The sequence below is a fragment of the Gorilla gorilla genome, chromosome 3 (genome assembly GCF_029281585.2).
Source record: "Gorilla gorilla gorilla isolate KB3781 chromosome 3, NHGRI_mGorGor1-v2.1_pri, whole genome shotgun sequence".
Classification (NCBI taxonomy): domain Eukaryota; kingdom Metazoa; phylum Chordata; class Mammalia; order Primates; family Hominidae; genus Gorilla; species Gorilla gorilla.
In genome coordinates this window covers 130,307,254-130,412,964 of record NC_073227.2, presented here as the reverse complement: position 1 = coordinate 130,412,964, position 105,711 = coordinate 130,307,254, and the positions used below count along the sequence as shown (strand labels likewise).

At 39.1% G+C, this 105,711-nt stretch overlaps 1 protein-coding gene and 1 non-coding gene across 4 annotated transcripts; both read right to left on the bottom strand.

Moving 5' to 3' along the window:
• Positions 1-3,223: 3,223 nt before the first annotated feature.
• Positions 3,224-104,358, bottom strand: EGF (epidermal growth factor). 3 transcript variants are annotated; one of them, XM_019026088.4, is made up of 24 exons: positions 103,732-104,358; positions 76,018-76,217; positions 73,749-73,930; positions 73,115-73,342; positions 71,869-72,071; positions 57,730-57,855; positions 56,202-56,324; positions 55,202-55,324; positions 53,880-54,005; positions 52,644-52,780; positions 48,015-48,163; positions 42,332-42,436; positions 40,903-41,126; positions 37,007-37,174; positions 36,171-36,320; positions 32,629-32,748; positions 28,300-28,416; positions 27,452-27,577; positions 22,808-22,930; positions 21,298-21,445; positions 16,338-16,505; positions 11,552-11,669; positions 7,986-8,067; positions 3,224-4,978 (listed from the first exon to the last, which is right to left on the bottom strand). In XM_019026088.4, the coding sequence occupies exons 1-24, from the start codon at positions 103,856-103,858 to the stop codon at positions 4,950-4,952; spliced, it is 3,402 nt and encodes a 1,133-aa protein (XP_018881633.3). In that variant the 5' UTR covers positions 103,859-104,358; the 3' UTR covers positions 3,224-4,949. The 3 variants fall into 3 exon arrangements, with proteins under 3 accessions (XP_018881633.3, XP_018881634.3, XP_055241713.2); XM_019026089.4 differs by lacking the exon at positions 7,986-8,067 and having other exon boundaries at positions 103,732-104,287; XM_055385738.2 differs by lacking the exons at positions 3,224-4,978; positions 7,986-8,067; positions 11,552-11,669; positions 21,298-21,445; positions 22,808-22,930 and having other exon boundaries at positions 16,389-16,505; positions 103,732-104,287.
• LOC115934534 (U6 spliceosomal RNA) lies at positions 23,745-23,851 on the bottom strand. Its single transcript, XR_004070304.1, has one exon. It is a non-coding gene; the product is annotated as a U6 spliceosomal RNA (small nuclear RNA).
• Positions 104,359-105,711: the final 1,353 nt, after the last annotated feature.

Genomic DNA, 105,711 nt, shown 5'->3' with positions numbered 1-105,711 from the left:
GACTTTATAACGTTAAGACTTCCTATTAATGAACTTAGTATATCTTCTTTTAGGCTATCTTTCAATCTTTAATGTCTTTCCCTTTTTTTTCTTTTTTTCCAAGAGACAGGGGCTCACTGTATTGCCCAGGCTGGTCTCAAACTCCTGGGCTCAAGTCATCCTCCTGCCTCAAGCTCCCAAAGTGCTGGTATTACAGGTGTGAGCTACTGCACCCAGCCAATGTCTTTCCACTTGTAATTTTCTGCATAATGGGCTTGGACACCTGTTAGATTTATTCATGGTTACTTCACATTTATATTACTATTATAATTTACACATTTTAACTACATTTTCTAGTAAGCATTCCTGAGATATATTGATTTTGTGTTCCTACTTATAATTTAACTATAGATTATTTTCCATTTTATTTTAGTTTATTTATTTATTTTTTTTTTGAGATGGAGTCTCACTCTGTCGCCCAGGCTGGAGTGAAGTGGCACAATCTTGGCTCACTGCAAGCTCCGCCTCCCGGGTTCATGCCATTCTCCTGCCTCAGCCTCCCAAGTAGCTGGGACTACAGGCGCCCACCACCACACCCGGCTAATTTTTTGTATTTTTAGTAGAGATGGGGTTTCACTGTGTTAGCCAGGATGGTCTCGATCTCCTGACCTCGTGATCCGCCCGCCTCTGCCTCCCAAAGTGCTGGGATTACAGGCGTGAGCCACCACGCCCAGCCTATTTTGCATTTTATCTGGACAACTATATCATCTGCAAATAGAGTGTAATTAAAAATTTTAAGTCCCTACATATGTTAAAAATCTAATCTTACTGCTTTGGGATATTATCCTGCTGTCAGATTACTATCTAAGATACCTAGAATAGGTGTCTCACTGAAAAGAAGTGGTGATAGTGTTGCATCCTTAGTCCTGATCTTAAAGGGAATACTCTCAATATTTCATTATTAAGTATTATGTTTGCTGGGAGTAGCAGACTTGATAGATTTCATCAAGTTAAGGAATTTAACTTTTCTTTATATTTTTGCTAAGAAGTTCTGTTGTGAATACATGTTGAATTTTATTGAAAACTATTTCTGCCCCTATTCAAAATATGCTTTTATTTTTTTCTCTTTTGCTTTGGTCCTATATTGAATGATAACCAATGATTTTAAATATTTAACCAATCTTTCATTTATTACATAATTACCAATTGGCCATGAAATGTTATTTTTCCAATATGCTGCCAAGGCCATTTTTTAATATTTTGTTTAGACTTTTTGCATCTATATTTGTAATTGAGTTTGACCTGTAATCTTTCTTTCTTGTGCTATACTTGTCTACTATAGGAATAAGGATAATACTCCATAAAATGAGGTGAGGAGTGTTTTCTTTATTCTATTATATAGAAGAATTTGTATAATATGAGAATTATGTGTACCTTGAATATTTGGTTGAATTAGCCTGTTGTATCAGAGTTCAATCAAGGAAGCAAATCATTGAGTACTATGTAATAAAAGTAATTTATTATAGAAATTAAACCTTATATAATTGCAAGAAGAGCTGGGAAAATAAGGTACAGGAAGGAGATTTGGAGGATTAGAACAAAGTCACTGATCGGCACTCCGATGCAATGGGATGCATGGACAGGTTGGAGTTGGCAGGGAAACCCATGAAGTCAAGCACTCCCCAAGTGGAAGGGAGCGTCCAGTGGAGCAGGCAGGAAAGTCTATCTATGGAAGGATGCTGCGTCTGTGTCTGGTGGTGGGCCTGGAATCATCAGTGTGCATCAGAGCCAACAGTCAGGAAAAAGAGATTTAGAAAACACTAAGGAAGGGACAGTGGTGACAATCCACAGGCTGACAGCAATCACCACCAGCAAAAGTGAGGATGAGCTGGCACCTGTGCATCTGTCTTTTGCTGCATCTAACCACAGTAACCAACTGTATCCCAATGATATGCAGGGATGAAAGTCTGGGAAACAGTTACAGCTTACCTGGTTCACAAAGTAGAAAGCTGCCAGGCATGTAAAGCCTGGTGTTTTCCTTGTTGCTAGCATATGGCCTCTAGCTACAGAAACCCTGTCAAGTTCCAAACAGGAAAGTTTGGAATTCCTGCTTCAGAATGAACCAATGCGGAAAAGGGTTTCTCATGTAAAGACTTAAAGAATAAAGAGGAAATAAAAAGTAAAAGAAAATAAAGCAAACCATAAAATCTTGCCTGTCACAGCTACTTAAATTGACTAGATATTTTCTGTTTCTTTCAGCCTTTTGTTGGTTTTGGTTGCATGTGTATGTGTGTTTTTTGAGGATTTATAATTTAGTGCTGCTATTACATTTTCAAAGATCACACAATAATCAGTTATTCTCATGAAAAGAACATCAATTAGAAATCAAGGCTAATAGTTGGACTGGAATCATATGGTTTCAAAAGAGTACAGTGTATTAAGCCTTTATTAGATGCTAGAAAAGAGGCCAATATGCTCATTTTTTACGTAGCAGGTGATATTTAGTCAAACAGAAGCTCAATCAGGCATTGCACGCAATGAGACCATGAGAGTTAGGGAGGAAAAGTATTCAGTCTGGAAAAACACAAATCAAGTTTTTACATGAAAATGCTGTTCTTAAAACTTTAATTTTTAAAGGAAAGAGGACATTACTGGTAAAGATGTGAAGTTGCAAGAAGAAGATATCTCTGCAGGGTGGCTTGGTGATTAAAAAACACAAAGTGTGTTTTTTCTTTAATCCGACCAGGAGCTGGTAGATAGCCTAGTCAAGGACTTAGCAGGGTCCCAGTTTCTAAGGTACCAGAGTCATTAAGAAGGAAACAAGGATTTTTCTGGTACAAAGATAATGGTATGTTATGGGTAGCCGTGTTCTCATGTCATTTCTTTTGTCATCATCGAACCCCTAAAAGAAAAAGGTGCTAAAATACAAATATTTAATCTAAACCCAAAAGTGAGCTTTTGGAGGAAGAAAAAATATTCACACTTAGGTAAAGAAAACCTTGGGGGAAATTATGGTTATTATTTTTCTGAGGCCAGTGACTCAGCAGAAATAGACAAGTCTTCTGATCCTCCAGGATATTAATTGTCAATGAAAGCAAAACCGAATATAGAAAAATCTAAATTAGCTGGGTGAGGTATCATACTGAATAATTAACTAATATCCACAAACCTCAAGTCATCCTCCCATCACCAAATCTTTACCAAAATTCCTATAAAGTATCCATTTGAAAACAGGTACTTCAATTTCTTTTTATTCTGATGTCTGGTATCACCAAAGCACAAGGAGTTGAGAAATGAAAGATAAACAAAGGGACTAGTTAATGCATAAACTGAATGATTCAAAGCCCCCAAAATTCAAAGTTACCATATCAGGTTGTGTAATCTGTAGTAACAATATCTTGGCTGCAAGAAAAATATTTAATTAGAACACCATGTGAAATTTTAATCTATAGAGTTGTAGATTAAAAAAAATTTTTAAAGAGTTACAAGGCTGGGCACCGTGGCTAATGCCTATAGTCTAATATGTTGGGAGGCTGAAAGTCAATCACAATTCATTTTGCAAAATTACCAGCACGACCTTGCTTGAGGCCAGGAGTTCAAGACCAGCCTGGGCAACATTGTGTGATCCCCATGTCTACAAAAAATAAAAATAAAAACCTTAGCCAGGCATGGTGGCCTGTGCCTGTGGTCCTAGTTACTCGGGAGGCTGAGGCAGGAGGATTGCTTGAGCCCAGGAGTCTCAGGCTGCACTGAGCTATGATTGTGCCATTGCACACTCCAGCCTGGATAACAGAGTGAGATCCTATCCTCTCTCTGGAAAAAAAAAACAAAAACAAAAAACAGAAACATCAGCAAGCTTGACAAATCATTTTGGTTCAACTCTAGTACTGCCTTAGACTATAATTAACTACTTAATCAGGCATACAATAAACTGTTTATGTTTTTGGTGATTTTATTTAAATAATTAGAAGAAATTCATCGTTGTCTATAATGAAAATAAATCAGGCAATTTACTTACAATCTTGTAACTGAAAATACATACAAATTCTGTGCAATCACACCAAGAGGGAAAATTCTGTAGGGGAAAAGGACAGTAATGACTAAGAAACCCCGAAGCCTCCTGTGTAATATTTTAAAAATAAAATGTTTTCATTCAAATATTTTAAAAAATAAGCCATCTAATTCTGAAGAAATCAGTTTCTAAATTACATTTTTCATTGATTCATCACAACTCATTTTGCAAAATCATCAGCATGGACCACGCCAATGAGGAGTTAAATGCCTACACTGTATCTTAACGGTATTGTAATATTCCAATCATTTCATGAAACTGATATAAATGTTCTGTCCAGATCAAAGAAATTACTTTGTAACTGACCAAACCAGTGTGACTGTCTGCTTTAACCCCTAATTTCTTCTGGGGCTGCAGGAACAACAAAAACAAAAATCTATTTGTATTGACTGCTGAAGACAACACAATTTACAAAGCACTGTTGTCCCAATTTGGGTTTCTAATAAGTTACCTAGTGATTCTCCCAGTACTCTTACTTGGAAATAAGACTGCAGTGAGACTGCTTAAAAGAGCAAACAAAAGCACAACTACGTATCTGTCTCCAGGCATTGAGTAGGTGATTAGTCGTAGAGACTGTGGAACCAAAACCTATAGTTTTGCTATACTTTTGAAAGAAAAGATACTGTGCATCAACATAGTTCATTCTTCTTGACTTTCCTTTTAATTCCAGTTTTCACTGAGTCAGCTCCACTTGGTGTGGTGGGTCCAGGGCCCTTTGTTGCCATAATGGGTTAGCTCATAGGAGAGAATGGGGCTTCTCGACACCCCCTTCAAGGGTCTGTGTCCCATAGGAGGGCATATGAAAGCTTCGCTCCATTACCTGGGGACAGGAGCCCTTATCACTGGATACTGGAATCCAGCAGCCTTGCTCTGTGCCCATTCCACATAACTGGGGCTCCTACCTCCATGAAGTTGGTTGCATTGACCCTATATGAAAGACAAAAGAAATTTCAATATTCATATCATTAACAATAGATAGGCAAGACAGACCCTAAACGGTAGTGGTTGAAGAACTGGCATGAAAATGAGACACAAAGATAACCCATTTTCAAACTACTCTAGACACATTTTTTTCTTTCTTTCTTTTTTTTTTTTTGATAAGCATCTCACTCTGTCATCCAGGCAGATTGTGCAGTGGCACAGTCACAGCTCACCACAGCCTCTTCCTCCTAGGCTCAGGTGATCCTTCCACCTCAGCCTCCTGAGTAGCTAGGACTACCTGGCTAACTTTTGTATTTTTTATAGAGACAGGGTTGCCATGTTAGCCAGGCTGGTTTTGAACTCCTGGGCTCAAGCGATTCGCCCACCTCAACCTCACAAAGTGCTAGAATTACAGGTATGAGACACCACGACCCACCCTGAGCCCAATTTTTAAAAAATTAAAATAGGCCAGTGCAGGGGCTCATGTTTGTAACTCCAGCACTTTGAGAGGCTGAGGTGGGAGGATGGCTTGCACCCAAGAGTTCAAGACCAGCCTGGGTAACATAGGGAGTCTCCATCTCTACACAAAATAAAAAACTAGCTGGGCATGGTAGTACATGCCTGTGGTCTCAGCTACTTAGGAGGCTGAGGTGGGAGGATTGCTTGAGCCTGGGGAGGCCAAGACAGCAATGAGCCATGACCAAGCCACTGCACTTTAGCCTGGGTGACAGAGTAGGACCTTGACTTAAAATAATTTTTTAAAAATTAAAATAGTCTTGGTTGGCATCTTAAAATTTTTTTTTGAAAAAAAATTACAATAGTCTTGGTTGAGGTGATTTAAAGAACTGTACTACCTGACACATTGCTCTTTAGCTTCTACTGTGTACTTTTGTCTCCCCATCTGGACCACAAATGACTTGAGAGTAGATAGAGCCCAGGTTTTTTGTTTTTTGTTTTTGAGATGGAGACTCACTCTATCTTTGTTTTGAGATGGAGTCTCACTGGAGTGCAGTGTTGAGATCTCAGCTCACTGCAACCTCCATTTCCCAGGCTCAAGGGATCCTCCTACCTCAGCCTCCTGAGTAGCTGGGACTACAGGTGTGCACCAGCATGCCAGGCTAATATTTGTACTTTTTGGTAGAGACAGCATTCCACCATAGAGACAGGCTGGTCTCATTTGGTAGAGACAGGCTGGTCTCAAACTCCTGACCTCAAGTGATCTGCCCACCTTGGCCTCCCAAAGTGCTCGGATTACAGGTGTGAGCCACTGTGCCTGGTCTGAGTTCAGATTTTAGATGTATTTCTTTTCCTTTCCCCTGGCATAGTCAGCTGCCCCTAGCATGTACTCTGCACTTAACCTGTGTCAACTGATGTCAGCTGAGCTCAGTGAAGATGGTTTTATGGAACTACACTAGTACTGTGTTGTAATGAGTTTTCCAGGAGCAGAGAAGAGACTGGCTCAGAGCCAAACTTGATCTTTTATTTCATTCCTCACTCAATCTCCTCCCACCCCAATCCCTATGCGCATTTTCACCCCAGGCATTTATGAGACAGCTGGACATGATTGGGGATGTGATCACTCATGCTGGGAGACAGTTATATGAGTGGCCCACAGAGAATGGGTCAAATTGTTTGCAGTACAGTGCGGGGGGAAAAAAAACAACAGCAAAAAAGACATTCTAATATATTCCTGAGTACTCAGCTAACTGTAATGAGTCCTTAGTTCTTTTCTAAGTTTAACCAATTTCCTGTCAAATCGTTGTGCTATTAGCTTGCAAAATTACATTATATGTGCCTCTATAGTGGGTTACCACTATAAGAAAGAATTATGCACTTTTAGCTGCTCAAGGAAAAGTAGTAACTACAAATATTCCATTACTTTTTAATAGTGCTACCAATAACAATAACAATAAGCACTGAAGCAAATTTTTGAAAATGCTGAATTTTTTCATTATCAAGGGAAAGTAATGATCCATATAAAAAACTATATTATTTATTGTAGTTTTCATATTCAATTCTTAAGTGTACCTTAATATCCAGGTCTTCTTCAAATTAGGTAATAAAGTTGTACTGAATTCAGTATTTGGGGTTTCATGGCAACATAGGTATGAGAAGGGAATTTAGAGTGAGTTTTCCAAAACAAGAAGCCTATGTTCTTTCCAGAAAGAAATCTGAGGAGGAGGTTATGATAATAAGCACATTGAAGAAGGAAAAATATAGAAAATTTAATTGGAGTTGATATTTCATTAGCTCCTTTCATTAGCAGAGGAGCTGTTTTTGTTGGCTAAAAGTTTCTCTAAACCTTTCCAAAGGCTCACGACACAAAGGCCTGTGAAACAATGTCCTCTGGCCTGTGAAACAAAACTCAGCCTGAGACCCAAAACCAAAAGGTTGATCATAATACAACTCTTAAGGGTATCTGAGTTCATTTCTATCTGAAGTAGACTGAGTTCCTGAGAACCTGGGTTGATTTTATGGTCTCTCCACAAGTGGCCTGGCTGGACTTCACAGACAGCCAGGCGTCTGGCTAAGGTCATGCCTCTGATAAGACCTGAATACTCTGAAATCCCCAGCACAATCCTCAGATCAACTTAAATTTACAGAAACACTTCCCACTAGATGGGCTGAACATGGAACATGTTTTCTTGGAGCCATTTACAACTTAACTGGGACTATACCTACAGCTACCAGTATAGATCCTGGACCCTAAGAATGACCTCAAAACTCAATTCAAATCAAGGAGTCATCCATGGTGTTCTTGCTCAAAGTGCAAGAACACGGGCTGCCCTGTGACTAGAGTTTTGAGTGAACGTGGTAACCTCATATAAGATAGAACTCCAGTGCAAATCAGGTCCATGGCATTTCAATACAGCCCAGCTATTCACATAGCTTATACAATTTAGTTATTTTGTTTGTGTGTGTGTGTGTGTGGTTAAATGAGACTTTTCATTGAAAAACAGTCAGGATCTAAGTAAAAATAACCATTCACCAGGAGCCAGGGATAAAAACTGACCAACATCTGCTGCCTGGCCATCCTCACCAGCCACTGGTTGACCCCCATTCTTGAGGTCTTGGTGTTCTTTTATAACCACAAACTGCAGACAACAAAAAGGAGGGAGAGAGGATATTGTTAAAATTCACAAATTATCTCAACGTACATTGAATCAAAGTCTATGGCTTTATGATGTTCATCTTACGGAAAGTGAAAGTCAGAAGAAAGGCCCTGTGAAGTTAGTCTTTCTAGCTAAAGAGAGATTCAACATTTAGTGAGGAGCCTTGTGTTACTTTCTCTTAAAGCAACTAGGCACACCAATATGTTAACTGAAGAATCTATTCTAATTATGGAATCTCAGCTTTTAGGTCACGGATCCCTGGAGCCACTGATTTACCATAAACAATCCAAGAATCCATAAGTATTCTAAGAACTGCCCATAGGCCAGGCAAATAATATCTCATATACATGTGTGTGCTACAACTTTTCATACACACACACACGCACACACATTAATAACACTCATTTAAACACGCTACCAAGTTCTGAGTAATTTGGGGCCATTAAAGGTAGTAATAATTACCAGTGCAATGACAATTTTGCAAGCTGGTTGAACAGCCTAGGGACCTAGAATTTTAATAGGGAGGAACAGAAAACAACATTTCTCTTCAGTCAACAAAATGATTACTTTTGTCATTATTTGTATTATCAAAAATTGATTGGGCACTTGCAATGCAGGCTGACCAGAGTTCACTGGCTCACATTCACTCTAGATAGATTAGATATTAAAACAGATCCATGCTACAAGGAAAGAAAAGAAGTGACCCCATACAACAGGACAAAGGACATCATTTGGTGAAGTCCTTCCTTGTCAATCAGTATCCAGTGCAAGGACTGCCCCAAGGTTTTGGCCGATCACGCTCCATTGGTTCAGAAATGGGCGCTCCACAGAAAGGAGCGTACAACTCAGAAACAACAGAAAGAGGAGTAGAAAACAATCTCTTTGCCCATATTTTCCTTTGAGAAAGGTATAGAAAGGGATGATGACTGGGGTCAATTAGGCAGAAGGCAGGGAAATGTTGGTAAGGGAAGTGTGAATCCACAGAACATGTATTTTCGTTTTCTTATTTTTTATAATACAAATCATGCTTCATCTCCTCCTCATTGATGATCTCCTGCAGCAACACACTGCAAAATCAACACGCAACCCACTGTTTAAAGACACATGCCCATTATTTCTGTCTCAAGTCAAAATCCAACCCTCTGCACTGCAAATTTTCTAACCTCGTGCCTCTCTGTCAGAAGAACATAGGTCCCGAAATTCTGGGCTGAGGTGGGCAAAGGAGCTGATGGAACTAGATTTGTTTCTGCTCTTTCTTCTAGTTTGAGCGTTCAGCTCTCTCCCACTCCCACTGATATCTACAGCAGCAGTTGCTGTCAACGACAGTTATGATGGCTGTGGGGGACTGAGCTCAGCAGCCCCAGGCCTCCTAACATAGCTCTGAGCCAACAAGCTGCTCATGACAGCAGCAAATGCTTTTGATTTTTTAATAGACATACACAGATTGTGTTTCTCCTTCATTCCCATGATGATGAATTAATGAGATGAATTAAACCTGCTACTCAAAACCTGAATGAAATACCATGTAGACTGACAAGTGACATCTGGGTAATTTAGAAGTTCGCAAAGTCATGAGGCCTCAAAGAACCAACACATTCTAGAGCTTAGTCCTAGAATCACACACTTGTGGAATTGATAAAGACTGATAAAGACTGAATGGATCTTAGAGATCATCTAATCCAAACCCCTTGTACTGAGCGGGGAGGAGAGGTCTGCATAGGTTAAAGGAATTGCTGAAGATTAGATAGCCAACTGGTGGGAGAGTAAGGCTAGAACTCATGTTCTTTCTCATGCTTTAGAGACAAGATCTCACTCTGTCACTCAGGCTGGAGTGCAGTGGTGCTATCATAGCTCAATGCAACCTTGAACTCTTGGGTTCAAGTGACCCTCCTGCTTCAGTCTCTTGAGTACCTGGAACTGCAAGTGTGTACCACCACACCCAGCAAAGTTTTTTTTTTAAATCTTTTTAAAGAAATATGATCTTGCTATATTGTCCGGGCTGGTCCCAAGCTCCTGGCCTCAAGCAATCCTGCCTTGGCCTCCCAAAGCGTGGGGATTACAGGCATGAGCAAACTTGCCCAGCCTCTATTTTTTCCCCCATACTTGAGTCCAACCAAAAAATAAATAAATAAGGAAACACTGAATGCCTATTACAGGTAGGAAAAGATGATCACCTGGTAGTCAAAAGCACAGTCACAGGAAAGCTACTTTCTGGGAATTCACTGTGAGATGGGAGCTGGGGAGTAGGGGTAATAATGTGGGAAGGACCCCAAACATTGCCTTTGCTCCTCCATAACCTCTCTCTAATAGCTCTTCCCTAAGGATTCAATCCTCCATGGACCTGTCATATATTCCAGTCTCTTCCACAATATATACCACAAATAATGCCAACAGCACACACTGAATCAGTCCTTAACTCTGACAGGTTTCTAGAAATGGAAATTCCCTTAACTGATTCAAGAATGTGTAGCCTGTTTCAAGACTGCCCTCTAGTGTTCCAAGATCAATTACTGAAGTGGGTGATTGATGAAACATCTTGAATTTCCTAAACCTCTGTGCTTTTTGGAAAATATCTAGGATTGTCAGATAAAATAAAGAACCCAGTTAAATTTAATTTTGAATTTAAATTTGAACTTTCAGTATAAGTATGAATTTAACTAGGCATCCTATATTTTTATTTGTTAAATCTGGCAACTATTTTGCTACTGAAATTTAGGGAGTTGAAATGTGTGTGAGAAAAGAAATATTAAGAAAATTAGAGCTGAGTGCAGTGGCTCATGCCTGCAATTCCAGCACTTTGAGAGGCCTGGGCAGGTGGATTGCTTGAGCCCAAGAGTTTAAGACCAGCCTGGGAAACATGGTGAAACTCTGTCTCTACAAAAAATACAAAAATTAGCTGGGCGTGGCGGCGTGTGCCGGTAGTCCCAGCTATTTGGGAGGCTGAGCTGGGAGGATTGTTTGAGCCCAGGAGTTCGAGGCTGTAGTGAGCAGTGAGTGGTAGGACTTCTGCACTCCAGCCTGGGCAACAGAACAAGATCCTCTCAAAAAAAAAAGAGAGAGAGAAAAAGAAAAAAAAGAAAGAAAGAAAGAAAATAAATTAGAAGCACAATCTTGGGTTTTTAAGACATCTATCTGGAATGTATTAACTAAAAATATGGAAAGTCTTCACATAACACATACAAATCTAAGTTATAGAAAGAATCTACATGACAGAAAACAATTCCAAAAATTTATTGTGCCATTAAATTATGGCATTATTATAACTCATCTGATTCCTTTAGTTAACGACACAGTTCCCCCACCCTCCCACCCAGGACCTCCCTAGCTGATGTGTCTTGGCTAACACTGACACCAGCTGGAAGCTATAACTGATTCCAGTCATTCTGAACTCAGTGAAGAAATAGAAAAAATGAATAGGGGTTAATATCAAGCCAATTCCTTGCTTCATCTGCTTTGGTCACATTACCCAAGGTTGAGGGCAAGAGGACATCCCATCCTCAGTGTCAGCAGGCCTGCGACTCCTCACATCTCTGTTCGACTCCTCATAAGGATTATTTGGGTTTTTCGATAGCAGCTTCTGAGTCCTGTGATAAAGCCAAAATTTGAGACAGTCTCACAACAAAACAAAATACTCAGCCCACTCAGTGATGATCAGGGACAACTAACTGCTTTTGCTACTAAAATTTAAGTACTTGTGTGGGAGAGAAGAAATATGAAGATAACTAGGAACATAACTTTAGATGTTTAAGGCATTCTTTTCTGCAGAACTCAAAATACTTTCCAGATAGTGTTTCACTCTTTCCAAGGTTCTGTGAGGTAGAGGGTGTGTGTGTGTGTGTGTGTGTGTGTGTGTGTGTGTGTGTGTGTGTGTGTGTGTGTATGTATGCCCATGTATGTTGGGGGGAATAGCCTTGCATTCATTCATTCACAGGTATCTATTGAGTACTAACTATACCCCAGGCACTGTCCTAGTACTGATGGTATAGCAATGAAAAAACAACTAATTTTGCAGGGAGGAGTGGGGCAGTCTGTGGAAAAAATATCTCAGCAACTGTGTGAGGCAGACTATGTTAGCTCCATTTACAAGTGAAGCCATTGGGGCTTGGAAATGGCAGTTACTCACCTAAGGCACACAGCTACCAAGGGTAGTGTAAGAAGTGGGTCATGATGACACAAAGCCTAGGCTGCTCTTACTGGCCCACTGCAATCTCTCACTCATAAAGAAATTAGAGGCAAAAACAGAAGGAGTGGATGACCCAAGATAAGAAAATCTCATAGTGGCTAAGCCAGGAAATACACTAGGTATCTTGCTTCCAAATCCAGTTTTTTAGAGTACTGTCTTGTTTGACATTCAACGCTAAGTCTATACAGGGCACGGTGTCATTCACTAGGGGTGGGGGTGGGGAGATTTAGCATGGAGATGGATCCCCATCCTCAAAGCAGTAGCCTCTAGAGCAGTGCATCTGTGAGACTCCACAATAACACCACTGTCCTGGCGCAGATAGGCAGCTTAATTGCCTCTAGGAATGCAACCCTCTGTCAAAAGCTCTACCTGGACATTCCAGGAAGAGTGATAAGGATAGGAGGGGCTGCTGTGAATCTGGCATCACAGACAGTACCAAGAGATGGTATGGGTTATTATGTGTTTTAATCAAAGGCTTCAAGGAAAAAAATTGAAGCAAGTGGCTAATATAAACAATTCCAAAGTTGCAAAGGTACAACGTTATAATTTGTACCAGTCAGAATCGCTATTAATAAAAAGTCAAAAAAAAAAAAGATGCTCATGAAATTTTGGAGAAAAGGAAACACTTATACACTGTTGGAGAGAGAGTGAATTATTTCAACCATTATGGAAAGCGGTATGGTGATTCTTCAGAGAGTTAACTGCAGAACTACCATTTGACCCAGCAATTCCATTACTGGGTATATACCCAGAGGAATATAAATCATTCTACCATAAAGACACATGGATGTCAATGATCATAGCAGCACTGTTCGCAATAGCAAAGACACGGAATCAACCTAAATGCCCATCAATGACAGACTGGATAAAGAAAATATGGCACATACACACCATGGAATACTATGCAACCATAAAAAGGAATGAGATCATGTCTTTTGTAGGAACATGGATGGAGCTGGAGGTTATTATTCTTAGCAAACTAACACAGGAACAGAAAACCAAATATCACATGTTCTAACTTATAAGTGGGAGCTAAATGATGGGAACTCAGGAACACAAAGAAGGGAACAACAGACACTGGGGGCTACCTGAGGGTAGAGGGTGGGAGGAGGAACAGGAGCAGAAAACATAACCATTGGGTACTGGGCTTAATACCTGGGTGATGAAATAATCTGTACAACAAACCCCAGTGACACAAGTTTACCTGTGTAACAAACCTTTACATATACCCCTGAACCCAAAATAAAAGTTAAAAAAAAACCCACAAAAAAACAAAGTTATAGTTTGTGATGAAATACTTCCTGTTGATTTTCTTACAAGGGAGTCCTTCCAAGAAATCACATGTATTAAACTAATAATATTAGAATACTTGAAAAATTTATTTAGTTTCACAAACATTAGTCTTTTTTGTTTCGTTTTGTTTTTGAGACAGAATCTCGCTTTGTCACCCAGGCTGGAGAGCAGTGGTGCAATCACGGCTCACTGTAATCACTGCCTCCCTGGCTCAAGCGATCCTCCCATCTTAGCCTCCCAAGTAGGTGGTACTATAGCTGTGTGCCACCATGCCTGGGTAATTTTTTGTAATTTTAGTAGAGGCAGGGTTTTGCCATGGTGCCCAGGTTGGTTTGAACTCCTGGGCTCAAGCAATCTGCCTGTCTTGGCCTCCCAAAATGCTGGGATTATAGACACGAGCCACCACACCCAGCACACAAACAATTAATCCTTTGAGAGACACAGAAGACAAACGGTATCAAACAAGCTAGACAAGACAGGCAAGGAATGGTATAAGGGAGGAAATAACTGATTTTAACCCTTTAAAGAAAAACAGTTAGCATGTCTAACTTAAAAACTCAATGTTAGAGCTGTATTTGTTGGTACAGTTGAGTATGACATGGCAACATTTAGACTAGCAATTTTAATTTGATCTTGTCAGAATTGATCTATAGTGCAAATGTAGTTATGCACATAGCTGAAACTTTGCAGAGAGGTAAGCAGGTACACTGATCAGAATTGTTAGGTAAATAACCATAGATTCACTCAGAAAGAATTGTACAACTCTGGATGCATTTCAGTGAAGAGAAAAAGAAAGGGTTCTGATGAGCTTTCTTTTTGAAAGAATAGTCCTTTCACTTCTGATTTTTGGAGTATGAGAGTCTGAGGTTGAAGATACTCTTATATGTATGTAAAGTCTATAGTCATCTTTCAGCTGAACTGGTCTTTGAATTCCAAGTTTAAAAAGCCAGCAATTTGCCGTTAGCTTTCAATTCAGATCTCTGAAAAATGCCAGCAGAACATAAGACATACTATATCATAACACAACAAATAGGAAAAAACACTTAATAATTATGGCACGCATGAACTTAAGTTTCTAGTTTCCATTTTTTTTCCTGTCTTTTGGCAACGATCCAATGGGATTAACCATTGACCATTCAATATTCTTTCTACACATATCCAAGATATTGATTACACACCAGGCTAAAAAGTACAATGTTATCGATGGACTACTGAATTAAAATGTCAAGTTTGTGCCTAAGAATCTTGTCTCTCAAGAGGTGGTAGAAAAGGGTTTAGAGCATATGACTCTTTTGGGGGAAGGTTACAGTTCATAAAAAATCAAAATAAGAACAGACAGCATTTATTAATTCCTATATGCCAGACCTACACTAAAGCCTTTACTTAGGTTAACCCAATTAATCTCACAATAACCCTTGAGATAAGTACTATTCTTGTTCCTACTTTATAGTAAAGGAAATTAATGAATACAGAGGTTAGGACACATGTCTGGTGTTATTTAGACACTAACTTGGATTTGAACCTGTATAATCTGATTCCAGAGCCTGTGCTCTTAACCACTACACTAGGCTATAGCAGGATCTCTGATAAGTACATCTTGGATGATATGTTGAATTTTCCAGAACACAAGACAGTTGCCACTTGAGTGGTTGTGTAGTACCCGTAAATGTGGTTAAATTTTTATCTACAGATGGTGGCAGATATTTTGTACATTCTCAGAGAATTGGGACCTATTAGTCAAGTGGGTCTTAGGTCCTCCAGCCATGAAATGATAAGATTGAACTAGATAATTCCATAAAGTCCCCTTCACCCCTAAAGTTTTATGACTCACTGATTTTGTACAGCACAAACTATAACCATACATAAAATGCTTTTCAATATTGATGACAATAGAGGAAGCTGTCCTACTTTCTAAGAAAACAGAAAATGAGCAGCGTGATGCCTGTGCCTGCACCCTAATGTAGTGTTAGTTTAAAGAATTAAATGTATAAATGTTATTGTCTACAGTTTTTAATTGTTAACTTGAAATTATTAAAAGCACAAAATCTGAGGACCAGAAATTTCCTTCCAAATTAGGGAAGATATTGATTTTCTTTTATGACAGTTAATATTTTGTGGAAAATCAACTCAATGGAAGGCAGCAATGAAAAATTATAGTTATGCAGGCTATGGGGGGAGCATATAATATTAAACAAAGAGAGTGGAACGCAAAACCATATTGTGATTGATAAATAACACATATACTATGAAGGTGTATGGACAATGACTGGAATGGAACAAGGAAAAAGTAAAAGCACTGATGTTTCAGAGCAATGAAATCCTGAGCTAACAGTAAAAGTTGTACTGTTATTTCACCTTTTTTTTTTTTTTTTGACATGGAGTCTCGCTCTATCACCCATGCTGGAGTGGAGTGGCACGATCTTGGCTCACTGCAACCCCTGCCTCCCAAGTTCAAGTGATTCTCATGCCTCAGCCTCCCGAGTAGCTGAGATTACTGGTGTGCATCACTACGCCTGTTACTTTTTGCCTTTTTAGTGGAGACGGGGTTTCACCATGTTGGCCAGGCTGGTCTCGAACTCCTGACCTCAAGTGATCTGCCTGCCTCGGCCTCCCAAAGTGCTGGGATTGCAGGCATGGGTCACCGCACCCAGCCTATTTCACGTTTTAAATGTAGTATGTAGATGTACTGTCTCATACATCTCATCTCAATGAGACAGGCATTCCCCTGGGAGGTCTTAGAAAGAGGTTTCCAGTACCAAAGGAAAGACAGGGTCACCTGTAGTAGTGGGCCCCCCACAGGCTCAGGAGGAGCAGCACGACAAGCACCACCACGCAGACAGCCACCACGATGACCTTCTGCTGCTGCCCGTGGCCAGCGTGGCGCAGTTCCCACCACTTCAGGTCTCGGTACTGACATCGCTCCCCGATGTAGCCAACAACACAGCTGTGACAACACACAAACAGAGGTCATCAGAGATGCCTGGCCAAAAACGCTGATAGTTTTGACACTCAGTATTCAGCTCTCTTTCAACCTCTGCATTTCCAGACTCAGCTCTTTGGAAACATATAGAAAATCCATCAGGGGTCAGTTGAAAGCGCTATGATTTACAAGTTAATGCAGCATGGACTTCTCCCTTTCGTCTGTTTGCTCTGGGATTTATGGGGGATTATTTGCATACTGCCTCTATAAGGCATTACAGGACATTGATTAAAGATCAGTTTCTGTTAGGCTAAAATCCTGAGGAGCCACCTTTTAAAACCAACACAAAGCAACTCTGCCCTAAGAGCCAAGGGAGTTTTGGAAACAAATGTTTGGCCAGATTGCAATGAGTATAGGTGAAAGGAAAGGAGAATTTGAAGGCAGAGTTCCTCACTCGAAACCGGGCTATAAAAGAATGTGTACAGTTTCTGAACAGAACACATAACCTAGTCTGCAGAGAAAACTTTTTTCCTTTTAAAAGAAAAATCACTACTAGTGCAAGGGAAGACCCAGTACAACATACATACAGGCATTTGCCTATTTTCTTCAATGAGGGAAAAAGCTCTGTGGAGGAAAAAGGGACGTTCACCTACAAACACCCTGCTGTCCCATTAGTGAAACTGTCACTGGAGTGAACTGCTGAACTTTTCTGAAGTAAATGAAGCAATGCTGCCATCTACTGGGAATGTGCATTTCTAGAAACGATTACGATCTCAGGTAAACATCTGTATTCTATTATCCTTTGCAAAAGCATCAACTTTGAAAAATATCCTATTAAACACTCTGTAATGCCCACTTATTAAAAATTCCTCCCTTTGGTCCCTGGATCAACTATTTATTCATCCATGTCCCCACTTTATTCCAAAAGGACTTAATGGAATAAAAATACAGAGAACTGACACCAGTGCCCATAGTGAGAAGAGGCAGCATGGAAAAAACACTGGACAAAGCTCCAGAAGATCTGGGCTCTAGGCCTGTCTCTACCTTTAGCTGGTCAGAGGGACTGGGCAACTCACTCACAGAGGAAGGAGGGAAATGGATTAGTACTTGTTAACCATCTTGCGTGTTTGACATCCTGCTAGGCACTTTTACTCATTTTATTTTTGGTGGCATATTCCTGTATTATGGATAAGGAAACTGAGGCTCAAGGAGTTTGTACAACGTCACACAGCTATGAGTGACAGGTTTGACTCCAATGGATCTCTGATTTCAAAGCCTATGTTCTTTCCACTATACCATGCTGCTTCCAAAAAGAGTTTTATGCTCTATTCACCTCTGAAAAGCTATCTTCTGGAACTAACCATGCAAGAGATATCAGGATCTGAGTACAGAAGCATAGAAGACCATCATTCTTGCAGGCTTTCTTGGATGCTGTTTTAATTCTAGCTATCTTTGGTTACAGCCATTTACTATCAATGCCTAGCAGCACCACTTTTAAACTGTTGGATGTTAACGGGCCACACCTCTGATCCTTTCAGAAAGTCTGGGGTCTTCAGGAATATGTCAGTCCCTTAGCCAAGAGTCCTGGAGATCCAAGTCAGCTGCAATAATAGAGCCTCACTGAGTCTTATAAGGCCCAGAATAGTCATTCAGCATTTTCCAGGGTGGGAGGAGGACACAGGATACTAGTTCTTTGGTTATGAATTAGTTCTTCTGTTAAACCAAACAAAAGATTCTCTGGCCAAATAAGTTTGCCTTTCCATAGTCAAATAATTTTGAGACATTCTAGACTCAATACAGATAAACAAGGCTTATTTTATTTTATTTTTTTATGGACAGGGTCTCACTCTGTCTCCCAGGCTGGAGTGCAGTGGTGCCATCACAACTCATTGCAATCTCAGCTTCCTGGGCTCAAGCGATTCTCCCACCTCAGCCTCCCAAGTAGCTGGGAATACAGATGTGTGCCACCATACCTGGCTAACTTTGGGAGGCCCAGGCGGGTGGATCACGAGGTCAGGAGATGGAGAACATCCTGGCTAACACGGTGAAACCTCATCTCTACTAAAAGTATAAAAAATGGTGGCAGGTGCCTGTAGTCCCAGCTAGTCTGGAGGCTGAGGCAGGAGAATGGCGTGAATCCAGGAGGCAGAGCTTGCAGTGAGCTGAGATTGTGCCACTGCACTCCAGCCTGGGCGACAGAGCGAGACTCCATCACAAAAAAAAAGAAAAAAAAAATTTGGTAGAGATAGAGTCTCACCATGTTACCCGGGCTGGTAAACAAGACTTTTTAATGTGTTGTGGTATACTATGAATCAAGAATTGAGGGCTAGACAGAAGATTAGAAATTATGGTTTAGGAGTCATGCAGCTGGAGGCTACAAGATTCTGAACCTCCCTATACTGCTCCTAAGATCAATGCTTGAGATATTCTGTAGACCCTGCACTTGATGGATCAGCTGACACCACCCGGATCAATTAACTGGCTCATCTGAAATTATGGCCCCCACCCAGGAACTGACTCAGCACAAGAAGACAGCTTCAACTCTCTGTGATTTCATCCCTGACCCATCAGCACTCCTGGCTCACTGGCTTCCCCTAACCCACCAAGCTGTCCTTAAAAACTCTGCTCCCCGAATGCTCAGGGAAACCAATTTGAGTAATAATAAGACGATGGTCTCCTGAAAAAAAAAAAAATTGAGGGTAGAGTATGATGCATCTCTCAACGTGATTTGACCATACAGCCTGTTTTTAAAAAGCATTTCACAGGACTGACGTTGGGGGGTCTTGGTCTAAAGAAGACCTGTTCAGAAGGGTGTTTGGCTGAAAGACAGAATGAACGAGGACCTCCTCTGAGCCCAGAAGGTTTGGAGCCTCCTGAGCATCTCCAAACCAGGAAATCTTCGAGGAATACCTTGGGCATGGAGACTCCCAACTCTCACTTCCTCTGCATCACCCCGGGGGCACCCTGTGGTTTCTTGTGGCTGAGGGGAACTTCCAGTGCCTCTAAGAAAGGAAGGAAGAGCTGGCTCTTCCAACACCTGCTTACAGCGTGAAGAGCACTCTGTACAGAATGACACCTGCCTAGGAAGTGTTTCTAATAAAAGTTGGACTGGTAAAGCACTTCCTAGAGACTTGTTATTATGGAATTAATAAAAGATAAGGTGAGGTCATCAGGGCAGGAGGAGGCAAGGGTTGAATAGTTAATTAAACCACATTTTTATTAAATATACAATTTAAAAACAAGGTTATGATCCAGATTACTGTGAACTCTGGTAATATTTTAAATATTGCTTTAGGTTCAAGGTCCTTCAATTTGAGTCTTATCTCCAGTTTGTCATTTGTAGCAACTCATGTTTAAAACATTATCAGGGAAATATGATATTTTCATCAGGATTTAATGATAGAAAGAAAAGCAGTGTGTTAAAGAGTTCATCAATCATTTAATAAATGGATGTTATCAGATCCAAATGAAAACATTGTTCTAAATGCAGTATGTAACCGTGTAGTACCCTTTATATTATTATAATGATTTTTATAATCTAAAGTATCATGGAGGAAAACAACCATGACCTAATACATTCGGACATTTATTTTTGTAATTTCATTATTTGGGATGATCAGAAACAATGAAAAGGCAAAACCAATTAGATTCTTAACATTAAAACTAGCAATAACTATTGCAAATACCCAATTTATCATAGGTTAGGAAATTATAGCATGTAAATATGAATATGAAAACAGAATTCTATAAGGACTGAGTCATTTTTACTAGTATTCATGAGCGATTTTTCACTATTTTTGTCATGCAGACATGATTTCTAGTGCAAGGCCATACACTTTGTCACAGAATATAGCTTACTCTTCCATAAATTTAGTTATTCTGTTCATTATTACTAATGAAATAAGAGAAGACTTTAAGGTTATAGTAGCTATTTGTGAGGATCAGACTATTTCATCACCCCTCCCTCAGGCACAGAGAAAATTATCAATGGATCAGGAGCCTGACCCTGGGAGACCTATTAGTTTTTTGGTATCTATCAGTTTCCTCCTATTGCCTTGAAAATATGAAATGAATTAAAAGTAAAATTTGAGGCAGAACTGGCTATTGTGGGTTTGGGTTTTGTTAAAGAGTCCACACGAAAGGTTTTCGGAGTGAGCACAGTGGGAATGCCTCATAGTTTTAGGGCTTCCTCAAATCTCCTTTCCAGGTTGACACGTCACCCACTGTGAAACCCTTATGGGGGCAAAAAGGGAGCAAAAAGCAGCAGCTGCAGTATCAGCAATTGTTACTGAACAACAAAATGTAAAAGTCAACTGTTAGGAAGTGAAGAAAAAATATACATATGATTAGTTTTGAAGAAAAATATTTTTGGACTCTGGCAAGAAGTCCAGTGTGAATATGTACCAAACTTTTGTAAATCCAGAAACAGATCACGGATGCTCATACATAATATAAAGCAGATTTGATGAAAAAAAAAAAAGTTTTAAGGAATTATCTCACAAACCTCAGTTTTTCAACCAGGATGAGACATTTAATCCCTAGACTATACTAGTAGTAACATCAAATTATTTCAGTAAAAGGGGAAATCACCAACTCCTTAGATTTATACTTATCACCGGTAACTAGAAGGGGGCATCGTGATACACAAGGAGCATGCAATGAAGTGCACACACATGGTTCATATGTGTATGTTTATATTTTTCCAAAAGAACACCTAATTGAAGAAAAACATCCTGAGTGTAAATTTTACAAATTAGCTACAAGTTATGGACTGAATAGCATCTCTCTGTGCCATCAGCAAGACAGTTTAACTTACTTGCATGCATACTTGTCCAATGCTTCAATATACATGCACACACCATCATGGAGGCAGTACCCATCGTGGGACAGGGGACATTCAGAGTCACTATTTCTTACGGAATAGTGGTGGTCATCTTCCCTGAGGTGAGGGGGTGGAGTAGAGTCTAAAAGAACCCAAGACATTACTTTTACTTTCTGAATGGATTAGTGTCTTTCAAGTATCAATATCAGGAACTAGTTTCTGTGACTAGTTTGTGACATAAATCTTTTAGTGACAGAAGAACTACTAGAAGGGACAATAGTTTCACTTTCCTAGCTAGACCTTAGTCATTCACTATGAAACCAGCCATTCTTCCTTTGGGCTCAGTATTATCTGATACATAAAGCATATTGGAGGCAGGTAAAAGAACACCCAGTCCTAAGTCGCCATGTGAATTCAGAGTCACTGATCTCATAAAAACAAACCTGTCACACACAAACATATACTAACTATGTGAAGTGACAGTTAGCTTCAAGGTCTCACTGAACAACTGGCAACTCTATGGTTTAAAACCTACCCATCAATGTGCAGTCCATTACCTCCAATATCCTGGAGTCTCAAAAATTTTTTCTCACAGTGCTTTCTTCTAAAAACTAACCTTCAGAGGAGCCCTCAAGGACAAGACTGTAGCAACTCTGACAGGAAGAAAATGTTCCCGTAACAGAGGGCATGCCAAAATATAATAGTAAAGTCTCTTTTATTGAATGGTTCACTGCTCCTTAAAAGGTAAACATGTGCAGCTGACTACATAAATATAAGCAGTTTTTCAGTACCTTTAAGAAGAGCAAATTATTTGAGAAAAATAATATGCTAAAAAAAAAAGCAGAGACCAAGTAAGCACAGAATTTTTCTTCTTAGGATGTTTTCTGCTTATAGGGCTGACAGGCAAAAAGTGGGCAGTGATGGGAAAAGACCCCCATCCTGGTCTCCAGGGTCTAGGTGAAGCCAGCTCCCCTTCTGGGGTGCTGATGGTGAGATGATACTGCTGTTATGGGAAGAAGATTCAGGAAGCAGGAGTCAACCATTATGAATACTGAGAAAAGAAAGAGAAGAGAGCTGGAGTTCTAATTCAGAACAAGAAATACTGCCTTTTTAAAGTAATATTTTAAAATCCTTGAAAGTGATTTAAAATGCTGAGTCCAGACATTCTCACCGACCTGCCTAGCCCTGCAAAATTTATCCAGCAGCCCCGCAAATTGACATTACAGATAGTGAGATTAGTTGCACAGTTAAAGAGAGATACCCATGTTCCCATCTTTATTGGATTGTGAGTAATAAAAAAGGATTTATTCCAGATGCTATTAAATTAAGAAAACTTGGACCATTTCAAATTCTCAAGCCCAGCATCGTCCTAATCAGGAAAGCCAGCTCTGCAGCCTGCCTGAATTGAATGATTTTTAGAATCTCTAATGCAAATAGAGATTAGGGTATAGAATATCCCCGAGCCAAGTCCCTCCCCTTCACTGTAGACCACCCACCAACCTACCAGGGCAAATCAGTCCTGGTTCAGACAGGCGTCCAGCACACATGCAGGTATAGCCTCCCTCTGTATTTGTGCAGCTGGCATTCTCTCCACAGCTGTGCACCCCCTGTTGGCACTCATCAATATCTGTCAGAAAAGACAGAGTACGGGAGAGAAAAGTGGGGTACAGAAAAAGAGGGTTTTATAGGTGGACAGCCTCTGGAAGAGGAGCTTCATCAGCTTCTGTCATGCTATATGTTCTCAGAGACCTATACATTTTTTTAATATATATTTTTTATTATACTTTAAGTTCTAGGGTTCACGTGCACAACGTGCAGGTTTGTTACATATGTATACATGTGCCATGTTGGTGTGCTGCACCCATTAACTCGTCATTTATTTTAGGTATATCTCCTAATGCTATCCCTCCCCCCTCCCCCCACCCCACAACAGGCCCCTGTGTGTGATGTTCCCCACCCTGTGTCCAAGTGTTCTCATTGTTCAATTCCCACCTATGAGTAAGAACATGCAGTGTTTGGTTTTTTGTCCTTGCGATAGTTTGCTGAGAATGATGGTTTCCAGCTTCATCCATGTCCCTACAAAGGACATGAACTCATCATTTTTTATGGTTGCATAGTATTCCATGGTGTATATGTGCCACATTTTCTTAATCCAGTCTATCATTGTTGGACATTTGGGTTGGTTCCAAGTCTTTGCTATTGTGAATAGTGCCGCAATAAACATACGTGTGCATGTGTCTTTATAGAAGCATGACTTATATTCCTTTGGGTATATACCCAGTAATGGGATGGCTGGGTCAAATGGTATTTCTAGTTCTAGATCCCTGAGGAGTCACCACACTATCTTCCACGGTGGTTGAACTAGTTTACAGTCCCACCAACAGTGTAAAAGTGTTCCTATTTGTCCATATCCTCTCCAGCACCTGTTGTTTCCTGACTTTAAAAATATGGAACGCTTCACGAATTTGCATGTCCTCCTTGCACAGGGGCCATGCTAATCTTCTCTGTATCATTCCAATTTTAGTATATGTGCTGCCAAAGCGAGCACAGCCCTGTACATTTTTAGGTTTAAAGGGACTTTCATGAATGTTGGAGAGATGAACTAGGTCCTACAATGCATGCCAATGCAGGTGTTGTTTTCCTTTTTTGTTTCCGTTCTTTCTCTCTGTATTTTTTTTTTTTTAAAGAATCTTGCTTGGTTGCTAAGGATGAGGTACAGTGGTGTGATCACGGCTTATTGTAGCCTTGACCTCCTAGGGTCAAGCAATTCTTCCAGCTCAACCCACCAAGTAGCTTGGACCACAGGCTTGCATCACCATGCTTGGTTAGTTCTTGTTTGCTTGTTTGTTTTTAATTTTTTTTTGTGGAGAACAGTGTTTTGCTATGTTGCCCAGGCTGTCTCAAACTCCTGGCCTCAAGTGATCCTCCTGCCTTGGCCTCCCAGAGTGTTGGGATTACAGGCATGAGCCACCACACCCAGCCCCATGCAGGTGTTCTAAGCTCCTGAGAGAGGCTGGAAGCTTTCTTCCTGCTTTGAAGGAAAGGAGACTTCCCAAAGTTGGAGATTAGTAAACAACCTCTAGGCAAACATTTAAAAGTTCAGATCCTAAAGAGTCATACTTAACTCTTTTGAATAGACATCCTGTCATTGACATACATATTATATCAAATACAACAGTTTTGCTTTTTATATAAGAATAAACTATATCAGAAAAATCATCCTTTCTTTCCCGACTACCCACCATTTTTTCTTTCTCAGCTACTGCCACCCTAACATTTAGGGCCTCTCTTCTCTCAATTTTACATTACTGCAAGAACAGCCTTACTCATTCCTGGATCCCATGTTTCCTCCACGCCATGCCTAAACACCAGTGCCACATTATTCTCCCTCCAGCACAACGATGATAAACCCATCATTGCACCACTTTACTCAAATGCTGCCAGTGGCTCCCTGTTGCCTAGAACTTTGCTGTCCAACTTCCTAGCCATCGCCATTCGAGAGTGTTGAGTACCTGAAATGCATCTAGTTCATATTAAGAAGTGCTGTGAGTATAAAACACACTAATGTGATTAGAGTTTGAAGACTTAGTACCAAAATAAAAAAGAATATTAAATATCTCAATAATTTTTACACTGATTATATATTAAAATGTTAATATTTTGGATATATTTGAATACATAAAATATTATTGCTAAAATTCATTTCACCTGTTTCATTTTACAGTTGTAATGTGGTTAGTAGAAACTTTGGGACAACACTGACTGTCTGACCCTCAGCCAGTTTCACTGGAGAAGTGAAACCTCAGTGACTAACCCTCAGATTTTAGTCTTCCGCAGAGGTAACCCAACCCATCTGTTACAGGCTGAAATGTGTCCCTGCCCCTCCAATTCATATGTTGAGCCCTAACTCCCAAAGTGACTGTATTTGAAGAAAGCATCTACCAAGAGGAAAGTAAGGTTACATGGGGTCATAAGGGTGGGGTCCTAATCCAATAGCATCGGTGTCCTTAAAAGAAGAGGAAGAAAAAAACAAAAGAGGAAGAGAAACTAGAGCGTTCTCTTGCTCTCTGTCTCTCTTTCTCTCTGTCTCCACATCAAAGAGGGAAGGCCATGTGAGAACACAGTGAGCAGGTGGCCATCTGCAAGCCAGGAAGAGATCCTTCACCCAAAACCAAATCAGCCAGCACCTTGATCTGGGACTTCAAGTCTCCAGAACCATGAGAGGATATATTTCTGTTGCTTAAGCCATCCAGTCTAGGATATCTTGTTATGGCATACACTACCTTATCAGCCTTAGTTTCTGTTCTTCCCCTCATATAACCTAAACTTAGTGCTCAACTAGGCTACTCTCTACCCTTAATGGCAGTCATGTGATCTGTTCATGCCTGGACTCCTCCCATCCCTTCACACTTCTGCAAATGAAATTACTTATCCCCCATGCTCCTTCCAAAACGACACTTCCTCCCTGAAATCTTTCCCAATACCTCAAACAAATATTTCTCCCAGTTCTGAACTTTCATTATGGTTTTTACTTCTCTTATGATGTGCACCCTTCTTCATCACTGATCACAGTTATATTTCTTTTAGGTCACATTTTCCTTGCAATCAAAGACTACCTTTCTCATCCTGATATTTCTCAGGGTTTCCAGTACTGTGGCCTTATTCTTAATAGGGACCAATGAAATATTTAACACATTGAATTGCTATCCTGGATGGCCCAAACCGACTCTTTTATGAGTTCCTGTTATAATTTCAATAAACTATCACCTTGGGAGAAAGAGAGAGCTTTTCCAAATCAAAGACAAAGAAGTATGCTTGACCAAGAAACTCAACTACTCTTAATAATAAGGATAAAATTTTACATAGCACTTTTTATGTGCCAGACAAGGTTCGAAGTATTATAACTACATATATATATGGGGCGGGGAGAGAGTGAGAGTGAGCTGGGGGAGAGAGAATAGAGGAGCAAGCCCACTGCTTTCATGGAGTCTGAGGACTCCGTGCCAACCATGCAGGCAGGGTGAGCACACCCCATTGCGTGCTCGATACTGGAAGGAGATGAGTTAGTAACAGTGTGAGAAACCAGAGCCTAACGAGTTTAAACATCCAAGAAGAGATACTTTCCTTTCTCTTCAAAGGAAATTAAATATGAAATCAGCTTGTCTAAATTATCTATGGGCCTGCTTAATTAGAGCAGTGACATTTTCCTGACTGACAGCCAAATATGTGCTTAAAAGAGTGTTTACAGATGTCTGTGGATTCCACAAAACTAATCCAATAAAGGTCTGATTTAAATCAACCAGATTCAAAAGATTGATAGTTATGATTGATATTTCATCTTTAACCTTAACAAGTGGGAGAAAGCAGTATCATTTGAGCTTCTTATCAGTTTCTTAGGTTTTCAGAAGGAGGGAAAGAAAATACTGAAAGAGAAGTTTTAAAGCGCTGTAAAACTTCAGATAATCACTTCACCATGCCTCAGATGGCTTCAGGCAGGTTTTCACTTGTACGTGATGCGATGCTACTGACACCTGGAAACGTATGAGACATCCACGACGCGAACTCCCAATCCAATGTGCCACACCCAGACCTTGCCAGAGGACGGGGATTACGAAAGAGGGTTGAATCATTCTTTACTTGTATTTCAATGTCAGTGGCTTGACTCTCCCACCTATTGAACTTATCAAGAAATGTGAGAGGAGCCCTTTGACAAGCCACACCTCCTTTTCTTTATGCACACAGCAGTGACTTCCAACAAACTGTCATCAGCTCTGCAGTTCACCACATTTCTCTTACCAAATTCACTGACAAGTAAATGCTGTCCAACTCCCCCCATCATGGCTCAAGGTGGGAAGTATTGATGAGACACTGGTGTCACTCAAACCCCAGAAAGAATTAGAAAGGCAGAGGAGTAAACAGCCTCCAAAGGGGCTTGAAGCTGACTAGGGCAGTAACAACACAAGGGCACAAATTTGACTGTTCACCAAGAATGGAAATATGTCAGTTTGAGCAGGTCGCACAACTCTTTAAATCTTGACATGTGTGTTACCCCAATTATATCCTGTCTTCTCTCTGCTCATGCACCCACATTGTTTCCCTATTTCTGAGGCCTGCCTCTGCCCTCCTCCCTCAGCACGTGTCCTCTTACCAAGACAGTGAATCCCATCTCCTCGGTAGCCTTCTGAGCACCGGCAGACATAACCACCTTCGGTGTTGATGCACTTGGAGGAGGCAGGGGGGCAAACTGGGACACCCATCTCACATTCATCTATATCTGTGGGCAAAATTATGAACTAGTGCAATATTTAGGCAATCCTGATATAAATGGGACTAGTTGGAAAGAATAAGCATAATCGTATATTCAATTCTTATTCAGTCCTTTACAGGTGCTGTTGCCAACATCATGCATGCCCTGCATCTTGAACATAAAGTTCACAAGTTACTGCTGAATTAGTCTTTACAGAGTTCCCACCTATCCGATTAGGCAAATATGTAAATAAATCATTTTCTGCCAGAGTTTCAGACCATAAGGACTGAGATCTTTCCAGCAATCGTTAAATTATAATTTTGAGGCTATTAATATAAAATAGGAACCCATCCATTAATCTATTCATTTGACTAAAACTTATGACCTAAGCTTCTGGGGTAAAAAAGAAAAAAACAGTTGTGTTTTCATTGGAATTGGTGAAGTCATAAACTTGACTTGAACTCAAATTCATGCTTCTAAAGCTAATTATAAATTCTTCCCCTTAATGACAACTGCATATATTGCATAATCATAAATTTTACTATAAGCTCAATGTATTTGTGTAAATATATTTATATGTCTCATTTTCTATGCATGTCATTCAATTTTTTTTTTTTAGCTAACATCAAATAACTTATTCAAATCTGCTGATTACATAAATCCTTCTGGAGTTTTTGAGTCAGAAAGAGCAGAAAAAATGTTTCTGGTTCAGTATTGTCCAAATATGTGTATTTGCCCTTTTCTCTTACCAGAACATAGTTTTCCATCCCCAGCAAATCCTTTCAAACACTGACATGTGGCATCCTCTCCCTCTGAAATACACCGAGCATACGTGCTGCATCCCACAGGAGCACAGTCATCTTGATCTGCAAATAGCAAGAATCCCGTGCAGTTATTTCTAGACCTTAGAGAAGAAAACGGACTTTAATCTTCTGGTTCTACAGAACAGTCCACCACTTCCTTTCCCAAGTTCTGGGACAGGTTAACCTCCAAATAGAAACACTTAGTTGACCTATAAACTATACTACATTAAAAGATCCATAGCTGGCTGGGTGCAGTGGTTCATGCTTGTAATCCCAGCACTTTGGGAGGCTGAGGATGGATTGCTTGAGCCCAGGAGTTCGAGACCAGCCTGGGCAACATGGTGAAACTCTGTCTCTACTGAAAACTGGTGTATAGTCCCAGCTACTTGGGGGGCTGAGGTAGGAGAATCAGGAGGTTGATGCTGCAGTGAGACAAGATGGTGCCACTGCACTCCAGCCTAGGTGACAAAGTGAGATACTGTCAAAAAAAAAAAAAAAAAAAAAAAAAGAGATGCATAGTCCCAAAGTCCCATAGCCATGTTTCTGTTTATGTGCCCTCAAAGAACTTTAGTTTTAAAGCACTATCTGGTGTGTTCAAGGAACCCTATGTGAACTTATTTATAATTTTTGAAAGCATTTGCAAATGTAAATTATAAAATTGCTAGAAGCAAATAGACTCAAATTTGAAAGGTCTGTTGCTTATTTTGAAACTTCCCAACCATTTTGACAACAAAAGGAGTCAACCTATTCTTCTCCCCCAAAGACACACAGACTAATATTTAGCAAGTAGATCTGTGCACCAACATGGCAAAGAAATTCAATCATAAAAAGATTTACTGACAATTTACTAATATCATATATAATAGAATACATATGTCACAATGTGTGTTTATTATCAAGATTTATGTAGTGACTTGCACACCTCAAGGCACTTTTACAAAATCATGAACCATACAAGTTAAGTGCAGTAAATGGATCATTTCATTTCATACTCCATTGAAATCCAAGTGCCCTGGGGAACAGAGTTACATGTTGAGCCATAAACATGAGCAGGTTTTTTTTTTTTTCTCTTTACTTATGTATGTAATCATTCTCCAAATGCCACTCTGCCCTACCTTTTTGGAGTTGGGGGAATCTGACATACCACAGTAGGATATAATTTATCATCTGTCTACTCACTGGTAAGCTTGCTCATCTTAGTACAGAAGAGATTTTTTAAAAAGCCCTCCAAACTTGCCGATAAATTAAAGAAAGTTAAATGATCTAAGTAGGATTCAGGTGGCATGTGAATGCAGACATTGGGTAATTGCATTTGATTTGCTTAGCTACTTGAGCGAGAAGATTTCTCTTGTGGGAGCAGATGCCTTTCATGCTTGCTTGGTTATCTCCTGTCACTCATGACTCTTAGAGATGGATAAGATCAGACCAAATCAATTATCCATTTAATTCAGCATTTATTTGGAAGACTAGCTCCCAAATCACAAGGCTGCTCAGAGTGTAGAGTGGACAGTATCCGATTACCCAAGATGTTTTAAATCACTTGCAGAATTATCTTAAATTAGAATATGATTCAGGATTTACTTGGTAACATGCGAACCCAAGGCAGCTGTGCGTAATGAAAAGCAATAGTTATGCAGTTGTAGGAGGGACAGGCTACAGCCAAAGTTGTTGTTGTTTCTGCCACAAAGAAGCTCTGGAAGAAATAAATGCCTGTGTTCACATTCCTCTTCTCTAAAACAGCAGTGACAATTTCTGCCAGGTCTATTTTTCATGATGGTTCTAAGGACTAGAATAAAAAGTGACCTTTAAAAAAACCCCTTTGATCAAGATATTTAATCAAATATTTGATCAAACTCTCTTTGATACATATTTAAATAAGGATGACAAAGAAAGATATTGTGATAATTTAAATAAGAATTAACCTTATCACACTAGAAGAGACCCAAGGTCCTGTTAGTAAAACTAATATAATTCATTTGAAAGTACCTACTACATATTAGGCCTTCCTGAGAGGCAAAAATACAGTGGTGAAGAATAGGGCTCTGCTATTGACAAAGGCTCTGCTGTTTTGCATAATTAGTTATTGAAGTACAAGTGTGATGAATATGATCAAGGGGCAGAAGTGAGGTTCTAAGAGAGCTGTAATAGGCAGCCCTAGCCCGGTCAGGAACTAGGAAAGGCTTTCTGAGCCAGAGGGCGAAGGACACACAGGACTTTGAAGGGCTAAGAAACACACCATGGGCTGAAAAAACAACTAGCACACATGTCCATGTCTGTTAGAAACAAGGCCAGGGTGAGGGAAGCAGGCCACAGAAAGCCGAAGGCAAGAGGGCTGGTGAGCCCTTGTTGAGGCTGGGGAGGTGTCTAAAGGTTGTTTCATACAGGGCCCAACAGGCCACGTTAAGAATTTTAGATTATACTCTAAAATCCTAATGTGGAGTTTTCACATTGTCTTTTAGCCATAGACACTTTGTTGATGTGAAATCTCACTCTGAAACAGAAATTAGACCCCCAAGCCTGACTTAGGTGGAAATAAGACTTCACAAGCTAGGACAACACAGAACACAATCCAGGTATGGAAAGATGAGGGGTTTTTCACCAGGACAATCAGCTCCCTCTATTCTGCACTAGGCTCCAGGTATTAAGCCAAATTCACAAATCCTTTGGTCACTTAATCACTCCCCCATTCCCACCTATCTGTCATTTATCTTAGTCTTTCAGTCCCTCAACCATTAGTCTTTCAAAATATGCTCTATGAATCTCTAGGGATTCCTGGTGACTTTGCAAAGGTTCTCTACATCCCTAACATTGGTTTAAAGTATTTTATTCTTTCATGCTGTTTGTCTCCACAACTAACTGTGGCCTTGAGGACTGGGATGGTATTTAGCTCATCTTGGTATCCCCAGCACTTAGCACAGTGTATGCCAAATAAATTGCTAAACACACTATATTCCTAATGTTAATAAAGTTTTCCAGAACATCTTATTTTCACATGAATTAATTATTTGGTCATAATTTTCAAAAACCTTTGGTCAAGTCACTAACTTAATAGGTCTCAGTCTCTCTGCTTTCATATCTGTGAACTGATTTGTAATGAGGATCAAATTAGAGATTACGGTTGACCCTTGAACAACACGGGTTTGAACTGCACAGGTCCACTTATACCTGGATGTTTTTCAACTGAACACAGATCAGTATTATTGGTGGGATGTGAAACCTGCCTACACCGATGCCTGATGTTTTGTACACTTGGGTTCCATGGGGTGACTTTGGGACTTGCATATGTGCAGATTTTGATATACTCGGGAATCCTGGAATCAATCCCCTGTGGATACAGAGGGATGACTGTATATATAATCTAACATTCTCTGCAAATGTTATTGTTATTACTAAAATTATGAACCTCCTTATTTATATCTTATAAAAAAATCACACTGATAAGGTGAGGTAAGAGGTACCCAGAGCCACGTACATCAACAAAGTAGTTTGCAGACCACAAAAGTTGGGTAAAGCATCTCCTTAAATGTCCTAATGTGGAGTTTTGAAATCTTTTCCTTTTTTTTTTTTTTTGCCACATACATCTTGTTAAAGTGTTACTTAGTAACACAAACAAATAAAACGTTTCAAAGTCAAATTGCACTGCTTGAAGGGCAGTGACCTAAAGTGAAAGGATGGGGTTTGCAGAAGCTCTAGGGCTGAGCTGAACCCAGCTGGAAAAACCACTGACCTCCTAGGTGAATATGGAACAAGAAAGACTTAGGTTCCCTAAAGTTGTTACATACTGAACACATGATTTGGCATTTTAGTGACAAATGTGCAACACAGAAGAAAAGAATTCCAACATTTGCTGTTTGTGGACTTTCTGCAGCAATTGAAGTGCTCAACCTATATTTGTTTATCAATTACTATCAACTTTTCAGGCTAATAGAAAAACAGCAAGGTGGACCAAATACCAAAAATATCAGGGGTGGATGGAAATACATTCAAATATGTTGTCCTATGTTTTACTTTTGTTTCCAAGTTACTTTGTTTCTTCACAGAACAAAGACTCACATCCAAAGACTCTCAAGGTGTCCTGTTTATGTCCAGACTAATATGCAGCCATCTTTCTCAGGCACATCATTCAGAAAAGACAGACTTGAGTCCAAGGTTTGGTTTCATTGGCCTTGTGTAGAACTTAGCCAATATTAAGTTAGAAAGGTAATTCAAAATTCCTCATTGGTAGGATGGAAACTGCTGGAACCAAAGGTATATTGGAGAACTAGTTATTCATACCTGACACCATGATTTCAGCCACTAGCATGTGTTGAGATTCTGTAATGTTATCTTCTGACACTCTAGTCTTGGACAAGATGTCCAATGGTGTTACTTGGTTCTTTAGATCAACTTCGCCACCTATTGAAGGTCAATAGATGCAATTAAATTTAGCTTTTCTGTTTCAAAAAAAAGTTTGATTTCATTTATGTTTATGACTATTCATTGGTTGTGAGTTCAGACTCATTCTTACAGTAAGAGGATTCAGAAAAACTGTCACGGTATTGGTAACTTAGTAAACCTCACCCTGCTATCCCACACCCTCTCATTTTCACTGAGCACTTAATGATTTGGGGGATAAGGAACCAGTACGGAAGAAAGATAGGACTCTTTCAGGTACTGGCAAAAAACAAGAGTAAAATACCAAAACCCTCAAGGACATGATCAGCTCATAATCACAGCCCACGGTTATTAAGGACAAAATAGATGATCTTCCCAACTTGTCTTCCATACACATTCTTCCTCCTTTATGCTGCTTTCATGCTTATTTTAGCCTGATTTTACCTACATCTTATAATATGAAAGGACATTAAAAAGTCATGATTTAATATGGGCATAAGATTCTCACACTGCCCACTCTCAGAACAGGGGAGAAATGGATTCTGTAAGACACCATTTTTCTAAACTGTGATCCACAGAACCCTGGGCTCATCCTTCAGAATGTCCCTAAAGTCATAATTCTTTTCATAATAATACTATAAAGTTAACTGCCTTTTTCCACCATGTTCACATTTGTACTGATATGGCAAAAGGAATGTGGGCAACAGCTGGTGTCTTAGTATGAAAAAAGGAAATGACAGCAAACTCTACCAGTAGCTGAGCTCTTCACTGCCACACACTCATATTAAAAAAGAAAAGAAAAGAAAAAAGGCCGGGTACAGTGGCTCATGTCTGTAATCCCAGCACTTTGGGAGGCCAAGGCGGGTGGATCACATGAGGCCAAGAGTTTGAGACCAGCCTGGCCAACATGGTGAAACCCTGTCTCTACTAAAAATACAAAAATCAGCTGGGCATGATGGTGCACGCCTGTAATCCCGGCTACTCGGGAGGCTGAGGCAGGAGAATCTCTTGAACCCGAGAGGCAGAGGTTGCAGTGAGCTGAGATCTTGTCACTGCACTCCAGCCTGGGTGACAGAGCAAGACCCTGTCTCAAAAAGAGAAAAAGAAAAAAAGAAAAAGAAATTGGCTGGGCAGGGTAGCTTACACCTATAATCCCAGCACTTTGGGAGGCCGAGGTGGGAAGACCACTTGAGGCCAGAAGTTCAAGACCAGCCTAGGCAACATAGCATGACCTTGTCTCTACAAAAAATAAAATAAAATAAAATAAATTAATAATTTAAATACATTAATAATTAATAATTTAAATAAATTAAATAAATTAGCTAGGCATGGTGGTGCATGCCTGTGGTCCCAGCTACTAGGAGGCTAAGGTGGGGTCCCAGCTATTTGAGCCCGGGTGGGGCCAAGGCTGCAGTGAGCCATGATCATGCCACTGTACTCCAGCCTGAGCAACAGAGGGAGACCCTGTCTCAAAAAATAAAAATAAAACCCAGTTTCACAAGAAGATTGTTGTGAATCAATAAGAATTATTAATTTTTAAAACTCTTGACCATTGACTACACAGCTTTTTAACACTCTATGTAATAAAATAAGAAATACATATAAATTATTTCAGTGCATACTAAAGTTATGATGGTTAGCTAGAGGAAAAACATAAGTAATTTTTGAATTGTGAGCTGAAACTAGCCTCTTTTTTTCATTGCACATTATTTTACTTGAAAAAATGGCTTAATAGCACAGGAAAACTGTGCTATTAACACTTGGGTACATAGCAAACATTCACTTTTCCTCAAAAATGAATGAAGTGAGCCTATCACCTCAAGGAATACAGCTGGCAATAATTGTTGCCAATGTCAGATTCCACATTGCAACTAAGCTTTAGGAAGCTATTGTCTGTCCAGTTTTGGTATAGTGTCAAAAGAATAACATCCAAAAAAGGCACCTCAAAGGGCTATTATAATAGCCCTTTTCCAACTCTATGTCTGTGTGAGGCCAGATTTTGTTCGTAGACTTCAAGCATGTTGAAGTTGATCATCTATGTTAAATGATAACAGATTTAACATAGATGTAGATATGAGAATCCAGCTGCCCTCTACTAAGACAGACACTCAAGATATCAATGTAAAACAATGTCACTCTTCTCACTACATATTTTTTGCTTTGGAAAATATACTTATTTCAGTTATTTTAATAAAATGTATATTAATAGATAATACATTTATTGTAATGTCAATAGATATTTTTCAAATCATGTTGTAAATTTTCATATAAATATTGATAGACATACATAAAAATTCTTTGAGGTTCTCAATAATTTTTAAGAGTGCAAAGGGGTCCTGAAACCAAGAGGTTTGAGAACTGTTGATCTAAGGCAACAATTAATAGAAAGTTCTGAAAACCCAAAGTATCCAATTCTGGTCCATGGCTACTGTACTCTAGCTTGGGCAACAGAGGGAGACCCTGTCTCAAAAAATAAAAATAAAACCCAGTTTCACAAGAAGATTGTTGTGAATCAATAAGAATTATTAATTTTTAAAACTCTTGACCATTGACTACACAGCTTTTTAACACTCTATGTAACAAAATAAGAAACACATATAAATTCTTTCAGTGCATACTAAAGTTATGATGGTTAGCTAGAGGAAAAACATAAGTAAATTTTGAACTGTGAGCTGAAACTAGCCTCTTTTTTTCATTGCATAACTTTTGTTTTGTTTATTTTTCATCAGTCTGTTACTTTACTTATATTTACACCATGCCTACCAGATAAATATAAATTTTTAAAAAATTTAATAAAATATAAATTATCTTTGGTATATTTCTGCTAGAAAGATATCAAGGGATGAATCCACAGGTGCCCAGATTGTTTGGGTGCACGTTCAAGGGAGGCAAATAAGTACTACTGGTTATACCTCACACTTGGTTTACTCTTCCTCTTCCTCAAAGTCATATCTAGTTTGTAAAAAAGTACATCACAAGCCTTCTCAGGCTGGATTTCCCACATTTGTTTGATATCCTGAAGTTATTTTTTATAAAGGACTTTGATTTTCTTATTAAGACTTGTCATGTGATAAGAGATCATATACTACTACCTCTAAAACTGAGGACATAAAACTTCTAAACAAAATATCGCTGAACATTTTTGTGAGGTGATAGCATTTTGACATTTATTTCCAAGCCTGGGACCCACTCCACTATAAATGGGGAGGTGGAGGGCTTGGAGCTTAAGACTGTTACCACTAGAGGTCAATTGAATTTTGCCTGTAATAAGGAACTCAAAACTCAGCAGAAGAGAACAAATAAACAAACAAATTCTTAGCATTCCTAAAAACAGGAGAACTTTTAACATCCAAAATATTCAAAATCAGCAAAAGCATAGATTGATGTACAGCTGTATTTCTGAGCCAAGGTGAGGTAATTTGCCACATAATTTATTATATTACCTGCCAACAGCTGATGACCATCCAGAGCCAGACACATTTTCCCATCTGAGGCTTTCATAAAACCTTCACGACATGAACACCAAGCAGTTCCAAGCCTCTGTTTGCAAATATGTTCACAGCCTCCGTTTTGATATAAGCAGGGATCTGCTCCTAGTAGAGAAAAGAAACAAATTCACAAGTGAGTTTGAAGATGAAAAGGATGCCATTAATGCAAGTCTACAGCTTGCTTTTAGGGAGCTACAGCTTTTAGGGAGAGAAATGCAGTGTATCTAAACAGAGGGTATATCAATAGCTATTTCAGAAGAGTTCCCCCAAGGAGCCACTGATTCTAAGATAAGCCCAGAATGTTATTACCTTATTAGTACTGAGTATAGCCAGCACTTTTTTCAAGAAGCTCTTTAGTCAAATGTGATTCTTATTTCCTGACTCATCATCTAGTCAAACTGACAAAGAGCAATTCAGAAAGAAGAGCTACTATAAAATGTGAAATGCCTTTTCCATTTGCTCACTCCTCAGGGGTATGGAAAGGTCCAAGTGTCGACAGAAGCTTCCACTGCCGGTGTCTAAATTGCCTGCCTTAACCCAAGGCTCTTTGAAATGCAGCAGGTAAGTAAAAGTTGTTCAAGAAAAGAGGTGAAATTGGAGGGATAAAGCCCCAATTACCAAACTACCAGATTGTCTTAAACAAACCTAAATCTTAGAAAATCTTAACATCTACACAGTTAGTGAAAGTTACAAAATCCCCTCCACCCCCACCCCAACTGCATGACATCAAACAATTAAAACAGTTGCAGATTCCAGCCAAGGAAAGACTGTGTAACATCTCCATTATGTACCTGGTTTTGCCAATGGATGAACCACAACCAGTGATGAGGGCTTCAGCATGCTGCCTTGGAGACGTACTCTATCTTTGCCAGTCCTCTTGTTTACTCTTATTACTGATGGCATAGCCCAATCTGAGAACCACACATAATCCTCAAACACGGCTACAGCAAATGGGTGACCTGGAAACAATTCAAGTTTGTTAAATACACCTTCTTTGTCTTTGCAATGACTATTTACGAAAGGACAAGGCTTGAAATTTACACAACATTCCTACACTAAATCAACTCTTTAGCTACTCAGCAAGTTATAAGTGAGCCACCGACTCACACACCTGCCTCAAGGAGAGCCCACATGAGGAGGGAACGTCACCTTAGAATGGGAGCATAGTGGCATGAGGTCCCAGCAAGGCCCACTATCACCCAGCACTTGCAGAGTGGGAGAATGTGGGCTGATTGTCGTCCTAGCCCCATGAAGGAGAAAGGTGGAATTTTCCTTGTTTAGTACATCTGTCACTATTTATAGACTAAACTCGAGTAACTTATCTTACCACTCTTTGCCTTAGGTTCCTACTCTTTTGAGCAGCAGTAATAAGCGGTAGATCAAATTCGCATGTTGTTGTAAGGATTTTTTAAAATTTGAGGTAATTGTATAAGAGTCTCCCCACATTCCCATCTCCACCAACACATTTGCCTGCATTAGTCCCCCACCTTCTTTCCCCTCTCTCCTTATTTAATATTGACCTGTGCCCCTGATGTCACCCTTCCTGCCTTCTCTAGGGCCTGGATCCACCAACAATCACCCCCTTTCTCTTACATCTTCCCTCTCTTCATTCCACTAGCTTTGTTCCCTCTGTCTACTATATCCTCTCTCCCATCTTCATTTCCTCATCCCCGTGACCCCTCTAGCTCCTCCTTGTCTCTTTCCTTCCCTTTTTAGCCAAATTTTTGAAAGAGTCATTTATTATCTGCAGCCTCCATTTTCATGCCTCCTACTAACAGTAAGTGGGCATCTTTCTGAGCCCACCTTCACCAAACCTACCTCTCTGTGCCACTGGAACTGCTCTGAGAAGGCACGCAAGTATTGAATACGCAAGGGAATGTTTTAACGTTCTATCTCAGGTGGTTAGAGACTAAAGCTAAGGAGGCTCAAGTTGGATGTTTCAATCAAGGCTACTCACATTCCCACAGACCACTCTTTTTGTAAACGAGCAATGGATTTGACAGATTAGAATGAATGTCTTCCCCTACTGGTGGCAAACTCAAATAACTTGTTCTGGTTACAGTGAGTCTCCACTTATCATTGTTGATCAGGGTCATTAAGATTCATTCTAGTCTCTGGCCCTTTGTCCCAAATTAAAGCCTTAAGTACAGCAAGGGAATTTTTAACATAGCTATAGTTCTTTTTTATCACGGTGAAAAAGCATAACAGAAAACTTAACGTCTCAACCATTTCTAAGTTCAGTAGCGTTAAGTACATTCACACATTGTTGTACAACCAATCTCCAGAATTTTTTCATCTTGCAAAACTGAAACTCTATGTCCATTAAACAACTTCTCATTTCCTCCCCCACATCCCCTGGAAACCACCATTCTCCTTTCTTTTCCTATGAATTTGGCTACTCTAGATACCTCAAATAATTGGAATTGTACAGTACGTGTCTTTTTGTGACTAGCTTATTTCACTTGGCATAACGCCCTCAGGAATTAATCCATGTTAAAGCACATGTTAGAATTAGCTATAGTGTTTAAACAAATACCTCACACTAGACATAATCTTTCTTATTTTTTGTTTATAGAAGAACCACAATTAATTGCATTTTAAATTAAGAATATCTTCAACCTTTTAAAATACATTTTTAATGTACAAACAATATTATGTTTTTATTGCATACAACATGGTGTTTTAAAATATATATACCTTGTGGAATGGCTGAATCTAGCCAATTAATAAATGCATTACCTCAGTTATCATTTTTGTGGTAACAGCACGGAACATCCACTCTTAGAAATTCTTAACTGGCAGCTGGGAAGCCACCACATATATACCAGTAGATGGCACTGTAATAATGGGAATGTTACTTACATAATTTAATATAAAATTATTTGATAATGGCCTTCAATAGTCAGTTGTATTAGTCATATAATATAGTAGTAATATAAATGATACACAAAGTATCTGCTATGCTTTTTGGTTTAAAATATGGTGTCCTCACATTCTGGTTAGAAATTTTCAAATTCCTTTCTACCTTTTTATGTCAAAGATACAATTTTACATTTATTTGGGTGATGTATTTTTTGGTTTTTGTATTTTCTTGAGACGGTTTCACTCTGTCACCCAGGCTGGAGTACAGTTGCACAATCACGGCTCACTACAGCCTCAACCTCCCAGGCTCAAGTGATCTTTTCACCTCAGCCTCCTGAGTGGCAGAGGGATTACAGGCACTCACCACCATGCCCAGCTAATTTTTGTATTTTTAGTGGAGCAGAGTTTCGCCATGTTGGCCAGGCTGGACTCGAACTCCTGGGCTCTAGTGATCCTCCCACCCTGGCCTCCCAAAGTGCTGGGATTACAGGTGTGAGCCACCATGCCCAGCCTGGATGATTTTTTTTTTTAATAATGTATGTGTTCTGCACTAGATTCCTTGGCTTTACAGATATCGTATTTGTTTTACCCTCCACTGTATCTTCAGTTCCTGTAATGTGTCAGTAAATACCCCTGAAGTAAAAGGATGATAAAGTCTAAGGTTGTGCATAAGCATATCACTTATTGTGAAGTATATCTTTAATTTTTAGAGAATCTTATAAATACATAAAATTTTAAATTATACTTAAGCCAAAGAGAATGGGCAAAATAGGTATCTTATACAGATTATTAGTTTGTTAGCTTCTTCCTAAATGAGAGAAACCATGTTTTTTCATCTTCCCAACCAATTTCTAACTCTCCAAAGCATCTTCAACACTTCCCTGGCTCTCATTTTCTATATGCAATCTGTTACAAAATATCTTAATTTTTTATGCACAATAATTTTTAATATCATAATCCTTCATTCCATTTTTAAATGACAATGTTCAAACTCAGACCATCACCAGTTGTTGCCTGGACAACCACTATAGGCTTCTAACAGATTTCCTTCTCTCCAAATTCCAATCGAACTCCTATACTTTACCTAAGCAGCTATCCAGAGATGCCAATCTTAACATACACATTTTATGTGCAAGAACATTCAACGCCCCTCTACTAAATTCAGAATTTAAGTTTAGTCAACATATCCTGGTAGTACTAACATACAAAGACCAATTTTTGCAGGCTTATAATCTTTTGTCATCATCTATTTACCACAAGGCCCAGTTTAAATACTGTCTTTGTACATTCCTGGAGTCAAAATAAATTTCCCACTGCTTATTTCACTGCCATTTTGTACTTCTTTTAACAGCTGGCATGAGCTACAATGTTTTAAAGATATTTATGAAAATATATGACACCCCATGTAAAATCTGAAAATAATAGGGGAGGAAACTATATTAATCTTTGCACAAGTTATCAACTGACATTCGTTCATGCCTAAAAGTGCCTATAATAGCACTGTTGTGAAACAACTTTTCTAAAACATAAGAAATGAAAACAGCTGAACCAAGTTCTTATTCCTAAAGGAGTTTAGAAAATTTTAATATTTTTATTCTGATTTTGGGGCTTCTCGGAAAGAGAAATGATTATGCAACACTATTTTTTACCCAGTATTCCAATGTTAAGGTAAGCCTTGCAGCTCATGATGCCCTGGAGAAGTCTGTCTCTATTCCATATTCACCCATACGGCTAAGTGGTATGTGTGTGTGTGTAAACGTATTTTGTATTTAACACTCATAAACACTCAGTCAAGATGAAGAAATCACCCATCCCAAAGCCTCACCTACATCATTCTGGGTAAGTCTTCGGCGTTTTGAACCATCCAGATTGGCCATTTCAATCACAGACTGCTTGGCATCGCACCAATACAACTTGTCAGTTAAGAAGTCAATCGTTATTCCACTGGGCCAGATTAGATCAGAGCTGGCTATAACCAGTCGGCCAAGGCCTTGGAGGGAAGAACTTTCAATTCGTGGATTAATCCCTGTATCAGTCCAGAATAATCTCCTTTAATCAAGAAAGCACACAACAAATAATATCTGCATGAAATAAATTATTCTGTTCTTTCATCATTGAAAATATCAATGTAAATTACTTCATGATATACTAAAGTGGTACACTAAGGAATACAGAAGAAGAGATAGCGCTGTATGTTCGGCAAATAATTTTGAAACACAGAGCAATTAACTTGTCTATGTAAAGCATCTTCAGAAAGAAATGTTGAATTAAAGCTCAGATGATTAGATTAAAAAAGAAATTGGTTTAAAAATTGCAATATATGACTAATCAAATAGTCATGAGTAAATAGGCTTGAGTAAAATATTCTTGAATTAGCATTTTGTACTGCAAAAAGGCAATGAAATCTTGCTCGCCTGTTCTTCTGTTATGCATATGTAAAATTCACTGCATTTGTAAAACTACAACATAAAGGAAAGATCGTATTTATCTGTTACCCAGTTTTATGCAATGTACTCTATTAACTCAGTTAATTTCAACTTCCATAAATCAGGTGCTGGGCACATTTTTTTTGAAGTCAATATGTTTCATAATTTTTATTGGCCTATTTAGAAATGGTTTACATTCTCACAGTTTTAATCATTTGGCTGGCTCCAAATCAATTATCAACTACTATCAATATATTATCTCCCATTAATCATTGTGAAATTTCCAGTGTAAATAAAATAGGGTTGGTTTTTATCTTTGTTTTTTAACAACTAGGAAGAAATTCTTTATTGTCCTTAAATCTCTAATCTGTAAATGAAAATGTGTCACTAACTCATAATTAACAGCATAGTCTTCTAACCTTTCACAGTTTCCGTTTTCTGTCATCTAAAATCTAGGAATGACCTATATCTTATGATTTTTCTAAACAGAATCTATAAGTCATATAATCCAAATATCCTTTTCTGCTCAGTAAACAACAATGCAAATTTTTAAAGAAAATAGATGAATGAGCTTGAGTCTAGTCGGTTAATAAATTACAGTGCATTTTTCTTTCAAAAACAAATTGAATTTATTTAAAAGAGCATATTAACAATAAAATTATTATACAATAATAGAAAATCAAGACATTAAAAGCATGAGGAATTCATGCTGAAGATTTGAACAAATTGCACGGATTTTCTTGGTTTCTGGTTTTGGACACTAGCATATCAACCATGAACTGTCACATGACCTCTGCAGAGCAGTGCCTTATTTTTACAAATACCTACTTGGCCATTGGATGAACAGCAATTCCTCGTGGTTGAGAGATGTTCTCCTTAGCGATTATTTTGGAACGTTTCCCATTTAAATCACTCCTTCCAATCAGAGATTTCCTAAAATATGTGCAAAATAAGGGAGTTTGTTATAACACCTTTACTTTTCAAACAAAAATACTCCTTTCTCTTCTTTCTGAAATGCAAAGATAGGCATTCTAAACCAGCTCCTATTTCTGTTTCTCTCTCCCTCTCTCTTACGCTTTCTCTCTCCCCCACCCACAAACAAAGTAGCAGCAATAAGCCCACAAATTTTATATTTTTAAACACTTTTAATTAGCATCCCAATATTTATTCCAGGTAATGAAAATACACAATGACAGGACAAAGTAAAAGGATTGTGTCAGTGGCTGGGTGAGGACATTCTCTTTATAACTTCCAATCACCTGCTGAAACCAATGGAAGCCAGAAGCAAAGAGACTGTTATCCTCATGGGATCATGAAGACGAGGGAGACAAGCCAGCACAAAGACAGTAGGTGGAGATTTACATTGGCTTTAATTTTCTTCCATTTAATTCTAAGACAAATGGGAGTAAAATTGTCCCTCGGCATCTGTGGGGGATTGGTACCAGAACTCTCCAAGGATGCTCAATTCCCTGATATAAAATGGCACAGTATTTGGATGTAATCTACGTACATTCTCCTGTACACTTTAAATCATCTCTAGATTACTTATACCTCATGTAATGTAAATGCTATGTAAATACAGTTATAAGTTATTGGTTTTTATTTGTATTATTTTTTATGACTGTATTCTTATTTTTAATTTAATTTAATTTTTGAATATTTTTGATCCAAGGTTGGTTGAATCCTCAGATGTGGAGGCTGTAGATAAACAGGGCCAATGGTACTGAAATATTACTTGCTAATCTTTACATTAAATAACCCAATGGAATCTGGCAGGGTAGAAAATTCTTATTTCCTGATTTTTCTATTTATTTGTCAAACAAATATTTACTGAGCACCAACTGTGTGTCAGGGATTGGTCTAAGCATTGGAGATACAATAGTAAATAAAGCCCTGTCTCTGTCCTTATAGAGCTCATAGTTCAACAGGAACAGAGGGAGAGAGAGGCAGAGGTGGGAGGGGAAGAGAAAGGGTTAGGTGGACTGGACGGGGAGGGGAAGAAAAGGTGGAGGGAAAGGGAAGGAGGAGAGGTCGGAGGAAGTAAGAGGAGAAAGAGGGAGAGGGGATTATAACACAGCAAATGAAAGCACATGCTGAGAAGAAGGATGTAAAGAATGTAATTGGAAGACTCAGGGAGGGTGACAGGGTGGGTAGCCTGGCCAAGCAGGGATCAGAGAAGGATTCCTGAAGATAATAACAAACGAAGATGAGAAGCAGGCAGCCAGGCAAAGGTGGGTGGGGATGGAAAGAGTACCCTAAGCAAGGGAATGTACATATACAAGTTCTAAAGTACAGGACCTAAAGAATGTGGGGCAGTTATACTTGCACTTTAGAAAGTTTGCTGTGGCTTTAGTGTGAAAGGGCGAGGCAGGCAGGAGATGACGGTGAAGAGATAAAACAGTAGCAGGAGAAATGGAGAAAACTGGATGAATTTAAATGCTAAACATGACTCTATAGCATCCCTGCCCCCTTCAGGAGCAAACAAGGGATGATCAGCAGCTTCTTGGAGCAGGTGGGACCACAGGCAGAGGGGATATAAATAGGGCTAAGAAGAGCCTCCCTTTCCCCTGTACTGCCTGCTTTCCCTGTTTCCCTGCTGCAAACCAGAATATATAACCACCTTTAATTCATTCAATAAACATCTGTTAAAGGCCTCTCACCTTGCTCTTGAGGGCAATGTCTGCATGAAACAAGCCTGCCTAGAAACACAAGGTAGGGCCATTCCCTCCTCCCGGTTTTACAAAATGCTAAGGAGACCTTCTCTGGTGGCTGGTTCACCAACTATTTTCTAGGTGCTGTGTAGGGAACAGGACTCTATGCACAGGGCTCTATGCACGGGGCCTTATTCACAGGCAGTATGCAGAAGAGAGGTGAAGGTAAAACTGGCTCAGTGACTATGCTGGGTTGGGAACACTTTGCAAATTACCAACTAAAGGCAGTGGAGAATTTGAAACCATTTCTACTCCAGTGCTACTTTAAAAAGATAATTTTACTCCCGGATGAAGTGGTCATAAGAAGGATACTGCTGGGTGGAAGATATTTTTGAACTTAATGTGTCAAGTTCTGTTCTCAGACACAACTGTCACTGTGCCTCTTCCCTTGGTGGGAGGGAAGAAATTCTGAGGCCACTTGCTTGTGACCAGGGGAGATGAAACTGTCACTTCTGATCTCATGATGATCTCTAATCATCTTAGAGATGAGAGACATCATCTCTAAATTCTGTTTCGGGCAGGAATTAAGTGATGAGACGAGAACGACATAAACTCCTGACTGTGCAGCTGTCTCAAGGCAAGATTGCTGGAATTTACTTTTAAAGCTCCCCCAAGATGTTCACCTAATATACTTCTATTTGATTCAGCTAGAGAGAAAATCTCATACTCCAGTGTTGGTAGTGAGAAACCAAAGACCAGCAGGGATATTTGGGTTCATGGGAGTTCAAGCATCACCTTTAATCTAGTGGTGTGTCCTTCTCTCTCTAACCATTATCTAATCGTCCCAGTGTCACTGAGATCCTCCAAGAGAAAAACTCACCCTCCTTCTAGGGTAAGAGGTGTCCATCAACAACCCTAGAAGAGTGATTTTTTTTTTTTTACCTCATATTAGTTTTTGTTACCTCAAAAGAATGAATAAATAGATAGCTTATATTTTTACCCTCTTGATTCTTTACTAGGCAATTGACTTTAGGAATCAGTATTCCTTGATACTAAATAACAGCATTACCATTGGAATTTTCAATGTGCTTCCTTCCTACATTTAGATGTTAATTTGAATCCGTCTTTTCCTAGGCCAAAAAGGAACTGCAAGCATCCCACTTTGCCTCTTTTGATTGGCTAAGAGTTACCATGTGATCTAATATTATGAGATTGGAATCTCAGTTATTTACATCCAATTTCTAGGTAATATCAAGGTTTCCAAACCATAAACCTCTCATTTCCAGATAAATTAAAGGTTTTCTTTTAGCAGCTGCCTTTAGAGCCAGGAGGACTTAAGAAGGGCTTGTTATTACTGAAGCCAATGAACTGGGGAATTTAGGGTCTGATTCTCCAGGAAACAGTGGTGCCTGTCTATCTCCTGAACGCCTTGCCTCTGCAGTCGGTACCATGGTGCTATTAATCAAACACTGTTAAAATTAGAGGTCCCTTGTGAATGTGGGGAAATATGAGAAGACTTGGCATCCTTAGTGGACCCGAGAGTGGTTGACATCTGCCATTTTGATCATCGTTTACCCTTCTGAGAACAACCATGTACAGCACTGTTATTATACACAGCTGACATTTAAAATATTCTTTTAAGTAGGTTCAACACAGAGGAGGTCATTATTATGATTTTTATAATTATTACAACTGAAGTTGATTTTAATTTGTCACATGACTCTGAGTCAACCATATGTTAAATCCACACTGGCTTGGGGCGGTGGTACATCTTTATGACTATTAAGAGAATATGCTTTGCAAATGGCCATCTTTGAGTTCCAATTACAGATCCACATGGTACTTGTTGACTGCTTGACCTTGGGAAAGTTATTTTACCTCTCCAATTATCAATTTTCTTAATCTTTAAATTGGAGATAACAAAACTTACCTTTGGGGATTTAATAGTGTCATGGATATAAAGCACAGTATCTGGTGCGTTGCAACTATTCAGTAAATAAATACTCAGATAATAAAGAAATGAAGGTATGATTAGATGAACAAATGAATGAATGAAAGAAAATATGCTCACCTTGGATGTAAAATGGCCATACTGTTGATAACTGATAACCATATCATACAGATAACCACATCAACAGATTTTTTTTTTTTTTTTTTTTGAGACAGAGTCTTGCTCTGCCACCCAGGCTGGAGTGCGGTGGCGCGATCTCGGCTCACTGCAAGCTCCGCCTTCCAGGTTCGCGCCATTCTCCTGCCTCAGCCTCCCGAGTAGCTGGGACTACAGGCGCCCACCACTCGCCCGGCTAATTTTTTGTATTTTTAGTAGAGACAGGGTTTCACCATGTTAGCCAGGATGGTCTCGATCTCCTGACCTTGTGATCTGCCCACCTTGGCCTCCCAAAGCACATCAACAGATTTTTAAAAACCTGTTTCCCATGGATTATCCTGATAAAAAGAGATATTTCTGGGACACAAAATGCCTATCCCCAAGCATAGAAACCCATTCCCTGGGACTTCTCCCTCTGTGTTGAAACTGCTGATTTCACAGAGGTTAAACCCTCATTCTCCCTTCTTTTACTTTTACTTGGTTGCGTTGGTACCAGATGTTCAGGATGGCCACCATTTCACTTTCTGGCTTTCCGTTACTCTGGGAATATATCTCAGAGTACATTGCATCTCTAATATTATTTTGTGAGGGGTCTATCGTTAGCAGCTTCTCTTATAGTTCTGTAAGGAAGTGGGACCTCATTCACACGCAGAAGGGATACAGCCATTTCCTTCCTGCTTCCTGCCATTCAGTTCTGAGGTTCACGCAGGCTGCATACACACCAAGTACAGTAGCCCTTCCTGCAGCTCTGAGAGTGGGGTTTCACAACTGCACTCTGGTTCTGTTTTTTCCCACCACAGGGAAACAAAGAGCATCCCTCTTATCTCATGCACTTTCCTCACAACTCCAGCTGAAGTTCTCCTCCCTCCTTCATGCTTGTTTTAACAGGGAGTCAACATTCTAGTCCAAGATTTGTCACTTGCATACCGAAGCTCATTCCATGGCGGCTCCCTTTGGGAGTGTACACCTGTCATTTGGCAATTATTTATGTGTGGCCCTATGACATTTCTTGAACTGCTATTTAGACCAAGAATTTGTATTAATTATTTTGCTGGGGAAATATACCTTATCTCCCCAGCTAAACTAAGAACCAACTGAAAAGATGGAGCACATCTTAGGCTCCTCTGTATCTCCCATGTGACTTAGGAGAAAGTCTTATTTCCATAGCAGATGCTCCGAGAATGCTTACTGCTTATATTCAGACAGGTTTTGAGTTTCCCTGATAACAAAAGCCTGAACTGCCAAAACACAGGCTACTTTTTTTATTATTATTATATTTTAAGTTCTGGGATACATGTGCAGAACGTGCAGGTTTATTACATAGATATACATGTGCCATGGTGGTTTGCTACACCCATCAACCCGTCATCTACATTAGGTATTTCTCCTAAAGCTATCCCTCCCCTTGCCACCCACCCTCCAAAAGGCCCCAGTATGTGATGTTCCCCTCCCTCTGTCCATGTGTTCTCATTGTTCAACTCCCACTTATGAGTGAAAACATGCAGTGTTTGGTTTTCTGTTCCTAACACAGGCTACTTTCTTGGCCTTCAAAATCCTCCCACGCACACAGATGCAATCTTGACGAAAGGAGGAAGTGGAGGGAGTGTGGACCGCAATGGTGGCCTCTTTTCTCCAATCCCAACCAAATGCCCAGCAACATTTTTCTGTGTTCAAAGTGGAAGATGAAGCCAATAGTATTACCTATCCCATCACTCCCATCTCACACAGCTTAAAACTGAAGCAGAAAACATACCCTCTGTCTGTCCAATAGAATCTACGGCCAATCCAGTCCACAGCAAGACCTTCTGGCACATCTACTCCTTCCTCAATAAGCCTTTCTCGCTGGGAACCATCCATATTAGCTCTCTCTATCCACTTCAGGGCTGTATGGGCAAAGTATATCTACAAAAGAGAACACAGGCATTTCTGATTTTTTTTAAAACTAATGTGGAATATATACAAATGGCACTAGTCTTTAGGTTGTACAGGGTGTTAAGAGCTTGACTTCGGAGATAGGCATACCTGCAACTAAATTCGAACTAGGCTGCTTCCCAGATACGTGTAACCTTAAGCAAGTTATTTAATGTCTCAGAATCTTAGTTTCCTCATCGGTAAAATGAGGATAATAATATCAATCTTATTAGGTAGGTAGGTAGGTAGGTAGGTAGGTAGGTAGGTAGGTAGGTAGGTAGATAGATAGATAGGTAGATAGATAGATAGATAGATAGATAGATAGATAGATAGATAGATAGATAGATGTATATAGATATAAATATACATATATCCTTAGCCATGTATCTGGCACATATTGCTATTGCTATTGGTATTGCTATAGATAGATAGAGAGATAGATAGATAGATCTCCTTAGCCATGTATCTGGCACATATTGCTACTGCTATTGGTAATTTATTAACCCTTGATCATTGGTCAATGACGTAGCCATCATGCTTGAACTACTGCGGCTTCTGAAAGGGGGCAATGATTTGCAATTAATGAGGGCTACAAGCTGGGCTCAGTCTGTAGCACCCCACTTCACTGCAAGTCAAGAGACACTTAGTCACTGCAGGTCAAAACTGGTTCCCAGTTTTGTCACTTATTTGCTTGATTGCTTTGGATAAATTCTTTAACCTCAATTTTCTCAACTGTAAAAATGAGGAAGTTAGACTAGGTATTTGCTAAAGTTCCTTTAGTCTCTAATCTTATATTCAATCAGATGCCACATAATGACATTTCGGTTGATGACGAACTGCATATACGATGGTGATTCCGTAAGATGATAATGGAACTGAAAAATTTCTATCACCTAGTGACATTGTAGCATTCAAAATGTCATAGTGAAATTACTTTTTCTTATAAGTTTAGTGTAGCCTAAATGTTCAGTGTTTGTCTACAGCAATGTACAGTAATGTCCTAAGCCTTCACATTAATTCACCACTCACTTACTGACTCATCCAGTGCAACTTCCAGTTCTGCAAGCTTCATTCATGGTAAGTGCCCTATAAAGGTGTATCATTTAAAAATATCTCTTACGCCATATTTTTTACTGTACCTTTTCTATGTTTAGATACACAAATTTTTACTATTGTGTTACAATACTGCTTACAGTATTCAGCATAGTAACATCCGCACAGGTTTGTAGCCTAGGAGCAAGAAGCTAGACCATTAGTGATGCATGACTGTAATTTCATTTTAATTCATCCATCTTGTTCAACAGAAGATTTCTTGCCAATGCGAAGCTCTTCTACAGTCTAGTATGCAGCCTATCACACAGGTACAAGAATTTCCATAAGACTGTTTAAAAATGACCCAAAGCAATATACAGATACAATGCAATTCTTATCAAATTGCCAACATCATTCTTCACAGAATTAGAAAAAACAATCCTAAAATTCACATGAAACCAAAAATAAGCCTGAAGAGCACAGACAATACTAAGCAAAAAGAAATAAAGCTGAAGGCACCATAGTACCTGACTTTATACTATAAGGCTGTAGTAACCCAAACAGTATGGTACTAGTATAAAAACAGACACATAAACCAATGGAATGGAATAGAGAACCCAGATGTAAAGTCATATGCCTACAACCAACTGATCTTTGACAAAGTCCACAAAAATATACGTTGGGAAAAGGATATCTTATTCAATAAATTGTGCTGGGGAAATTGGAGTGCCATAAACCGTAGAATGAAACTGGACTCTTATCTCTCACCATATAAAAAATTAACTCAAGATGGATCAAACACTTAGGTGTAAGCCTGAAACTATAAAAATCCTAGAAGAAGAACTAAAAGAAACTCTTCTGGACATTTGCCTAGGCAAAGAAATCATGACTAATCCCTCAAAAGGAAATGCAACAAAAACAAAGATATACAAATGGGAATTAATTAAACTAAAAAGCTTCTGCACTGCAAAAGAAAAAATCAACAGAGTAAACAGATAACCTACAGTATGGGGGAAAATACTTGCAAACAATGCAGTTCACAAAGGGCTAATATCCAGAACCTATAAGGAACTCAAACAACCCGAGAAGATAAAAACAAATAACCCCATTAAAAAGTGGGCAAAGGACATAAACAGACATTTTTCAAAAGAAGACATACAAGCAGCCTACAAACATATGAAAAAATGCTTAACATCACTAGTCATCAGAGAAATGAAAATCAAAATCACAATGAGATATCATCTTACACCCATCAGAATGACTATTATTAAAAAGTCAAAAAACAGCAGATGTTGGCATGGATGTGAAGAAAAAAACAACTCTTATACATTGCTGGTGGGAATGTAAATTTGCAATCCTCTAGGGAAAAAGTATGGTGATTTCTCAAGAGCTAAAAATAGAATGACTTTTTAATCCAGCAATCCCACTACTGGCTATCTACCCAACGGAAAAGAAAGTATTATATCAAAAAGACACCTGCACTTGTATGTTTATCACAGCACTATTCATATAGCAAAGTCATGGAATCAATCTAAGTGTCCATCAATGGATGTGTGGATTTTTAAAATGTGTCATATATATACAATGGAATACTGCTCATAAAAAAGAATGAAATCATTGTGAGCAGCAACATGGATGGAATTGGAAGGCATTATACTAAGTGAAATGACTCAAATAGAACATCAAAAATTGCATGTTCTCACCTATATGTGAGAGCTGAACAATGGGTACACATGGACATACAGAGTGGAATAACAGACATTGGAGACTGCAAGGGTGGGAGGGTGCGGGGGGGTAACAGGTGAAATACTACCTATGGGAACAATGTTCACTATTCAGGTGATAGGTAAATTAAAAGCCCAGACTTCACCACTACACAATCTATCCATGTAAGACAACTGTACTTGTACCCCTAAACCTATAAAAATTTAAAATGTATATATATATATTTTTTAAAGATATGGGTCAGTTGATAATTTAATGAAAGCATTGTAGAATTTTAACTGTGAGTACACATGTGTACATAAACTTACAATCAATAATGAGACTATTCAGAAAATGGTAAGTCGTTAAATAATGGGTTACTCTTCTTTCTAAATGAAATAGAAAAGGTTATGTTTCATAAATACAAATAGGGGTACTTCACTCCACTGGCACTGTGCTTCTCAAACTCTAATGTGCATAAGAATCACCTGATAATATTGTTAAAATGCAGATACTGATTTAGTGGTCAGGGGGGGAACCTGGAGGACTGCAGTTCTAATAATCTCCAGGTGTTGTTGACACTGCTGGCTCAAAGATCACAATTTGAGTAGCAAGAAAATAAGAAAATTAACCCAAGAAACAAAAACCAGCCACCTGACTTAAAATTCATTCTAGGTCTCCACATTCACTTGTTGTAAGAATACTGATTCTGCAGGAATAAAACTAGTTTGGTAATAAATGAATCTTGAACTGTCTTTTTTCTATTAATTATTTTTTTCTGTTATTGTAACTGTTCTATGGAACCATATAGATTCAGGTCAGGGAAAAGAATTGTTTGCTAGTGTTCAATTGCAAAACTTTAATTTACAAAAATACTTCTATTTGGCTACCAATCCATACCTATTAAATATAGAATCAATTTGCTTCACTTTGTTTCTTTTGGCCATTTACCAGACTGCTTCAAATCAGGAAGAAACAAAAGCCCAAAGTTTGAAAGTCTAGGAATTAATGTACCACATAGTAATAACTAAATAATTATGCAGGGTAATTAATAACTATATAAATGTATCATTATTGGGTGATTAATCTCCAAAAGACACTGTAACATCATTTCAAGCACATTCTGACCTAGCACAGATACAACTAAGAAATTAGAGATCAAATGGCCAGCTGATACAGAAATTCTAAGTTACACACAAAACTTACATAAAATGTTTATGTAAATAATGTTATTAGTTAGATTGCCATTCTCACATGAGCTATAAAACTTACATTCCCTGATTTTCATGGTTAAGAGGTCACTGAATCTCCTCCCTCAAAAGACATATGTAAAACACAAATTACTAATCCATACTTCCTATGCCCCAAACTCAACCTCCCACTCCTCTCACTACCAGCAAGTAATAAAAAACCTGGTTATGAAGCTCCTTCTATATGCATGACACTGTGCTAGTCTCCCATCCTCATCTCCAAAGAGGAAGCTAAACTGAAAATCCTGTGTGATCATTTCCAATAAAACGACTAATCGTAGCAAGGACTAGGGTAGCATTATGATGGCAAAAAAGTCCTTAAAATTTCTCAAGTGTTACTCCAATATCTATATTTAACTTGTTCTGTGCCTAATCATTCAGAGCTTAGCAGAGGATTTTCAAGTAGGCCAGGTCATTTGTTAGGATAAAATCCTCTACTCTGTCCTTAAAGCATGTCCACATCTGTTCAAGTAACAAAACCATACCTTATTTTCCACAGGGTCATGATCTAGGGCATAAACCATTCCCATCTGCTGGCTGAGCAGAGTTCCATAGTCTGTTCCATCAAAATGCATGTGTCGAATATCTTGAGAATTGGCAAACAGCAAAAATGGTTGTGGTCCTGTTAACCAAATTTCAAATATGGCTGAATTTAAAACGTGCCTTAGAAACTAAGAGGCATCTCTGACTCTTCCCTTTCACTGTACCTTTTTACCCAATTTCTACAGTACTTGTTTTCTTAATTTCCCTCTAGTGTGGTATAGGTGAAGACAGGCAAGAGGTTGTCCTCTTCCAGGAGGTGACATATTGCCAGAATTTCATCTCTGGTTTCTTCCCTCTCCAGGTATTTGCTTTTAAAAGCTGCTTACTTACAGAAAGAGACAGCGTTAAATAACCAACACCATAGCTAAATGATGCAAGTCTTAGGGTTATACATCTTCTTGATTCACACATACTGAAACACTAATATTAGTAGATTGTATACTTTCATGTCCAAATAAGTAACTTTACCTGGCCTGGGCACTTCTTAAAGGGAGGCACAATGATTTGAGTTAATAGCAAGACCCTTGATAATTTTAAGGATTTAGATTACACTATATTAATGAAGGCCCTGAGAAGTTAACAGTATTGGGGTCTCACTAGGGCAAGGTATACAGGATCATCATTACATGATAGCATTATGAGCATTATATGTTTAAAACATAATGAACCTTCAGGAGATATTAAATCAATTTGGTATAAATCTAGAATTTCCATGGCTGTTGAAGGATGCAAGAGAGGTAATATCAGAAGACAAAAAAAATAGCTGAAGCATACAACTTTATATTGAATTTTGACATAAAAAGGACAGAATTTGTCAGTGTTATAATTATATTCAGTAGAAAGATAAAAATCAAATCAATCAACAAATACTTATTAAATGCCTCTTAACTATAAAGTGTTTTAAGACTTCTTGTCATGACTTTCTCATATACTAAAAATATTCTATCTGATATTACGGCAAATCTTTGCCGGATGCTAATTAAGAATAGAAATAGTCTTTAAAAGCCTGGTTACTAGTTATATTGTTATTACTCATATTATTCATATTTACAATGTGATTTGCTTTTTTCCATTTCAAAAATACAAAACCATAAGCAGTTAACTTTCCATCTTTCTAAACAAAAGATTTTCATGAATTTTTTTTCAGGGACACAGTTCCAGACAACCACAGCACTAACCTGAAGCTGCACAGCTTTTTTCATCCAGTTGTAGGTCATACCCAGGAAAGCAATCACATTCCCAGGATACTGGGCTAAGAGGAATGCAGAGCTGGCTACATCCGCCATTATCAGGTGAGGAACAACCTACAAAAACAATTGCTTGGTAATGATGCTACGTCATCCAAAATATAATTATTTTTCATCAAAGGATGGGGGCGAGTCAACCATTTGTTAATTTTTTTTTTTTTTTTTTTTTTTTTTGAGATGGAGTTTCACTCTTTCACCCAGGCTGGAGTGCAATGGCACTCTCGGCTCATTGCAACCTCCGCCTCCCAAGTTCAAGCAATTCTCCTACCTCAGCTTCCCAAGTAGCTGGGATTACAGGCACCTGCCACCATGCCCGGTTGATTTTTGTATTTTTAGTAGAGACGGGGTTTCACCATGTTGGCCAGGCTGGTCTCAAACTCCTGACCTCAGGAGATCTATCTGCCTCAGCCTCCCAAAATGCTAGGATTCCAGGCATGAGCCACTGCACTCAGCCCATATGTTGATTTTTTAAAACATTTCCACAATCATTCATATGGCTGCAATCAAGGTTATTTTTCAGAGATAAAAATCAAAATGTCACACTACCCTCCTTCCCTATAACCCAACATCTTGGATGTTAATCCTTCACATTCCAGTGGCCCTTGTCCTCTTATTCTACCAATGAGTTCAGGAGCAAGTGCACTGGCAGCTGTCTAGAATGAAAAATCCATTTGATGAGTTTGGCAGCTGGTCTAACTCTTCCTAGTAATTTTTTTCTCTCACACATTTTTAGCTGCTTGGCTTTGTTTTATCAGAAAATCAAAAACACACGCACAATTCTTCTGCTAATTCTGAGTTACATCCAGTTATCTATATACTTAAGTCTCTATGAAGATAAAAGTAGAGAGGTGTTTATTAGGTGCAAGAAACAGACTAAGCACTCTGCATCTGAAGTCTCATTTAATCAAGGTGGCAAGTATCAGTATCTCTGCAGTTGAAGAAACAAAGACCAAGGGAGGGCAAGTATCTAGACCAAAATCAGAACTGCTAGTAACTGGTAATGCTACCTCAGGGCTGTCAAGCCTCAAAGCCCTTGCTCATAAGTTAGACACTATGCTGTCTAAACAAAAACAAAAAAGCCAAAAACCCAAAAACACTAAATTTAAATCTATGTTAATCTGTTGTAACAATATCTTTCAGTATACAATATTGGAAAATCAATTATTCCTTGACAACAAGATCAATTTTTAGATGTCACTGAGCAAATGTATGTTTTCAAACAAACAAAAGGTAAATAAAGCAAATAAACTCACCGCTACATGTTTTCCCATCTCTCTCAAGCACTGAGCCTTCAGGACAGAAACATAAGGGACCTTCTGATGTCAGAACACAGTCATGGCTGCATTCAGACACATTGCGTGGACAGGAAACAAGTTCTAATTAATAAAGAACAAGGTCAAGATTAGTGTTAAATCAGGTTTGCAAAAATTTATTGCAATCAGTTGCTAATATTGCCAGGTGATCCTCCTGCCTTGACCTCCCAAAGTGTTGGGATTACAGGTGTGAGCCACTGTGCCTAGCCTTAATTTTTTAATGCATAATAATGGTATTGTGGTTATGCCTAAAAATTAACTGGATATTAAATGATAGGAAGGAATTATAGTTAAGTTTTTTAGATACAATAATGTATCATGATTATGTTTTTTACATGCCTATCCTTTAGAGATATACAATGAAATGTAGTACCCAATAGTTATTTTTAAAAACTAAAAAATTAAAATAAAAAAGAGATAGACAATGAAATATAAGGTAATACAGACAAAGAAACAGGAAAATACCTATAATAAATAGATTATAGATGATTTGTTTCCCAACCTTAGAGGTTCTGATTTGATAGGTCTGGGGTAGAGTCCAGTCATCCATGGTTTTTGTTTTGTTTTGCTTTTTGAGACAGGGTCTCACTCCATCACCCAGGAAGTGCAGTGGCTTGATTTCGGCTCACTGCAGCCTCCTCCTCCTGGTTCAAGTGATCCTTCTGCCTCAGCCTCCTCAGTAGCTGGGACCACTGGCATGGGCCAACATGCCTGGCTAAGTTTTTTTTTTTTTTTTTTGTATTTTTAGTAGAGATAGGGTCTCACCATGTTGCCCAGGCTGGCAGTCATCCATGTTTTAAAAAGCCAAACAAAATAAAACTCCAAGGTAATTATGATGCACACTGCTGATTGAAGATCACCAACCCAGATCATAGCCACCTTAGAAACATATTGAAAATGAAGAAAACTAATGCAATAAATACTTGTTGCTATAACTTACGATGACATCGTTTCCCATCAGGAAGCAGAACAAATCCTACAGGGCACGTGCAGTAATAGGATCCAGGGGTGTTTTTACACCCAAGAGTACAGCCATGATTCCAAAAAGCACATTCATTAACATCTGCACAATGACAACAGCACAATACATTCAAATGGCTATTTTTGAAAATAAATTGTGCTATCACTAATAAGTCATCACAACGCAGGGTATCTCACACTTGTATATGCTGTAATTGATCATGGAAAGTCTGTTTTCCATACTCTAGCAAAGGGTAAAATAAGTCAATTAAATGATGATAAAAGCCATTTCTATTCTGTCACATTTTATGCTTTTGTTTTCCCTGAGATAGAGTCTGGCTCTGTCACCCAGGCTGGAATGCAATGCCACGATCTCAGCTCACTGCAACCTCTGCTTCCCAAGCTCAAGTGATCCTCCCACCTCAGCCTCCTGAGTAGCTGGGACTACAGGTGCACACCACAACACTCAGATAATTTTTGTATATTTTGTAGACATGGGGTTTTGCTACATTGCTCAGGCTGATCTTGAACTCTGGGACTCAAGTGATCTGCCCGCCTTGGCTTCCCAAAGTGCCGAGATTACAAGTGTGAGTCACCACGCCTGGCCCAGCTTATACTTTCAAATACAGATTTTCATATTAGAATAACCCTTGGGAAAAAGGTAGTATTATTTCCCTTGAAAAGATATAGCATGCCATTTCAGTTAGGGACTCTTGAAAGCTCTTTACAAGCTTAGGACATTTCCTATTGTGCTCTTCACCCTTCAAGACTGACCAGAGCCCTTTCCCTAAATGTGGAAACCTTCTCCAGCAGTTTTATTCTGGCTGAAGCCCCAGCCTTCCAGCTCACTATCTCTATGCCATGGCTTTCACCCATTGGTCCCATGTAAGCAAGGGGTTATAATTAACAGGCAGATGCTGGATTTACCTGAGGTCTCACCCCAGCTAATTCCACTGTATGTGTGCTGCAGCCATTGGATTCTTTTCATCACTAAACTATTGCACCTTCCAGGAAAAAGGACATAGTATTTCTCCTGAGTTCGTTGCACTTGGTCCAGAATCTCAAAACAGGAGGATTCTTAGACAAACCAGCCTGGCTCAGTTTCCCAGGCTTCCTACTAGATCTTCTTGGGATAAGATAGGAGTCACAGACTCTTTGAGACTCTTACGATCCCTATGAAACCACTCCCCTAAAAATGTACACATACTGAAATTTTGCACACAAACGCAGAGGTTGGTAGAATCCACTTAGAGAATCCCTGCCTTATATCAACCCCTAAGCATCCTCTCAGTGTTTGATCTAGAAACACAAGATATGAAGATAGGAAAGTATTATAAAGGTTTTACAAACAAGAAAAAATAAATAAAAAATAGTCTTCAGGGGTTGTGTGGGGGACGGGGAGAATGGACTTGAAGTTGGTTTTCCACTGAGTCTCTGGCTGGCCCACTGAAGACAAGCCGCTGGCTCAGTTGAGCATTCCTCCCCTCAAGCAGCGACTCTTCCATTACCTTCACAGTACTTCCGGTCTCGACTTAGGGCGTATCCCTCTGCACACGTGCACAAGTGTGACTGGAGGTCTTGCCCACACACAGTGCTGCTGCAGTTTCCTTTCCTCAATTTGTGAAGTTTCTGCTCTAAAAGAGAAGATGCTTTATTTGGAGTGGGGCCATGTTTTGACAGAGGACACTGCTAAATCTTTTCCTGATTCTTAAGAGGTCTTACCTCCCTACAACGTCTGCAGCTGCATCTCTCACGGAGGCAAACTTAGCCAGAGCCCAGATTCCCCAGCATCCCGAAGCCCACTTTTTTCTCCAATTGTATTACTTCTCCAAAACCTCTCAGGATTGGGCATCCTGATTAGCTGGAGATGTCATTTCTTAGGTTACGAATACTAAACACTACTTACTAGCTTTTTCATTCTAATGTACTTTTATCACAAAAAAAGCACACATATTCTGCAAATGAAATAATCTGCTTAGGAAATGAAAACAGATTCAAACCTAAGAATACTTTTTTTTTTTTTTTTTTTTTTTGAGACAGGGTCTCCCCCTGTCACCCAGGCTGGAGTGCAGTGGCACAATCTTGGCTCACTGCAACGTCAGCCTTCTGTGTTCAAGCGATTCTCCTGCCTTGGCCTCCTAAGTAGCTGGGATTACAGGTGCACACCACCACACCTGGCTAATTTTTGTATTTTTAGTAGAGACGGGGTTGGCCAGGCTGGTCTCGAACTCCTACCTCAAGTGATCTGCCCACCTCAGCCTCCCAAAGTGTTGGGATTACAGGCATGAGCCACTGTGCCTGGCCAAGAATACTTTTTAAGTGTAATTTTTATAGGTTAGATATGTAAGCTATTTAGCTGTTTTTAACATCATTATTTAATGAACATCTTTCAGACTCAATATATACCATTGCCATATCTCTGCTCCTCAAATTTCTGTAGTTACTGCTGCCAGTGTCCTATGTGTTCCAAATATTCCATAATAAACAGTAAAATCTGTTCAGCGAGTTGGGTGTTTGGGTTGAATTAGCCAGCTATATTGAATAAGTGGTCAATTTTGTACCATTGGGATTTTCAGAGCCAGAATCAAGGGCTAAACTAGTAACACCTACAGTTGGCCCTCCATATCTGTGGATTCAACCAACTTAGGACTGAAAATATTTGGGAAAAAAAATTCCACAAAGCAAAGTTCCAAAAAGCAAAACATGAATTTGCCACATGCCAAGCACGTGAATTCACAGGAATGAAGTGATGTAGGCATTGTATTAGGTATTATAAGTAATTTGGAGATGATTTAAAGTATATGGGAGGATGTGGCTAGGTTATATACAAATACACCGTTTTATATTAGAACTTAAGCATCTGCAGATTTGGGTATCTTGGGGGATACCAATCCCCCACGGATACTGGGGGACAACTGCATATCTGTTTCCAAAAAGTTAATGAGATTTTTGTCTCTTTTGCACCTTATTTTTTGCCCATTTTAAAAACAATAGCACCATTGTAAAATACTATGAGAAATACAGGAGTAAGCTTGAGCGTAAGGGCAGATACCTAGAATGCAGGTAGATACAGAGGCCAGAGGTCTGGCAAGAGGTGAAGGCCAAGGAAAACTATTGGGGTCATGGATTCTGAAGCCATGGCATTGTTAAAATCAGCTAGAGCTGATGTATCATGGGAAAAGCTGAGGACCTAAGGAAAGGACTGCTGAGAACACCACCATTGCTGGGAAGGACACAGGAAACAAATCAGCAAGAGCCTGAGCAAAGCAGGCAGAGGGCCTGAGACTGTTCTCCAAATAGGCTTGGTTTTTCTGATCTGCTTATCTACTAATAAAGAAGTCTCCTTTGTCTGTACCCATTTGCTTCTACTTCAAATCTCAAAAGATAAAATTTCAACACATTTAATTAAATGATCAAATTGGCTTTTATTTGGGATTCATGAATTGGGCAACATCTTGTCTAAAAATAGACAGATGCTACACTGGCTGTGGCAGCACATTCAGTTTTGTGATATTGCTTGAGCATGATACGTATAGTGGATTGGTTAACATCAGTTTACTTCAGGTTACTTTCCTCGTAAAGGTTAAACCAGATGGGATTTCCTTATGATACCAGTTAAAGCTGACCTGTTTGGGGATTTGGCTATCATCTCTCTCCTGATCCATCAGGGGGTCAGATAAACAAGTTAGTTTTGGTGTGTTGATGTGGAATTTTAGCATGAGTGACTTCATTTTGGTTTGGTCTGTTGGGGCCTATTGCAGGAGCTCAGTTTAAATCAGTTGCCTCCCATAAATTTTATTTAACATCACTAGACATGACCAATAACAGTAAGATTCAGTAGAAACATATTCTTGCCCCCTTGAAAATGTCCCTAGTGTACATTGAGATAACCAGAGAGTATGCCACCCTCTAGAGATTCTGATTTGGTAAATCAGAGGCTCAGGAATCTGCATTTTTACAGAATCAGGAGTGATTATGATGTCAGGAGGCTGCTTCACACCACACTTTCAGAAACACTGGCCTAATGTACTAGTGAAACGTTACACCTTCATCTTAGTTACAAATAATTACTTTTAGCTAGTCTGTGTTATTTCCTTAGTTATTTTGAACCTGTTTTTTCAAATCTCTTTACAAAATTAAATGCAAAATCAGTCTTGTCAACTTTCAACACCATTGCAGTATTACCTGCTAAATCAGTTAAGATTTACATTGAATGGTCTTATGGATAATTGATTCCAAAAATTTTATTTCTTGCCTATGATTTTTATGCCAATTATACATGTATAGTTACATTATTTTTCTTGTTCTATATGCTTCACTTAAACTATCAAAATTTTAAGCAAAATTAAAAATAAAATGGCCTAAATTTTAAAAGTAAATGACTAAAATTAGAAACTTGTAAATATTGGAGACAAAATTCATCCACTTTAAATTTCTTTTTAAAAAGCAGTAATGTGTTTAACTTTTATTTTTACAAACTGTACAAGTTAACAACAACAAAAATCCAGGAAGGTTTGAGTTGGCCTTTTAATAGCACTGAAATGCTACACTTTCTTGAGGTAACAAAAACTTGAAACACTATGCTTCTTATAAAAACTCTTTCCTTTGCCGTATAAAAATCTTTCCAAACTCAGCATGCTGGATGATTACTGGATTACCAATCAGGGAAACTGAATTTTGTCTTGGTTCTTCCTCTTACAGCACATCACTTTATCTCTTTGACCTAAGTTTCCTAATTCACAAAATAAACTTGTTGAAATAGATATTCACTGAGATCCCTCTTTTAAAAAAATTCTATAGTTATAAACAGAATTAAATGTTGGCGAAAAATTCTTCTGAGTTTATACCTCTAAAGATTATCAAACCTTAATTACTGCTTATAGTATGGTAACAGAGAATCAAACTGTCTAATGAAGAAAACAACTATTGTCTCAGGCGTAGAAAATGCTTTGTTCTTCTAGATCCAGTATATATTTTTCTTTTTTCCCATACCTTTCTACTACCTCTCACCTGGATTTGTATCTGTTCTTATCACGATCATCCCCATTGTCACCACCACAATTATGTATATGCATCTTTTTTCCATTGATAAACTTCTGAGGATAAGGCATGTGCCCTATTCACATTTATAGTCCCAGTAACACCTACCATGGTGCCTTTTACAACATAGGCACCCAGTAAACATCTAATACATCCACAAAAAAACCCTGTGATCATGTCACCTGCAACCTAACTCCCTATTTGTTTTTTCCTCAAAGTTCCAATCAACCTTAGAGCTAGAACTCAAAACAGTTTGTCACAAGATGCTAGCCAGTACTTTTTCCACTATACCATGCTGCTGATGGCTTTTAGTGATGCTTATTAACAATACACAATCACTCTTCAATAATGGACATAGGCAGGAAAGAAATCACTATTCTCCTCTGCCTAGTTGTGCTGATGACGTGACCTGAATTCAGACACTAAACACTTTAAAAGGTCATTTTAGGTGGTGGCAAAACACAGAGGATTGAGGGTTATATTTTCTTTAATCTCCTTAATCTTCTGCTGTTCTTTAGCTTCAAAATAGGCCAAAGCCAGCACTGAGAATGCTGCTGCTGACCTCAGAGAACACTCCTTCTCAGAGCTGAGCAATGAGGCTTAATTACCTCTGAGATCAATTAAAGCTCCTAATCATGGAGTTTAATGTCCACCACCAACTGCACCTTCAATAACTGCCTGGCTAGCACACAGGCACTCATGAGCTTTACTATAGCCCAGTGAATCTGTAGATTTTACCCTGGCCCAGTTCTGAAACAATGCACTTGGGATTCCGTTTCCTGGTTTTTTCCACTGATCACATCTTTGTCTACCTCAAACTCCATGTAAGACTCACCTCATCAACAAAGCCTTTCTAGTCTCTTCCATTCAAACCCATTAACTTTGGTCATTCTAAAGTCATAACTAAATATTTGGCATCCCCAATATTTAGCACATAACAAAAATTTTGAATAACACTTTGTAAAGTATTTGTATTATCACATTTCATTTTCATAACAAGCCCTTGAGCTATGCAGAGCAAGTATCATCTTCCATTTTACAGATTAGGAAATAGTGCCCTGTTAAGGATCACATAGAAAATAGAGTGTAGAACTGGGATGCTATTCCAAGCCCTTTGACTGTAATCCCCCTCTTTTCACCAGATACGTAAAATTCTATGTGTGTGTGTTTATATTTATGCATTTGCATAAATATAAACATGCACATAAAATATATGTTAGTTTTATGAAATGTCTATAAAAACGTGGCTATATTTTTGCTTCATTTGTTTATTGTCTTCATCATTAATGAGTTCTCAATAATGACTGCCTCAACTTCCTCAAAAAACTTCTCAAACTGAACAGTATAGAAGTTTACTCTTGTCAGTAATAGAAATACAAGGAAGAAAATACAAGAATGGCCATTCTGTGCTATTGGAATTCCTAATTACAGTAAAAAAAGAAAAAAATCACCTAGCCAGAATTTAGCCACTTGGTATCATATCCATCTGTACCCTTTTAGGAATTAAAAAGTAAATGAATCAACAAACTTTAAAGCACTTTAAAAATAATGCTTTTGGCCAGGCGCAGTGGCTCACACCTGTAATCCCAGCACTTTGGGAGGCCAAGGCGGGCAGATCACCTGAGGCCAGGAGTTGGAGGCTAGCCTGGCCAACATGGTGAAACCCCATCTCTACTAAAAATACAAAAATTAGCCAGGTGTGGTGGCATGTGCCTGTAGTCCCAGCTTCTTGGGAGGCTGAAACATGAGAATTGCTTGAACCTGGGAGGCAGAGGTTGCAGTGAGCCAAGATCATGCCACTGCACTCCAGCATGGGTGACAGAGCGAGACTCCGTCTCAAAATAAATAAATAAATAAATAAAATGCTTTTAACTCTTAGAAGAGCCCTTTAGGCCCATTGAGTCTTTTCTTATTGTATCCTCATTTCTGGCAGTTTGGTTGCCCATAGCAGGAAGATGGAAAATACAAGGTATGACATATGTACAACTATTATGTATCCATAATTAAAAATACATTTTAAAAAGACAAGGTGTATATGCCTCCACTACCATTGTCACCACCGCACCCCACCCACATTCACCAATGGTAGAAGTGGCTGCGTGAGTCCAGTGTTCTTTCTTACTAAGCCCAGATGTAGCCTTAACCTTGCATTCCAGACTGCCAGTGTCAATGGCTGCAAGACAGTTGGTAATTTCCCACACAGACTAGAAACTCCAGGTCAGGGTTCCTTCCAGAGAAAGATAGTACAATTTGAGTATCAAAATGGTAATAATTACAATGAATACAAATGTCAATTATTTTTAAAAATCCATGACTTTATAGAGATGATTAAAGAAAAGTGACCTTTGGAGGATACTGGAAGGTTAGGACACTAACTCTTTATTTTGAAAACACGTAAATTAAGAAATAGGATCGAACACTGAATTTACCTTTCCTATAAAAGCTCCTCCTCCTCAGGACAATCATATATCTGATTTGGAAAGGCTCCTCTTTGTATAAGAATCCCAGCTAATATATGCATAAACAGTGACAGAATTAGAATGTCATTGCTTTGAGCCTCTAATAAAAAATGGCTCCAGGCAATGATAATCAATAGCTACTAAAACAATTAAGCAAAAGGCTGATGGGGAACTTGCAGTGGCTGGACCAGGCTGGTGACCTCTGAAATGCTAATTAATTTTGAACATCACGAAAAAGAATAAGAACTAGCCCCATGTGCCTTTTAATGTGGTACAAAGGGGAAGCTCACAGAACCACCTGCAGTGCCACCCATAAAGCATTCTTGAAAACAATCTGATTCTGATCAGATTTCTAAGCCTAAACTACCAGTTTATAGGTAACAAGGAAATTAGAGAAACATGTTAAATGACACATGGGGATATAATCTGCAAAATCCAGAAAGTGAAAAATTCTATAGGACTAATGATCTGGTTTTCTGAACAAACAAGTGGCAAGAAAAAGCCTCAGGTTAGAAAATAAACAGAGGCCACAGCCAGGCATGTGAAAACCTGCAAGATGTGAGAGCCAGCAGCAAGAAAGAAAACATAAAAATGATAAAGAGCAATTTCAAGTATTTAAAAGAGATTTCAAATGGCAGCCATTTGGTGTCAGGGCAAACCCAGCTTTGCCCCAAACCAGTCCTATGCTTGCTGCAATGGCATGTATCCTTGTAAATGTGACTCTAGTCACTAAGAAAATGTCAATAACTATAAATGATGCTAAGAAAGATAGCAATCCATATTTTACTAATATTTCCATGAAGAATAACAGAATTTTATGTGTTTAAACTAATAATTTAAAATTATATGAACTAAATATTTATCTTTTTAGGATGATTCTTTTCCAGTGGTTTCAAAATAACCAAGATTTTATAGTAGACACTCCAGCAACAAAATAATCAAAATGAATTAGACTCCCACCTTGGCAATTTTAGCTATACTAATTGCTTCCAGAAGCAAGTACCTTTCCAGGTGGAGACAATTATCCTTCATGAACTCACAGGATTAAATTCAGCCATCTTTTTGTGCATGAAATGAATGTAAAGCATTTTACACAGTGTTAGTAATAAATAACCTTCATTTCCCAAAGAATATGCTTTTGAAGCTCTCTTATAGCTTAAAACTGAAATCTACATTTAAAGAATACAGAAAAAAGCAAAAATATTTGGACCTTTTACAACATAATATCTATGAGCAATAAAGTAGTTGTAAAATCCCCAGAAATTGAACTTGAAATAATTGTCATTAAGATGTGTACAAAAATGTTCCGACACTATTTCTGAGATTTGTATAATAGTGTAGGTATCACGGCATCCAGGATATCTGGCTAATAAGTTTAATCATGCCAACAAAAAATGTGAGATTCATTCTGTGCCTGTTTTCGGACAGCCGGGGAGAAGTAAGAGAGAAAGAGAAAGATTTTAAGTTTCTGAAATTGAAAAAAAAATTAAAGAAAAATGTAAAAAGAGAGAGAGAAATAGGGTTTTGACTCCATGATCTGTGCAAACTGAAACACTTAACTACCAGAAGGCCATGGATAAATAATGATATGCTGAATTACAGGCTTCTCAAAACAAATAAGGTACATCTAAAATATGAAATGATAGATAATAGAGTGTATTTGGAGAGGCAGCATGTTACCAGTCTGCCTGGTTTCAAATCCCAATTCTACCACCCTGTGACCTTCAACAGGGTATTGTGACATCTCTAAACCTCAGAACTTTTAATTTATAATATTACACTAATTATCACACTTAATTAATAGAGCTGTTGTAAAGATTAAGTGAGATATTATAAGGAAAGCCCTTAAATTATCACAAGAACAGATAATTTCGTACCCATGCAATAATTATGGCATCTCTGTGAGCCAAGAAGTTGCATGTACTTAGATGGGTTATTTCAAATTCTAGTTGAAACAAACAAACAACAACAAAAAAACCTATGTACTCAGATATTATGTATCTTTAAAACTTATTCCTTATTATATTATTTAGGAGATAGAGTGCCAAAGAATTTTTTTTCACTTGGTTTTTTTTTTGGGGGGTGGGGTTTGAGACGGAGTCTTGCTCTGTTGCCCAGACTACAGTGCAGTGGCCTAATCTTGGCTCACTGAAACCTCTGCCCCCTGAGTTCAAGTGGTTCTCCTGTCTCAGCCTCCCAAATAGCTGGGATTACAGGCAGACACCACCACACCCAGTTAATTTTTGCATTTTATTTTATTTTATTTTATTTTTTAGTAGAGACAGGGTTTCACCATGTTGGCCAGGCTGGCCTTGAACTCCTGACCTCAAGTGATCCACCCGCCTTGGCCTCCCAAGGTGCTGGGATTACAGGTGTGAGCCACCGTGCCTGGCTTGCTTGTTTTTTCAACTCTTGTTTCTTAAAGTCGTTTAGGCATTGGGAATGCAATGGAAAGTTGTATTCTCTGTCCTCCAAGGACTAAGGAATATAAAAAGACAGACAACTCCAGCTAAGCATGGTAAGTGTCATATGATTAGGGAAATTCTCTGAGAACACATTCCCTGAGAATACCTTCTCTGGAACAGCTAACTTAGGCTCACAGTGGATCAAGGAAGGTGTTCCTGAAGGAAGTCATGTTGGAGCTGTTTCTCAGAGGATGAGGAGAGACAGCCGGTGAAGGGACGGAGGTGGCGAGTTCCTGAGCATGCAGACTGGGCTGCAGGAGAGAGCAAGTGTGCCTCATGAAAGGAAAGTCATCTTTGAGAATGGTTGCAACAGAGAATGTAATATAAACAAGGGTGAGAGAAGAAGCTGAGAAATGAGCAGAAGCCTTGGTGAGCCCAAGGAAGAGACTTCACTTTAATTACTGATGATTAGGAATTGTCAGTGGATTTTAATCAAAGAGTGACATGACTGGGCCTTCTTTTTTGAGGGATTATGCTCCCTGCAGCAGAGAAAATGGAGACAGGGATACTAGTCAGGAGGATGCTGGAGAGAGAAACCTGCAGGAAGGGCAGAGTGGTTAGATCGTAAGGGGTAGAATTGTTGGGATGCAGAGACTGATTTCGTGGGATGAGAGTGAGGAAGATGAAGGAACAGGCAACTCCTCGGTTTCTGCTTTGGGAGATGCGGTAGAGAGTGATGCCATTCATTGGGTTGATGACACTAGAGGGAGAGGAGCTGGGGAAGAGGGAGGTGAAAGTTGGTAGGTTAGTTATTTTCTTTGAGCCTGAAACACTTGCAAGAAATCCAAGTAGACATGCTTACAAGGCAGATAATTATAAGGGCCTTGATAAGGATATTTTTACTGAGCCCAAACACATGCATTTTATGTGCCCACTAGAGGACCCGGAGCTTGGAAGGTACAGACAGCAAGCAAGCATGGCCCAGAAGAAGGACCAGGGCAACTGCTCTTCAGGAAACTGGTCAGATCATCAGAAAACAGCCTGATGGTGAAACTGTGGCTGTATTACTTTGACTTGGGACGCAGCATGAAGCTCCTCCAGAACCAGACAACCTGAATCTACAAGGCAAGGACTTGTTTAAACCAACAAATCAGTCTTCCATGTGAAGCTCTGTGGCTTTGCCTTTGTAAGCCCCTCCCTTGCCTTGGCCAGACAGTCTTCACCAGAGCTGCTTCTTTTTGTATATTATGAATAAATTCCCATGTTTTAAGTCAATTATCTCTGTAGTTTAACTCTATAGCAGATCTTTGCAGCTTGACACTCATTATGCCTGAGTCCTTTTTTTAAAAAAATTTGTCTAGAGCTCAAAAAAAAAAAAAAAAGAGGTCGGAACTACAAATAATAGATTCAAGAGTCCTGTGGGCTGCTGCATAGGAAATAAAACAGAAAAATGACATGGGTTGTGTCACCTTTAGAGAGTAATGATGCACACAACCATATGAATAGTTCTGAGAAATTCCACTCAAGAAAAAACTCATTCAACTTTATTGAACACATCATCTCTAAATCACTTGGCCCCGAAAGGTTTTTTTCCCCTAAGTAACCTCATTAAATCCCATAGAACTAGAGTTTTGAGGCCAGGCACGGTGGCTCAAGCCTGTAATCCCAGCACTTTGGGAGGCTGAGGCAGGTAGATCACCTGAGGTCAAGAGTTTAAGACCAGCCTGGCCAATATCGGGAAACCCTGTCTCTACTAAAAATACAAATTAGCTGGGCATGGTGGTGGGTGCCTGTAATCCCGGTGACTCAGGAGGCTGAGGTAGAGAGAATTGCTTAAAACCCAGGAGGCGGAGGTTGCAGTGAGCTGAGATTACGCCACTGCACTCCAGCCTCGGCGATAGAGTGAGACTCCATCTCAAAAAAAAAAAAAAAAAAAAAAAGAACTAGAGTTTTGTAGAGCATGCTTTGATAAATGATAGCTTAGGCATTTTGCAAGAAGTAAGTTTGTTGATACTCATATTTGTATAAATATTTATATTTTATAACAAAAAATAATATCAACCAGATTATATGATTTTTCTGTTATTTCTTCATTGAAGTAGTTTCACTACTAAATACTTTGTAAAGCAAAGTACCACTTTCCAGATCACCAGAGGAGCTGCAATTTAGGCATAATATCCATGAGGAACTAACCAGCCTCTAGAGAAGTATGTCTTTACATCTGAAGGATGGGCTGGGCACAGTGGCTCATGCCTGTAATCCCAGCACTTTGGGAGGCTGAGGCAGGCAGATCGCTTGAGCTCAGGAGTTTGAGACCAGCCTGGGTAATATGGTGAAACCCCACCTCTACCAAAAATACAACAAAATTAGCCAGTTGTGATGATGAACACCTGTAATCCCAGCTACTTGGGAGGCTGAGGCAGGAGGATTGCTTGATGTCAGGAAATGGAGGTTGCAGTGAGCCGAGATCGCACATTGCACTCCAGCCTGGGCAACAGAGCCAGACTTCATCCACCCCCCAAAAAAAAAATCCAAAGGATGTCAAACACATTGAAAACCCAATAAAATTTATATACCATCTCCCTAGGTGGAACAGTGCGTATTTTCATCTAACCCATAAAATCAAGAGATCCACAGGCCCTACATCACAGATAAAGAGCTCCTGCTTTCTAAGACACTAAAACAATTTAAACCTAATCAATAATGGGCAAAGTAACAGTGCCCCTGAAATCAAAAGTCCTTTGCCTGTGGAGTATGTGTGAAGTGCATCCTTTGGTCAGTAACTGGAGCCAATCTCCAATGCCAACTGTCTTCCAGGTTCCAGATTTGTCTGTGGCTCTGCAGCTGGCAGAGGCTTTCCAATCAAATTCTATTACTTGCCACATTGTTTGGGGCTGCTCTTTAGTGAATCATTGTAGATTTTCTTCTGAAATTCATGCTTTCAGTTATCCTATTTGAACTTCCTGTCACAGAAGCTGAGTAGTGAGGGGCTCTGAAGAGACAATATATTTATGGTAGAAAGAATACTAAACTGAGAGATTGATGATAGGAAATTTTCCCCCACATTCATCATTAACTAGCTATGTGATCATGGAAAAGGTGCTCTATTTCTTCAGGTTTCTCAATGACGAATTAAGTACAATTATTCCTACCCTTCCTGTCTCACAACATTGCTGTGACAAACCAATAAACTAAAGCCCATGAAAACACTTTGAAAATTCTGAGGTTACATATAAATGTAAGAGAGGGTGATGATGATGGCAGACATATCTCTAATTATTATGAATGGGACTCAGTAAATACTTATTCATAATGGCCTTTGGTTATGATTTTGTTGTGAGTCATCACCACTCAGACAATGAGTTGTATGTGAAGACAGCTTGAGTTGAAATTTCCCATGGAAGGTATGTGGCAGTGTATCAGATTCACTACCTTTATATGTAGACTATCTACACTACCATTATGGGTTCACCCATCTACTTTATAGCATTACCACTAGGTTGTTGCTATTTAATGTGGTGCTAGAACCCACAGTTGAACTGTTTCCCACAACTCTTGCTTTGCGAATTCAAGTGAGATTGTGCTACGGCACTCCAGCCTGGGCAACAGAGCAAGACTCCATCTTAAAAAAAAAAAAAGAAAGTAGAAGATACAAACAATTCTATCTCTGTGTCTGCACTTCAGAGGGCTATTTAAGGCTAACATTAAATATATTTTAAAACCTTCTTGAAATAAAACTTTTACATAAAGGTGAGATGTTAGCATCACATCATTTATGAGGTACATTGAGCAGCCTAACGATTATAACAAATTTTTAAAAACCTGACAACTTTTTTTTTCTGTAGGCCCCTTGTGGTATTTCATAAAAGCCTAACAACTTTTTTTTTTTAAATTTTAATTTGAGACAGAGTCTCAATCTGTCACCCAGTCTGGAGTGCAGTGGAATGATCTTGGCTCACTGTGGCCTCTGCCTCCTGGGTTCAAGTGATCCTCCTGCCTCAGCCTCCTGAATAGCTGGGACTACAGGCATGCGCCACCATGCCCAGCTCATTTTTGTATTTTTAGTAGAGACAGGGTTTTGCCATGTTGGCCAGACTGGTCTCGAACTCCTGACCTCAAGGGATCTATCTACCTCGGCCTCCCAAAGTGCTGGGATTGCAGGCCTGACAACTTTTTAAAAACAATTACATGCTAAAGAATTCAGAGAAGACTACATTTAGAAGTGGAAATTTGGGACTGTGACTAGATTCAGTCAATCACTCATTCTTTTTACTAACATTTACCGTCTAAAATTAATTTATTTATAAATATCTACTGTATATATGGTGGCTAAAAAAAACAAACAAAATAGACATGGTTTCTACCTGTATGGCACTTACAATCAAATGGGAGAGAGAATCAAAAAGAAAGCAAATGAGTATGTAGTTACACCTCATGATGAGCTCAATGAAAGGTGTACTGTGAAAAAAGTAAGAGGTGAAGGGGCCTATTTTGATTGGCTTATCAGAGAAGACCTATCTGAGCACATGACATTTAAGCTCAGAACTGAAGAGAAGTCTAAGCCAAGGAAGAGAGACTGCAAAACCCTAAAGGAATGAAGGAGATTAGCATGTTTGAGGAGTTATAGAAAGACTTGCACTAAATTTTAGTGAGGGCAGAGATCACTAGAGCAGGTTGGTCAAATATTGATGAGACTGGTAAAATGCTGAACTTCAACCTAACTGCAAAGAAAAGCTTTTGAAGGATTTTATGTAGGGGAGCGAATGGATCAGATTCAGAAAACAGAAGGATCAGTTGAGTGGCTACTATAGTAGGCCAAACAAAAAGTACCTGTCTGCTTAGACTATGGCAGTGGCAATAGAGAAGAGAAGTGGACATTTGAAATGTATTTAGAAGGTAGAATGGAATGGATTCGGTGTTGGATTAGAAACTGGGGGTGAGACAGTGGGAAAAATCGAAGATGACCCTGTAAGATCCCAGAATATGCCACTCCAAAATGGGAAGGATTGTTGAGCTTCAAACAATTAAAAAGAAAGAGATGCAGAAAAGCTCTATTTGCCTAAACGCAAGACTTAGATTTACAAAGACAATAGGTACCCCCTCTCTCCCAAGAATAACAAAAGTTAACCACTGAAGACAACTTTAGATCCTTACGACCTGGCAATGGCTGCAGAGGTACCTACATTAACAAGCTTTATTAACTAGCATTTATCTGCCATTTATTTGCCTTCCCCCAAGTTGCTAGTCATAGAAATTCAAAGTCCTTTTCCTCTGTCTTGTCACTTCTCTAAAACTTTACTGTTCTTTATTAAAGATACTATATAAACTGGCATTTAAAGCCACCTCTTTGAGAGCTATTCATTCCCCGGATTTCTCCCATGTATATATAAAAGGTACATGTTAATCCATTTCTATTTGTTTTTCTTTCTTTCTTTCTTTCGTTTTTGTAGAGACAGAGTCTTGCTATGTTGTCCAGGCTGGTCTCAAACTCCTGGCCTCAAGCAATCCTCCCACCTCAGCCTTTCAAAATGTGGAGATTACAAGTGTGAGCCACCATGCCTGGCCTTCTATTTGTTTTTTTCTTGTTAATCTGTCTTTTCTTACAGGGGTCTATTATAACTAAGAATATATGAGGGTTGAAGAAAAAATTTTTTTTCGCCTACAACGCCTCATTGTCTGGCTCAAGCAGGTGAATGGGTGGGAACTATGTGTCAGGCCCTGCGCAAGGTCAATGATGACTCACCAGGCTCCCAAGTGTCATCTTCTGCCTTGGGTTGTGCAAGTGGATGCACTACTTTCAGTTCACCAGGTGGTACAAATGATGAATGGAGGTTAATTCTAACCATGTCCTTTCCAGTGTGTTTGTTGGCTATCCAAATTGTCTTCATTTTCCATGTTGAATAGAAGATACGGTCACCAAAAAGGGACATTGCAAACAAATTGTGCCTAAAAAGCAACCACAAAAGAAAAAAGAACAACAGAACATTTGTTCCTTGGCTTATTAGAATTTCACTTCATTTCAATTTATTGTCTAAGTTTTAACCACCTACGTTTTCAATTGTTTCTCATTTAAGTTTAGAAAAGTATATTAAGTTTAAAATTTTATTTATCTCCTCATACTCTGAGCTAATAAGATATAATTTCTAGCTCCAGATCCATTGTCTCATTCTTCTTTTAGTCATCCAATAGGTGTGATGAAAATGGGGAAGAAAATAGGAACAGGGTAAGAGTGGGTTTCTAGTGACATCAATTTCACATGACGAATTTCTGCCTCTTGCCACAAAGCTGGAAAGTCAGTTGCTGGCATGATAGCAAACCAATGAAAGATAAAAATATGTAACATCATAATTCCAAAAAGAATAATTATGGTCAACATGTGAGAACTTATTATGTGCCAAATACTCTGTTGTTTTTGTTTGTATTCATTTACTTTCCCTTCACAATAATCCCAAGAGACTGATACTATGATTATCCTCACATTAAAGGAAACTGAGTATAAGAGAAGTTAGAGAACCTACTCAAAGTCACTCATCTAACAGATGGTAAATCTGGAGCTTGAACTCAAGTCTTTTTTTTGAGACGGAGTCTCGCTCTGTCGCCCAGGCTGGAGTGCAGTGGCACGATCTTGGCTTACTGCAAGCTCCGCCTCCCGGGTTCTCGCCATTCTCCTGCCTCAGCCTCCCGAATAGCTGGGACTACAGGCGCCCGCCACCACGCCCGGCTAATTTTTTGTATTTTTATTAGAGACGGGGTTTCACCGTGTTAGCCAGGATGGTCTTGATCTCCTTACCTCGTGATCCGCCCGCCTCAGCCTCTCGAAGTGCTGGGATTACAGGAGTGAGCCACCGCGCCCGGCCAAACTCAAGTCTTTTGGATTCAAAATCTATGGCCTAAACCACTATACCAGTTCCATTGACAAAAGTAAAATTAATTTATCTTGTGGACTTCAAATGACAATTGTTTTATTTTATACCAAGAGTAAAACTTACTGTGTTGGATGTTTACTAATGTGGACAGAACCTCCATCATAATCACAGGAGCAAATAAGAGAATTGCTTCCTTCTCTGTTGTACTGAATCCAAAACAGCCGCTTATCAAGCACATCCAATGACACAGCTGTTATTTTCTCTGATGTCTCCAACAGAGCCTTCACTCCCACACCATCGAGATCTGCTCTATAAAGGCTTCCAGCCACCTCTGAAGACCAAAATATAAACCTGAGGGCAAACACATTACATAGACCCAGAAATGAATGTATAGTGCCTTAAATGGCCAACTCTCTCAATGTTTCAGCAGCTCCTTCACAGGGCAAGTTTGACTATTTTGAATGAAAATTTATTCAACAAGTAAACATTGCCCTATTGTAGACATTACAAGTGATTTCAAGTTAGAAAGGGAATTATGCCTCTATAGCAGAAAACCATGATAGTTAGGAATATTTATGGGGGGATCCTGTCTCAGTTGAAATGCAGGCAACTGTCCTATAGAAAACGGTGCCTGTGTGCTGCAAAAGAGGGCTTTGGTCTCAGTGAGAGGATCCCTTTGAATTTACAATGTTATAATTCTATCAGTCTTCACTAGATTTGTAAATATATTTCAATGTCTGAATACAGCAGAATTTACCTTTCTACTGGATCAACTGCTATATTTGCAGGATATTTTAAAGCACTTAAAAGAACGTGGGAATTATTTCCTTTCATATCTGTTACTGTAATGATTCCTTCCTGTTGATTTGACCAAATAACTTCTTCATTTATCCAATTTATTGCCATTCCAGAAACATTTTTCTCTATATTACATACTCTCTGCAAAATCAAATTTTAAAATTGTTATTAATACTTCCCCCATTCACAACAAAATTATTTTAATTGTTATATATAAAAAGTCTATTCTTTTAAGTATTTGTCATCTTTATGCATTTCCAAAATTGTTTAAATAATAAAATAGTCACAGATATGGTGCCTTTGTTTTGATGCAGCATTTACCTCCTCCGGCCCTTAAGTAAATATTTCTGGAAATAGTATTTATAGCTTTGAAACTAAAAATTATCCTACACACTATTTAAATTAGGAAGCCAACCATAATGTATTGATCATTTCAACTATAGTAATGGTGAAATTTTGATGCAACCGTAAAGACAGCTTATTCAGTTCCATTTGCTAATGGAAATTTCCAGATCTTCAACTGAACTCAATTCCAAGCTATGCAAGATTTCCTTGGAGTCTGAGCTTACAGACATGAACTCGATGAATTTCTCATTGTGGCCTTTATTCTTCTGGCCCTCCTCCTCCAATAGGCCCCTTCCTTTCTATAGTCCTTCATGCCGTCACACTGTGACCAGAGTAGCAGAGTGTCTTTTTAGGCACCTTGGGCTGTATTCCCAACTTTTTCATGATAAAAATGCCCAACCAGAACTTTTCATATCTTAATTTCAGCCATGGGCAGGTAAGCTGGTCTTCTTGGGGAATGGAGGTTGCAAGGTGGGCAGAAGCCCCAATTTGTACTGTTAAAGATTTTCATGGTGTAAATATTCTACCATGGCAGACGTCCAGCTACCCAGGTGACATCACTGAAATCAGAGTTGGGCTGAAATTGCATGATCTCATAAGCCTGTGCTATTTCTACATTTCATACAAAGAAATCTAGCCAACTTATTTTACCATTGAAAATAATGGCCAAAACCGCAATTACCTTTGCACCAACCCAATCCATTCATAAATTAGCTCACCCAGGTAAATTGTTTGCATTTTAACAGTTGTCCTTTATAAACAAGGTTTTAACCCAAAGGAAGGAATATAAGGATAGAATTTTAGGCATCAGGCTGATCCTTTCCTAATGGCTTGATATAAATTCACAACTATTTTAAGTTTTTCCATGTTCTTGATAGGAAACCCTTCAGATTCTTAGACTCAAGAGTTTGAAACTATACTACCAGATGTCTGGAGGATAATGAGTAGCCATCCTTGTTAAAAGTGAGATTAGCAAGTATTAGCACCTAATTGAAGCTTTTAAGAATAATTGGAAAGAGAAATATTTGGCTAAAAAACAAAAAATACTGTGGACTTTGCATTGAGAATCAACTCTTAAAGTTTCTCTAGTCATGTGCTCTTTGTAATCCATCACCAAATTGAGAGAAACATTCCTCCTGGGACTCATGTAAGGGTTCTACCAGCTAAAAAGAAAGATTAAGGATCTTTTGTATGTACATGAATTAAAGTACTTATTTGTCATCTGCTATATTATTTTTTTTCCGGAGTGCAAGCTCTGTGAGAATAAAAAGAAGAAAATTTTTCTTTCTACATGTCAGGTGCCAAAACCCATGATGGAGATTTTATACAGATAAAACAGGGTCTCTCAACTTCAGCACTATTGACATTTGGGGCTGGACAATTCTTTATTCTTGGGCTGTCCTGCACAGTGTAAGATGTTTTGCAGCATCCCAGGCCTTTACCCACTAGATGCCTGTATCATCTCCACCTTCCTACCTCACCTACTTGTGACAACCAAAAATGTTTCCAGACACTGCCAATTGTTCCCTCAGGGAAAAATTGCCCCCCACCTGAGAACTACTGCGGTACCTTACAAATAGCAAGAAATAATCATGCAAATAATCTATCTTAATCATAAAATGGTGATCTGACTTAATAAACTCAGATATTTTCAAAATTACATTCATACCCTCACTTTCTAATTTTGGGGCTTCTAAACATCAGTGTGTGAATTTATTCAAGAATATACACCACAGATGTAGATTAAATAAATGCCTATATTTGGCAGACACGCATTTGAACTGTTATATAATTTTCATTTATCTATACATTAAGAATTCAATATATTATATTTGTCAGCCTGTACAAAAACAGCTCAAACACTGTAGGTAATGGTATTTTACCTCTTGCCTTGACCCATTCAGAAAAACTCTTTGCAAAAGTTGTCTTTCTAAATCCACCCAATAGATTCTTTTCTCATTATAATGAAAATCCATGATCACTGAGACACCAGCATCCACCACCAATTGCTCATAATTGGTTCCTTCTGTGTCAATCCTAAAGATACTATTTCCGTGGGAGAAAATTAAGAAGGGTGCAGGACCTGGGTGGGAAGAAAGAGACCAAACTGTATACTTTTAATATTTTATCTCATTTAAACAAAATACTTCCCAATGACAACCAACACAAGCAGAAATAATTTTTAATTACTGGTTTTCTGTTTAAAATAAAGTCTATTTATAGACAATAAAGAGTTCCTGTAGATATTCACACTCCATTTTGTAAATTGTCTTCTCCACAAACTGATTATAAGACATGAACATTGGTAAATTATGAAAAATGAACTCTCTGAAAAGAAAGACACTTTTTACTCTTTATCCATAAAATACCTTTTTATGTTCAAAAAGGAACCACCCACCATATTCTATTGTGGAAAGGATTTATATAAGTGTAAAATTTAATTATGTAAATTAGAACTAAAATTACAGATATTATCATTTTGGAAATGGACTTCTTGGGTCTTACCTATGACCAGAACCTTCAGCATAATGACCTAGAAGACGACGGTGAAAACTAAAAGGTCTTAGATGGAAGCAGGAAAAATTGAAATGCTGTTTCAATTTCAGAATGCTGTAAAGGTTCTGAAATATTTTGACCCTGTTATCTTTACCACGTAAATATAGGATGCCCATATAAATTTGAATTCCACATATATTGCATGGGACATACACTAAAAATTTGTTCTCTATTTACCTGAAATTCAAATTTGACTGGGCACTTTGCATTTTTATTTGCTAAATCTGGGTGGCAAACCTCACTGGATTTCTTGGTGCCTGTAGGGCCTTGCTTGGTACCCTAATCCTGTACCTGGGGTCCTCTCCTGTTCTAGGTGATGGCCACCTACCAACTCTGATGTCCCAATATTCAATATCTACTTGGGAACCTGATCCGTTTTTGGGAAACCTCACCACTAATTACTGACAGACTCCACGCACAGCTTGCCTGTGATGCTCTGAGATGACACCAGAGGATGAAATTAGTTACATCAAGTCAAGTTAGTTTCCTTGGTCTCTCTCTCTTGACCAAGTGTGAGGAGGCTTGGGCCACTCTGCCTTTAGAAAATGACAGAATCACTGGGGTAAGTGGGGAATGGAGGGGAATTCTAACATATTCTTGCTTCTGTGCTGGGCTTACTCCATTCTGTTTTATCATCAAAAGTAATACTTTAATATGACTTAATAAATGTGTTTATTGTAAGCATTGAACAAAATGATGGGTTAACATCCTTTTACTCAGGGACTATGTTCTAGAGTCAGAAAACACTAACTCCACTTTGGAGAGTACATTGAATTAAAGCTACAAGAGGGTTGGCGCTTCCAAGATGGCCAAATAGGAACAACTCAGGTCTACAGCTCCCAGCAAGATCAACGCAGAAGATGGGTGATTTCTGCATTTCCAACTGAGGTACCTGGTTCATCCCACTGGGACTGGTTGGACAGTGGGTGCAGCCCACGGAGAGCGAGCCGAAGCAGGGTGGGGTGTTGCCTCATGTGGGAAGTGCAAGGGGTCAGCGGATTTCCCTTTCCTAGCCAAGGGAAGTCGTGAGTGCCTGTAACTGGAGGAACTGTACACTCTTGTCCAAATACTGCGCTTTTCCCATGGTCTTTGCAACCAGCAGGCCCGGATGTTCCCTCCCCTGCCTGGCTCAGCTGGTCCCACACCCACGGAGCCTTGCTCACTGCTAGCGCAGCAGTCTGAGATCGATCTGGGATGCTAAAGCTTGGTGGAGGGAGGGATGCCACCATTGCTGAGGCTTGAGTAGGTAGTGCTATGCTCACAATGTAAACAAAGAGGCAGGGAAGCTCGAACTGGGCAGAGCCCAACGCAGCTCAACAAGGCCTACTGCCCCTTTAGATTCCACCTCTGGAGGCAGGGCATATCTGAACAAAAGGCAGCAGACAGCTTCTACAGACTTAAACATCCCTGCCTGACAACTCTGAAGAGAGCAGTGGTTCTCCCAGCACAGCGTTTGAGATCCATTAACAGACACACTGCCTCCTCAAGTGGGTCCCTGAGCCTGTGTAGCCTCACTGGGAGACACCTCCTAGTAGGGGCCAACAGACACCTCATACAGGCAAGTGCCCCTCTGGGACAAAGCTTCCAGAGGAAGAATCAGGCAGCAATATTTGCTCTTCTGCAGCCTCCACTGGTGATTCCCAGGCAAACAAGGTCTAGAGTGGACCTCCAGCAAAATCCAACAGATCTGCAGCTGAGTGGCCTGTCTGTTAGAAGGAAAACTAACAAACAGAAAGGAATAGCATCAACATCAACAGAAAGGACATCCACATCAAAACCCTATCCGTAGGTCACCAGCATCAAAGACCAAAGGTAGATAACACCGCTAAGATGGGAAGAAACCAGAGCAAAAAGGCTGAAAATTCCAAAAACCAGAATGCCTCTTCTTTTCCAAAGGAACACAATTCCTTGCCAGCAAGGGAACAAAACTGGACAAAGAATGAGTTTGACGAGGTGACAGAAGTAGGCTTCAGAAGATCAGTAATAACAAACTTCTCCAAGCTAAAGGAACATGTTCTAACCCATCACAAGGAAGCTAAAAACCTTGAAAAAAGGTGAGACAAATGGATAACTAGAATCAACAGTGTAGAGAAGAGCTTAAATGGCCTGATGTAGCTGAAAACCACAGCACAGGAACTTGGTGACACATGCACAAGCTTCAATAGTCAATTCAATTGAACAGAAGAAAGGATGTCAGCAATTGAAGATCAAATTAATGAAATAAAGCAAGAAGACAAGATTAGAGAAAAAAGAGTGAAAAGAAACAAACAAAGCCTCAAAGAAATATGGAACTATGTGAAAAGACCAAATCTACATTTGATTGGTGTACCTGAAAGTGACGGGGAGAATGGAACCAAGTTAGAAAACACTCTTCGGCATATTATCCAGGAGAATATCCCCAACCTAGCAAGGCAGGCCAACATTCAAATTCAGGAAATACAGAGAACACCCACAAAGATACTCCTCGAGAAGAGCAACCCCAAGACACATAATTTTCAGATTCACCAAGGTTCAAATGAAGGAAAAAATGTTAAGGGCAGGCAGAGAGAAAGGTTGAGTTACCCACAAAGGGAAGCCCATCAGACTAACAGCAGATCTCTCTGCAGAAATCCTACAGCCAGAAGAGAGTGGGGGCCAATATTCAACATTCTTAAAGAAAAGAATTTTCAACCCAAAATTTCATATCCAGACAAACTAAGCTTCATAAGTGAAGGAGAAATAAAATCCTTTAAAGACAAGCAAATGCTGAGAGATTTTGTCACCACCAGGCCTGCCTTACAAGAGCTCCCGAAAGAAGCACTAAATATGGAAAGGAAGAACCGGTACCAGCCACTGCAAAAACATGTCAAATGGTAAAGACCATGGATGCTATGAAGAAACTGCATCAATTACCAGGCGAAGAACCAGCTAGCACCATAATGACAGGATCAAATTCACACATAACAATATTAACCTTAAACGTAAATGGGCTAAATGCCCCAATTAAAAGACACAGACTGGCAAATTGGATAAAGAGTCAAGACTATCAGTGTGCTGTATTCAGAAGGCCCATCTCATGTGCAAAGACACACATAGGCTCAAAATAAAGGGATGGAGGAAGATCTACCAAGCAAATGGAAAGCAAAAAAAAAAAAAAAAAAAAGCAGGGATTGCAATCCTGGTCTTTGATAAACAGACTTTAAACAAACAAAGATCAAAAGAGACAAAGAAGACCGTTACATAATGGTAAAGGGATCAATGCAGCAAGAAGAACTAACTAGCCTAATTATATATACACCCAATACAGGAGCACCCAGATTCATAAAGCAAGTTCTTAGAGACCTACAAAGAGACTTAGACTCCCACACAATAAAAGTGGGAGACAGTAACACCCCACTGTCAATATTAGATCAACGAGAAAGAAAATTAACAACGATATTCAAGACTTGAACTCAGCTCTGGACCAAGCAGACCTAATAGACATCTACAGAACTCTCCACCCCAAATCAACAGAATACACATTCTTCTCAGCATCACATCACACTTATTCTAAAATTGAACACGTAATTGGAAGTAAAACACTCCTCAGCAAATGCAAAAGAATAGAAATTGTAACAGTCTCTCAGACCACAGTCCAATCAAATTAGAACTCAGGATTAAGAAACTCACTCAAAACCCCACAACTACATGGAAACTGAGCAACCTTCTCCTGAATGACTACTGGGTAAATAACGAAATTAAGGGAGAAATAAATAAGTTATTGGAAACCAATGAGAACAAAGACACAATGTACCAGAATCTCTGAGACACAGCTAAAGCAGTGTTTATACGGAAATTTATACACAAAATGCCCACAGGAGAAAGCAAGAAATATCCAAAATCGACACCTTAACATCACAATTAAAAGAACTAGTGAAGCAAGAGCAAACAAATTCAAAAGTTAGAAGACAAGAAATAACTAAGATCAGAGCAGAACTGAAGGAGATAGAGATATGAAAAACTCTTCAAAAAATTAATGAATCCAGGAACTCGTTTTTTTGAAAAGATTAACAAAATAGACTGCTAGCCAGACTAATAAGGAAGAAAAGGGAGAAGAATCAAATAGACACAATAAAAAATAATAAAGGGGATATCACCACCGATTCCACAGAAATACAAACTACCATCAGAGAATACTATAAACACCTCTATGCAAATAAACTACAAAATCTGGAAGAAATGGATAAATTCCTGGACACATACCCCCTCCCAAGACTAAACCAGGAAGAAGTTGAATCTCTGAATAGACCAATAACAGGCTCTGAAATTGAGGCAATAATTAATAGCTTACCAACCATAAAAAGTCCAGGACCAGACGGATTCACAGTCGAATTCTACCAGAGGTACAAAGAGGAGCTGGTATCATTCCTTCTGAAACTATTCCAATCAATAGAAAAAGAGAGAATCTTCCCTAACTCATTTTATGAGGCCAGCATCATCCTGATATCAAAGCCTGGCAGAGACACAACAAAAAAAGAGAATTTTAGGCCAATATCCCTGATGAACATTGACATGAAAATCCTCAATAAAACACTGGCAAACCGGATCCAGCAGCACATCAAAAAGCTTATCCACCACGACCGAGTTGGCTTCGCCCCTGGGATGCAAGACTGGTTCAACATACGCAAATCAATAAACATAATCCATCACATAAACAGAACCAGCGACAAAAACCACATGATTATCTCAATAGACGCAGAAAAGGCCTTCGATAAAATTCAACACCCTTATATGCTAAAAACTCTTGGTATTGATGGAACATATCTCAAAATAATAAAAGCTACTTATGACAAACCCACAATCAATATCATACTGAATGGGCGAAAACAGGAAGCATTCCCTTTGAACACTGGTACAAGACAAGGATGCCCTTTCTCACCACTCCTATTCAACATAGTATTGGAAGTTCTGGCCAGGGCAATCGGGCAAGAGGAAGAAATAAAGGGTATTCAATTAGGAAAAAGGAACGTCAAATTGTCTCTGTTTGCAGATGACATGACTGTATATTTAGAAAACCCCATCGTCTTAGCCCAAAATCTCCTTAAGCTGATAGGCAACTTCAGCAAACTCTCAGGATACAAAATCAGTGTGCAAAAATCACAAGCATTCCTATATACCAATAACAGACAGAGAGCCAAATCATGAGTGAACTCCCATTCACAATTACTACAAAGATAATAAAATACCTAGGAATCCGACTTATAAGGGATGTGAAGAACCTCTTCAAGGAGAACTACAAACCACTGCTCAAGGAAATAAAAGAGGACACAAACAAATGGAAGAACATTCCATGCTCATGGATAGGAAGAATCAATATTGTGAAAATGGCCATACTGCCAAAGTAATTTATAAATTCAATGCTATCCCCATCAAGCTACCCCTGACTTTCTTCACAGAATTGGAAAAAACTACTTTAAAGTTCATATGTAACCAAAAAAGAGCCCCTATACCCAAGAAAATCCTAAGCAAAAAGAACAAAGCTGGAGGCATCACACTACCTTACTTCAAAATACACTACAAGGCTACAGTAACCAAAACAGCATGGTACCAGTACCAAAACAAATATATAGACCCATGGAACAGAACAGAGGCCTCAGAAATAACACTACACATCTACAACCATCTGATCTTTGACAAGCCTGACAAAAACGAGCAATAGGGAAAGGATTCCCTTTTTAATAAACGGTGCTGGGAAAACTGGCTAGCCATATGGAGAAAGCTGAAACTGGATCCCTTCCTTACACCTTACACAAAAATTTACTCAAGATTGATTAAAGACTTCAATGTAAGACCTAAAACCATAAAAACCCTAGAAGAAAACCTAGGCAATACCATTCAGGACATAGGCATGGGCAAAGACTTCATGACTAAAATACCAAAAGCAATGGCAACAAAAGCCAAAATAGACAAATGGGATCTAATTAAACTAAAGAGCTTCTGCACAGCAAAAGAAACTATCATCAGAGTGAACAGGCAACCTACAGAATGGGAGAAAATATTTGCAATCTACCCATCTGACAAAGGACTAATATCTAGAATATACAAAGAACTTAAATAAATTTACAAGAAAAAACCAAACAACCCCATCAAAAAGTGGACAAAGGATATGAACAGACACTTCCTAAGAGACCACATTTATGTATGTGTCAAATCGTCTCTGTTTGCAGATGACATAACTGCATATTTAGAAAACCCCATCGTCTTAGCCCAAAATCTCCTTAAGCTGATAGGCAACTTCAGCAAACTCTCAGGATACAAAATCAATGTGCAAAAATCACAAGCCAACAGACACATGAAAAAATGCTCATCATCACTGGTCATCAGAGAAATGCAAATCAAAACCACAGTGAGATACCATCTTACGCCAGTTAGAATGGCGATCATTAAAAAGTCAGGAAACAACAGATGTTGGAGAGGATGTGGAGAAATAGGAACACTTTTACACTGTTGGTGGGAGTGTAAATTAGTTCAACCATTGTGGAAGACGGTGTGGCAATTCCTCAAGGATCTAGAACTAGAAATAGCATTTGACCCAGCAATCCCATTACTGGATATATACCCAAAGGATTACAAATCATGCTACTATACAGACACATGCACACATATGTTTATTGTGGCACTATTCACAATAGCAAAGACTTGGAACCAACCCAAATGTCTATTGATAATAGACTGGATAAAGAAAATGTGGCACATATACACCATGGAATACTATGCCGCCATAAAAAAGGATGAGTTCATGTCATTTGAGGGACATGGTTGAAGCTGGAAACCATCATTCTCAGCAAACTATCACAAGGACAGAAAACCAAACACCGCATGTTCTCACTCATAAGTGGGTGTTGAACAATGAGAACACATGGACACAGGGAGGGGAACATCACACACCGGGGCCTGTTGGGAGGTGGGGGGCTGGTGGAGGGATAGCGTTGGGAGAAATACCTAATGTAAATGACGAGTTGATGGGTGCAGCAAACTAACATGGCACATATATACCTATGTAACAAACCTGCACGTTGTGCACATGTACTGTAGAACTTAAAGTATAAAAAGAAAAAAAGAAAAAAAAGAAATGCTACAAGAGGCTGGGAGAACTGTAAGATTATGAGAGTTTGAAATAGGTGCCAGCATAAATGTCTAAGAGAATTCACTCAAATTATTATTCCCAGATCTTTGCTACAATACAAGCCCCGCTATGCAGACACATAGTGAGGGCCCATGCTCCATTGCAGTTGTAGAATCATGTAGGCATCTTGGGAAAAAGGGAAAGGGCACTAGACAGAAAGCCAGAGGCCTGGTTTCCAGTCCTGACCCCACCAGCTTCGCTTCTCTGGACATCTCACAGGATCTCCCCTGCCTGTATCAGAGGATTATTATGGGAAAAAAATGCAATTATAGATGTGAAAGTATTTTATTAATTGTGGAGGACTACATGTATATCATTTGCCATTGCTTTTTGCCAGAAACAAGTTTTTACTACATAGGTTGTGCAACTGCTTGGATTTGAACCCAGGGACTGGAACATTGGTATAACTTGTCTCTAATACAGCAATTCATCATGGAGAAAACGAAGACACTAGGAAGAGACACCTTAAACTCATAGCTACTAATTCGTGGGGCAAAGACTACCATGGACATCTAGATTTATTTCTAAGAGTTCTCTGCTATGTGTATCATGCATGCTCTATAGTCTATGCTGAATAAATGTATCCAATATATATTGTTAATTTCCTAATGCATTGACATATTGGTGAGATCAATAAAATATTTTATTTATTAAAAAATATTGGGCCGGGCGCGGTGGCTCATGCCTGTAATCCCAGCACTTTGGGAGGCCGAGGCAGGCAGGCAGATCACGAGGTCAGGAGATCGAGACCTTCCTGGCTAACACGGTGAAACCCCGTCTCTACTAAAAATACAAAAAATTAGCCAGGCATGGTGGCGAGCGCCTGTAGTCCCAGATACTCGGGAGGCTGAGGCAGGAGAATGGTGTGAACCCGGGTGGCAGAGCTTGCAGTGAGCCGAGATCATGCCACTACACTCCAGCCTGGGCAACAGAGCGAGACTCCGTCTCAAAAAAAAAAAAAAAAAAAAAAAAAAAAAAAAAATATATATATATATATATATATATATATATAAAACTAAATGGGAGGTTTTCATGTAAAAAAAAAAAGAGAAAGAAAAGGCTCTTTAAACATTTTAATATTCCTTACCACATAACACAGTACAATCCTCTGTATATAATAGGCACTCAAAAATTTTGAATAAATCAATAAACTAATGAAGAAATAATTGTGTTCTGTTTATTTGAGCTTTTACTAATAGAACAAAGCCATAGAAACAGATATATCAAATTAATAAAAGATGGGTCTAGTCAATGGTAGTTATCTTACTAACAGCAATAATAATAACGAATTTTTACATCCTGACCTCATTTATCCTAAACATAACACCATGAACCAATAAACCAATAAGTCAAAGGGAAAAGAGAAATCTCAAGAATCTGTAAATTCATAAAGCACAAATTATAGCACTAACTTCTGTAACTTTTCAAAAAAATAGAGTAATTATAAAACTACAAAATCAAAGTATAAATAATTAATACATTTTATCTTCAGATTTTGCCCATCTAAGGGCTAATCATAGCATACAGATCCCAGCAACTAGGAAGACTCTTGACATTTTCAAATTGTTTCCCAAAATTGTTTGTTTAAAATAATCACCCAGGGTGCCTCTCTGTGAGTGAATGTTCCTATTTTTTGCAGATCCCTACTCTACTCTTGAGATTCCAGTTAATCCAGCAGGGCTGGGCTGAGGGCTATGCTTTTTTCTTTTTTCTTTTTTTTTTTTTTTTTTTTTGACCAGGCACTCCAGGTGATTCTCAGGTCTTGGTGAACCAGGAAAACATGGATCTAATTAAGAGGAAATTCAATGATGTTTCCCAAAGTCCCACCACTAGTAGGTGGTAGACTTGGAATTAGAATCCAGGTACTGCAATCGCAATCTAGTGCACTCACAATCTAGTACACTTCCAACTCCACCCTGCCTTGGTCTGGGTTGTCACACGTCAAGATATTACAATCTTCACTTTCTTTGCGTAACCAATTGTAATTCCATTCCCTCAAAGCACCGTTTATTTTTCCTACACTGTCAACATCATTTTATGTAAACCAGAGCCCAGGCTATATTTGTAAGAATGTAATAAAATATAATTTTAAAGAAAATGAAACACTTTGAGAATTAGGCTTTGTGAATAATAATTACAGATGTGAAAGTATTTTATTAATTATGGAGGATTACATGTATATCATTTGCCATTATTCTGTTCTACCAATGGAAATGATAAATATGGTAATGTTTTTTCAGACCTGTCAAGAACTCTGTAAACACTGATGTGTGGTACAGTCTGTGGATTTGAATGTCAGCAAGGTGTGCATGTTTGAACAGCTAAAGCTTTCCCATGTCAAAACCTACAACATTTGTTTTGGGTGCAGTTCAGTAAGGGGGGAAGTACATACAAAATGAAACATCCTTTCTAGGGAACACAAACCTTAAGGCAGCAAACAGCAAATCAATTAGAACCTCTGACTTCTAAACCTAGGGATTAGTAGGGGATCTTCAGGAATTAGAAAGGAGTTCAGAATGTTTGGAGCACCTTGAAGATGTTCATCAGTGACTACAAAGAACTATGACTACATAACACAGAGGTCAGTGATGAAAAGCAGGCTTTGCTTGAAGTAGGAGGCGGAAACAGAACATTTTATAACACACACCCCTTCATCCTCTGTGAGTCTGAGGGAGTGCCCCACACAGGTAAGTGAGAAGAGACATTACCTGTCTTCTGCAGGCCTTGGGGGCAAACACTCATGAGAGCTAGTTAACACATAAATGATAACCACAACCAGATTAACAAGAAATCCTAGCTGTCTATCAGGTGAACATTGCCACCTGCCCTCACCACCACAGGTTTCTTGCCCTAAATCTAGAGACAGACTGAAAGCTCACAAGATGAAGAGAGTGCAAAGGGAGCTTCTGGACCTCAAAAACTTCAGTGACACCGTGAGAAAAGAATGTGGCTCTAAACTAATGGACCTACATAAGGAAGGCTGAGGCCTCCTCACACTGCTCCCACAGAAAGCCGCTAAGAACAGTCATTTATTACTACTCCCCAGGGGCTGACTTAAATGACAGCTTGGGTTTTAGGAAGTACAGAATGTTTTATTCACTCCAAAAAACTATCTCATCTCCTCTTCAGTTACGGTACTTAAAAGAGCACTGTATTAGTCCATTTTCACACTGCTATAAAGAAATACCCAAGACTGGGTAACTTACAAAGGAAAGAGGTTTAATTGACTGACAGCTCCACACAGCTGGTGAGGCCTCAGGAAAATTACAATCATGGCGGAAGGCAAAGTGGAAGCAAGCACCTTCTCCACATGCGGCAGGAGCGAGAAGAGACAGCAAAGCGGTGAAGCCCCTTATAAAACCATCAGATCTCGTGAGAACTCACTCACTATCAGGAGAACACCATTGGGGAAACCGCCCCTATGATCCAATCACTTCCCACCAGGTCTCTCCCTCAACACCTGGGGATTACAATTCAAGATGGAATTTGAGTGGGGACACAGAGCCAACCATATCAAGCACAAATTTCTTTTCACAGCTTTCTTCTCAGTTTATTCATCTATGTCAAAATTCAGGTCAAGTGAGAGAGAGAAGCCAGATGATTTAAAAATAATACACCCAGAAAGAAAAGCCAGGAGATTTGAATTTAAGTCTTAATTCCATTAAAAAAATGCTCTGGAACTCATTTTGCTTCACCAAAATTGTGAATGAAGATTGCCTAGAGTAGTGATAGAAATGTGTCATCCAGAGCAGAAAACAGCCCCTACCTACCCCCAACCACATTTACATGTAAACTGAAGAGGCTTACTTCCCAGGTCCTCAGGATATTAATTGAGACTAGCAAGTTCTGCAACATGAAACTTGTTTTGTTTTCAACAGGACTTCTCAGTCTTTAATGTGCTATTCCACACTCTAACAGGGTGGGTGGTGAATTTCATCAGAATAATTACAGTCAACATATTGTGTGTTATCTCTGGGGTAGCATATTGAATGCATTATTTCATTCAATTGGAGAACACTAGGAGGTAAATGCTCTCAACATCTCTATTTTACAGAAGAAGAAAGGAAAGTTTCAAGCAGTTAACTTGCCACAAGTCACAAGGCCAATAAATAGCAGGGTAGGGGTACAAAGCTATGCCTTTCTCATCACAGATCCTAGCTTTTAAAGACCAAGCTATACTGCTTATCTGAATGTACTAGAAATTGTTCAGTGTGTTTTAGTTCAGCTGTGTCAAGGAACCCACACCAGGAAACACTGTTCTAGGCATATTCACCATAAGGCTGGATTCCCTACATCCATCTTCCATAATTAATTATAAAGCAGGTCCCTTTAAATAGATTCCTATAATTACATCACCTGAATAATTTTATATCTACTTCTATAATATATTGCATTTGTAAACAAAAAATAAAATTCTAAGCCTCCCGACCAACTGAATAGACCCCTCCTCTCAGCCAAGGACATTTCAAAGTCAACCTGAAAAACTAGTTCAGGCCATGATGGGAAGTGAGGGTGGGACATGCCTTATTACACCCTCCTCCCGTTGGAATTCAGGCACAGCTGACCAGCATTAACATTAAAAGAAAGATCTTAAGATTGACAAAACAGACTTTTTGTAGCAATAAGACAACCAAATTCCAGACTGACTCTAGTATAGCATCACATGACAAATAGCAGACCCTGAAAGAAATCAAAATATTTTATCCCAAAATATATTTCTTTGACATGTTTTGAAATGGTCCTGCAAAGCTGTCTCTCGTTGGGAAAATCTACATTCTGCAGGTAATCCCCATTCATTTCCAGGTCTTTCCCCTGACCCAGGAGAGAATTAACTAAGAGTCTGGCACCTTTTTAGATCTTATAAGAGCCCTGAAGCCTGCTATCTGGAGGTTTCATCTGCATAATAAAACCTTGGTCCCCACAACCCCTTATCTTAACCCAGACATTCCTTTCTACTGATTCCAGGTCCTTAGATGATAAGTCTTTTAATTAATTGCCAATCAGAAAATCTTTGAAAAATTTTCTGTGACCTGGAACCTAACCCCACCCTACCCTACTCTTTGAGTTGTCCCTCCTTTCCTGATCAAACTAATGTATATCTTGCATGTATTGATTGATGTTTATTATTTTGCTTATAGATGTCTAATTGGTCCAACACCCTGTGTTGAAAAAGACTGACCTTTCACCATTAAATTGCTTTAACATCTTTGTTAAATATCAAATGAGTGTACTTGTGTGAGTCCGTTTCTGAACTTTCTCTTCTGTTCTATTAATTTATGTGTCTATCCCTTATCCAATACTACAGCTCATTATAACTTTTAAAACTCATAATAATTCAGTTTTGTAGACCAGTGAACCGTTATAATGTTCCTATGTTGTAGGTAATCCTTCATCTTAAGTAAGTTTAAACACCCCTCAGCTTTTCAACACAAATTATGCTCAATTTTATTTAAAGTCTACCATTACTAGACTAAAATGAACTTACCAACATTAAAGCATTAGAAAAGTTTTTCCAAATGTTTCACACACACACACACACACACACACACACACACACACACACACACGGCAAAATTCAGAAATCACTATCCTGATCTGTCTACTGAGTTTTGCATCTACTTTTGGACATGTCTTTTTTTTTTTTTTTTTTTTTGAGACGGAGTCTGTCTCTGTCGCCCAGGCTGGAGTGCAGTGGCACAATCTCCGCTCACTGCAAACTCTGCCTCCTGGGTTCGCGCCATTCTCCTGCCTTAGCCTCCCCAGTAGCTGGGACCACAAGCGCCCGCCACCACGCCCGACTAATTTTTTGTGTTTTTAGTAGAGACGGGGTTTCACTGTGTTAGCCAGGATGGTCTCAATCTCCTGACCTCGTAATCCGCCCGCCTCGGCCTCTCAAAGTGCTAGGATTAAAGGCGTGAGCCACCACGCCCGGCCTGGACATGTCTTTGGTGGACATCTCCAGTTGGGAATGCCCCACAGTCCCAAAAGTCCCCCTGCATGTTAAAAATTGAGATTACATAACACCTTCTGATTAGTTTGCATTTACTGAAAAGCTTGAATTTGATAAAAAATCTAGTTTAAAGATCATGTTTTGATATTTGGTTTTTGACAGCTTTTTTAAACAAAAATAATTTTTCACAATTATGTCTATATCAGATGAAATAAATGCATCATTGGCTGTATTTACAAAATCACAAAATTTACTTTTTAATTATATCCCTCGATTATTCACAAATTTTGTTGAATTAGACCAGCAAATTTCTATCTTTCTAGATTTTAAACAGTAAATGAAAACTAACCAGAAGGTATTGCATTTTATGTTTTTAACAAGTGGATTTAAAAAGACAAAAACTCTGTATTTGGAAGATTTTTAAAAATAGCTTAGAAAGCTGTTTGTAAATGTTTTAAAAGCACAGACACAAGAATTTTTAACAGGTGACATATTGGCATTGATTCAACAATAAAATCACATAACAATGGAAACATCTCCAACATATGTCTTTAAACTGCTCTCTTCCTACACAAATTTCTTATAATTAGTGGTCACTTTCTCACTTGTTAGAACATCACCTATAACTTGGATAAAGTTTTGTTGTTTTAGTTACTTTTTGGGTAGCATACTACTGACATCTATCTGTAATCACAAAAATTTAAAAAAAGCCAAAAATTGTTAAACACTTGTCCTTTTCTTTTTCTTCTTTTAAAGACGGTGTCTCGGCCGGGTGCAGTGGCTCACGCCTGTAATCCCAGCACTTTGGGAGTCCGAGGCAGGCGGATCTCGAGGTCAGGAGATCGAGACCATCCTGGCTAACTCGGTGAAACCCCGTCTCTACTAAAAATACAAAAAAAAAATTAGCCGGGCGTGGTGGCGGGCGCCTGTAGTTCCAGCTACTCGGGAGGCTGAGGCAGGAGAATGGCGTGAACCCGAGAGGCGGAGCTTGCAGTGAGACGAGATCGCGCCACTGCACTCCAGCTTGGGCGACAGAGACTCCGTCTAAAAAAAAAAAAAAAAAAAAAAAAAAAAAAAAAAAAAAAGACAGCGTCTCACTCTGTTGCCCAGGCTGGAGTGCAGTAGCACAATCCTAGCTCACTGCAGCCTTGAACTCCTGGGCTCAAGAGATCCTCCCGCCTCAGCCTTCCGAAAAGCCAAGACTACAGTCACATACCACCATGCCCAGCTAAGTTTTTAAGTTATTTGTAGAGATAGGGTCTCCTATGTTGCCTAGGCTGGTCACAAACTCTGGCCTCAAGCAATCTTCCTGCTTGTGACATTTGACGTTTTGTGACATGTGACATTTGACTGTTCTATTAAGTGCTTTGCTTCAAGATACTTTGTGGGAATTATGTAAGACAAAGATTTTTATGATTACTCCCCATCCAATACAAAGTATTATAAAGCGACTAGTCTTGTTTTATAGGAATAACTACATCAATGATGTTCCATAATGCTTGATGCAATTCCAGTTTCAACTTCCTTGCCACACGTCTTGCTGTGAAGGCTGTGGTGTTCTCTGTGATCTCACCAAGAATGCTTTTCGGTTGATGTTCTAGTAAATGCAGTGGGTGTACCACTGCTGAATACACTTACACCATTTTTTCATAGAACATTTTTTGATATATAAAAAAGTCATTTCTGACTTCTGAGAACTTTCACTGAGAAAATTTCTTTTCTGTTGCATTTTTCCCTTACTCTCTCATAGAAAAGAATTACAGTTCTCTGAGCATTTCATTGTTGAGGTAATTATGATAGTGGCTAAGATTACTGGCACTGGAGACGGAGTACTCATGTTGACTCTTTATTGGCTCCAATACTATTGGCAGTGTGGCCTTCAGCACATGACTTAACCTCTCCGTGTCTTGGTTTCTTCATCTGCAAAAATAAAATGGGAATAACAGTAATACTTACCTCAGAGATTGTTAAAAAGAATAAGTAAAGTAATTCATGTAAAGTGCTTAGAATCTTGTCTGACACATAGTGAGTTCCCAGTAAATGTTGGCTATTACTTTCTAGAAAATAACCATACGCTGTGATATATTAGAAACACCTTTACTTCCATTCAACAGTATAATTGCTTAGTACTTACTTCATCACATTTTCATTGATTCTTTCTGTACAGTTTTCAGCAGTATTTGTTTACAAAGGAACACGTTTTAATTTGTTGTCATGTGGTTTTTCATGTATTATTTTAGCAATATTTTACCACAACAGGAAGCAGGACGAACAAGTGTTTCACCAATAATATCAGGCTTTTCCTCTTTTGCCATAATGTAAGAAACCTCAAGAGAGGCTTCTGACCTTTTTCATTAAGCTTAGTAAATAGAGTCTTCTTAACTATCATAATTTTGAACACAACTGTAAAAATTATAAAAAATCATTTTCAGATCCTGGATACTCATTTACAAATATCTTGCTTGTCCTGATGGCTTCATGTTACCATTAGCTAACATCTTCCCAGGTACACTTTACAGTTTTTGTGAGGTTCGTTGCTAATAATAACAATTGTAAATCCATTTTTCAGGCTGTCTTCTTGTTAATTTCTCTCTTTAACTTTTTTTGGTCAGATCTACGGAGATTTATGTTGCTTTCAGCTCTTACGTAGCCAACAAAAAGCTCATCCTGGGAATAAGAAAGGTGTCAAGGCTGCCCTTTCCTCATTATTCTCTTAGGTTTGCAATATTAGTGTTGTTTGCAATCTTTAGTTTCTTTGTAGGAAGGCATCTGAGCCACTTATTGAATTTTGTAAGGGTTAGTTTTGATAAAACCAAATAAGAGGATCCATAAGTCATCAGGTAAACTGCTGACTGAGCTCTGGAGCCCCATTGCCCTGTCAGGGATCCCTGTGTATGTGGATCAGTGATGTCTCCACTGTCAGCCCAAGCACCTAGTGTCCAATAAATACTTGCTGACTTGATTTGAGTTAATTCATGGATGTAATTTATATAAAAGGAAATTTCATTTATTCAATCCTACTTTCAAAGTGCTTTCAACATAGAGAACTAGATATATTAAGAAAGTTCTCCTAAACCAACTTAAAACTATTAATTTTTTTTTTGGTAGAAAGAACTAATAAAATCATTACATTGATGGACTTTCAACAATCAGTCTTGGGAGGTGTCATGTGCATTGTAAATTTCACAGAATAAGAGTCTAGGGTCCTGAGCTATATTCTCATAGGACCTGAGAAGCTACTTCATCTGTCTGGATCTCAGCCTCTCGTCCATAATAAGAAGCAGTTGGGCTAAATGATCTTGAAGGTCCTTTGTAATCTGACATTTATCAATTTAATTCATATTCTGTATGCACTAAAAAATTCAATAACTTTCTTTTTTGTGGCACTTAGGCAAGGAGGCTTAAACTTGTAGTAAATTCCTACATAAATATTATTCACCTTAACCTCTACATTCTGTGAATTGTTTCCTTCTTTGTTTCTTGGAATTTCAAATATGAAATCAATAATGTGTCATAGGCCAGGCGTGGTGGCTCACACCTATAATCCCAGCACTTTGGGAGGCCAAGGTGGGTGGCTCTCTTGGGCCCAGGAGTTCAAGACCAGCCTGGGCAGCATGGCGAAATCCTGTCTCTACTAAAAATACAGAAACTAGTTGGGTGTGCTGGCGTACACCTGTAGTTCCAGCTACTTAGGAAGCTGATGTGGAAGCATCACCTGAGCTCAGGAAGTCAAGGCTGCAGTGTGCCTTGATTGCGCCATTGCCCTCCAGCCTGGGTGACAAGAGTGAGACCCTGCCTCAAAAAATAATAAAAATAATTTTAAAATATGTCATCATGAGTCCTACTAAATGAAGTAAAACAATAACTTAAATAACTTCCCCCTAAGTGACACTAAATACTCAACTTTCTAAAGGAATTCTAAAAATTAATCTACTGATTAAATCTATAACAAATTTATTGGAGGTACAAAATTTGGTGTAAGTCTCATTTATACTGAATACAATTATCTTCTCTCTTTTTTAACCAGCTTTAAATTTAGTTTCTCAAATTGCAAGGATAAACACGTAAATATTTGCCTATAGATACTATATCCTGAGTGTTCTAGACAAATAGATAAAAATGAGGTAAAATTAAGAAGTGTTGGCATATTGCTATTTCCTGAGCCCAGTTTCACTGTTCTCATTAATCCTACACTGGTCATTAAGTTCTGGGCCCTACCTATATATATATATACCTATAGGTACAGCTATATAAATATACAGAAAAAATATTTTATATAATTCTCTTGAAGACATATGTAACAAATAGCAAGATTAACTATTTAAAAAAATAATTAATGGGGAGTTTTGTCACATGTTAGGATAATAAAAAGGATAACTTTTTAAAAATCACAAAGAACGTGCTGGTTAAGATGGTTTTTAGGACTTAGCTCATCCCAGGAAACCGACTTCTCTAAGCATTGTTGAAAATTTGAAGAAACAGGTATTATAAAAATTATAGAAGGCAAAAATGTTTCTAATATGTCTCATTTATGGTTTTTGGTAGGCAGTAATAGCCAATATTTGCTGATAACTCACTGCGTCAGCTAAGATTCTAAGCACTTTACAAGAATTAATCCATTTGGTACTCATCGCAATCTAAGAGGTAGGTATTAACAGCTTGTATCAGCTCCAGAATTAGACCCTATCAATTTCAAAAGCTGAGGCCTAACATGACATGCCAGACATAGGGCATTGACCAAAGATGAGAGAATTTCTTCTTGCAAAGTAAGGCAACAAGCAAGCGTAACACTAGAACCATCTGCCCAAAACTGCTCCATTTTTGCCTGTGTGACAAGATCAACCCACTGTATAAAGAACCAACCAGAATTCACTCTGCTTAAAGTGTATCCTTTGCTTGAAAATGGCACTGCCTCTCTTGGAAGTAATAAACCCAGTAACTTCATATGTGTCAACATAGCTCATGTTAAAGAGGATGTCATGCGCTATGTATTTCTATTAGCTCCTGTCTCAGAAGACAACATGTCAGTATTGAAAGACAGTCACTTATCCTCTTGTAGGTGTCCATGATTGTGTGCTTTTTAATGGATTGAAATCCCAGATGAACATTTTTCTTCAAATACCTCATTTTTTCCCACTTACATGAAATCTTTGCCATGATTCATTAGAATAACCAGGAGAGATAAAAGTTCCAGTAGGTTTTTCAAATTTGTCTTCCAAAAAACAATAAGCCTTTTGATCCACTTAGAGCATTGACCATTCTAAACAATGTTGCTTGAATCTAAAAGATATAGTGGGTAAATTAACATTAATGACAATAACCTTTGCAATTTCCCTGCACACCAAGGAGACGTTAATTTCCTTTGTGTTGAAAATCTTCCAGTAAACAGAATAATTATGCACTTCAGAGGAAGGGAGAAAAACACCGGAAGACCCTTGGTAGCTTCAACCCTTCGGCATGTTTTTAAACCTCGTAAGGGAAGGCCTGGGCTGGAAGAGCAGAGGATTGGTGTCAACCGGCATGTATTATGACAATGTTCAGTTTGATTAATCTGTTTTTGACCTGTTTATACAAGAATGGTGTGTGTGAAAAAGAAAGATCCTCCTTCAAGCTTTTAAAATTTTAACCAGAAAAGTGTTGGAGTGAATGAAATAAAACACTATTTCTCAACTGATACACCATGTGCTGAAGAACAAGGCAGCTGCCGTGATGCTGTTGCGACTATCTGTATCCTAGCAACCACCTACCCACAGAAAGAACCACCTCATGGATGTAATTCCCTTACTGCACACAAAGCTGGTCCATAGCACCCTGGGAAGTCAGTCTGAATGGAGGAAGGAGGCAGTGCCTTTCTCCAAAAGGACTCTTACATCACTGGGAAGAAGCTTTGCAAATAAATTAGTGTGCCTACCATGAATCACTGTCACAGCAGTTGGCTGGCTCTCAAATACCTTCACACACACACACAAATTCCAGTATACTGAATGTCCTAGGAAATACTTGGGAAACCCAGACACTGAGAGGCATTAGTATGTTTGGTCAACTTGGGAGAATCAGAAAATCAAGTCAGAATAAAAAAAAAAAAAACAGATGCTCACACCAATTCAGATTCCAGACTTAGCAAGGAGGTCAACAGGTGATGAGAGTAGAAGTTTCTGCCTTGTATTTGGCTAAAACAACTGAAGTTTCTATACATTTGCTAATTCCCAGAATTGGGAAGAAAGCTCTGGAAGATGCTTTTAAGAAATAGAACATCTCCTAAAGAAAGACATATTGACAAGCATTATTCCACAATTGCCTTTGGAAGTTATTAACTTTGGCCATATAAAACAAGAGAGTAAAACATTTTCAGAGATAGTAAGATCTTTCAAGAAGTGTAAAGATCCCTTCTGTTCAGTGAAACTTTCTCTTCGTCTACACCTGGCAATAATAGTATTCATCCTTACAGACCTGACTCTCAGTCATCTTGTCATGAGCCCCAGCAAACAGGACAGCTGGGAAGGGCCTGGGATGGCCGTGTGCACAGCCACCTCAGTGGTAATAAAGAATCTCTACAAAGTGAATCTAGTTCTTAGTTCACCTAATATCTAGGCAATACTTCCTTCATGGTGAACAATATTAGCATTCTGGAGGAAAGCGCTGGTCTGTAGGCAAGAAGTAAATAGACAATGGGGACAATTACATTCCAATGGTCAGGATCTCTGTAGTTGCTGTTGTTGTTTCTGGTTCTTTCTTAAAGTTAATTCTAATTCTCACATGAGAAACTATAACATAATAAGACTAATATTTTGTTTACTAGCTCTAGGATGGCCCAAATTTGGAGTAATAATTAAACTAAGCACTAAACTGCTTCCTGGAATTTAAAATTTCTTGAAAAAGATTTAGGAATCCTTTAACAGAATGTGATTTCTTTCTTTAAAACTGACCTAGACCTTTCTGAGAGATTCCAGGGCCTGCCTCTCTTATCCTCGCCCCATCAAGTGCTCTCCCCTGTTCTCCTCCACCTCTGGCTACACCAATGAGATAAAGTGATTTCTTTCTTAAAAACTGACTATTTTGAAAACGCTCTCCAATGCAGTCATTTCCAGCTACTGAGGATAGTTATTGAGTCTTTAATTGTTTTGTTTGCAATAAGTTTATAAAAACTACTTCTGTACAATAATTGCTAAAATAGCTTAGATCAGGCAATTTACATTGGAAAGTTGCTAGGTTCTCCTAGTTTCCTCTATTGTAATCAAAGTGACAAAAAGTTTAAGGACTTCGAACAGATTTTAGAAGACTTATTTTCCAGGTAAGAAATCTTTGTTACCTTTCATCTGAGGTTCAATGTTTGGCTTTTTAACTCTGTATGGATTAAAAAACAACTTATAAATTCATCTATATGAATTTGTTAAATGAAACCTACGCATCAATGATAAAAATAAAAGACATTGTACTGATTCACAAGCCAAACTATTTGATGCTCCCAATAGCAGACCACTGACTGACTAGGGAATATTCTGAGCATACTTCTCTATTTACAAATGTGTATCGTTTACACTTGACCTGTCCAGTCAGTAACTACTAAATAAGGGCACATTTCTTTTTTATAGTGAAATTTTTTGGACCATGCCACCACAAGCAAATTGCTGGAAATTAGCCTCCTTTAAAATCCTTCCATCCTAGACCTTTCTGAGAGATTCCGGGGCCTACCTCTCTCATCCTCACCCCATCAAGAGCTCTCCTCTGATCTCCTTGATCTCTGTCCACACCAATGTGAGGCCACAGTGCTCCTGGAAGTAGTTCCCCCTACCTGTCACTCATGTACCATTTCACCTGAGCACAAGTGAGATCAATGTCTAACTTTTACTAAAGTCCTCTTTAAGGATTGTGGATAAGGGAGGAGGACAACCTACAGTATAACTCGCAATCACTGGCCATGACCAGACCTGTTAAAGTCTCTTTTCAAGTCAGTGCCCTGCCTTACTTATGACTTATGTCCATCAAGCCAAAATAAAGGCACTCCCCAGCTCCGAAGTGCTGTAGTCCCTTCCCAGACTCAGAATACAGGACAGAGAGAGATACAGACAGAGAGAGAGAGAGAGATGAGAGAGAGAGAGAGATATGAGAGAGAGAGAGAGAGAGAGAGAGAAGCATGCATTCCTAATACCTGGGACTGCCTACAAGAATCTTCACTTCTGTCTCAAAATTAACATCTCCCATTGTAGAAGGAAAAGAAAAATGATTACTTTGAAACCAGGAGCCAGAAATTCTCAAAGGAGTACACAACTGTTTTTGTTTAGCAAAACACATCAGTGCACTATTTAATAGTTTTTGAAGTTATTTTCATTTAAAAAGGCAAGTCTCGGATATGATCAGAAAAGCAAAATTGGAGGAAGAAGAAATCTAAAATGTTCTGCAGAAGGATGTGGATGGTCTGAAGTAGATTAAAGAGGCCCAGGAAAGCGGCCAAGGTGCCGGTCAGTATCACTGTGGGAGAAAGAGGGTTTCGCTCATGTGGTGGAAGACTAAGGCCCAAGAAAAAGAGATGCCTGGGAAGTCCCTTCCACAGATGACATTGTGTCACTTTTAGGAACAGGAATGAAAAATGTTTTACTTTGTTGTTGGAAGTGCTGGGATGTAAGCAGCCCCTGCCCTTGCCCCAACCCTCCCAACAGCAAACCTTCAGGTAAAGTCTGTCCCCTCACAGCTCATAACAATTGTTTCCTCGTTCTTTCAAGAAGTAAGTGAGACAGGGTGGTGGCTGGTGTGAGGTGCTGAAGTATGGGAAAGGGACAGTACATGAGGGCAGTGAGACACACAGTAGATGAATCATTCAGTAGGAGGCCCAGAAGGGACACATAGCCTTGCCTTCCTCATCACAGCCCCCACCTCCAGCATCTTCCAAGACAGAGGAGAGAGACACTGGGTTTCCTGGAACATATGATAGAGGTGCAGGACACTTTAATTTAAATAGATGCTGAGCCCAGCAAGCCACAGGACTTGGGCATTTCTCAAACTCCAGGTCCCCCTCAGGAACATCATCTGGCCTTCCACTCCTTCCGGAAGAATCTCAGCACAACCACACGCATTTCTGTTTCTACCATTACACACTCTGAGAAAAGTCATTCGCTATGAATAACCCACCTTTACTTGAAATAAAAAAAAAAAAAACCACACCTAGCAATCAAGAGAAAGGAACAGAGCTTATAGTGAAGAAAAGGTAAACGTTTATTCTACCATTTCACTTATTTTCTAAAACTATCTTCCAAGGAGGGTGTATATCACATAGAGGCTATGTAAGATGGTTTGCTATTGTGTAGAAAGAAAATATTAGATATATTATTTGTTGTGTAATGTTCATTACATACACATGTTCATGTGTACAGTGTACATATTACATGTATGTAATTCATAAGTAAATGTGTTTATTAGAAGCATATGCTTACATTTTAATTATTTTACTGATGGAACGGAGTCTGGAGACTACTGATTTAATAAACCAACTGAGGCCAGTCGTGGTGGCTCATGCTTGTAATCCCAGCACTTTGGGAGGCTGAGGCGGGCTGATCACTTGAGGTCAGGAGTTCGAGACCAGCCTGGCCGACATGATGAAACCCCATCTCTACTAAAAATACAAAAATTAGCAGGTGTGGTGGCATATGCCTGTAATCCCAACTACTCAGGAGGCTGAGGCAGGAGAATTGCTTGAACCTGGGAGGCAGAAGTTGCAGTGAGCCAAGATCATGCCACTGTACTCCAGCCTGGGCGACAGAGCAAAACCTGTCTCAAAAACTAAAAATAAAAATAAAAAACCTACTGATCACATGGGATTAATAGAAGCCCAAACCTCACCATTACATAATATCCCCTTGTAACAAAGCTCCACATGTACATCTGAATGTAAAGTAAAAATTGAAATTTAAAAAAAAAGACAAAAACTAAAAGCTAAAAAACCTCCAACCAACCATACTACCCAAGGAATAATTTGAAATGGATTTTCATAAAGGCAGATTTGTAAATTATAAAGTAAGGTTTTTAATTTGCTTGAGCCAAATTATTAGTCTGTTTACTTTTGATGGAAACAATCAATTACTTGCTCTACCCTGAACACAAGCAACTTCTAAATTGAATGTCAAATATTTTGACAAGCTCAAATTAGCCCCAAAATGTAAATTAACTGAGAAAACTAACTTACCATTTTTATATGCTTTTAATAGCTTTAAAAATCCACAAGGGAAGGGTTCCACACATGGACAAAAATATGCAAAAAACTGAAATAATCGCTATCACTTTCAAGTGGCTTGTTTTTGCTGCTGTTAAAATAAGATTATTACCGGTAAGAAACCTGATGAACAGAGTTAATTTGCAATGAATGAAATATTTTATCAGTTGGTGTAAGAAAAAGACAAACACCAGAGCCACAGTTTCACAAAGGTACTTACTCAAATCAAGTTGATATGTTCTTGTATTTTTAATAAACATTTCTTCTGATTACAAAAATATGAGTTATGTATTTTTAAATTATTTTGACTATAATTTTTAATGTTGTAGAACTATTATTGGGTTTTTCACTATGGCATTTTGTCATGTATAAAAAGTGTTCAATGATTATAGGCGAAACCAAGCCACATTTAGAAAACACTATTACATTCATAAAAATAATTTTTAAAACAACAAAATCATTAATAGAATCTCAGGCTTATCGAGTGTTTATTGTATGCCAAGCTCTGTTTTGTGCACTTTACATATATTAACTCAGTGGTTCTAACCCAGGCTGTTGGTTAGAATCACCACATTAAAAAAAAATGAGGCCTAGATTCCACTCCCAGAAGAGACTCTGATCCAGACTGCCCGGGGTGGCCACCCAGATATTAGTGATTCTAATGTGCAGCCAGCATTGAAAATGAATACATTAACGGAATACTGACAAGAGTCCTCAGAAGAGGGTACAATTATCTTCATTTTAGGTTAAGGAAAATGAGACACACAGTTCACAAGCAGCAGAAATGGGATTTGAATCCAGGCAAGCAATCTGTCTCCAAAATTTATGCTTCTTTACCACTAAGCTCAATGACCAAACACCACTGAATATTTGGAGGTTAGTTTCACTGCTGTTAGAAAAAAAGAAAAAAACTGCATAACCCTGGCTGAAAAAACAGACAAGCTCCTGGTCTCAGAATTACTCTGGTTTGCACATGACTGGGACGCTGACCACGCCTTAGCCGGTACTGAAATCACTGATTTCACTGTTTACTACTAAAAGTGATAACTTAGTGCCACCCCAGGATCCCTCCTGCAGCTGGGAGGCTGTACTTCTTCCTTACCCTTTATTACCAAAAAAGTTCATATAAATAATGCAGGTACAGAAGCCAAACAGGAACAATTTCTTTTTCAACTGTTATTTGTCCTCCAGGGTAAATAGACTTGAAGGTTCAGAAACCATTTGCCAGCAGTTTTCTTTCCTGCTCTCCTCACCTGCTGTAGCTCAAGTAGACGCTAACAGAATACTCAGTTAAAAGGAGGGAGAGGGAGGGGAATAGAAAGAAACCTAATTGTGTTGCTATCACTTGGTTTATCCGGCTAGCAGTCACATGAGTAACAATCTTGCATAAGTTTACCTGAATACTGTTAAACCATAAAGCATTCTTCCTGCTGGGTCAGGTGGCTGCAGAGGTGATCTGTCTCAATGCCAAGGGCAAGAAATAAGGCAAGTAGAATTTAAATGAGGGAAAAATAGATGATGGCACCATGTCTATTTAGAGAGGAGAAAGAAATACTATCCTCTGAAATGCACACAGTGACAAAGGGTGACCCAGGGAGTTATCAGCTAACATGAGACCAGGAGTGTAAAGTACGGGATTTAAACCAGTGACTTGCAAGAAATGAGGTAGCAGAGAGGCAGGGAGTCCCAAAGTGCCATCCACACATTCCACATTCCATGGATCTGTGCCGTGTCACTGCACTGTTCAAATACGGCATCTCATCGTATGACTTGATCAAAGAGATTTAGCCAAGACGTGGAGCCCAAGAGGACATTTATTGAGCGTGCTCTGCTAAGCACCATGCTTGGTACATGCTAGGTTATCTCATGTGATTCTCCACAAAAAAATCCTAAAAGCAGTGGGCGAGGGTATTATTTCCCAGAGATATTCTAAAGTAACTCAGCTATTAAGTTGGTAGCATGGATATGAAATGAGGCTTGTTTGTTTCTAAAACCTGTGGTTCCTTCCACTCTGTAACACAGTCTCCCCAACTCATTGTTTCTATCCTGGGTTTCATGTTTATTGGGTACAACCTACCTCAATGAAGGCACTTCTGAGCCACCAGAGGTGGCAAGGAAAACAAGGCATAGACTTGCTTGCCAGCAGGAATCAGACTATTCTGAGATCCTAGAGCCATCCATAAAAGCTCATTTTTGTAATTTCTTGGGTTCTGCTTCAGCAACCTGGGTTCTTCTTTCCTAGCTTCTGGCTGCCTGATAGATTGGCCCAACCATCACCCCTCACATCCCATGCAAATGACAGTGCCCAACTCTAGATATTTGCCAACTACTCCACGGAAAATTCTCCCGCCCCCAAGGAGAGTCCAGTCCATTTGACGTAACTGTATACAAAAGTTTTACTTCTGTCTCCAACAGCTGAGTCTAAGGTTCATGGGGCCATTTTTGTCATTTGTCACCCTCTTTTTGTTGCTGTTCTCTAGGACTATGTCATTAGCAGATCAGAGAAAGACGCCTCATTCATACACAAGAATTTGCTGAGTACACACTGTGGAAGCAGGAATGTCCTAGGTGCTGGGAACATAGAGATCACTAGGATTAAGTCTTTATTTCAAATACCCTAGAGTTCTGCTCACCTGTTACAAGGAGTGCTACCTGAGAACAGAGTCCAGAGATTCTGAGCAAAAGCACCTGATTTCCTCATCGGGAACTTCCTTAATGGGAGAGCCAGGACAGCAGCCTAGCTTTGGCAGTTTGGCTCCATTCTGCTCTCTTTATTCAAACTATTGCCTATTGTGTACTGTCTTCCATAGGTGTCTCTTCTGGAAACTGTACTGTGTTTCCCCCCTCAATCTACCTCTTTTTAAAAGCCAGATGCCATCTCAAAAGGGCAAGCTGATAAAAATGGAATGTCGGGGCAGCTCATACCCTCTCATCAACAGAGGCGGCTGCCGTGTCTAAGCAGCAGGTTGGAGGCCCACCCAAGGATTAAATAAATGAATTAACAGTTAGAGAGAGAATATTTTTCAGGCAATATCCTTTGGCAGGATTGTAATTCGCATTCAGTCAAGCTCCCATTTCCCCTTGGCGAAAAATCCATTTAATTTGAGAGGACAGTGTGGCTTATTTACCCATTGTCATATTTGGCAGTTCTCAAAGTTGCAATGCACCTGTTACTAAAACTCCGGAGTTGTGTCAGAGCCTCAGAAACAGTAAGAGTGGGGAGAAAGGGAAGGAGGTTGAAATTGAAATTTAGGTTAATTTTCACAATTACCTTTGTTCACAGTTCCCTTCCCATTTTTCACTAATTTTTAGGAACTTCTGAATTCTTACAAGTTATCAGAAGGAAGGATTTTTTTCTTTGTGGCTTAAGAGTTTCAAACAGACAAACAAAAAATCAACCATCTGTTTCCCTAATTTCCAAGCCAATTAGCCAGGTGTTAATTACTCCTCTTGTCAGAGTAAAAGCTGAAGCTTCCATGAAATGTTCTGCTAGTTTAAAATGAGGCATATTCATTCACTTATACACAGAAGTACAGTTTGAGAGTTATGAATTTTTATCGTTGGTAGCAGATTAGCCCTAATGGCCAGTAAGAAAATAAACATGCATCAGAAAACAAAAATTAAGCAACTATGCATACCCAAAGACAAACTTTTTTAAATGCCCAAGTATACCAGATTGAACCAACAGGGATGTGGGGGCAGTTTCCCGGAGACCTGGAGCTCCTTTTCATTGGAGTACTTACCCACACAAGTAGAATTCCCATTTCCTGCGAGAGTACCTTCAGGACAGCTCCAGTGCTGCGGTGCTGAGAGACTAACAAAACTGAATTTTAAAACTACTGGCAACAGAATGATAAGAGTGAGCAGCATAATCTTGATGAGTTTGAACTTTCAAAAGAAAACAGCTTGATTTTGCTGGAGCATGGCCCGGGCAAGGTGAGTATGATTGACCCCAGATGCGGCTGCCTGAGCGGAGGCCTCAGCCCTGGGGCATCTTTTACTCTCCTGTTGTGCTGTTGTCCTCCAAGCTCTTTCTTCAACTGAGAGACCTTCTGAATGCCGCCTGCCAAGGGAAGCCACAGGAAAGATTTCTTTATCTATGTTTCTTTGGAAGCCAGTAAGAAATACCTGACACCGTTATGACAAATTTCACAGAGTTTAACAGCCCTGCTCTGGCTGACTTCCTGTGACAGAGCAAGGCAAAGGCTTAGAGAGGAAAAAGAAAGGAAGAACTGATGGAAAGTTCCAGCCACAACCCTTGGATTGGGGCTGAAAGAAGAAATATGGAGATACGATTCCTCTCCCAACACAGTTTTTCTTTTTGAAAAGTGGAATGACTCAGCTTTGCTTTTTAAAGCTCTTCAGGCTCCACCTCCTTTCCTTTAGTGACACTTGAGTGAGCCTCTGTTTGCAAATGAGAATGTGGGCAATTCCTCCACACAGGAAAGTAGGGATGGCTGCCAAAGAGGAGATAACTCACTACTCACCATAAATATCCTGGGCAGAACTGGGAGAGAGGAGTTGGGGGCTGTGGAGGTGCTCATGGTGAATGGCAGGAACTGCTAAATATTGGCTATGTTTTAATGTCTGGAAGGATGGAGACAAAATTAAACCATGCAGTATAAATCAATAATAAGCAGCACTGCTGATAGTTTGGATTGATAATAATTGATCCTTCACATGAGCAATAGTAAAGATAGTTCACCTTCAGCCCATTATTTGAATGAAATGTCAATACCAGTGCACATTCCAGGACCTTTATCTTATTTTTCTCTTTCTCCTGTATAGTTTATAGCGGAATTTGAAAGATTATTCTTTCCAAATCAAAGGGAAATCCCTGAAGCCAAATGAAGTGATACAGTATGCACAGACACCTTTTCTTTCAGCATGAGCATGATAAAACATCACGAGGGGCCAGGAGTGCAGAGAAAGGAGTGGATTGTTATTATAGGGCCATTGGAAAAAATAAGCTAACAGTGCAAAGCTGGGAAGCACTGGAAATCCAGCACAGAGGAATGCTGTTCCTTCTAAGATAATTTAGGCTTTTTTTTTTCACATCTCTGTGACAGAAAATAAGAACTGGACATATCTGTTAGCTGTCTCCTCAAACACTTTCTACTTGGAGCAACAGCGGTTATTTCTTCAGGAGTACAACTAGGGCCCAAAAATACCCAGAAGGCAAACAACTTATAGCAGATTTGATGCACGATGGAAATTTCTGTCAGTTTACTCCATCCTGGAAAATGGACTTTCATTTAAGTTACCCTGAGGTAGTGTTCCAAGTGCTGGTCAAAAATGTACGTAAAAGCAATAGTCACAAAAACAACCGTCACACTAGTGAACACCCCATTACAGAGGAGAACAGACTAACTCTAAGCCTTTTACTCATACTTAATTATGTCCTGATTATTCTCCAAAGACTGGATCACTTTCCTGAAACAGCTTAAGTCAGGATTTCTCTTATTTCAGCCAGCCTCTGCCAGGCAGCTCTGAACCCTTACAGGAGAAACAGACCCTGGGGAAGGGGGAAAGAGAAGTCCTTTAGGTGGATATGCGGAATATTCCATTGCTTTCTGGACTCAGTCAGACTCAAGACTCATAATGAGCATCCTACAAATAACCTGCACTGACTCTTCGAGTTACTAACTTTATTAATAAGCTTCCCTTTCAGCACAATACATTGCCAGCATTCCAGATGACAGCAATGGAAGGGGCTTAGAGGA

Excerpts from the sequence above, each read along its gene's own strand:
- EGF (XM_019026088.4), bottom strand. The coding sequence starts at position 103,858 with ATGCTGCTCACTCTTATCATTCTGTTGCCAGTAGTTTTAAAATTCAGT. Across the intron at positions 57,856-71,868 it reads AGATGACACTTGGGAGCCTG|AGCAGAAACTTCACAAATTG; the intron begins GTGAGTCATCAT and ends CTTCTCTTTTAG. Across the intron at positions 21,446-22,807 it reads ACCAGGACTGATTTGCCCTG|ACTCTACTCCACCCCCTCAC; the intron begins GTAGGTTGGTGG and ends GGGTTCTTTTAG.